Source organism: Canis lupus, chromosome 3 (genome assembly GCF_048164855.1).
Source record: "Canis lupus baileyi chromosome 3, mCanLup2.hap1, whole genome shotgun sequence".
Taxonomy (NCBI): domain Eukaryota; kingdom Metazoa; phylum Chordata; class Mammalia; order Carnivora; family Canidae; genus Canis; species Canis lupus.
This window is the reverse complement of record NC_132840.1, coordinates 27,100,598-27,242,724: the sequence shown is the minus strand read 5'-3', so window position 1 is coordinate 27,242,724 and position 142,127 is coordinate 27,100,598. Positions and strand designations below refer to the sequence as shown.

The following is a 142,127-nucleotide window of genomic DNA, read 5'->3' as shown; positions in this document are numbered from 1 at the left end:
GCACTCAAGATGTCTTTTGGTAGGAGAATAGACAAAACAGACTGTGGCACAGCCGTACCATGGAATAGTATTCAGTGATAAAAAGAAATGAGCTATCAAGTCACAAAAAGACACAGAGGACGCTCAGACACATACTGCTGAGTGAAAGGAGCCAATCTGGAAGAGGATACAAACATACTGTAGGATTCCAGCGACGTGCCATTCTCTGGAGGCAGCAGAAAGATCACCGTTGCCTGCAGTTATGGCGGAGGGAGGAATGGACAGTTGGAGTACAAGAGATTTTTAGGGCATGGAAACTATTCTGTATGATACTGCCATGGTGGATAGATGGTTTTACGTGTTTGTCAAAACCCTTGAAACACACCACACACAGTGAACCTAATGTAAACAGGTGGCTTTAGTTACTAATAATGTGTCAAGGCTGGCTCATAACCGTAAGAAGTGTACCAAGCTAGTGCAAGATGTTAATAACAGAAGACACTGTATACAAGGAGAAGAAGGGGATATATGGGAACTCTCTGTACTTCCTGTTCCATTTTTCTGTAAACCTGAAACTCCTTGAATGAAATAACTTATTAAAAGCCATCAGTACTGGTGCACCTGGGGGGCTCAGTGGTTGAGCATCTGCTTTCAGCTCAGATCGTGATCCCGGGGCCCTGGGATTGAGCCCTGCATCAGGTTCCCCGCAGGGAGCCTGCTTCTCCCTCTGCCTGTGTCTCCGCCTCATTCTGTGTGTCTCCCCATGAATAAATAAATAAAAATCTTTAAAAGCAATCAGTACTTCAGTACAACCCAAGACCATTAAAACAGTGTATACAGTGGAATTGTATTCCACTGGGGAGAAGCACTCAGCTAAACCCAGACCCTGACTCGGACGTTCTCCGGCAGGCAGGTGCAAGGAGGGATGGATTCCACAGGGCATATTGTCTGCAAAAGGAAGTAGATCTGTTTGTCAGGAGACGCAAGCCAGCCCAGAGATGAACTTGCCCCACAGTTTTCATTCCAAAGGGACCAACAACATAATGGGTGATGACCTTGTCTGGACTTCCACTAGATGCTCTCTCTATACATTGCCATTTCTTAGTAACCCTCTGATTTAAACAATCCGGGAGGGCCTGATGTGACCTTGTAGTTAATAAAGATTCATCTGTGGGGTAGAGCGGAGGTTAGAGACATCCCTTTTCTGGAGGAGTGCTTATTATGATCATATCTTATGAATATTGATTTGTCCCTCAGCTTCCAAGGTGAGCCAATGCTGGGCCAGACGTGTCTTAGTTGCTTATTTTTCCTTATGTGCTCAATTTTTTTTTAAATGACTGTTGTAAAAATCAATGCACAGTATTTTTATTGTGATGGATTTTAGGGTTTTAGGATATAATCGGCTTGCTCGATTTCCTTGTATTAGCAAAGGAAATCACGATATTATAGATGTTAGAACGGAAAGGATTTTGAAGACCAAGGAGTCCCCCTCATTTACAATTGAAGGGGCTCAGACAAATGTATCCAGTTGATTTGTGGGCACGTGGCTAATTAACACCAGAGCTGGTTCTAGGGCTCAGGTTCATATTAGTTAAATGATGCGCTTGACCCCTCCGCTGACATAAAAGCACTGCCTTGGGTCAGGCCAACTTCAGGGACGTTTGCCATCGGGTGAGGCAGGAGGGACACCCGGAAGGAGACTACGCAGCTGCCTTGGAGTGGGCTGCCCCGCTGCCACCTGCACGACCTCGCCATCCTCCTCAAGCGACCCGCCCGCCTCCGGGAGGACGTGTGCCATCAGGCTTGCAGGGTTTCGGGCGGCAGCTTAGGAAGCCCCATTCACACGATGCAAGCAGAGCTACGGGGGCACCGCCCGGGGTGGGGTTATAGGCTCCAGAGGAATAGGAAACTGCTCTCCTGATTATCTCACACTCCCCACCTCCCAGGCAAGCCAGCAACCGCAGCATTCCGTAAGTCAGCCTAAAAGCAGAATCTTGTCACTTTCTACTGGTGTCACTGCTGGCTGGGGGGTCATGAAAGTGCTTCGGGGACTGGCCATGGCTTTGTCAGCAGAATCCTGGCCGTTGTGTCCTGGGTATTTGCACACTGTGGCCTGTGCTGACACTCCAGCAGTTGTGTCTACTTTGCCTGGTTGAAGACAGCTGCCACTGGGGGCCCTTTTGCTGTAATACTGATCTGAAATGTTGTTTGTTACTATAGGGTGGTAAAGATGAAGCTACCTAAGCATCCCTGAGGCTAATAAATCAAGCCTCATCAGTAGTGTTAATTCGGGGTTACTGGGTGGCTCAGTTGCTTAAGTGTCTGCCTTCGGCTCAGGTCATGATCTCAGGGTCCTGGGATAAAGCCCTGCATCGGTGGGGTGGGGTGGTCCCTGTTCAGTGGGGAGTCTGCTTCTCCCTCTCCTTCTGCCCTTGCCCACTCTGCCCAGCTTGTGCTTACTCTCTCTCAAATAAATAAATAAAGTCCTAAAAATAAATAAAATAAAATAAAATAAAATAAAATAAAATAAAATAAAATAAAGAGTGCTAATTCTCCACTGGTGACTTCTTTTATTGTTTTATCCAAACACCGTGGATTCTGACGCTGATGGCAGCCCAAGGGTCAATGAATGTCTGGACTTTCTTCACCCCTCAAGGACAAAGAATGTGTTCATGAGCATCCTCCAGCGGCTGGTAGGCTGAGCTACCCCGGATGATGGGTGACTGGTGGCCCTGCAGCAGCTACGGTGCCACCTGTGTGGACTCAACGGTCAAGGGTAACTCCTGCAGGATTGCTCTCGCTCAGGACAGAGAGCCTGGGGCGAAGCACGCCTCACATAGATACAAATGTCATTCTGCGAAAACTAAATTCACTCTAGGAATGAAGTAAATTCCATTGTCAGAAGAGAGAAAAATTGTATTTTTATTAAAGAAAAAGATGTGCATGATTATACTTTGAGATCTCCCATTTCTTTAGATGAAGAAGGAAAACATTTCTTTGTCCTGGAAAAAGATATGTCTTCTTAAAAGTGAAGATGTAGGTGATCTGCAGGGTCTGAATTTTTTTTCAATTTTTAGATCTATGGGGAAAATAGGAATATTTTTGGGCAGCCCTGGTGGCGCAGCAGTTTAGTGCTGCCTGTAGCCTGGGGTGTGATCCTGGAGACCCGGGATCGAGTTCTGCTCCGGGCTTCCTGCATGGGGCCTGCTTCTCCCTCTGCCTGTGTCTCTGCCTCTCTCTCGCTCTCTCTGAATGAATAAATAAATAAATCTTTAAAAAAAAAGAAAGAAAATAGAAATATTTTTGAAATAATGGTAAGTAAAAAAGGAAAACAGGGTTAAAAGGGAAAAAGTAATAAAATGGCACAATCCTTGGTTATTAGGAAGAGGGAAACTGTCTCCTCTGACCCTTATCCTAGGACAACAAGCATAAGAGAAATTTGTCTCCTAGGCACTGACAAGGATCAAAGGGTCTTCAATACAATTTTATGTATTATGTATGGATTTACTTACTCTCATTCCAATTATTTTAAAGAGCCCACCCAGGCATCCCCCAGTAGAATTTACTACTGTTCAGGTGGTTTTAAAAAAATGTTAAAGCAATGTGTTTTTTTGCAATGAGATTTACAAGTAGTTAACTCATGAGTTGCTTCTTTTGTGCTCTGCTCTGCATCTGGTCTGTTCACCCAGCCAGGCTTTTGTGGTTCCTGGAAGCCCTTGAAGAACCAGAAGCTGAAGGAAGGCAAAGGCGCAGGTTTGCCCGGTCCCAACAGGAAAAATTGGTTTCAGTCTCCACCTCTCTGGGAATGTGGTTTGGTGGAGGAGGAGGGGGAGGCCTCTGAAGCACCACACAGCAATGCAGTCTGGTTCTCCAGGAGCTGGAGAGCCTCTCTACGCGCCTCATCCTGTGGCCCCAGAGAAGCTGCCTCCCCATCTTTCCCCCTGGCTGGCCTTCCTCTGGCCCTGACCCCTTAAACCCAGGTCTCTGACCACTAACATTGATGTGGATTTATTATTTTTTTTTAAAACACAATCTACTACATTGTAAAAAAGCTCTGAGAGTTTAAAAAGTGAGGAATCCTTTTTATTTATTTTCCTTTTTTTTTTTAAAGATTTTATTTATTTATTCATGAGAGATAGAGGAGAGAGGCAGAGACACAGGCAGAGGGAGAAGTAGGCTCCCTATGGGGAGGCTGATGTGGGACTCAATCCCAGGACCCTGGGATTATGCCCTGAGCCAAAGGCAGACGCTCAACCAGTGAGCCACCTGTGTGCCCCTAAAAAGTAAGGAATCTTATCAAGAAGTTGGGTTCGTCTCATCTCTAGTGAAAGGGGGTTTGCTCCCTTCTTCCATTCCAAAGATGCTCTTACATGAGAGTTATACTGTTCTCATATCAGGCCTGATGACTGGGTTAGGTTTCACCATTGGCCACGGAGGTCCTGACCAGTTGACACAGGTATCCAGTGTACTTGGTATGGTACAGTGGGAAATAGATACTGGTCTTGGTCTATTCCTGGCACACAGTTCCTACAACCCTTGGAATCTCTGGAATGGTGCTAATGAGTTGGCTGGGAGCTGGGGGTTGGGGGTCCCCAGGCAGCTTCAGAATTGAGGCTGGTCACCAAGAAGACCTAGGCATGGTTAAAGGGTTGAGACTTGGGGCAGCTGGGTGGCTCAGTCGGTTTAGCGTCTGCCTTCAGCTCAGGCATGACCCCAGGGTCCTGCTCAGCAGGGACTCTACTTCTCCCTCTGTCCCTCCCACTTGCTTGTGTTCTCTCTCTCTTTTTTTTTCTCTCTCTCTCTCTCCCTCTCTCTCTGAAATAAATAAATATCTTAAAAAACAAGAGTATTGGGACTTACAGGAAAGGGAGAGGTGCTGGAGATTGAGCTAATCATCATTGGCTGAAGACTTAGTCTCGCCTACATAGTGAAACCTCCATAAAAAAAACCCAAACCAAGGGGTTGGGAGAGCTTCTGGGTTGGTGAACCTATCCAGGTGCTGGGAAGGTGGCATGAGAGGATACAGAGGCTTCACGCTCCTTTCAACATACTTTGCCCTATGCGTCTCTTCCATTTTGCTGTTCCTGAGATGTATCCTGTATATAACTAACCAGTAATAACAGTGAGTAAAGCTCTTTCTTCAGTTCTGGGAGCTATTCTAGCAAATTATCAAACCTGAGGAGAGGGCTGTGAGAATCCCTGATTTACAGCCAGTTGATCAAGAAGGACTGGTGTCCAGGATCTGTGATTGGCATCTGAGGTGAGGACGGTCATGAGGACGGAACCCCTTCACCTGTGGGGTCTGCTCTAACTCTGGGTAGTGTCAGACTCAAACTAAATTCTTGGACACCCAGTTGGTGTTGGTGTGAGAAAAAAACCTCACACATCTGCTGTCAAAGGAGGTGTGAATAAAAACAGTTCACCTGGCAGTATCATTACATTTATTCTGGTTTATTAATTTGTAATTTGCATACACTGGTCACATCCTAGGATCTTTGAGTTCTCACCAGGCCACACGAGATGAGACCTGCCTGGAATAACCAGCAGCCCATCCCAGCCTTTTTGTTTTGTTGAGGTGGAAATCAAGACACAAGACAATTAAGGAATTTGCCCCAAATCATGTAGGGGATGGTACAACCCAGATCTCTGATGGTTAATTCTTGCTCTTTGCACACATTGTTTTTCAAAAGGAAACAGGACCAGAGGGAAGGTCTGGGCTTTTTTGGAATATGAAGCTTTTCTCACAATGCTTTGTATTATTACTTGTGCCACACACATGGAGTCTGGTATTTTTGACCCTAAAAATACTCTTCCCTAACTCTGCATCCTCCTGCACCTGGACACTGGAGGTTTTGCAGAGAAGCTCCTGAAGCAATGGACAGCAATGTCCAGCAATGGACAGCTTCCTGCATGGAAGTTATCTGTGCAGATGGGCTCCCAGACAGCCTTACGGAGACCTGCACACCCAGTGCAGCTGGGGAGAAGCAGACAAGAGATCCCAACACCCCAAGAGGAACACAGAAATGACTTTGAGGACAGGAGGTCTGACTGGAAGAAGCCTCAGACTTGGTCACCAAGAGAAAAAGAGTACTATATTTGACAACTGGAGACCTTGACAGACTCTTGGACATTGTCACAAGGGCCACGAATGAAGGGTGATGCCCCAAACCTGGTGAAACAGGTCATTGTCAGGAGAGGTCAGAAAAGACAGAGAGTCATGGACCCGATGCGCACATCTCTGTCTGTGACACTCAGACACACTCCCCTGAATTCAGGTCCTATCCAGGATAAGGACCGATGAATGGGGTGAGGGTGAGGAGCATCCCAAAGTGACCAGAGGAGCCAGTTATGCCAAATAAACAGAGTTTAAACTAAGAACCTAACTTACTTTGGATTGTAATGTTAGATTTTCAGTTACCAAATGGCTAAAGGGTGAGTTCATCTGTCAAGAGGCAGACAATGTGACTATGGGTCAGCGTTCTCCTGAGAAATGAACCAATAGAATAGGACAGTTACATTAAGATGCACATCGCAAGATACTGGCTCAGTGAGCGCCAGCAAGTCTGAAATCCATGGGGTGGGGTTAAGTAGGGTGGAAATAGGTAGGAGTTGATGTTGCAGGCTTTAAAAAAAAATTGTGATAAACATACCATAAAATTTCCCATTTTAGCCATTCTAATCATACATTTCAGGGGCGTTAAGTACATCTGCACTCTTGTGCAACCATCACCACCACCCACCTCCAGAGCTTTCTCATCACCCCATGCGGAAGCTCTATCCACGTTGAACACTGACTCCCACTCTCCACACCCCTGACCCCTGGCAATCACCAATGCTGCTGTCTTGAACCAGAATTTCTTCTCCGGGAAACCTCAGTTTTTGTTCTTAAGGCTTCCAACTGATTAGATGAGTCCCACCTCCATTATCGTGGGTAGTCTCCATGACTTAAAGCTAACCAATTTGTAGATGTTGGCCACAAAAATACTTCTACAAAATACTTTGATAGCAACATCTTGATTAGCATTGAGTTAAACACTAGGATGGGACAGCCTAGCAAAGTTATGTTACATCACAATGATTTTTTTTTTGTATATTCAAATTTGTGATTCTGTTAAAATTTATACTTGACACACATAAACGATATGTGTATGATCATACATTCTCTCTCTCTCTCTCTTTTAAGATTTTATTCATTTACTCATGAGAGACACAGAGAGAGGCAGAGACACAGGCAGAGGGAAAAGCAGGCTCCATGCAGGGAGCCCAATGCAGGACTCGATCCCGGGACTCCAGGACCACGTCCTGGGCCGAAGGAAGGTGCTAAACCTATGTGATGTGGACATAGGTTTTTGGGTCTCTTGGGTCTATACCTTGGGGTGGAATCACTGGGATCCCCTCTCCTTTTTTCTTAGAGAGAGAGAGAGCATGTGCTCAGGGCAGGGGGAAGGGGTAGGGGAAAGGGGCAGAGGTAGAGAGAATCCCAAGCAGGCTCCATGCCCAGGGCAGACTTGACACGTGGCTCGATCTCACAACCCTGAGATCATGACCTGAGATGAAAGCAAGAGTCAGACACCCAACCAACTGCTCCACCCAGACACCTCACATTCTTACTCTTCTAACTTGACTCCAAGATAGAAGCATCCAGACTCCCAGCTGAGGTGACCCTCACCCTCATGCAGGCAGGAGAAAGAGTGAGTGCTTCTGAATGGCCAGACCCCTTGCCTCCCCCACCAGACTCAGAAAGGTTCCACACCTTTCATCTTTGAGTCCTCTCCTCTTTGGAAGGATAGAGTTTGCTTCTATTGAGCACCTTTACCTGTGTTTCCTCCTCAGCTTCACGCAGGATGGAATGTCTTCTCCTACAATAAGACTCCTCCTTCCAGCACGCTCCACTTTGGGGTACACCTGCTTTCTCCTCCCCGGCTGCAGCTTCCTTCTGCACAGCTTGGGTTCCTTCTGCAGCCCACCGCTGGTGGCTTTCTTCTCACCACACCACAAATATGCCTCTTCTAAAATTTGGTGGTGCCGCTAGCCTCTATCCAACCATCCTATAATATCCGACACCCTCCTCTGTCACCTGTCACCCCCCTCTGCTGGCTCCATGACCACCCCCAGTTCTTCCCACCTGGATCCCTTCTTTCCCTCTCCTTATCCCTCAGATGTGGATGTTCCCAAGATTCCCATCCTTAGCCCCATTAGCAGAAACCCTGTTCCAGTCCCTAGGCATTCTCGTGATGCCCCTTACCTGCACACTGCCTGATGTCGAGTCTGTGTATTTACCCCACCCTCTCTCCCTCCATCTCTTGGCATCAACGTGCTCCACCTGGCCATCCTGCGGGAGCCTCAGAGTCATTCAGGAGCGGGCTCTCAGGACCTGTCTGCCCACTCCTCAGCCTCCTCACTCTCCTGCATCCTGGGACCCAGGCATCTGCATCCGACTCCTAATCTAGAAATGACAGGCACCTTTGTCTTCGCTCTCCTTCACTCTTGTGGACCAACTACTCCATCTTCAAGCCTGCTGACACTTCCTCTGGGACCTCCCCCATTCCTCCCCTAGAGGGAGGACAAAAGTCCTCTAGTCCTGGGCTAGAACAAAAGTCCAGTCACCCATCTTCCTTCTCACCATGTTAGGACAGCCACCCGGGTGGTGTTCCTGCCTCCACCCTTTCCTAAGCACCTCCATTCATATTCCTTCCACACTGAGCCCCTGGATGGCTCTTCCCCATCTCCTGGAGGACCAAGCCCAGCCCTTTAACATGACCCTCAAGACTAAAACTCTCATGTACTTTTCTTCCTTCTGCTTCCTTCTGCTTCCTTCCATTCACTGACCCAGGCTTTGGCAGACCAAGGTCCTTGGGCTGTTAAAAAAATTTTTTTTTAATCAAGGTGTAATTCACATATATAAAATTTATACTCAATATATAAAATTCAGTGTATTTTAATGTATTCACACAATGCTGTGAACCAACCCAACTATCTAATTGGAGAACATTTTCATCACCCCGGAAAGAAACTCTGTACCCACTAGCAGTCACTCCCATTTCATCCCCAACCCCTCTAACCCAAGGCAACCATTCATCTACTTTCCATCTCAGTGGATTTGCCTGTTCTGGACATTTCCTATCAACGGAATTCTGCAGTAAGTGGTTTCCTGTGTCGGACTTCCTTAATTTTGCATGTTTTCAAACTTCATCCACGTTGTAATGTGTGGCAGTCCTTTATTCATTTTTATTGCTAGATAAAATTCCATTATACAGATATAACACATCTTGCCCGTCCATTCACCAGTCGATGGACATTTGGGCTGTTTCCACTTTTTGGTGATTATAAATAATGCTGCTGTGAACATTCATGCACAAGCGTGGTGTGGACATAGGTTTTTGGTTCTCTTGGGTCTATACCTTTGGGTGGAATCACTGGGTCACGTGGTAACTCTGTGCTTAGCCTTTTAAGGACCCACCAGACCACTTTCTGCAGCAGCTGCCCCATTGTACACCCCCACTAGCGAAGTATGAGGGTCCAGGCTCTTTACATCCTCCCTGGTACTTGTTATTAACTGCCTTTTTCGATTCTAGCCATCTTATTGGGTGTGCCCTAGCCTGTTTGTGTTTTTGTATTACTTGCAAGCTAAGAATAGTTTTTATATTTTTAAAGGGTTATAAAACACACACACATATACACACATAAAGAAAATGTGTCAGAGAGAGTATGTGGCTCACAAAGCCTAGAACATCACTACCCACCCTTGGGGTTTGGCTGGCCATCCCTACGCCCTTGGAATGTGGAGATAAAGCACTTTCAGCTCTCTGTGCTTTTGCCTACTGGTCTCTCGAGAGAAGACAGAAGCCTTTCCTGGTCACCTCATCCTCCCCCGGGCTCTGCAGGTGCTCCGTGGAAATGTCTGCGGTGTGGGGTTACAGCATGCGGCCCGTCATTCCTGTGTTTTACAGGAGAGTTGGTCTGAGACCCTGGACGACAGAGATTGCGGTTGGTTTGTTTTTTTCCTTTTTCTTTTCTGAGTCTAGAGCTGAGCGCACACTATTGAATTAATGAAGGCTCAGGAGGGGAAGACAAGCTCTTGACCTCAGGAAGCCAATGGTATAATTGGAGCAGCACAACTTCTATCCTGATACCTTGGGGAGCACAGAGGCCCCAGTCGCCCTGCTGTGTCTGTGGAGCGGCCACAGGTACCAGTCCTGGGCAGGCAGCAGGGGCACGACCACATTGAGAAAGAAGCCTTTGTTCTCGCATGGAACCAAGCGCAATGCATTGCAGCCTGACCATGTGGATGGAATGGCCTGGGCTGACCAAGTGGGCCTCCCTTTCCAGCCTGGGGCTCCCCGGGCAATGGCGTTGGCATAGCTGCAGCACCACATGTGGTGATCTGGGCCCCGTGGAAGTCACTAGAGTTCTTTTCCAGATCCTTGTGGCTCTTCCTTTCTGAGCTCCTGGTACAATGGCGCTTCCTACTCCCTCTGTGGCTGGAGTGGCCATTTGACTCAATGAAACATGAGCAGAAGTGATACATAGCACTTTGGGTGGATACTCGAAAGGCCAGTGTTCTTTGTCCCCCATTTCCTTCCCCTTCAATGACCACAGGAATGTATGCCTCATGGGGCCCCTGTCTGCCCGTGTGACTCTAAAGACCAGAACCTTGCAGACTGTGTAAGATTTGAGGTTATCCAGGGCCATGGCCTGACCTAGATGGTCCTAAATGATACACCCTACGTCCCATGGGAGTTCACCCATGGGAGGACCTGGGGTGGTTGCTGTAGGAGGCAGGGTTGATCCAGGCCCTGAAGGATGGGTAGGGTAGGGATCCCTGGGTGCTGCAGCAGTTTAGCCCCTGTCTTTGGCCCAGGGCGCAATCCTGGAGACCCGGGATCGAATCCCACGTCGGGCTCTCGGTGCATGGAGCCTGCTTCTCCCTCTGCCTATGTCTCTGCCTCTCTCTCTCTCTGTGTGTGTGTGTGTGACTATCATAAATAAATAAAATTAAATAAAATAAAAGTTTTTTTTGTTTTTTTTTTTAAAAGGATGGGTATGGTAGGGGTGGGCAGGAAGCTGGGGAGTGAGGATTCTGGAAAAGACCAAGTCAGAGTTGCGCTGCCCCCTCACAAATTTCAACTGAGGTCGATACTTGCAAAGACCACATTTCTGCTCTAATTTTCTTCCAAGGCTGGAGCTGCTTCAAAAATAACCATTCCTCAATTTACCTCCTGAGGAGGAGATTCCATTATTGAGGATTTTCTTGTCTGTAGCTCCTCAGTGAACACACATTGGTCATTCATTGGACATCTTATTTTATTTTGTAGTGGAGCTGGCAGTAAGAAAAAAGTTCTGCTTTCTTTGGATTACAAGATTATGCAGTTGCACTGTGCAGAGGAGGAAAAGGAATACGGCACAAGCCCAGCATGGCCAGCGGTCAGTGGCCTCTCAAAGTGAATCATGCTCTTGCCCAAAGAGCCACCCCTGGGTGACAGCGGCATGTGACCTGTTTTATGCATAAAACCAAGCGCTCATTGGTGAAGCTGGGCTGGAATTCTTAAAGCAAGTTTGAAAAGTATGTCATGTTCCTTTCCTGGTGCAGGCCACAAACCACTGTTCTCTCTTTCATTAGCCTCATCATCTAGGAATAACAGCACAAATTATTTTAGTGCCAATAGGGGTCGATCTCCCAAAACTGAGTTAGTGTGGAGGTATTGAGTAGATCTCAGGAAACCCCCATGAATAGCATCAGTCACTGCCTCTCCAGGAAAACCTGCTGTGCTGTGGTCCTTCTGAGGGCCGACAGTGGTAGCTAAGAAACCCATGTCCGGCAGGGTCCCCAGTGTCCACTCTTGGAGCAGGGTTGCTCTTCTTCAGCGACAAGGGGACAGGAGGAACAATGCCTGCACTTGACTCACGAAGTGACTGAGTAATAACCTTCTGGGCCAAGTAGTGCAGGTGCACATGTTTCTCAGCAGGGAGTGTGCGAGCTGGGTTTTATGGGCTGCAGACTCCTATCAGAAGCTGATAAGAGAGGTTCTGGGTTATTGGTTCTCTGCTGATTGGAGAAGTATTTCCTAAGCCCAAAGTGTGAAACACCTAAGGATGAATCATCCACATGGGCCATGTCCTCCACAAAACGATCTGTCTGTTGGCGTCAACACACACACACACACACACACACACACACACACACACACGCAGAGAGATGAACACAACCACATGTGCGAACACCTTAAGCCTTGTCATCAGGGCCCCTGAGGAAGTGGGGAAATCAGACAGCCAATGCGTGGCACCCCGCCTCGCCAACTACAACCAGAAAGTGAATCTGATATAAGACAAGGAAGAGGGCAGTCCCAGGGGTCTTATCAGCCTAAGGAAGAAGCCAGGAGACCAAGGGGTTGTTGTTGGCAGGTGCATCCTTGGGATTCCACGCCTATGAGCATCCCAGGCTTTTAAATGCCAGTGGGCTGGGCCATCTGCCAGTATCCTACCCACAGCCTCCTGGTGCTCTGGGCACCTGGTCCCTTCAGAAGAGCACTCTTGGAGCTTGTCACCATATCACATAGTGTCACAGCGACTGAAGCATAGTTTCTCAGGCTACAGAGCTGTGTGTCTGAGGGCAGACATTCAAACTTTTTGGAATGTCTAAGTTCTGAATTGTTTCATAAATATATTTCATGGCCATGCAACCGTGACACGAATACCAGGTGCCTCGAGGTCAACACCCGGGTCTCATCCATGGCTGTGCTCCCCCTCCCCACCCCGCACCTGCACCTGGGCGTGGGGAGATATCACAGAGCAGCCTGGGCTCTCTCTCTCCACACCCCCCGCCCCCGCCCCGTCGGGGTCCAAGAACAATGGAACTTCCCACCGGAGCGTCAAAATCTGTGCTTTCGCTACTTTTTCTTTGTGAGGACCAGTCTTCATCGAAATGCATAAAATTTAAAGCTCTTAAAACTCCCCAGCTACAACACTCTTCGGGGAACTAATCTAATTATCATGTGAGATGAGCCAATTGTCCTGAATGTTATGGGTGAAGATGAGTCAATGATGCTCTGGGTGAGGTCAGAGGGGTTCTCCAGCCTCTCTCAGCCTCTGCTGCCCCAGGGGTGTAAGTGGATTTCTCTGCAACCTCTGAGCCTGGGTGGGCAGCACTGCCCTCCAGCGTCTGCTGTGGGCTCTCCCCCAGTTGTCTGAGCTGTCTGCACCTCCTCTGGTCTCCAGGGGCACCTGTCAGAAGTCAGACCAAAATACTGCAACAGAAACGGGGCTGTTGGGTGGCATGAACAGTAACATAAATTCAGTTAGAGGTCAATAGCCAATCTTAAAATGGGTGAGAGAGAGGAGAGGGAGGGAAATGGAGAGGGAGGGAGGAAGAAGGAGGGGAGGAAAGAGAGAAGGAGGGAGAGAAGGAAGGAAAAGACAGGAAGGAAGGAAGAAAGAAAGAAAGAAAAAAGAAAGAAAAAAGGAGAAGAGAAGACTTTCTGGCACCCATCCCAAGCATTTCACCCACAAACTGGTTTAGGCCAGTGAGACAGGATGTTCTGCAGAGCAAAGATCATGTGACCGCACAGTGTGAACAAACAGATGGTGTATCATTAACAAAATGCAAGGCTGCATTTCATAGTCTCTGCAGGTGTCAGTGACCCAGGCAATTTAATTAAAAACATAAAAAAATAAAAAGTGGCAAAGGCCAAAGTTTCATCCTGTTCAAATGCAACCTCATCAGCAATGCAGAGGGGCTGCCCTTAAATGCAGGTCACATATCTGCCCCTGGGTGAAGTGTGACCAATTGGTGGCCAACCGTGTCATCCGATCTCAGGTTCTGTGGCCCGGGGCGGACTGGGCAGCTCCAGGACAGAGCTTGTCCCTCCCCTTGTCCTCATGGGGAAGAAGTGCAGCTGCTGAGAGCTTAGAGGCTGTGAGGACCAGACCTGCACACTGTGAATCCTGAGTGCACACCAGTGTCACCTTGGTCTTAACAAGGCCCATACCAGAGCTTCAGGGGAGCCCCGGCAAGAGCAAGAGCTCCACTGACCTAGTGGTCACCCGGAGCCCTGCTCTGCTCTTGGCGGCACAAGGCGAGGGTCAGGGCTGTGCACTCGGGGCTCAGAAGGCTTTGTCCAAAGCCTTGCTCCACCATCCCCAGGTGGGGGATAGCTTACTGCAATCAGCCTCAGGGCTCCACCTGTAGGATTGTCACGGTGCTTGTTCTTTAGGGAGGAAGCCATGGAGAGGGGAGGTAAAGGCGGCTGACCACTGAGTGTGCCTGTGACGCAGCTGACCGCTGTTGCTGTCCTGGATGGGCTCCTCCGTCACTGCCAGGGCTGCTCTGAGCCGGGCCACCCTGGCCTTACAGCAGAGGGGATGCCCAGCTGCAGATCAGAGCAGGACAGAAAGGAAAGGTGCAGGCAAGGGGTAAAGGGGGACCCAGGGCAAGAGTAGGTATAGTGAAGACTCCCCTGGAGGTGAAGGGGTGGCAGCGCCATGGGGGTTGTTAAAGCTAGCTGGCAAGGCACCGTGTGACATCCAGGGACATTCAAAGCAGGGAATCGATTTCGGGAGATACATGTTTTCAAAGTCAGGTCCAGCAGTGGTGCAGAGGCAGCGCAGTGTGGCGGCCCACCACAGGTCAAGGGGGCAGAGGAGGGAGGATTTGCAGCAGGGCAAGAAAGCCCCTGGGGAGAGACGGTGGGGAGGTTGAAGGGAGTTGGGAATAGTGCAGGAATCTGTGAAGAAGGAGATAGGATTTTTAAAAAAAGAAAAAAGAAATTTATGGGCAGCCCGGGTGGCTCAGCGGTTTCGCGCAGCCTTTGGCCCAAGGTGTGATCCTGGAGACCCGGGATCAAGTCCCACGTCAGGCTCCCGGCATGGGGCCTGCTTCTCCCTCTGACTGTGTCTCTGCCTCTCTCTCTCTGGTCTCTCATGAATAAATAAATAAATAAATCTTTAAATAAAAAATAAAAAAGAAATTTATATAATCATGGGCTTCTCTAAGTATGGAGATGAGAGAAATTTTTTTTAAGATTTTATTTATTTGACACACACACACATTGAACGAGGATGGGGGAGAGGCAGGCAAAGGGAGAGGGAGAAGCAGGCTTCCTGATGAGCAGGGAGGCCGATGTGGGGCTCGATCCCAGGACCCCAGGATCATGACCTGAGACAAAGGTAGATGCTCAACCCCCGAGCTACCCAGGCGCTCCGAGAGAATTCTAATTAATCCTAAGTACAAAGCATAAGAATCTGGAGGACCTTTTTATACTTCAATGTCTATGGAGAGTGGTAGCTTACTAGACTACAGAAATTCTAAATAAAATGTAACTTGCATTGTGATGCATCCAACAGAAGCACAAGTCAGACCTGTGCCTCTCTGGAGACATGCGCATCCCCTATGTGGAGGGTTTTGTGAGCAGCTGGAAAAGAGGGCACGGAGGGCCACATGCACAGCGACGGGCGCTTTGCAACAGCTTTCCCCAACGCTCCTGTCGACACGTGTTCATCATTTGCTAATGGGTATTGAGCACGCATTGCATGCTCTGCTCTAGATGCGGGGGTGATAAAAAGGACCCTAATGGTCTCTGCCCTGTGGGGAAGCCGACAGGAAAACCCAATAGCTAGGCTGTGTCGGGTATAGTGACTTTAGATTAGGCAGATAGGCAGCAGGATCTGTGTTGTTTCGACTGTGATGTGAATGACAAGAAGAATCCTGCTTCACAGAGTTGAGGAGAACCTTCTAGGCAGGTGGGAACAGCAGGTGCAAAGACCCTGAGGTGGAAACAAGCCTTGGTATATTTCCCAAAGGAAGGTCAATGTAGCCCAGTATGGGGAGCAACATTTTCCCGGAACAGTGTGAGCAATGGTCAGGGAGGGCTTTTAAGCCTGGATAGAGGGTCTGACTTCTGCTCCAGGTTCATGGTTCATGGGGCAGCCATCCTAAGGGCTTTGAGCAGGGGAGCAGTGGAATCTGACTTGTGCTTAAGAGCGCATCCTGGGTCCTGGTGGAGAATGGACTGTGGCTGTCAGAGGTGGAGGGAGCGAGACCAGGGAGGAGTCTATTGCAGAATCCGGTCATGAGAGGCTGGTGGCTCTGACTGGGGTGTGGCAAGGAGATGGACAGCAGTGGGTGACCTGGGACACGCCTTGGGGACAGGACTTGATATCAAGGAGGGAAAGGAATTGAGGATGATTCCCAGGTGCGTTGTGCATCTGAACTGGGTGCACCTTCTCAGGGCAGGAGCAAAGAGTGATTCTGACGGTGACAAGCTTGTTTACTTCTGAATTTTTTGTTTTCTTTTTTTTCAGTGCAGCCTGAGGAACTGAAAGGGACAGAGAGTTCGGGACGAAGCACAGTGGTTCTCAAACATTAGCATGCGTCAGCAACATGAGGAGATTGTGTTAAAATACGTATCAGGGCCCCACCCCCAGAGTTTCTGATTCAGCAGGTCTGGGGCAGGGCCTGAAGATTTGTGTTCCTAACACGGTCCCAGGTGATCTGAGCTGCTGCCCCAGAGGCCCCACTGGGGGAGGAAAGCAAACATGCGACAGCCTGGTGGAGTTTCCAGGCATGCTGAGTGCCGCTGGAGATGTATGGCCACCGTGGACCCCTGCAGATGACCAGCGTTAGGGACCTGTGCAAAACCCAGCTCAGGTCCTGTCAGCAGACTGGTGTGCAAAGAGACCGCTCGGTTTAAGTCCTAATAAAATGTTTAGGGGTTGTATATTTCACTTTTCAGGATGGAAAATGTGACCCAAATTCTCAATCATCCAACCAACTGCAGGTCCTACTCACATTAGATTTTAGGACTTCTACTGTTCTTAAATATTTTGTAACGACTCACAACAACATTCAGTAATTCTTCCTGCTTATCAAAAATGACAGTATTCGGGACACCTGGGTGGCTCAGCTGTTGAAATGTCTGCCTTCGGCTCAGGGCATGATCCTAGAGTCTGGGGATCGAGTCCCACATCGGGCTCCCTGCATGGAGCCTGCTTCTCCCTCTGCCTGTGTCTCTGCCTCTCTCTGTGTGTCTCTCATGAATAAATAAATAAAATCTTTTAAAAAAATGACAGTATTCTCTGAGCCAATACTGTGTAAACGTCATCACATACACACATGCACGCACACGTGCACACAAACATCAGTGAAAAAGTTAGCATATAAGTTTAATAACCAGAGAAGAAAATTTATCTAATTTTTAGTGTTCTGGGGATCCCTGGGTGGCTCAGTGGTTTGGCACCTGTCTTTGGCCCAGGGCGCGATCCTGGAGTCCCGGGATCGAGTCCCGCGTCAGGCTCCCGGCATGGAGCCTGCTTCTCCCTCCTCCTTTGTCTCTGCCCCCACCCCCCCCATGTCTATCATGACTAGATAAATAAAATCTTTAAAAAAATAATAATTTTTAGTGTTCTGTTTAACCAATTGTAGACCAAGGTTAGATGCCCAACACATTTATTGACCAAATATTATATAAATGTTTGGCTCTTTGAGAGATGCTAAAAAATAGTATATTACCTGGTCCATATGCTCAACGAAGTTCACCTTGTTGGTGACACATGACCTCCATTCTAGAAGCAAGAACAAGGTAAAATAGGCTATAATCAAGTGCTTCAGTCATTCGAAAAGAACTTGCTCTGCTTTACGTCTGGGAGTTTGCCAATTCTAGGACATGTGCTGTTGAAGGGAGTATAGCGTTTGCCAGTTTTAAAATCAGTATCCTATCTAGAATTTCTGTTGCCAACCTTGCCTATAAAAATTTTCTCTCTCCTTCAGGTGTACTTCCTTCATGGATCTTTTTTATTCTTCTCATCTCAAAGTGGTCATTTGCTTTCAGTATCTTTAAAGATAGATTATTTGATACTTTGAAAACATTGAATGTGACATATATGTTAAATAAGATATAATGAATCCTTGGACCCAGGACCCAAATCAGCAGCTAGAATATCACCAATGAGTTGTGATCCTTCCTTTTCCCAATTTACCTACTCTCCCCCCCAAAACCCAAGTAACTACAATCTTAAATTTTGTGTTTCTCAAGACTTTGCTTTTTTTTTTGTTGTATTTTGGTTACATAATTTCTTTCCATATATTATTTTTAAAAATTTTTTAAAAGATTTTATTTATCTATTTATTTATTCAAGAAAGAGAATAAGGGAAGAGCAGAGGGAGAAGGACAAACAGACTCCACGCTGATAGCAGAGCCCAACTTGGGCTCGATCTCACAACCATGAGATGATGATCTGAGCTAAAACCAAGATGCTTAACCAACTGAGCTACCCAGGTGCCTCTATATGTTCTTTTTTTTTTTTTAATATGTTCTTTTTTTAAAAAATGGAGATGTAATTTATATACAAAACAACGTGCAGGCTTTCAGTGTATAGATTGAGGAATTCTGAGAAATGTTTGCACCCACAGAGCCAGTATCCTATTCAAAACATGTATTTCCTACCCCAGAAAGTCCTTTATATACTTTGCCATCCAATTGCCTCTCCCCTGCCAGAGGTGGCCACTGCTCTTTCCTCTCCCCCGTAAATTAGTTTTGCTTGTTTTAGAATTCCATGTACACTGAATTGAGCAATGTCTACTCTTTGTGTCTAGTTTTTAAAAAGTGTTGTTCACCATAATGTTTTTGAAGTTCATCCATGTTATTGAGTGTATGTGGAGTTCTTTCTTTTTATTATAGAATAATATTTTATTGTATGAACATGCTACACTCTGTTTCCCATTATTGCCTTATTTATTTGTTGATGGGTATGTAGGATGTTTCCTATTTACGGCTACCAAACAACTGTGGTTGGTATTCTTTCTTGTGTGCATCATTGTTTTTAAATATATATATATATATATATATATATATATATATATATATATAGAGAGAGAGAGAGAGAGAGAGAGAGAGAGAGAGGGTCTTATTTCAAATGTATGTATGCTTGTTTATTATTTAGTTTTGCTAGGTTTTGAGCTCTATAGAAATGGCAACGTGTTGATTATAACCTTATGGGACCTTTTTCCCTGCTTAGCATTTTGTGTCCAGACTAAATCTGTTACGATATGCAACTGATTTCTCAATATAGCTTTTATAGGCAGCTACTTTGCTAAACTTACTATTTTAGAAAATATATCTATATATTCTTTTGGGTTTTATAGAAAGAAAATTATATCACCAGAAAATAGTAACTGTCTTTTTATTCCTTTTTAATCCTTGAATTTATTTTTCTGGTTATTGCGTTGTATAGTTTCCCAGCAATTTGGGGGGAAAAATAGTGATAGTGGCACCCTTGTCTTGCTCCGGATCTTAAAGGAAATACTGCAAACAGTTTTGTATTTATACTGTTTGTTTGTTTAGTCTCTGTCAGGTTAAGGAAGTTCCATTGTAATCCTGGTTTACTAAAAGTTTCTTTTTTTAAACAAAATGAGGAAGCACGTTGCGTGCATTGAGATTTTCAAATTTTTTTCTCATTCAGTCTGTTACTGTGATGGATGTCAGGCCAGAGTTGTCCAAACTCAAGCCGAAGGGCATAATCCTCCAGACTGTCAAGTTCAGGAGTCCTCAGGGCTATCCTCTCCTAGACCAGCTGTCTACACAGTTAGGGATGTGGACTGCTGGGTTTACTAGGATGACTCACACACCCGGGAAGATGCTATACTTATTCTTACAGTTTTCTTTTAGCAAAAGGACACAAAATAGAACCCCCAAGGGAATAGACATGAGGCAGAATCTGGAACTCAGTTTCAAACACAAAGCCTTTGTGTCCTCAGGGAGGCATTACCCTCCCAGCATCAAAGTGTGGTAATAAGCAGAGTGTTGCCAACCCAGGAAGCTCATCCAAGCTTTGGTGTCCAGAATTTGATCAAGGCTTCCTTATATAGGTATGATTGATTGAATTATTGCCCACGTGGTTTTGATTTCAGTTTCCAGCAGCACCACTGCTTGCCCAAGTCAGGCTGATTTCAAGCGGCCCAAAGCCCCAGCTCTCTAATCACATAGTTGGTCTTTCTGGCATGAACAGTCCCCACCCTGAGTCATCTCATTAAGGTAGACTCTCAAGTGTGGCCCAGGGATAACAAAGACACTCTTCTCCCTCAGGAAATTTCAAGAGTTTGGGGGATACTTCCCAGGAGCTAGAACAAAGGCCAGATCTCTCTTTGGGAAAAGTGAATTCTTCACTAGGCAGTGATGCTCGTAGGTCTCCTGAAGTCAACCCAACCTTGCTCTTGGAATAATTTAACATGATATTTTTAAAAACACACGTGGATCTTTTTTGCAAATTTTTAAAAGGATTCTGCACCAATATTTATGAATGAGATTGAGTTATAATTTCCATTTCTCTTACTGATCTTGCCTGATTTTGTAAATTAAGATTACACTGAGTTGGACAGTGATGTCTTTTTTCCTGAACACAAGAAGAATTTTTGTTAGATTGGAATGATTGGTTCTGTGAAGATTTGGGGCAACTTACCTGTGAAACTATCTGAGCCTGATGTTTTGCTTTGGCGGGACTTTTCATGCTGTTTTAACTTTTAAAGTAATTTTAGGACTATTCAAACTTTCTATTTCTTCTTGAGTCAGCATTGATAAAGTTGCATTTTTCCAGAAATGCGTCTATTTTATCTAATTGTCAAGTATATCTGTATAAAACTGTTTATTGATTCCACTTTTTAGTTTCTGCTGTATCTGTAGTTAAATACCTTCTGCTGGATTTATGTTTAAATATTTGCACCTTTTTATTTTTCTTGAGCAGTATCATCAGAAATTAGTCTATTTTATCAATCTTTTTAAAGGACCAGTATTTGACTTTGTCAATTCTTTCCAGTGTATGGCACCCCTCCCCCACACTTCATTGATGCCTACTCTTTTCTTCATTATCCTTTCCCTTCTATTTAGGACTACACATTCCTCTGAATGCCCCTTTCACTGTAACACACAAGTATGTGTTTTTCATTATAATTCTAAATACTTCTAAATTTTTATGATAATTTCTTTTTGGAGTTATGAATTATTTAGAATTCTATTTTTAAAATTCCAATATATGATAACTTCTTATCTTTTTGTTATTGACTTCAACTTAATTATACTGTGTTTAAAGAATGTGATGGATGTGATATTTACTTTTTTGACATTTATTGAGATGTGCCTTATGACTAGTACATGGCTAATTTTTGTAACCATTTCATGTGTGTTTAAGAAAAATGGATATTCTCTGATGGTTACATTCAGGATTTTATGTATGACCATTACAGTTGTCCAAATATATTTACTGAGGTTTTTTTTTTTTTTTTTTTTTGCTGCTCACTTAGCAATAACTGAGAGAGAACTGTTGGTAGATTTGTCCCTTTCTCCCTATATGTTAAGTTTTTACTTATATGGTGCAAAACTTTTTTATTAGGTGCATTTACACTTGGAATTCTTGTCTTCCTGGTGAATTAAAAATTATATCGTTATATAGTAACATTTTCTGTCCTAGAGCCTATTTTTTGTGATATTGACATAGTCATGTCAGTTCTCTTTTGGTTAATATTTTCCTGGCATATCTTCTCCCATCCTTTATTCTCATAATTTTCCTTGTCTTTTTGCTTTAGGTGTATCCCAAACAGGATTTCTCCCAGTATAATAATGTCTGCCCTTTAACAGATAGATTTAATCCATTTATATCTGGAAGGATTATGACCATCGTGATACAGGTTTCCACACTCTTCACCAAGCAGCATTGGAGAATTCTAGTCCCAAGATGACACAACTTTGCCAGTAATCAAAGCCAGTGATCTGACACCTCAGGCATGTTGATTATCTTTGACTCTTCCTCAATAGTGGTACTATTAAGTTTTGCATCTTGAGAAAATGTTATTTTCTGATTAGGTGTAGGGTTAAAATCAAATCTTTGGGAAATTAGTGAGTCCACATAATTTCTCAAAGCTTTTTTCAGGATATTTTAAGAGGCAGCAGAATGCTTATAGGAACACATGAGCTTTAGTGCTGGGCCGAACTGGCTCCTCCTAATCTTTGCTCTGCCACTTTCTAGTTGTGTGATTTGGGATATATTCCTTAATCTCTCTGAGTCTGTTTCTTCATCTGGAAATCAAGAATGATCACACCTGCCTCTCTAAGATTTTTATCATGAAAATGGAATTGCCTGGCACATAGTAGGTGCTGAGGGAATGTTCCTGCTCTTTTTTCTCCTCCTCCCTCTTCCAGGCCCATGGCCTTGATGATGTCAAGAATGTTTTGTAATTACAAATAAGATGTGTCATTGTGATTATTATTAAAATCACTTTGTTTCCTGAGCTAGGTGATTCATCTCAATGAAAAGAAAGATTTGTGCTGTTCTGGATGATAAAAACTTTGCAAAACAATTATTGCTTCATTTCAGCAGCCCCTTCTGTGCTGGTCACGGTGTCAGTCTACACTGGCATTAATTTCAGGTAATCACTGAGCTTTCTGAAGCTTTTTGTTTGCATATTTGTTTTAGGGCAGATAGAATGACTTAGGTAATACGATTGCATTCTCAGGAATTCACAGAGATGAAAACACAGATCTGAAATGATGCCAGAACAAAGCATAAGAGCAGAAAATCAGAAGAACACTCAAGTGTTCAGTTTGCATCTTGTATACAGGAGGAACTTAGAAGTGTTCTCTTTTCTGGGCTTTTGACCCATCCAGTACTGATAAAATAGGTTACCAATCATCTCTCACAGATCTTGTCTTGCTACTTTTGGCTCATTTTTATCGTTATCAAATATTTTGAATGTCTATAGGTGTTAAGGGTTAAATAGTTTTCATGTGATTGAGTTATTTGGCCAGAAGGTATTTGAGTATCATTCTGTGTTCAGGCTCTTCAGTGGTTTGGAACCTAGTATAGAGAATCTGAAAGGACAGATGAGATGGATGACATGTGAGGACACATCAAAAACAAGGCCATAAATTTGGGTTTTCATGCATGTCATGGTGTGGCCTAGTTGGAAACATGGGGTAATCAGGAAAGATTTACTAGTGAGGCCGATAGTGCACAGAATCTGGTACCAGCAATTCCTGCCTCTTCCTGGCTGTGTGATTTCGGGTAAGCAACTTCACCCCTCTGTGTTTCAGTTTGTTGTAACTGAACAGAGGATGATAGGGCCTTCTTAGTAGGGTAGCTGTAAGGATTAAATAAGTCAGTATATATATAGCACTTACTGCAGCCCAGAACTTCCCAACCGTCATGCAAAGCACAAAGGCTTCACGTGAGTGGCAGACCTATTAATCCCAGGCCCCTGGCTACAAGCATTCTCCACCTGTTTACCGCAGTGTGCCTAAGACACTGCATTTTCTTTGTAGGCCATGATATGACAAAGTCTGCAGGGCGCTACTAGGTACAGCTCTCTAGGCCTTAGGGGTGTGGGTGTCTCGGTAGATAAATGCACTGATGCAGCAAGATGAGGCCACTATTAAAAATCTGTATTTGGTCCATTGACATCAGAAGTTTTGAGCTTTTATTTGATCCACTGGCAGCAAAAGTGTTTGACACTTGTGAGCCCAGCTCAAATCAAAAGCAACTGAAGTGATTTGTGCCTCTTCTATTATCAAGAATTGGAATATTAAAAAGAAAAGAATTGGAATATAATTTGAATTAAAAATGTAAAAAGGATTCTTTAGTATAAACATTTGCCCTAGGGGCTAAATTCCTCCTACCTCCTTCCAGCTCTCTGGTAAATTAAAAGTTGTCACACCTTGGAGAGTATGATTTTGTGGAACAGCTGACTCCATGCCACCCTTGTCTGTCACACAACCAGTGACACTAGGGATTTGGGGATTCGGCTTGAATGCTCCCAGTTAAACAGGTGGAGTGTTGCTCATCGTGGAACATGGGGGTGGGCACAGATGGTCCTTTAAGCTGATCTATCTTTGTGTTTGTTTTATAATTTCCACAATTAAAGTCATTAAACATTTGTTCAAATAATTAAAGTCCCTTATATAGGATAAAGAATGATAGTGAATTCTGATTAACTCTGTTTTTTATGTTCTTTTTGAAAAAATATTTTATTTATTTATTTGACAGAGAGAGAGAGAGAGAGAGCACAAACAGAGGGACCAGCAGGCAGAGGCAAAGGGAGAAGCAGACTCCTAGCTGAGCAGGGAGCCCGATGCAGGGCTCCGTCCCAGGACCCTGAGATCATGAACTGAGCCAAAGGCAGATGCTTAACTGACTGAGCCACCCAGGCACTCTTGTTCTTTATATTCTTACAAAAATTTTCTAAACAACACAGGAGATCTCAGTGTTCCAGACACTTGTTTCTTATTGTCTGATTTCTCTCTTTTCTTCCACTTTGAGAATAGAGTTCATTAAAAGCAATATACCATGAGTTAAGCTCCATTGATGCCAGTTAATAATAAGAGCAACAGCAGCAGACACTTACACACTTATACTTCCTATATGACAGGCACATTTTTAAGCACCACAGGCCAATGAGGTAGGTACTCTATTATCCCCATTTTACAAATGAGGAGATACAGGCACAGAGAGTAACTCCTTTAAGTTCACACAGCCAGCTAGTAGCAGAACCAGGATTCAAATCCAGGCCATCTGGCTCCAAAGTCCATGCTCTTTGATGATGTAAGATTGCACCAGACTTAAGCATTGGCTCTAGTATTTGCCCCAAATCTGCCTTTTGGCTTCAGCAGGGGAGCCAAATGCCTGCCTCCATCCATACCGTTTCTAGCATCCGTGACCTGGTGTGTGTGATTGCAAAGGCTGCCACCATGGTTCATCAGCTTATGTCAGGAAATATAAACAGGAATATAATTAGAATGTTGTGTTAATATTGATGCATTCCCTTTCAAAATATGGGTATTTTAGATGTTCTTTTTTTTTAAGATTTTATTTATTTATTCATGAGAGACACACAGAGAGAGGCAGAGACACAGGCAGAGGGAGAAGCAGGCTCCATTCAGGGAGCCCGATGTGGGACTCGATCCCAGGACCCCGGGATCACGCTCTGGGCTGAAGACAGACACTAAACCGCTGAACCACCCAGGTGTCCCATTTTAGATGTTTAGAGAAAATATCTTCTACGTGCTCTTTATCTGAAAATTCTGTCAGCTGAAGAATCAATGCATAATTATTTTTTTAATTTTTTTTAATTTTTATTTATTTATGATAGTCACACAGAGAGAGAGAGAGAGAGAGAGAGAGAGAGAGAGAGAGGCAGAGACACAGGCCGAGGGAGAAGCAGGCTCCATGCACCGGGAGCCTGACGTGGGACTCGATCCCGGGTCTCCAGGATCGCGCCCTGGGCCAAAGGCAGGCACCAAACCGCTGCGCCACCCAGGGATCCCAATGCATAATTATTATTGCAAGAAAAAGATGCTTTAGTAATTGATGTAAGAGATGTTCATTTTATGTGCAAAAATAATGATCAAGTACACCAAAAAAATAAATAGAGAAATAGGTTGACACTTAATGTGAATAGGAAAAGTGTGTTAGCTAGATAACTTTAAGAAAAGCATTGTGGCAATAATTATATAAGGCAGAATGAGAGAGGATTAGATTGTTTTGTAATTTTCATTATGAACTTGCTCAGTGACTTGCATTCATAATATTAAGCCAAATGTTTCAGGGCTATATTTAATTTATAGTAAAATCTGTCTAGGTGATGAGCCTTTCAAGAGAAGCCCCATTTGGGAAGTCTCCACGTCTCCAAGTCTCCATTTGGGTGACTTGCAAGTAGAATATCAGAGTTTCACATGGAGAAAAAGTCTCTGAACTCATGTATAATATATTAAAGATAAATCATCTTCTCTCCAGACATAGCCAAGAACATAAACAGTGTGAATAAATGAAGAAGGCGTTAGAGAAAAGAGAAACATTGTTTGCTATTGTACCAACAACTGAAGGTGGGCACATTCTAAATGTGCCTACGAGAGAGATATAGTTGGCAGCACTGAGAAACTTTTTCCACATGTAATGCTAAGCCTTTAAAATATGACTATCAAATTTTAAATGTTCTAACTCTTGAATATTTAAAATAAAATTTCAGATGTTCTGTGTTATATCCTGGAAGTTTATTTTATGAGAATTACCCATGTTAGGTCAATTACAGGTTTTAATAACTGGACTTCTAAAACTTGGCCCAACTGTATTCACTGAGCCTCTAGGAGCAAAAATTTCTGTAAAACCAGAATGAAATTTAACCTTATCTTTAAAATTATAAAATTTAGTAGAGAATTACAAGACAGAAGTTATAGAAGAAAATGCAATTATCCAAATAAGGAATAAGGAACAACTAGGTCCAAGGTAGAAAGATAAAGAACATGGAACCAGGGGTGACCACAAGCTGAGTAACAGTTGGCATTATGAACAAGTATGATTTAGAGGGTAATCATATTATCTATGTATTACATCTGTCAAACATTTATGAAATATTATCCCAATAAGTGTTGACAAGGACATACAGACACTGGACAGGGTGTAGACTGATCATAATTTTTTTTTAGTGAATAAATAAGCCAGAATTGTCTCATTAATAAAACAGTTGACTAAGAGGCATCTTGATTACTTTATCAAGAATATGAAGGGTTTTTAATGAAAGAATGCAAACATATAACCTCCATTATCTATGGAGGTCTGAAAAGGAAGGAAACCTTTTTTTAAAAATTTTATTTATTTATTCATAAGAGATGCAGAGAGAGAGGCAGAGACACAGGCAGAGGGAGAAGCAGGCTCTCTGCAGGGAGCCCGATGCAGGACTTGGTCCCAGGACTCCAGGATCACACCCTAAGCCAAAGGCAGACACTCAACCACTAAGCCAGCCACAGTGTCCCAGGAGGAAAGACTTTTAAGTAAAATTATACAGTATTTTATATAGTATTATACTATATAATTATATAGTATAAATTATATCTTCTTAAAGAAGGTTTGGAAGATCTGATGCCTCCATAAATCAATCAATCCAAAGATATTTAGTGAGTTCAGACTATTTGTCAGGCACTGTGTTGGGTACTGGGAGCAAATAGGCAAGTGGGCATAATCCTTGATGAGAAAATGAGGAGGACTCCCGCCCTAGATGTTAGTCCCACAGGCCTTGGGCTCAGGTCTCTGAGCCCATCTGACACATAGAAATATAGGGGACATGAAAAATTGTATTGGCTACTAAATACAAGTGGAGGAAAAACAGAAAAAAAAAAAAAAGAATGTTGAAATATCTATGAAATGCAACATTAGTTTATAATGTATAGTTTGTCAGACACTCATCACTCCTCCTATTGGAGGAGCCCCTGGCTGGCTAGGTAGAGCAGGCAACTCTTGATCTCAGGGTTGTGAATTTGAACGCCACGTTGGGTGTAGAGATTACTTAAAAATAAAATCTTAAAAAATAAAAAATTTATCACATTGGAATGCTACCTGTAGGCTATATATTTCCCCCCCCATTCAAACTCCCAAATTTGCATGGTGATTGCTGTGAGTCATAGCCAATCATAAATGGGTTATTTGTAGCCTAATAAATCCAAAAACAAAATTATAGAAGTTGTTTCAGATACTTTCATGGAAAGAAGTACAGCTCACGTGGGGCTCTGGTGCATGTTGCACACTTAGAGGCAACTGCTACCAACATTTTGATTAAAAATACTTTCCAAAATTTTTTCTATGCCTCAGTAAACAGATTTGCAATAGCTTTTTTGAGATATTATTCAAATGTCATTTAATTCACCCATTTAAAACATAAAACTCAATCGTTTTTAGTATATTCACAGAGTTGTGCAAAATCACCATGATCAATTTTAGAAACTTTTTATCACCTCTCCCAAAACCCCTTTAGCTGTCATTCCACTTTTCCCTCCAAACCATTCCCACCCAAACCCTAGGCAACTACTAATCAAACTTCTGTCTCTGGATTTGCCTGTTTTGGACGTTCCATATCAGTGGAATTAGACAATATGTACTCTTTTGTCTGGCTTATTTCACTCAGTATGTTTTCAAAATTCATGCATGTTGTAGCACGTATCAGTATGTCATTCCTTTCTATGGTAAATAATTTCCTGTTGTTGGGATGGACCACATTTTACTTATCCATTCATCAATTGTGTATGGACCCTTTGTCTTGTTCCCCTTTTGTCTCTTATGAATAATATATATATGAAATTTGGGTACACCTTTTTGTAGGGACATACATTTTTATTTCTCTTGGCTATGTACCAGGGAGTGGAATTGTTGGGTCATATGGTTACTCTGTGTTTAATAGCTGACTCTTTTCTGGAGCAGGTGCACCAATTTATATTCCCACCAGCAAGGTATGAGAATTCTGGTTCCTGCACATCTTCACCAACACTTTTTATTCTTGATTATAGCCATCCTAGTGAGTGCAAAGTGATAAATAAGTTGATTTTTTTGAGAAGGAGGAAGGGGAGGAAGAAAAGAGCTGAGATCATTTAATAGGCATGGTTCTGCCTATTACTTTTTCATGTAACATTTAATGTTAGATCCCTCCATGTCAACCAATATAATAACTGTAAATGCTTGCATGACATTCCATTGGCAAATAGTCCAATAATTATGTTGCCAGCAGCTACTGTTGGACACTGTGCCTGCTCTCAGGTTTTGCCACCATACACAGCCTGCAGTGGCCAACCTCATCCTTGTGTGTATCTTTTTTTTTTTTTAAGGTTTTATTTATTTATGAGAGAAAAAGAGAGACGCCAAGAGATAGGCAGAGGGAGAAGCAGGCTCCCTAAGGCGAGCCCGATGCAGGACTCAATCACAGGACCCGGGGATCATGCCCTGAGCCAAAGCAGACCCTCAACCACTGAGCCACCCAGGTGTCCCACCCTTGTGTGTATCTCTGTACACTTGTCCCTTGATTTCTCCTGCAACTTAAAAAGTGGACCTTTCTAAGATCTTTGATAAATATGGCCAAATATCTTTCCACAAAGATCTTTCCAGTGTGTTTTCCACCTCCCCCTATATTCTTATCCATAATGGCTCCCATATTTAAATTTTTAAAATGTAATTGTTTAAAAGCATCCCATTTTAATTTGAATATCTTTGATTACTAATGTGATGAAACACCCCTTTGTAATCTATCAGTCATTTTTAGAATACTGGCTAGTTACAGTCTTTGTGACAAAGACAGATTTTTTCTATTAGAGAATTTGTCTTTTTTTTAAATTGATTTGGAAGACCTCTTTATAATTAAACCTGTGATTTTTTTAAAAAAATCTTTGCAGAAAACACGCTTGTCATCAGTCTTTTAACTTTGATTATGGCATTTTTGCATTCAGAAGTATAAATACTTAGATACTTAAATCTCGGGATTTTTAAAATTATGGTTTCTTGCTCTGGTATAGAAAACTCTTCTTCATCCTGGCATTATGACGATATTTATTTATGCTTTCATCAAATATTACAATATTTTTTAAACATTAACTCTTTAATCATTTACCATTTATTTTTATATAAGATATGGGGTAGGGGTCTAGCTTTTTTCTTTTCCTCTTTTTCCAAATCATGAATCAGTTGTCTCAAAATTATTAATTAAATAACCTTTCTAAGATAATTTAACATGTTATACTTCATCATACACTCAATTCCCACATTTACGTGGGTCTGTTTCTGAGCCTTTTCTTATCTGTTACTTGTTATTTTAGTTACTGTAGCTTAAAACTAGCTACTCAGAAAGAAGACCAGTCATACTTTTGGGGCAAATTTCCTTCTTAATACTACTTTTCCATAAAATAAAAATAAAAAACTATTGGCTATTCTTCATACAGTTGTTCCAAACAAATATTATAATATAGTCAATTTTTAAAAAACAAAATAAAAATTTTAAAACACAAAAGAAAATGTTTTCATTTAAAAAACAAAATAAAATGAGAAACTCTAATGGGACTTTCAATTCCTTGTGTTGTATTTATAGGTTAACTTGGGCAAGCAATGAGAGCTATTTTTGTCCAGTTCTGTGAAGGAAATTGATAGCTCGATTAAACTGGGAAATAACGGAATGTATTTAACAAAGCATGGGACATACACCAGGGCTGGGCACTAAGGCAGGGTGGGATGGGAGTGGGGGTGGGGTGCTGGCTGAGGCCACCTTTGGCTCTGAAAGGACCAAGGGCCCCTGAGAGACACAATAGACACAGTAGCTATATGAAGAGGCCATCCAGGAGGAGCTGTAGCCTTCTGCTAACCTTGGTCTCCTACAGGTGCCTCCCACTGGCCAAACCCAACAGAAGCCAGAGGGCAAAGGATTAGCAGGATGAGGAAGGATGGAGAGTGGGCCTAGGGGCAAAGGGAACCTGACCAGCCTTGCAATGTCAGTTCATTTGCACATAATATATTCAGAGTTGTGGGACGCCTGGGTGGCTCAGTGGTTGAGCGTCTGCCTTGGGCTCAGGGCGTGATCCTGGGGTTCTAGGATCAAGTTCCGCATCAGGCTCCTTGCATGGAGCCTGCTTCTCCCTCTGCCCCTCACCTAGCTCATGCTCACGTGCTTGCTCTCAAATAAATAAATAAAATATTTAAAGAAGGGATGCCTGAGTGGCTCTGTGGTTGAGCGTCTGCCTTCGGCTCAGGGCATGATCCTGGGGTCCCAGGATTGAGTCCTATATCCGGCTCCTTGCAGGGAGCCTGCTTCTCCTCCCTCTGCCTATGTCTCTGCTCTCTTTCTCTCTGTGTCTCTCTTGAATAAATAAAATATTTAATATATATGTATATATGGGTTGTGAGGAGAAAGTTAAAAAAAATTTACAAAAAAAAAATTACCCATTGTAAGGGAGATTGCATTCCCTTTATGAAATCCCAATTAGCCTTGGGCTGGGGGCCCTCCCTATGAGCCCTGAAAGCCCCTTTCTCCCCGTAATCATGTCTACCTTTCCCAATCAGGGCTGCCAAATTTAATAAACGGAAATCAGGACACCCCAGTAAATGTGAGTCTCAGATAAACTATATACATGGTTGCTTAGTAGAAGAACAGTCCTTGCAATATTTGATCAGCCCCATCCCTCCTAGACTGGACTCATAAGAGGAGGTACATTGTCCTTAGCCCTAGAATAGAATCCAGTACATATTAGGTCCTCCTTTGAACAGAATCTTGAAAGCCGCTTTATTGGATCATTGGTCATTTATTTAGAGCCAGTCAAAATGGGGGAAGGGGGGCATATATTTTAAAGCTGCATTTTAATTTTTCTTTGGGAGTCCAGTGGGATGATGAGAGAGGGTGTGTGAGGATGAAAGCAATCTCTCCGTGAAACCTAACGCCCTTCATGAAGCAGGGACCTGACCCTGCTTCCCATAGCCACAGTGGATGCGCCCTCTGCTGAGCCACTGTCTGACTCCCTGCAGTGGACTTTCTCTGCTAGCCACCAGCATTCGGCTCAGCCTCAATGCCAGGGATCCCTGGGGCTGCATGGGGCAAAGAGGAGTGGATTTAGAGGGTTCTAGAACCATCCCAGATATGTTTGTTGGGTTATTTCAGCAGAAAAGCAGGAGGAGGGAAGAGTCAGTATGTGGGTAATTCTGGACATGCTTCTCACCTGTGTCCTTTCTTTTTTTTTTTTCCACCTGTGTCCTTAAAGACGGTAACTGTGGATGACTGGGCCTTCCATGGAAGCCCACATGGGGGAAGGCTGGACCTGAGCATCTCTGAGATGTCTTCTTGTGATTATTGTATTTGAAGGGAGCCAGCACAGGGCTCACCAAGGCAGCTGTTTGGAGCATAGAATCTGATGAGCCAAACTCATAGTTTGAACTCCCTTCTATGGCCAAGACATTGTTCTTTCCTCTGGATCCATGAATAGCAAGTATATGTTCTAACTTCAAAAGTAAACAGAGAATTGAGAAATTAGGGAGAAAAATACATCACACCTGCACAAACAACTCGAAGCAGATGGTCCACAGAAAGAAGACCGGTCATGCTATGTTCATATAGAAAGGCTAAAGCATTGTTCACAGGCTCATGACCAACTGATGACTGTCTCCCCTGAGAACTGGACAAGAGGCAACTGGTTAAAATCGTAACAGGAAGTTTACATTATAGTGAGAAAAAAAAAAACCACCACTCACAGGAAGTGGTCCTTGATATTATTGGCTCTGGGAGGATATACATGTTTTGGTACCTGTCCCCCCCAGTGACATAGAGATTCTCTCGAATACATCCTGTGTGGGCTCAAACCACAGTGCTTTGAAGTTTAGATAGATCAAAACCTCTACCAACCCTGTTTATGAACCAGCCTCTCAGATGAAAACCTACATGACAACAGATACCTGAACCCTTGCCCGAGCAAACTTGGCTTAGGCATCCTGCCCATGTTTGGTGTCACTTCTCGAAAAGGCTACTTTGGCATTTATTAGGCATTACATCATGGTCTCTTTTATGAGCTGAAATTATGAAATATCAAGAAACAAGGAATTAAATATATGGGTCTGGGGTTGGTGAGACGTTTAGCTGGATGACTTGGTTTCCGATGATGACAGACGTGGGCTTACCCACCCAGCCCTTTCCTTGTTTGGGCAGTGACTGGCCCATTAGAGTTGTTTTGGAAGCAACTGGAAATAGAATTGATTGCTGTTTGTGGTGATACAAAAAAATATATGTCTTGGGCTGGGAAATGAGAAATCTAAGAGGTAGCACCTGATGCTGGAGTGTGCTTTAAACTGAGTTAAGCTTTGGAACATTTACAGAAATAAATATATATTTTAAAAACCATATTATGAGTTTTATTGGGAACTTGAAAATACAGAGCTGCCCCAGAATTGGCCTTTAGTTCTCCCAGGGCAGTTTTTTGGCAGAGCCTTGTAAGAGATCCCAAGGGCTATTGTCCCTGACATGGGGACACCCCAGGAGGGACCCCAAACTGCTCTAGGGTCCTGATCCTGTCCTTTATTCTCTTTCATTGTCATCCCAAATACATAAGATGAGCATTGGTATAACTGAATTACTCAGAAATAAGGAAAAACCCGTTTATGGATCAAGTGTCTATTATATTCCCACTGCCAGGCATCCAGCTACATGCCAGGCACTGCAGAAGGGACAATTGGTGTCCCAGGTTGGAGCAGTACCTGCTTCCAAGGACTTTTGATAAAGTTGGAAGTTGAAACAAATATTTGTGAAAGAATCAGAGACAGGAGAGGAATGGATTGCTTTGGAGTGTATTCTTGAGCTCCAGGAGAGCACAGCAGTGTGCCAGGGAAGTTGGGCTGGTCGCAAATGTCCCTGAACTGCAGATGCACAGAGTGGGGGACGTGCACCCAGGTGCGAGGCCATAGCAGCAAGCCTGGGCGAGGTTCCGGGCGCTGGGACAGAAAGGAAGATGGAGAGGAGCAGATCAGAGGAAGAAAGAATAAGATGTGGCTGCAACCTGGATGAAGGGAAGAAGGAGAGGGAACTGGAGCCATGGGGGTGGCGCTGGCCCTGGGGCAAAGCAAGGTCAAAGGGACAAAGAGGGAAAGGCAATTTGGGTTGTGAATCATAGTTAACAGTAGGGTGCCCAGGAGGTGTCCTGTACCAAGCAACTCTGCTTGCAGGATTGGCACACTTGACCAGCTGGGATGAGGATTTAGGAGCCATCCTCCAGATATGGAAAGGTGGTGTCAGGAGGATGAGTGCACTCAAGGAATGAGCTACAAAGACCCAGACTTTCTCCTTCCTTCCTTCCTTCCTTCCTTCCTTCCTTCCTTCCTTCCTTCCTTCCTTCCTTCCATCCTCCTTCCTTCCTACCTACTTGCCTTCCTTCCTTTCTTTCACCTTCCTTCCTTCCTTCCCTCAATCCCTCCCTCCATCCTATTCCTCTTTCTTCCTTTCCTCTGTCCTTCCCTCTCTTTCTCTCTCTCTCTGCCCTTCTTTTTATTCCTTTCTTCCATTTAGTGCCTTCATTTTTATCCTTTTTCCACCTGTACCCCCTCCTCCCAGTAGGCAATCCCTTTAACGTATCTGATAGGGATTATTTGGTTTTTATAATTTCCTGTACTACTGTTTAAGTCATATATTCTTGGTAACTTTGTGTTCTAGAATAATTCAAGTTTGCTGAAAAGTTGCAAGACTAGTGCAAGGAACTCCCTTATACCCTTTACCCAGATTCATTCATTCACACTTTGCTTGTTAGCTGTATCGTTCTCTCTCTCTCTCTTTCCAGCTCTCTAGATACACACACACACACACACACACACGTGCACACCCAAACACACACCCCGTACCCAAACACACACGCACACATAGACACACAACATCCAAATGCACACACACATATAGCCACACGCACACTCAAATGCACACCTACAGGCACACATATAGACATATACACACATATAAGTACATATTTTCTCTGAACCATTTGAGACTAAGAAGCAGGCATTGTGTCCCGCACACCACAGTGTGTATTCCCTAACAAAAACATTCTTGTGCACAACCACAACACAATGATCAAAACCAGGAAACTTTGCCTTGACAAAGCTATCATCCAATCCACAGTCCATATTCAAATTGTACCAACTGTCCCAATACCGTCCCTTGTGGCCTCTGGCATCCAGGACCTGATCCAGAACAGTAGAGAGCGCTTAGCCCCTAGGTTCTCTGGCTCACGGCTCTTCCACGTACACCTCCATCCCCCGGGCCTCCTTGTGTCCTGGTCCCCTCCGACCGCCCTCCTGCCCTGGGCTGGGGGCCACCTCTTTGTCCACCCTCTCCCTTACTGCCTCTCCCTCTGTGGGAGGTACTCTCCAGGGACACGGGCAGAGGACTCCTGTGATCCCTGCAGACCTCTCCACCCACTGGCTGCATGACCTCGGGCAGCTCTGTCATCCATCCATCTGTGACACCGGATGATGAGAGCACCCATTTCGTGGGCGTTTTCTGAGGACTAGATGGGCCCGTTGTGAGGATTAATGGAGTCCGAATATGTGATGTGCGCAGGACAGTGCCTGGCACACAGTGAGCACCCAGTGACGGCCGTCCCCTCCCACTCATCATCACCCTTTGGAGCTGCCTACCCCAGCGCCTGGCGCATAGCAGGTGCTCAGTAAGACACTTGCTGGAGACTGAGTCTCAGCTGGGGAAACAACACTGGGTAGTATCCAAAGTTGTGGAAGTGCCCAGGAGAAAGGGAAGGCTCCCAAGAGACTGTGCAGAGTTGACTGAGCACGTTGCCAAGCCCCTTGTTCCTGCAGCCCCCCAGTTAGGGGTGTGCGGCCCCCTCAGGGGAGACCCCCCTACGGGTTCAATTTCCCTTTGCCAGTCGGTGTTTTCCAACAGCAGATGGACAGAGGTGGTGGAGGCTGAACAAAAGGCTCTGATTTTAGGAGCTGGAGCTGGGCATTTGCAAGGAAGAAAGTGGCAGGTGGGTAAAAGGGTGACCTGGTAGGGCGGCCGGCCCTGTGTCCCCTGGGAGCTCCTGTGACTGGACCCCTGAGGGGCTGGGTGAGTGAGGAGGGGACCCCCAGGTTGCGCCGAGGTGGCGGAGCCAGGGATGCGGGCAGAGGGAGGGTCCGGTGCCCAGACGGCCGCTTGCACGCTGAGTCAGTGCCCCTTTGTTGATTCAGGAGAGAGTTCATGCCCTCGGTAAACCAGTGGTTGTGACCCAGGAGGGTGGGAGGACAGAGGTCCAAGGCCAGGACCTTGGCCCCCCACTGTGTGCCGTGAGGAAAGAGGAAGAAGGCAGGAAGGAGGAGGTGAGCCAGACGCTTCTGTGCCCCAGAGGCCGTGGGAGCTTAGCCCTACAGGGAGTGAGCCCCGGAGCCCCGGAGCCACAGCAGGAGGCCAGGAGGCCAGGAGGACTCCACTAGTTTCATTTGCCCGATTCCAAGGGACGAAGGATCCAGCTGGGGGGAGGAGATGGCAGTGGTCCCAGTTAATATTTAAAACACGGGAAACGCAAACCGTTGTCTGAGTCAAACACAGGGTTTTCTTTCTGAGCCTTAAGAAATCCAGGCTGATGGGTCCCTACCTGCCAGACACCAGGCCCGGTCCCTGCTGTAGCCTGACTCCCGGGGACGCCACCAGAATCCCTGGAACCGTCCTGCCCAGAAGGCAAGCTCTCGGTTGTCACTGGAGACCCAGAGATGGAGTCATGTGGCCTTCTAAGCACTGAGGGTCTTAATGTGACCTGGTGAGGACTAAGGATAGACCCACATCCTGGGTGTCTGTTAGCCTGTGTTGATTCTACCCTGGTGAAAGCACCAGGGAGGTGCAGACCACTTACCCCCCAAAAACCCTTTAAGAGGCCTGAGCTTCTTACAGTATCCCCTGGAGAGGGATGGGGTATTAGGCTAAGAAGCTTTTTTGTTTGGGGCTCCAGGAGAGAGATAAAATGGATTGTCTCATGGGTGGTGACAGGGCAATGTGACAGAGAGCTTGTGTGCAGGGGGACCTGTGGGGTTTTGGGACGGGCACACTGGGAGCGGAGAGTGGGCCCTTCGACCTTGAGAAGAGCATGGAGGGTCTCTGGGGTCAAGTCCTTGGAAAGCTCTCACAAGCTGGGGTCCATAAAACCTGAGAGGCTATAGCACTGCTCAGCCATAGATGATGGGGAGAGGCGGCGCCAGAGGTCAGGGACGAAAGATGGGGCCCCTCTGCTTTGTTCTGGATCCTTGGATGAGCCCTTGGAGGCACAAAATGCCCAACTAGTGACTGATCCTGCCACCTGCCTGGCCCTGTAAGGGTTCAGAGCCAGATCACATTTGGTTTAGAAACACAATATAACAGTCCCACCACCAAGAGCTGTGGACCAAAGTCACTCCTGCCCTGCCCTAGTGCAGCCGAGAGGAGTCCCAACATGTATCCTGAGTTTTCACTGATTTATTCTTGAAATGCTCGAGTCATTTTTTTTCTAACACGTTTAATGATTTATACATTTCTATCATGGTAGGAAGCACATAGCATTGGACTCACCATCCGAGTCATTTTTAAGTATGTGTCTCAGTAGCCTTCAATCTACTTCACAGTGTTGTGCAACAGGTCTCCAGAACCTTCTCCTCTTGCAGCACTGAAAGACTCTATTTCGAATCATTTTTAACAAGAGTCAGTGGGGAGCTAAGCTGTCAAATCTACATAGAAAAAGATGTGTGCATTTATCCTTCCTTGTAGTACACGCCGCGGAAGGTGGGAAATGGACACACCGGCCGTGATTTTACACCTGACGCCAGAAGCGCTCCGCAAACAGGAGGCCTGCCACGCGTCACCGCCTCCTGGGCCACACCCCTGGATGGACAGTGATTACGGGGCGGACGGCACGTATTAAGTGAGGTCGGGTCACAGCTCTCTAGCCCTTGTGACTGTCACCTTTGCACACTTGGAGTGACTCTTCACTTGGTCTCATGGCAATCTGACAGCACACTCAGGTCTGGAAAACAGGGAGAAAGAAGTTGTTTCATGCGTTTCTAAAGGAAGCACTGAAGAACTTAGAGCTTCTGTGGATTTTCAAATGTCACTCAAAGGTCTGATGCCCCCCAGGCTGTGCTTGGCTGTGGGAATGGCTGGGGGAGAGACTGTAATCCCTCAACCCAATTCTTTCATTATTATTTACCTTCTATGTCCTCTCTTTCAAGAATATTTTTTTGACATTTGCCTTCTGGCAGAGCTGGGACCAGTGAGTGGGAGTTGCAGGGAGGTGGACTTGGCTGAACATAAGGAAGAATGTTCTTAGTCAGAGCGGTCCAAAAATGGAATGGCCTGACTCAGAAGACAGTGTGTCCTCAGCCTGGACGAGGTCCTGGTGAGGTCCCTTCAGGGGAGCTCTGCCCGGTGCCCTGATCCGTGTGCGCAGAAACCAACGAGCGGCATCCGCTCTGAGCACCTACTATGCGCCAGCTCCATTTCTAGCACTTCCAGGTGGACTTGACTCATTTCCTGTTCAAACGGCACCATGAGATGGGTCCAGTTATCTATCACCTGTTATGTTCTCCATTTCACAGATGAAGAAACTGAGACACACAGAGGCTTAGTGACCTGCCCAAGCCGATGCGGCTGGGAAGTGAGAGAGGCAGGCTGCAGGAGTCAGCTGCCTGACTCCCCTGCTTATACCTCAGGGGGTGTCCAGGAAGGGGCTCCATGCTCCAGCTTGGTGACCAGCTGCTGTGTGCTGAAAGGAGTTTGCAAGGCAGTTGACTCAGCATAAAACACCCCGGTGGAGGTCAGGAGGGCTGCTACGTTGCAGAGGCAAGGCCCCATCAGTCAACAGGTAACCCGGGGCTGGGTTTGCTCAGGGCAGAGGGCAAGGGAAACATGCCACGTCAGGGTCCACACCCCCAGCCTTAGCATCCACGTAGCTCTGCCCCCTTGGGGACAGGGTCTGTAAACTGGCTCCTTGCCTGTTCCTTCCAGCCTACCCTCCAGTTTCAGGAGTCCAGCCCAGACTTCTCCCTAAGGCCGAGTGCTTGCCTTGGTCACCTGTCCAGGACAGCTTCTCTGATAATGCTTTAGGGGAAGTGGCAAGAGGGCAAGTCTTTGGAATCTGGGCTTCAAGCCTGACCTCCCACCATTGGGAGAAGTTGCTTCTACTTCTGACCTGCATTTTTCTGTGGATGCCTGTTTCATAAGACTGTGGGGAAGATCACAATGTGCTAACTCGCAAAATCACAGACCGTGGCTGACCGACCTTTTCCATCCACAGACCGAGGGTCCCCTCCTGAGAGTGGCCTTCTGGCATCCCGCCGGCAAGGGTGTTTCTATAAAAAAACACAGTGCAGCAAAGTCCAAGGAAGAATGTGCTTATGTTCGCCCTGCGGTGGGAATCGTGAGCACGGCTGATGCCCTTAGGCTGCAATTGCGTTGAGCTAGGTGATTCCTCTGAACAATGCTCTGAGTCAGAAAACTTTGGTACTGCTCAATTCCAGGACCTGTGGTTGGTAAAATGAGAAACGGCTAGAATATCCCTAAAACTCCTTCTAGCTGTAAAAGGTTCTGATTCATGATCAAAGGAAGGAGGAGACTGTACGTAATAAAATAAAAAGAATTTCTCAGATGGGCCAAGGGAGTAGTGGTTTCCCATTCTGCGCCATGCTATTGAAGGTTCAGTCTCTGGCGTGATGCACATTCTGGGTTCCATACGCTTTATGTTACTAAGGCCCCCGAATGGGACATTGACTATCGTCTGGCAAGAGATTCCACGCAGGTGAACTGGCCTGGAGGCTGCAACTTTACACCAGGCAGGCTTCGCCCGGGGCCTGGCAATCGTAGCATTTATGCAACAACTAGCTACGAGTAAAGTCCTTCTCAAATATTACTACTGACGGCGTGCTTTCCCTGCAATCATTCTACAAAATGGGTTAAGATATTTTTTTCTGGGCAGCCCCAGTGGCCAGCGGTTTAGCGCCGCCTTCGGCCGGGGGCGTGATCCTGGAGACCCAGGATCGGGTCCCGCGTCGGGCTCCCTGCGTGGAGCTTGTTCTCCCTCTGCCTGTGTCTCTGCCTCTCTCTCTCTGTCTCTCTGTCTCTGTGTGTGTGTGTGTGTGTCTCATGAAAAAATAAATTAAATCTTTAAAAAAAAAAAAGTTTTTTTTTCTGATTTTGCATTTGGGAAAACTCCTGTACAAGAAGGTCTGGTCATCTTTCCAGAATGTGTGAATGGGGGAAAAGTTTGGGTCCTGGAACTGGAACCTGCTATGAGATTGCAGGTTCCTGAGGGCTGAAAGGGAAGCTTCTCTTCTCGCTTTCTTTCAAGACATCTTGAACTTGCTGCCCAGCTTCAATCGGAGGAGAGGAGGAGAGTCCTTTGTTACTAATTCCACTGTCTTAGGGGAGCGTTTGAACCAGAAGGAATAACAGCATGTGTGATTTTAACCATTTTCAGCAACTGTTATTATGACACAATCTGAAGCCTTTTGTTAATTTTCCTGATGATTATCTTTCCCCCCTTAGATTCTTTCCCCACAGCTGTCTGGCCCTTTTCCTGGGCCAGCCTGACACTCTGAAGTCACAGGATTTCTGAAATCCCAACTATGCTCTATCCCAAAAGACAATCTTGCCTGCCAGGGCCCCATGAGGTGTTTTAGAACACTGGTCTCTGGCAAAAAACAAAGAACTACAACACTCTCACAACAAAGGGTAATTCATCACATCAGAAGATGCAGATAGGAATGGTGAGATCCTCCATGTCATCCAAACCCCTTTCTCACCGTACAAACAAAAACAGTCTCCAGTGTAGGGAGTGTTTGTCATAATATGGAACTCTCATGGGCAAACATTGTGGGCTCCCGTGCGTGTACTAACTTTCAATCCCGGATTTTAGAACTTATGGGTATGTGTTTAATAAGGTGATAACAGTGTTTCTTAGAATCTATGACCCACTTTATGGAGAAGAAAACGTAACCAGGAATTTCAAATGGGAGTCTCCTTCTTATGGGTGGAAAATTGTCTGCCGCAGATTTGGGTAGAGGAAGAGGTCCCAGACATCAGATGTGGCTCACATTTCCCACATCACTTTGGACGGGCTGACTTGTTCATTTGCAGCCCAGAAAAGGTTTTCCCCGGAGGCAGTAGAAGTGCAGCGTGCCAAAGGTGTCACGGTGGTGGACATGGAGAAGGGCAAGTACTTTCTTTCCTGGATGACTGAGGATTTACCTGCTGATCTGGATAGGGGACACTTCAGCTACCAATCTTGCACTTCCTTATATCCTTTCTAGACGTATTTCTGTGGTCTTCTGGAGAACAATAACTATGTAGGCTCCAGTGTGCACACACCTTGAGCAGCTGTCAATCAGCAGCCTATGGTGGGCTCTGGCATCGACATGATGCAGTAGCTAATGTAGGATACAACGATAAATTAAGGTTCCTATTTTCAATCCACTTCCCAATAATAAGACTTTACTTATTGATCTATTTATTTCTTTTAAAAATATTTTATTTTATACAATAAATCTGGATCATGGAATGGCATTTCAAATATAGGTCCCCTTCTGTTGTTTATCCACCACCAATAATCATAAAAAAAGAAAAAAAACAAACCTTTGTTGCCAGGATACTGGAGGATCCTGTATTATCTACTGCACTGGATTTTCACAGAAAATGAGCCATTTCACAGGAAATGGGTCTTACCATGTACCCAGAATCATAAGGTATTTTTAGAGACAGAAAAGATTTTGAAAATCATATTGCCTAATATCTTCACAGGCAAGGAAGTCAGGCCTGGGCAGGTGACAAGCCCCCAGCACTACAAAGCCCCCAGAATTACAAAGACCCCACAGAGTGGGTCAAGTGGCCCCACTCACCACTCCACATGGCCTCTGGAATGACAGGAGAGCTTGCCCTCTGCTTTGTAACACACAAAACTCTGAAATGCAGGAACCTGACCTTGTCCACCTGGCTAGCATCTCCAGCTGACATGAGATGTCCACATGGGAGGGAATTATGGCCAGAGGCAGGGCTGCTAATATCATAGCGGGGGGAGGCAGTGCAAAACAAAGATGCAGAATTCCGTATTCAAAACGGAGAGAAAAAGCTTTGCTTTTTTATCTGTGGTCTCTCTCCCAACATTTTTTAAAATTTGCTATTTAATGAGTATACTCCCCTCAGATGGAAAATGGGGAGATCCATGCAGACCTCACTGGGAACACAGCACCCATGCTTGGGAGCCCTGTCCTCAGACTCTGTGTGTGTATGTGTTGATGGGGATGCTCCAAGTCACCTGGGCCAGACCCACTGGGGGCAAAGGGTGTCAGTGGTTTCTCAATAGGGGCTGAGAAGGAGATCTGGGTCCCCCAGGAGACCAGGGGACAGGGAAGGGGCAGTTGTGACCTCCTGTGAGGCTCCAAGCCCCTAGCACATACTCCATCATCCCATGGAACTTCACTTACAAACCACAAGGTCAGCGATAAAATTTTAAGTTCAAGACCGTGATTGCAGATCATTAAACCCCGTGCACGGGTCCCCTCTGAGCACAGGATCCTGTATATCTTACTGCCGCACCACCAGGAAGCAGGACCAGGTGTGATGGCCCCAGGGGTGACAGGCTGAGTTCAGGTAGGGTTCACCTTTCTTCCTATAGCCTTTGGCTACAGCATTTCCTACAGGATCTCCAGCTCTTGCCCATCATGGCCCAGGCAATGACAGATTTGGGGTGGACTCTGTCTCAGCAGGTGTCTGGAAGAGGTGACTAATACAGTCTCTAAAAGCTGATTTCCCCTTAGAAGGTGCACTCTTCTGAGAAGTGGGGAAGGGGCAGTTTGCAGGCTGCCCCTTCCCCACCATTCCAATCTTTCATTCGGTCCATACAAGCTTTGCCCCTCAGGACAGCATCTTTGACGGCAGACTTTCCTTTCTGTGCCTTAGGAGTCTCACCTGGACTCTGACTTCCCTGCCCTTTGCTGGGCTCCATCGGTGTTTTACACTTAGTTCTGGTAGAGCTGTGGGATTTCGCCCTGAGACTCTACGAGGCAAGACTCAGGCCACGAAGCCCTAAGATGGAGAACCCCACATCTAAAAACACCACCTCCCCTCCCCAAGGAGGGAATCTTGGCATCTATTTATTTGCCAAGCATCGTGATGTGTGTGCCAGGCACTGTTTCAGGCACTTTGCAAAATTAGGAAGTTATTGTGTCCTGTTCACAACCAAATGAGACAGGTGTTATTTATTTCTAAGTCTTCAGATACAGTGAATAAAACCAGAGAGGCTAAGAAATGGACTCTTGACTCTCACAGCCAGAAAACAAAGCTGGAAGTCATTCCCGGTCTGTCTAGCTCCAAGCCTTTGGCCTGTGGCCTTCAGGCCACTGCCCCACATTCACATCCAGGCCCACCACCAAGGTGGGTGATACAGAAGGGCTGGCCCTTTATCAGTTTAGTTGCCATGCGGACAAAAAGTATTGAGTCTTGGAGCAGGAAGTTTCCATGATAGTGAGTTTAGGAGACGTATCCCCTGGCTGTACAATGTAAAGGGCTATAACCGTCACCTGACTCTTTCCTGACTTCTCATCACCAGTTGTTGTTTGATGGAATCTCAAGGATTCTTCAGAGCTGGTGTTGCACTTCCTTGCCTTTGGTCGATGTGCCGTTCTTATTGGAAACCTTGGTAATCTGAGTTTTCTCTCTTCCAGGTGGGCAAATATGTGTTTGGAAATTTAAGTTTGTAAACCGAGCCTGGGAGGCATCCACAGCTCAGCATTGCTTTTGGCTATTGGCCTTGGAACGGTGACTACCAACAAATGGGCTGGCAGGATGCAGATGGGGTGCATGTGGACTGCGGGTCAGAGGAGGCCCCTGAGAAACCCAGAGCTTCTGCAGTGCAAGCTGGCCACTGGTCCTGTCTCACGGTTCACTGGCCCTATGGCCAGGCTCCCGGAGGTGGGTGGGAAGGAACAGGTGGCTGCTCTCTGGAACATTATAAAACCCCTGCAAAGCATGTGCTTTGTTTTCAGGGATAGTTGCCAAATTCTTGCCCTTGAAATAATTTTCCAGGTCTTTCTACAAGAAAAAGGTTTAATTTGGAGGATGGGGGAGGGAGGAGATATGGAGACCAGGAAGGAATAGCCAAGTTAGAATAAAGCACAAAATTCTCTGAAAAGGAGAGGAATCATATTACAGGAACCTGTTCTAAGGGTAGACTCCCCCCCCCCCCCCACACACACACCCAATTCTGCAAAGCAAATAATCAGCACCATGACTGAATTCAGGGCGCCTGGTCAGGCACGTTGAGATAGCTTAGAGTCACATGAAGGCAACATGGACCGAGGGCCCCTTACCCCAGCTTGGAGAAAAACTGTCCTGTGTTTACTTGGTTGGGCCCCACATGCCCTGGGCCACAGCAGCCCCCAGATGCGGGGACCTGCGGTGGTCCTGGCAACTCACACCCACTGCACTTTCTGCGGGCCTGGCCTCATTAGCACCGCTGGGGCTCCGCAGTTAATCTGTCGAAAGCGGGGCCAACATTGAGTCATCCACCTCCTTTTCAACTAAGACATATTTCTGGGAATGTGAAGAACACCAGAGCGACGTGACATTCCTTAGCTTGTAGTAGTAAGGCAACTCCCCACTTCCTTTCTAGCCGGGTTGCATCATCTTCCTCAACAGGACGAAACAGATTTCCTTGAAACTTACATGCCTCTGGGACAGAGAGGGGGAGTGCGGAGCCCCACCCCTCCCTCCGTAGGGCGCTCTGGCCCTGCCCCAGCGGGAGAGCGGGCAAGCCTTGCACGACCCGCTCTCTTGTCCTCGCGTGGCTGAGAAGGGCACACAGGACGTACCTCTCAGGCTCACCCCACGTGCATGCACAACCCGCACTGGGACAGTCGCTGCACACGTGCGTCCCAGCACATGAGCTGGGACACATAGACATGTGGTCTACGGACACATGAGCTCTGCTGAGGGGTGCTGCCGTCTTGGCCTTTCTTTGTCCTTTTCATCTAAGTCACAGGGCAGGTAGATGATCTCTGTAAAACCTTTGGCCGGTGGGTAAACTTTTGTTCGTCTAAATCCCAGAAGAATGTTATTTATTAACAGTGCTGTTAACAAACAAATATTGAGGGTTTGGGGAGGGAGCCAGGGGGCAGGGGTGGTGCATGCAGAGGTGAATCAAGAGGGCCTCTGTTGTCAAGAAGGGCCCAGTGTCATCCTCCACGTCACGCAGGGAAGGGCACGTCACGTGTGCGGTGAGGAGGAGGGGGGTAGAATGTTCTAGGAGCTGGTCAGAGAAGACCAACTCCAGGAGGCATGGTTGAGGCAGGCTGGGGATGGTGGGGAACAGTGTTGTCCCAGCGGTGGGGCCATCACAGAATGTGAGAAGACAGACACAAGGTTGATGCAGAGATGGGGAGCTGGGAGCCAGGCATGGCGGGGTGCAGGCAGAGGAGTGCCCAGGCTAGAAACAGACCCTGGACAGTGGAAACCATGCTAGGACAATTCAGGCTTTAGTTTGCTGGTGATTGTGAACCATGGAGAGTAGAGCCAGATGCTCCAGTCAAGCCACGGAGAGGTCATCCTGGCGGCACGCTGGAATTCAGCCTAAGAAAGGCTGAAGGTGGGGGTGGGTCTGGAGGCCCCATCAGTGCTGTGAGTGGGCTGGGGTTGGGCCTGCCCCATAATGAAGGCCAGGGAGCACTAGAGGATGATGATAAGGATAATAATGCTAACCACAACTCCCCCTTTTGAGACGCTAAGCACCTACCTCTTACTTCACCTAAGTGGCAGGTCTGCTATCAGCCCATCTTACAGATGAAGAAGCTTAGGTCCCACAGAAGGAAAGCAGCTGCTTGTGGTCACACAGAATGTGGGCAGCAGTGCCAGGGTTCAACCAAGATCTGTCTGACTCCAGTCCTACGCAGCATAGTGGAATGACAGAGTTGAAACCCAGCAAACTGTGGGAGGGGAAGGCGATGTTCTGGTGGTTTCTGCCTGGGTGCTTCGGAGGACAGATGGCAGTGGGTAAGTCAGGGGCAGGCAGGGGGAAGGAGGAACTCCTAACTAGTTTGGCTGGGACCAAATGAAAATGACGCCAGCAAAATGCCACAGCTGGTGTTGATTGTATTTGGAGTTAGGGTACTTATGTCAAAGATTGGAGCTAGAAGTATCCACTTGGTACAAAGGGAAGATGCTTGTCTGTATAACCAGGGTAGAAAAGCAAGGTGCAAACAGAATTATAGGAAACTAGCTTTAGAATTTATAACATGCCAAGTGCATGCTTATCATGCATCCTTATGACAACCTGTCCATGCTGCCATGTTACAGGTGAGTAACAGAAGCCTGCGGACATAAGTAACTCACCTAAGGTCACACAGCCAGTAACGGTGTACCTCCAGCCAGAGTCTACCTCCCGAGGGCATCTATTAGACAAATACAGGACGAATTCACCTAAAAGGGGTTATAAAGCAGCATCCTGGGATTTGCTTATCTGTATTCTGTCTACAGTTAATATGTACTATTTTTGTGATAGGAAAAAGTTTTAATAAAGCAAAAAAGTAAAAGTGTAAATTGGTAGGCTTTTTGGAAGACAATTTGTAGACCTCCATCAAAAGCTGAAAATGTGGCGTATTTTTGGACCCAGCAATTCTATTTTTAGGAGATAATCAAAGAAGCAGGGGGAGATTTATCTATTAAGATGTCGAAAGCAGTAGATTAGAGAAAAATTGGAAATACCTCAAATGTCCAGTAACGGACTGAGATAAATTTGGGCTCAGCCATCCAGTTAAATTCAATACTAGGTAGCATCAAAACGGCTCCTGCAAATTGACATGAGTACGTGAAGAGTGCTCAGGATGCATTAATGCACGAGGAAAACACACCATAAAATATTACCTACTAATCGGTCTCATTTTGATAAAAAAATGTGTTTATACGAATACTTTCATCAAACTCAGTTTTTAAGAGAAGTAATGATGCAAATAATTATTCAGTTTTAATTGTGATAAATGACCATTGGAAGAATGTGTCCTGTGATAGGGGAGGAAACCCAACCAATTAGCAGGAGGCACTTGAAGGCTGAGTTGGAAGGATATACACCAAATTGGTTGGTGACTTTTTCTTTTTAAAGATCTGTATTTTTTATGATTTAAATTTTTTTTTTTAATTTATGCGATACAGAGAGAGAGAGAGAGAGAGAGAGAGAGGTAGAGACATAGGCAGAGGGAGAAGCAGCCTCCCTGTAGGGAGCCCAATGCAGGACTTGATCCTAGCACCTTGGGATCATAAACCGATCCAAGGCAGACAGTCAACCACTGGCCTACTTAGGTGCCCCTAATGATCTGTATTTCCCAGGTTTCTTCTACAGGAAAAATAGATTACTTGGGGAGAAATATTTACTCTAAATAACTTTTAAAATGAAAGGGAAAAAAACAAGCCCGGAAGTAAGGAAAGGTGAAGAATGTGTTCAGGGACTCGTGGAGGAGAGACCGTCCAGAAGAGTCAACAGCATCACTACTCTGAAAGACCGAACAAGATGAAGACCAAGATAAAAAAAAAAAAAAAGAAAAGAGGAAGCCACTGATGATCTTACATTTCTTATGGGAAACGTTTATTTATTGTTCTTTATCTCTAGCCCCCTTCCTCTCTCAGCCCCACATTTTCCATCGCCTCCTCTTGGGCATCTTTACCGGGCTATCCAGTGGATAGCTCAAACTTAGCATACCCCAGAAATGCCTACTCTCTCCACCCCTTCACTCCAGCCCTCAGTCAGACAGACATACACCAGACTCATTCACCTGTTTTCCCCATCCTCCTCGGTTACACTACCATCCACTCAAACTAAGTATCATTACAGAATCTTTCCCCCATTTCCCTATGCACATTTAGACAATTCTTTAAATATCTCTTTGACTAATCTCTCCTCTCTAACCTCAAGGCTACAGCCTTAGTCAGGCCTCTTGATCTCTTATCTAGACCAACTCACCACCACCCTGCCTACCTTCCTTCTACTCCTAACCCATCCTCCACATCTGCATGGACTCTGAATGCCTTTGGATCATTTGACTCACACATAACACCCTGACCCCATTCTCCCCAGAATAAACTCTAACTTCTTTTTAAAAATTGTAAATAATGAAACAATGAGCATCCATGTACATATAACTCACTTTATTCATTCAAAGTATTTCCTTGGGAGAAATTCCCAGGTTTGAAGGCTATGGGATACTGTTTGGTATCAACACTGCCACACATCCAAAATTGAGCATAAATGCACCTCCCACCTGCCTGCCCCCACTCTTCTCCATCAGAAGTGTTTTTAGAAAAAAATAATCTTCATATTTGTGCCCTGACTTGGCTTGTATTTTTTCTTCTCTTCTAAATCAGGTCCCAGTTATCCTTTTTTGGGGAAAAATTATTTTAATTTTAAAGCAATTTGTATTTAAGCACTTCCCTCCCTCCAGCTTTTTTGTTTGTGTTTTGATTTTGTTTTTACACACATATTGCTTCAGGTTATAGAAACTTTTTTTCTAACTGGCAGACATTCTCAAGTTTTGCAATGTGGATATTTCTCCCCAGGGAACTCTTTTTAAAAGCAGGGCAGGGGTGGATGGAAGGTTGGATTTACCGCTTTCAGGTGCTCCAAGTTAATAGGAAAAGAAAAAAAAAATAATGCAGAGAGTGCCATCTGTATTGTAGTGGGTAATTCATCCTCCCTAGCCTAATGGGCCACTTTCTTTTTTTCAATAAAGAAAAATTTAGTAGGCAAGGTGTCTGGATCTAGAGATACCGAAGCTCTCCTTTGAACTGACTTTGAATAGTTTGGGGCTGACTTTGGATTGCCCTGAAATTTTCACAAGGATAAAATCATAGTTGAATAAGTGTCTGGGACATTCCTCCTCTCCTTTTATGAGATTATTCAGGAATCTTACCAAGGATATCTGTGCCATGGTGCTTATAAATGCTAGACTGGTTTTATATGTTCTCTTAGTTTGGGGCTAGTAGGGGAATTTCAAAAGAACTTGAGTCATTCACATAAACAATTGGCTTCAAATAAAACTTACCATATCTAGATTAAATATGCATTTTTAGCAATAGAGCTTTCCCTCAAATCAGGAAGAATCTGGGAATGTTGCTTCATGAATGTCTTTATCAAATCCTCTCTGCTTTCCAAGGCTCGAACCTGCTTTCTCATCCTCAAGGATGACCCAGAAATGGTAAAGGAATGCCTCCATCTTCCGCTACAAACCCACTCACTCTTGTCCCAGTCTTTTACCTATCTTGTTATCTGCTCAGTAAAGGTTCTTGGAAGGAACTCTGACCTTCATGCCCCAGAGCCTTTGCACATGCTATTGACTCTTTCCACTTGCTCTCCACCCCTACCCCACTCTTTCCTTCCAGTATCAGTTCCTGTAGTCCTTCCTCAGAGCCTTCCTTGACTGCTCTTGATGGGTAAAAATTCCACTTATATGTCCTCCTGGCATTGTGCACCTCTCCTCACAGGTGTCATTTTAGATTTTTTTGTGTATTTATTTGTTCATTGTCTGTCTCTCCAATGGGATTGAGCTTGATGGAAGCAGGACCCATGTCCATGATTATCTCCTGTGATTACTACCCAAAGAGTGATTATGGCCAGTGTGATGAGCCCAACCATGAGTATTATCTGCAAAGTCAAAGATGAAATGCAGCCTTAGAGCACCTGGGAGGTAGGAGATCCCACTGATCACCACAGAGGTCCTGTGTTGTGATTCCTTTATTCCAGGGACTATAATAACTAAGTATTAATACATAAGAGATGAGGGAACAGTAGCTACCTAGAGAAAAGCACTCTTAGCAAGGCCTGTGGGCAGCCTACAGAAGACACCCCACCTCTTGTCTCCACTGCTGTCACCCCACTAGAAGCCTCCATGAGCTCTCTAGAGGACAGTCCAAAAATCTCTCCATTGCGTGTTCCACTTACAGCTGGAAAGTTGTCCAACAATCTCTGTAGAATCACATCACTGCCCTGCTCATAGTGGAGTGAGACCTGTAGGCCCATTAGAACAAGTTCCAACCTCTGGCTGTGCAGCCCCATGCCGCCTGCCCTTACTTGTCTTCCTGTCTCTCCCCAGTGGCTCTGCCTCCTTGGCTGCCTTGAGGGAACCTCAGACACTCTAGCCCTGTGCTTGGTCTCTCTTTGAGGAAAGCTCTTCCTAGCTGTCCCTTCCCTTATAAAGGTCTCCGCTGGATTGTCACCTGCTCAGAGAGGCCTTCCCTAGTTCTCAGGCACGTGATTCTCATCTTACTCTAGGTCATGTTCTTCCTAGCTCTTATCTCTGTCTGCATCGTTGTTATTTTCTCGGTAACGTGTTTACTACCCATCTTTTCCTCCCAGGATGTGTGTTGCAGGGGCCTCCTTAGTACATGGCTAAGTGCTCACTACCTAGATGGGGAAGCATTTAACACAGGTTTGCCGAGTGGAAGATCAAATACACTTTCAGTTATTGTGTTTGAGAGGCAGAAAAATACAACATGTTAGGATTGCAAGGGTCCCAGGATTCATCTAATCCCACATAATATCCCTGAGGTAGGTGTCCAGACCCTGCCTGACCTCTTATAGGGCCTAAGAGCTAATTCTCACCCAGTAGACGCAGGGAGATAGCCAAAAATAGCCAACGAGGTGACATTATGTCATTTTCCCGAGCTAATTTAAAAATCTCACCCTGGTTGACCACTTAGCATAACATTTATTAAACATATATTCAGGGTGGTAGGGGAAAGGGGCAGACATGCAAAGAAAATAAGTTGGGGCCCCTGGGTGGCTCAGTCGGTTAAGCATCTGACTCTTGGTTTCCGCTCAGGTCATGATCTTAGGGTCATGAGATTGAGCCCCACATTGGGTTCCTTACAGTCTGCTTCTCTCCCTTTCTCTCTCTGCCCCTCCCCCCAGCATACTCTATTTCTCTCATAAATAAGTAAATCTTTTTGTTAAAAAAAGAATCTAAGTCAGCACCCCAAGTGGGAGGACTTCAGTAGAACATGCCTCAGGGAGTCTAGATTCCACCTAAGCCCTTTCCTAGGCATCCTAATGTTGGTTAAGTACTTGCGAAAATTAAAAAAGGTGATGTAGGAGACCCCTAGGTGGCTCAGCGGTTGAGCGTCTGCCTTCAGCTCAGGGCATGATCCTGGGATCTGAGATCGAGTCCCACATCAGGCTCCCTTTGAGAAGCCTGCTTCTCCCTCTGCCTATGTCTCTGCCTCTCTCTCTGTGTCTCTCATGAATAAATAAATAAATCTTAAAAAAAAAAAAAAGGTGATGTAGGACAATGGCCATCCAAGTTTCTGGCACACAGTAAGTGCCTAATAAATGTGTGGCTCAGGTCTCTCACAGAGCAAACAACCAGCAACAAGCCCCCTCTAATAAAAACTACATTTCCCAGCCTCCCTGCAGGTGGTGGGGCTATTTGACCAAACTCTGGCCAATGTGAGCTCCAGTCAGATGTGCCACTTACTGGCAGGGCTTTCAAACGCTGGGCATGGTCCCTCACCCTTCCGGTCCCTTTCTCTAGGCTGACAGGCTTGATAGGGACCTCACTGCAACCAGGGATGAGTCAAATACCCTGGAACATGACAGAAACACGATGAGTGAGACAGGTGAGCACAGCCTCCCTGCCGGCCTCTCCACCTGACTGCCATGGAAAAGGCTGAGAGAAAGGGTTCTCCATTAAACTGGTTTATTGGGGCCTTTTTGTCACAGCAGCTTTGTCTTTACCTCACCAGCTCAAGAATGATCAGGGAATTCGGCCGAGGTGCTGACATTTGTGTCGTATTTTGAAGGATAAATAGGAATTTCTCAGTGCAGGGGTGGAGTGGGTACAGATTTCACAGAAAATCACACTGTATCCAAAAGTACGGACACAGGAAGGCCCTTGGTGGACTGTGGCCCAGTGTTTCCCCAGTAGAAGGTCCTCCTTGCTAAACACAGATTCCTGGGGCTCCCTCCACCCCCACCCAACACCACCAGGCTTTCTGGATCAGAATCCATAGGGGACGGGCCAAGGAATGGATGTGAATTATTACCCAGTGCCTCAGGTCATTCTTCCCAGCAAGTCTGGGAAGCACTGGGAACTGAGTTGGGAAAGCTGGATTGAGCCCAGAGTAAATGGTCTTAGATCCCATAAGGAATTTGAACTTCTGCAAGCAGTTTTATTTGGGGGTTGGGGGGAGACACAAAGTCTTTTAAAAATTTAATGAGCTATAAGCCTTTTGTCAGAAAATTCTCACCATTCCCCTGACATTTGAATACCTTTTCAGGGACCCCAAGAATTCCCCCGTGGAACCCGGTGGAAGAGGGGTGGGGGTGGTGATTTCAGTCAAGGCAGGGACCTGATTAAAGACAGCTTCCAAGACCAGGCAAAGACTATGGGTGGGCAAGCGGCTCCGGGAAGCGGAGTTCGTTCGCAGGAAGGGAGGAGGGGGACAAAGAAAGGCAGGAGGAGGAGGCCAGGTGACCAACAACTGATCACAGTGAAGCAGCTTTGTCTTTACCTCACCAGGTAAGGTTCTGCCTGGAGAGCCCTGGGGAGGGAGCGTGGGGGGGGGGGCTGCGGAGCAGGACCAGTGACTCCAGTTCTCTGAGGAGTCCAGTGTACAAGTGAGGGGGAGGACGGTTAGGGATTCAGACATCAGTTCCAGGAAAGCTGTGGATGTTCAAGCAGAAGATGGGGGGGGGGGGCTGCAGATTCAGTGCTTTTGAGTATGGGTGACAGCTGCCCTCCTGGGAGTCCATGGCCCCCTCCAGGACAGTCTGCAAAATGAGACAGAGAGACCCACCTCTGAGGGAAACCAGGGGAGGAGCCCATGGAAGGGGAGGAAGAGGAGTGAGAGACAGAGACAGAGACCAAGGAGCAGAAGAGTCAAGCCCGACGCCTGGGTGGCTCAGCGACTGTCTGCCTTCAGCCCAGGGCCTGACCCTCAAACCTGGGATCGAGTCCCACGTCGGGCTGCCTGCATGGAGCCTGCTTCTCCCTCTGCCTGTGTCTCTGCCTCTCTCTCTCTCTCTCTCTCTAATGAATGAATAAATAATATCTTTTAAAAAAAAGTCAAGCCCAACAAATGCTGCCAGGGCATTGGACTGGGCAGCTCAGATATGGAGGTCACTGAGCATCCCCAAAAGAGTCTTTCTTTTGCTAACTTTGCATTAACGTCCTTGTCCTTGGTAAAAACACAGCCAAGTATTTAGGGATAAGGAGACACGATGTCTGCAATTTACTTGCAAATGGTTTAGAAAAAATATATGGAGAGAGAGAGAAAGAATGATGAAGAAAATGTTCACAGTGGAGAATCTGGTCGAAGGGTTGGGGGGGTTCTCTGTAATATGCGTTAAACTTCTTTAAGTTTAAAATGATAAAGATCTCCCTGTTTTAAAGAGAGCACTTCGGGGGGAGTGCACGGGGGGAGTGCAGGCGCCGGCCGGAGCCGTCGGTGGGTCAGCGCGGGCGGACCGAGCTTTGGAGGCGGTTAAGGACGAGGGAAGGAGCTCGCTGAGCATCTGAGGGCTGGGAGCTCTTTAAAGATGGGGATGGGGAGGAGTAGGTGCTCGAGCGTATTTTCCGGCCAAAACAACCGTCTAGGGCTGGGAGGGAATGGAGGGGGACAGACAAGGGGAGGGGGAGGAGGGGAAGGGGGCAGGTGGCGGGGGGAGGAGAGGGCGGCAAGGGGGAGGAGCCCAACCAGGGTGAAATTTGGATCAGGCAGGGGTCCGCCTTGGGGTGCAAGGGGGGCCACGCTTCCGACAGACGGCAGAGAAGGCGGAGGTTGGGGCCACTTTGCCCCCTGGCCATGCCCTTCCCCCTCCCGCCCCCGGAAGCGCTGGCCCTTTTAAGGCGCAGCCCTGCGCTGAGTCAGTCAGGCGGCCCCGCCCCCGCCCCGCCCCGCCCCGCCCCGCCGGCCCCGCCCCCGCCGCCGCCGCGACCCCCTCCGGCCCCCCCTTCTTCCCTTCCCCCCCGCCTCCTGGCCCCGCCCCGCGTTCCCCCCAGCCGGCCCAGCCCCCTCCCTCCCCGCCCCCCGTCCCGCGCCCCCGCCAGCCGGCCCCAGCCCCCTCCCTTTCCGCCCCCCCCTCCGCCCCCCCCCCCCGCAACCCCCAGCCGGCCCCAGCCCCCTCCTCCGCGCCCCCCGCCCTGCACCCCCCTCAGCCGGACCCAGCCCCCTCCCTCTCCGCGCCCCCCACCCCGCACCCTCCCAGCCGGACCCAGCCCCTTCCCTCTCCGCCCCCCCCCCGTCCGCCCCCTCCCTCCCCCCCCCCCCCGCAACCCTCAGCCGGCCCCAGCCCCCTCCCTCTCCGCGCCCCCCGCCCTGCACCCTCCCAGCCGGCCTCAGCCCCCTCCCTCTCCGCGCCCCCCCGCCCCTCGCCCCCCCCAGCCGGCCCCAGCACCCTCCCTTTCCGCCCCCCCGCGCCCCCCCCAGCCGGCCCCAGCCCCCTCCCTCTCCGCCCTCACCCCCGCCCCGCGCCCTCCCAGCCGGCCCCAGCACCCTCCCTTTCCGCCCCCCCCCCCCCCCCCGCAACCCCCAGCCGGCCCCGGCCCCCTCCCTCTCCGCGCCCCCCGCCCTGAACCCCCCCAGCCGGCCCCAGCACCCTCCCTTTCCGCCCCCCCAACCCCCAGTCGGCCCCAGCCCCCTCCCTCTCCGCGCCCCCCGCCCCGCGGCGCCCCCCCAGCCGGCTCCAGCCCCTCCCTCTCATTCCTCCCCTCCCCCTCCCCCTCCGCCCCTCCCCCCTGCCCGCTCGCCGCCTCGGGGCCCACCGGCCTGGGTCCGGGAAGCGGTCGGGGGCGCCGGGCCCATTCCTTCCCCCTGAGCCAGGCGTCTTCGCGCGGTTATCAAAGTTATTTTTACACGTCGAGAATTTTTCAAGTGAGCACTTGTGCGGTGCCACCTTCTCCTTGTCGCGCTTGTGCCTTGAAGAAATTTACCGGCTTATTTATAGCCGGTGTTTATTTTTACTCAACTCCTGAACTTGAGCCTTCCCTAAGTGCCAGTCTGGGCGGCGGCAGAGCGGCCGTGAGCCCCGGCTCTCCTGCCCCCTGGCCCAGCGGGCCTTCCAGGACTGTTCGTGGCCTGGGGGAGTTCTGGGGGCCAGAAGAGGACCGGCCAGTGCGGGCCTGGGGGGTGCCGGAGGCCCCGAGCAGGGGTGTCGGGTTGCGCCCTGGCCTCTCCAGGCCCCCCGCCTGGGCCGCCGCTCCAGGTGCAGGAGCAGCCCAGCCTCGCCCCGTGGGCGATGTGCCTCTGAGCTTGGAGCCGGATCAGATTGAGGAAAGACTGAGCTGATTCATCCTAAAGCTCATACTCATCCTCTTAACCTTGTCCTGTTTCTTGGGGGCTCAGGGCGGCAGCATGGATCCCCACTTGACAGAGATCGAATAGAGAAGCTTACTAAGTGGCTCCCAGTTACCCCAGTAGCGGGGAATGGTGGGAGGGCGGGAGGGCGCCCCGCAAGGAACTGCTCCTTCTCCACCCTGACATTGGACGGGCCTTGCTGTCTGCCCAGGAAAAAGCCACTTTAGAGACAGGAAAAAGACGAGATGTGACATAAGAATGGGTTTCAGAGCCGCCACTTGTTGGCCCCATCCACGTATTAATCACCGTGACTTACAGAAATTTCCCAGGGGTTGCCCGGGGAGGGCGTGAGCTTGGAGTCCTGAAAGACAGTTCAGGCAAAAACTCTAGATTTGGACTTGAGCGCTCAGACGCCTCCACCATATAACTGGCCTGCTCAGGCCTGACGGAGACTTTCAAGGTAATTTGGGAGGCTCTGGATTTTGAGGCACAACTCAGAGCTGAATAAACCCCATCTTGATTCTTTTACATTCTCCCAGAGCAGCTAGACAGTCCATTATCTCTCGTGAGTCAGGGCCATTTGAATTTATTTTACATTTATTCTGAAACAAGCCTGATTTGGCTGAAGTCACCCTTATTCAGCTCTATACTATAAAACCCCAGCAGTTGAGTTCAAAAAGAAAAGATCAGAGTATAATGCTCTTTTGTTTGATTTTGCTTTTGCTCTCCAGAAAATGGGTCTGTGGGTGGGAATGGAGGTTTTGCAGACCTGTGGTCCCAGGCAGAGATTCTGCAGCTCCTGGTGATGGGAGGGACCCCCATTTCCGGATGAGCAGCCTTGGGGCACCCTCTGTGCGTTTTGTTTTTCATTAGATGGATGGGTGTGCAAAGGGCAAGAGCCCTTCAAAGAGAGCACTGAGGCAGAAAACACTTACTGCCTAAACTGGCCTCCTGTAGAAGCCAAGAGAGCTCCCACCAGGACCACCTTCAGGCTGGGCACCTCTCTTGCCCCCTGCCTGGGAGACCACAGGGACTCGCAGATTGCTTGCTTTGGGTGATACTCTTCTTAATTTCTACCCTACAGGAGAATAGCTACTTCATTCAACTAAGGACTTACTAAATCTTCCTCCTTATGGGCAGTTGGTCAAGATGTAAGACATTGACCCATCCTCAACAAGGTAGGCAACACATGTTCTAAAACCTGAGTTGAACTTTGGGCTACTTAAAACAATGCTTTCTTCTCTTGATTTCATTCCTTGATGCTTTGTTCATTTAAAGAGCTAGTTAGCAAATAGTTCTGAAAATTATAAAGCTCCGCTGAGCAAAAAACTGCTTTTAATGTTACAGTAAATATAGCTCTCATATTTAACCGTATGGTCTCCCGTGATTTTGTTCATATATATAATGAAATTAATTCCATTTTCTTACCTTTATACTTTGGGACATGGGAAGAGTATGTTTATTTTATTTTTAAAGATTTTATTTATTCATTCATGATAGACACACAGAGAGAGAAGCAGAGACACAGGCAGAGGGAGAAGCAGGCTCCCCACAAGGAGCTTGATGTGGAACTTGATCCTGGATCCCGGGATCACGCCCTGAGCTGAAGGCAGACACTCAATGGCTGAGCTACCCAGGAGTCCCAAAGAGTATGTTTAAAATGTAATTTTGTAGAACATTGGGCCTTCTGGAGGAAAGATTCTAAGTAGCAACAGTCATCCCAGTCATGGACATGAATGAGTGTCAGTCTTCGCCTCCACCGAAATGAATGAATGTCTTCAGAAGGTGCCTAGCTCTGGAGTTCGTCTCTGCCCAAAGCAATAACTCCCTTAGCTTCAGCGTTATGCATAATTCAAGAGGGGAAGGCAGGCCTGGACATTAGTGCTCAAGTTGGCAGAAGCTCGGGCATCCTCCCCTGGTGGCTGAGCCCACTTGTGATGTGGTGCAGGCTCCTGGAAGGTCAGGGAACCCCGTCCCCTTCCCTTCACAGGTATACTAAGACTAAGCTTTTTAGGAAACCTACAAACAAGATACTCTTCCTCTTGCATGATTTCCCCTCTTCTAAATAATGAGTCACATCCACCATAATCTATTTCAATGTCACTAGTTTGAAGTATATAATCATTTACATACACATTATTAAAAAAAAAATCTTGCTGCACAAGAAAGATCAAAAGGAAAACATTTGGGGATCCCTGGGTGGCGCAGCGGTTTAGCACCTGCCTTTGGCCCAGGGCGCTATCCTGGAGACCCGGGATCGAGTCCCACGTCGGGCTCCCGGTGCATGGAGCCTGCTTCTCCCTCTGCCTATGTCTCTGCCTCTCTCTCTCTCTCTCTCTCTCTCTCTGTGTGTGACTATCATAAATAAATAAAAATTTTTAAAAAAGGAAAACATTTAATTTGTGAGAGGAAAACATACTTGCCCTGATTTTAGTAGCCCTTCTTTGTATGTTAGTAACTTGGTGTTGATTTAAATGATCCTTCTCTGTTTCCTGAATAAATCTCATGTTTTCCAGGGGGCAAGATTCTATTTTCCTCTCCTTTGGCTTTCTATATAGTTTTGAGGGTAATATAATTAAATTTCTTTTTTAAGATTTTATTTATTTATTTATGAGAGACACAGAGAGAGAGAAACATAGAGGGAGAAGCAGGCTCCATGCAGGACGCCTGATGTAGGACTCGATCCCGGGACCCGGGGATCACGCCCTGAGCTGAAGGCAGACATTCAACCACTGAGCCACCCAGGTGCCCCTAAATTTCTTTTAAAATATTAAAGGAGAATAAAATATTAAAATATGCCACCCCCAAATACGTTACTTGCCCCGAGAATTATTTTGAGCTGAAGGCAAAGGAGAAAAAGCAGACACAGGAAATGCATTCTGCTGCCCTCCTGCTATCTGCCTGAAAGTACAGTCTGTATTTCCCTTTGAAGATGTTCCCCACTCCCCCATACCAGGAAGGGAAGAACAACGTACATCACCAGAGATGGGGACGGTGCTGGCATGAGTCTCCGCAAAGAAAATCTTACTAAATAACCCTTGTTTTCATTAGTTTCCCCTGTATGTTTATTTCCCACATTCACCTCCCTAGAAGCCCACATACCTGCTCCTTTGTCTTGTTGCCTCTCCACATTTTATCCCCCTTTGTTAAATGGTCTGTAAGCTCCCCAAATTTAACTGCTTCTTCAGGTCTTCATTTCTTTTCTATGAAGGCATCTGCCCCCATGAAAATTAAAGTATTATGTTGAATAAAATTTGTATGCCTATTTCCTGCTAATCTGGCTTCTGTCACCCTAGTTCACAGACCCGAGGCATAGAACCTAAGAGGGAAGAGGACGGTTATTTCCTCCCCTACAATATTTTCTAATTAGATTCATTAAGATGGGTAGTTCTATAATTTAATCTCATCCATAAGATTTTATTATATGATAAATAATTTGGGGAAAGAAACATCCAATTTATTATTGTTGCGTGGAACCATTTGTAAATTCTTTCTAGATGTATCTGTATCCTTCCCCAGAACCCTAAGAATATCCATTTCTGGGATGTGGAGACAAAGACGTAAGAGCTCCTGACTACAGAGCTTTACAATCTAATACAAAAGAAATGTGAATGCTTTTCTTCCTTGGAAGGTTTTCTTCCCATGTGTCAGGTGATTCACTGCCTGGCCACTCTCACTGGCTATGCGGATTGGTCATCGTTTGCTGATAGGAGCCAAGCCTTTATTCCGGATCCTAGGTAGGAGAAGATACGAAAGTATGAGAAGGAAGTGGCTTCACACTTCCTCAGGATGAGGTGGGGATGAACCAGAGCCTGGGAAATAGACAGTTAGCTCAGCAGTAAGCCAGGGAGGGTCTGCACCTTGGTCATCACCCTCACCTTTGTCATCCTCCTCCTCTTCCTCTTCCTCCTGACTGTTGTAGTCATGGTACCTGCCTGTATTCGCCATGCCAAGCAGCAAGCACATACTTCGGATGCATCACCTCACAGCCATGGATGATCAGAACCCCTCTGGGGATTCTGTTCCCATCCCAGACGCCAAGATAACAGTCCCAGGGAAGGGAAACAAGCCGTGTGCATCCTTCTGGATAAGAGCAGCAGCAAATGCAAACTGATTATCAAGCCCAGAGAGAAGACGAAGCCGTTCAGGACAAGTTGTTGGCTTCCCCAGTAGGACAAAGAGTTCCCTAAGGTAGTGTCTTCATTCACTTGATAAAAATCGGAGCACCTACACTGTGCAGGAACCATGCCTGGTGCTGGGGTTTGGGGGCTGAATGGGGCAGAGGTGGTCCTGACCTCAGGCTTCCGTTTCTAAATGCATCCAGCCTTACAATCCAGTAGGAAGGAGGAAGCAAGCAGTCGATCCCTCTAAATCCAGGACAAGAGCAAAGAAAGCAGGAGTCTGGGACATGGAACAGAGAAGAAAGCCTAGCTGCTGGCTGGGCCTCGGGGAAGGTATGAGCAGGTGCGATGTGGCACCTGGGCCTTTCTCGCAGAGAGCAGGGCCGGGTCACATGGGCTCATAGAACAATAGGATAGTTCAAGGAGTCAAAACCCGAGGCAAATCGGGCTGGGGTGGGAAAGCCCCATAGAGGCCCAGGGAGAAACCATATCTTCCGGAGAAGCCAGGAAATTGTCTGGGAGAGAGGGATGAGTCACCGGGGTGGGGTACTCCCAGCGAAGGGGAGTGGCAGGGCCCACTGGACCTGACATGGCCATGGGAGATATGTGGTCTTCCCTGGAAGACCCCAGCCCCCTACCCAGCTGCTGCATTGGCCACCTAGCAGCACCCTCAGGAGACTGGGGTCCCTGGCCCAGCCCCGAAGGAGATAGTGGAAAGGCTTCCCAGCCTCTTCCTGCTGATGTGAAATAGTTGAAAGAGAAAATAAGAGAGATGAATGATCGGCTATTTGAATTTTGACTCCCTGGATCTTGCATGTCTTAAGACACCAGGATACAGAGGCTCTTAGCTGGAAGCGGAATGCATGGGCCGGAGACAGAATGTGTTTGCCCAAGGACTGGCTGCATACTGAACACACTGTAAGCTGGATGTTGCAGAGGAGGGAGGAAAAGCCCCCAAGACTCAGTGATCTGGGTTGCTGTGGAGGACAGTGGGGTGATGGAAAAAGAATAGGAGGCCAGGAAGTACCCAGTGATTCACCGAGGGAACAGTTAGGACGGGCAGAAGTGTACTTGTGGCCTGGAAGCAGGATCTCAGAGAATGAAGTAGGCAGTGCTCCCTCCAAAACGGAGACATCTGGTTGCAAGTCTGAGGGACGTGAGATGATGTCCCTGCTTCCTCCTTCCTACTGGATTGTAAGGCTGGATGCATTTAGAAACGGAAAGGTAAAGATGAGAGGACAAAAAAAAAAAAAAGATGAGAGGACAGAAGTTGGTGTCATCACAGCATACAGTAGGCCACCTGGACCCAGGAGAAATTCCATCCCCTCTCTGAGGGAACTCCACAAATGGGCAGAGAGCAATGTAAAAGTGAGACGTCCACTGGAAGCCTCTTAACAAAAATCAGATTCTTTCACCTACACCCCTCCCCTTCACCCAAGTTTACGGAGCGTCAGTTCTTGGCCAGGCACTGGGATAGATGCTGAGGACACAGTGGTAAAGGAGACAGATGTCATAGTCCCTGCCCTTCCAAACCTGGCCTTCCAATGGCAGTAAGCAAGCAAAAGCCAGAACCAAAACCAAACAAGTTCACAGCCTAAGAAATACTATAACTGTAAGTTGATCTAACTGAGAGGGGCCTAAGGGGGGAAGGGTAATCAGAGGAAACCTCCTGCAGGGTGAAATCCACCCTGAGACCTAAAGGAAGAGAAGAAGCTAGCTAAGCAAAGGAGAGAGGACACAGCAGGTGCAAAGGTCCTGGGGCAGAGGACAATTAGAGCTACTCAAAGAGTGGAAAGAACACAGTAGGAGTGGTATGGGATGAACTTGGTGATAAGGGCAGAGGCTTTGAGGGTGTTCAACAGGGGGATGGTGTGATCCACTTCATGTTTTAAGAAGGCCATTTTTGCTACTATGTGTAAACTAGATGGTGAAGCTTCTGACAAATTCTTGATTTATTAACAATTTCCTGCCTTAGAAGATCTACTCCCAGGAACGACCGCCATATAGGGGAACTGTTAGCCAAATCAACATAATAGAAATCTGGAAGTAGCCAACTATGTGATTTTAGGGTTCGCACTATCCTAGAAAGATAACACAGAGTTAGCGTATATTTTGATTATCAGCATGGAAGATCTCAAATCTCTGGTTGAAAAGTCTTGTGATTCTAAGAATTGCATCTCAAAAGGGAAGGTCAGTTCAGAGTACTTCCAACTGTGTCATTACAAACGACTTTCTTTCCAAAGAGGGGGAAATGGACATAATGGTGGACATGGTTCTGAGGGAAGCTGAGATGTTTAAAGAACAGGTAGCTAAAAAGAAAACGAAGGTTAACTACCCACAGGCAAATACAAGATAGGGACCTCTGAGAATAATCTCAGGAATGCACAGCACATGGAAAGGGAAATGGAAAATGATTAGGGCAGGACACCTGGGGCGCACAGCAGACAAAGGCACAGCGCTGCCTGGAGCCAGGGGAAGCCGGGAGATTCCTCCTTCCCACATCCTTTAGGGAGGAAACCTGCGGGACAAGAGGCCAGGACTCTGAGCACAGGACTCCTGCTTGCTTTGCAATCTGCAGCACCCCCTGCATGGCTGGCCCAGGTAGGTGCTTGTTAATATTTGCTGAGTGAATGGTGACCCAGGTGGTGCTGCTGTGATAAAGATAGGCAAACTCTCCAGGCTAGGGGACCCGTAGACTGTCTGTCCCTGAGGAGGACTGTGCCCTCTTCTTTGGCTTTCCATCAGTGATTTCAGCTGCCTTACTGGGAGCCTTAGTGGGAACAGACTTCACTTGCCTGGACAGAAGTGTCAGGGGACGAGACTCTCTCCTCCCTTGGAGCTGGGCCATGGATCTGAGACCTGATCGGATGCTCTCGAATGGCACATGTGGAAGCCGGAGCTGTGGAGAGATTGAATCTGCAGGGATCCTACAGGCAACAACATCGTTCCCCTATAGTAAGAGGCTTGCAGGGCATGGGCCTGTCCCCTGTAGCCAGCATCCCTGCCCTATGCCTGCCTGGTTTGTCTTTCTTCCATTCAAACTTTTAATGTCGACGTGAGTGCAGATCCACAATTATAGTGATCATAGAGAGGTTCTGCATACTCTTCCCCAGCTCTGGTTACACCTCATGTGACCATGGGACCCAGAAAATGAGCCTGCACAATGTGTGCAGCATCCTGGCTCTTTTATCTGGTTCCGAGCCTTCCAACTGGTTACTGCCCTATGCAATACCATTTCAAAACTGTCTTTCTGTCTAAATTAGCCAGTCAGTTCTACTATTTCAAACTGAGAATCTATCCTGGTGAAAGGTAAATAGGACAGTATAAGTCGAGACGTCGCAGCCTGTGGGGGAAGGGAAAGAAGGCTCCCGTGTGTGCCCCCGGGGGTGCTTGATGGGGCTAAGAAGACCAGGAGCTGAAAAAAGAAGCTGATGAGGGACATGTCTGGACTTTATTCTGTGAGCAGTGGGAGCTGTCAAGGGGTTTCCAAGTTGGGGATGACAAGAGCAAGGAGGCCTCTGGCTGCAGAGTGGGGGTGGGATGGTTGGGAGCCATGCAGCTGGGAATTAGGAATAAATCGTCCAGAGAAGTAAATGAGCAGGAGCAGCGGGAGGAGGTGACAATTTAGGAATCATTCAGAGGTAGACCTGGCAGGTCTGGGATCTTGTTGGGAGGTGGGGGAGAAAGAGGACAAGGAGGAGAAGGTAGAGGAAGAGAAGGAGGGGGAGGCAGGGGAAGAGGAGGAAGGAGGAGAAGGGGAAAGAGGAGGGGGAGAAAGAGGAAGCTCATCAGAAGATGACAAGGCTTTGAGTCACTGCCCCAGCCTGCATTGGCCCTCAGTGCAGAATAAATGGGTTGCAGGCGGCAGGAAATGAAAGCAGCCCCCGCAGAGACTGGGCACCCGGTTCTCGGCAGCACCACTCTGGTTTGAGGGACTGTGGTGTGGTCTGGGGCTGGCTCACGAAGTGCTGTTCTTTCCCTCCCACACGAGTGCACAGCTTTACTTTGGATGAACACCTCCCCTGGCTTGATGTGTGAGTCCCTGGAGCCAGGGCTTGGTGGGTCTGTTGAGGTTTACTGGGGCTGGTAATAAGGCCCTTCCCCATCAAGTTTATCTTTTCTAATATTTCTTTTTTTTTCTAATATTTCTAAGAACTTCTGTGCCAGATGCTTTTCTAAGTGCCATACTTTTTATCCTCCATTTAATGTTCACTGTTCCAGGGGTTAGCCACCAGCATGGTACACTTGGGACAAGGAGTAAGCAGGTGGAGACTAAAGCATCATTTTTGTCCCTGAACAAAGAGAATATCCCAGAACATGACCTGGCCTTGCTGGTTTCCTAACCAAGTGGACCTGACAATTCTTCCCTAAGTTAGGAAGCTGTAGGCACCAAGGAGCAGGGCATGGCTGGCATGGAAAGGGGCTCAGTCCAGTCTCCCAAACACACTAGTCAGGGAAACTGACTCTCTTGGTGAGAGGGTGAGTGGGGCAGAGAGATGTCTCCCCAACCAGGAACAAAGAATGGAGTGATGTTTTTATGGGGAAGTTAGGAATGGTGCTTGGCTGGCAGGGTGCGGAAGGAGGGCGTCCCAACCTCAGAAGCTACAAAGGCAACTGGGTGTGAGGTCTGAGGGTTGAACAAAACCTTCAGAGTGGTAAGGGCAGAAAATCTGGTACAAAAATACAAGTTATTAGGGAGGCAACAAGGCTTGGCTTGACTCTGGATATGGTGGTGATGGTGTCCCCCGGGATCATGGGACTGTTCACTGAAACCTAGCTTACACAGGGAGAAACAGATTGAGGAGAGACATAATGAGGTGGGTTTTGAGTAGTTAGAACTGCTTAGGCCCATGGGCCAGCAGGGGAAAGACAGGCAGGAAATGTATGCTTGAATCATCAGCATGTTCACTCTGCAAATATTTATCAAGCACCTAATATATGCCAAGAGCTTTCCTGGGTATTGGGAATGACATGGGAGAAAGATAACTGACCAGATTCCTGCCTACATGGAATTTAGAATCTAATTGTGGGGACAGGCATACAACAAAAATATATGAGTAAATACTCACAACAAATTTCTTGTTATATGACAAATTATTCTAGGTGTTATGAGAAAGCACCAGAGAGCTCAGGGAAGCAGGAAACAACATTGCTGAGAAGAGGGAACCCAGATAGCTTATGCAAAGGCCCTGTGGTAGAAAGATGTTGGTTTTCCCAGGGAGCCAAAATAGGGCCAGAGCGTAGACAGTTGTGATTACAGAGTAGACTTAGAGAATGAAGGTGAAGAGTCAGGGATGGTGGCTCATATTTTTATCTTATTTTAGGTCCCATGGGAAGTCATCAAAGAGTTTTTCAAGTTTTTTGCCCAGAGTGAGAGGAGGTTCCTATAACCACTCAAATGAGAAATTCTTTCACTAGAGTGATGGCAGGGGAGGTAGAGAGTGGGAGGGATCTGAGAAGCTGTGGAGATACAAGCAGTAAGCCTTGGTGATTAATTGGAATTGAAGAGAGGAGGGAAAAGGAAGAAAGCAGCAGATGTCCCAGGTTTGCATTGAGCAGCTGGCAAAGGGGCTGCTGCTCACTGAGAGAGGGTCTGGGTGGGAGCACGTGGAGTGTAAGGTGGTGGGACATCCAAGGGAGGGGCCAAAGAGCTGACTGAAGATGTGGGTCTGGCGTGGGGACCAGGTGTCAGGGCCACAGGTATGAATCTGGAAAACATTAGCTGACTGAAGATGTTTAAAGTCATGGGCATGAGTGAGACAGAAGAACCTTTAAAATGATCTGGGAAGAATGGGCAGGACTCAGCCCTGGAGACCCCAGTTTTGAAGACCGAGGGGTCTTCAGTAAAGGAGCTGGAGTGGTAGTTGAAACAATGAGTCAGTTAGGGTTAAGATTTTTTTAGGCGAAGGATTTGGGGGTCCCAGAGAAAAGAAAAGAATGCTTCCAAATATTTGAGGAGTGACCACATGTTAGAGTGTAGACTCATTTTGTCTTCACTTGCAATATGGTCATTGGCTTAACATAAGGAAAAATGGCCCAAATCCAGAGCTGTAAATAGCTAAAAGGATCTAGAGGGAATTCATCTTCAGATGGACACTTGGAGGAGATAATCTTCCAACTCTGAATTCCGTCATTCTGGTTTATGTCTGAAACAAGGGAAAAAGAAGAATTTGCTTTGTTGCAACCTTAGCCTTCTAACAAAAACACCAGAAACTAGATCCAGTCACCAGGTACATATTTATGGAGCTCCTACTGCATGCTGGGCCCTGGGACTCGGTGGCCCTCCCGGAGTCTGAGGATGGACACCTTAGGTTCCCTGGGATGTGCCTATATCCCTCCTGCCTGGCAAGTGCAAGTCAGGGCTCACCCTCCACATCTCCCTGCTGGTCACTGGAGTGCAGCAAAACATCATTGTTGGAAAGAGAAAAGACTCAGTTTAATAACACATGAGGTCAAGAGGTGAAACAGATGGTCTCCAGCATTTAGAAAATTATTAGAAAGTTGAGTTCCACTTCCTCATCAAGTAAAAATTCCCTTTCATCAGAAGACAAATAATCCCATATTTTCACCACTGATATCACCCACGGAGGTGAGGGTGGTTCGATGTGGTGTTTCAGTGCAGAGGAATTTAGGGTACAGAGCTTCATTCAGCCCTCCCAGACAGTTCCTAGAAGCCACGTGTCTATGCCCAAGGAGGCAGCAGAAACGAAGCCAAAAGTTTATGATGCAATTAATAGTTATGCTGTTTGTGCTTTTCTTGAAAGGTCTCACTCCCATTCTTTCAGTAAGCCTTTCCCCCCTTGAAAAATGCCACATGTTCATTATTAGCCTTTGTTAATTCCTTTATCAAATATTTATAGAAGGTGCTGGATAAATGAGGAGGAGCAGGGGCGATCCAGAGGAGAGGAGGGAGGTGGTGGAGAGTGTCGGCAGGTTCTCTGAGTGCAAAGAACAGAAATTCATCCAGCAAGATTGATGAGCGAGGGAGGCTGGGGGAAAGAAGGGAAAACTCCTAGAAGGGAAGGAGAAGGAGAGGGTGTAAAGAAGGGACGGGGGTGGGGGTGGGGGGGGTGGGGGGGTGGGGGGGGAGGATCCCTGGGTGGCTCAGCAATTTGGTGCTGCCTTCGGCCCAGGGTGTGATCCTGGGGACCCGGGATCAAGTCCCACATCGGGCTCCCTGCAGGGAGCCTGCTTCTCCCTCTGCCTGTGTCTCTGCCTCTCTCTCTCTGTGTCTCTCATTAATAAATAAATAAAATATTTAAAAAAAAAAAGAAGGGAAGGGGATGGGCAGGAGTGAGAGGAGAGGGGGTGGGGCGGGCAGCAAAGGGGACAGGTTGTCCAAAGAACAACTGCTAAGGGGCATTCCCTTCAGGGCACCACCTATGAAATAAATCTGCTCCAACTGTTTTGTTGTTGTTGAAAATTCAAATGCCAGACTGTCAGAGGTCAAATTCCAGAGGGGAGAGTCTGATTGGCTGGATTTTTGCCACAACCTTTGGGAAGGTGGGGCATGTTGTTTGACACCATATTGGGGGGAGGGGACAGGTAATTCCTCCAAGGAAAATCAGTTGCAGTCTGGTGAGGGAAACATGAAGAACTGGCAGAGGAAGTGCTATCTACCTTTAACAGGGAGGAAGCTGAGCCTTGCAGAGATGGTGGAGACTGTGTCCAGCAGACAGAGCAGTACATCCAAAGCCATGAATTGAGAAAGGACCAGAACTGAGGAAGGGGCAGCTTGTAGCCCCCCTATAGTTGCAAGAATTGCCATGGGGAGGGAGAGGCAGGTGGAGTGGTGGTTGGGTTTTCTCTAAGTTGAGATGCCATAAAAATATCCTAAAAGAGAAAGTAAGGTGATCTGGCATTCATTTTAAAAGATCACCTGGCTAGAAGGTAGAGAGTACGTGAGAGTGTGCTCAATCAAGTAAGCCCTCTCTGTGCCGTTGGTTTAGCACAGGGTTGTGGTTGAGAATGGAGCATGGACCGTGTAGGGGAAGAAAAGCTTCCTCAACCTTCTTCGGTTCATGAGTGGAGTGTGCAAATTAAACTGACAAAGGACAGCTTAATAGGAGAAAAAGCATACAGATTTTGTTTTTAATTTTATGTACACAAGGGTTTCACAGAAAAGTGAAAACCCAAAGAAGTGGTTAGACTTGGGGGCTTATGTACCATTTTAACAAAAGGCATTATATTGTGGGAAAGAGCCAAGAGAAAGATGAGGGGGCTTCTTCTAGGAAGCAGTAAATTGTGGGAGGTAAATATATGGGGGAACCAATGGCAGAGATTTATTTAGTAAGGTTTGCTTATGCAGAGTTGCCTTAGTACCATCTCCACCTCTGCCGTTAGGGTTGCTCCCCCAATCCTGGTACAAGAGAAGCCTAGGACATCTTCACAAGGGGAATTTATGCCCTGTGTTCAGGCAGATAGCTGGAGAGCAGAGAGCCCTTCCTGTGGTAGCTTTTTCTCAGTTACCTTCACTCCAAAATAATCGTTCTGCCAAAGTAGCATAGTTTAGGGTGGCATATTCTGATCCCCTTCAAAGGCACAGGACCAAGATCAGTCAAGGGGTGGGGCTGGGAAGTCAATTTTTACAAGAAGGACAAAATGAATGTCACGGAGGCAGGACACGCGGAGCAGGAGTCAGCGTCAAGAAGAGTAAGCAGAGACCATGGAGCCAAGTCTAAGACCCAGGGTGTCCTTGAAAATGGGGAGGAGCCCACAGGTACCAGGCACCCAAGTAGGCAGGACAAGGATGAGGAAGGAGCAGGAGACACTGTGAGTCTAGATAAACAACAAGGTCCAAAGTCTGCAGTGGCTGAGACAGGCCAAGAGGAACGGAGGAGTTCTTGCACCAGGAGGCACCAGGAGGCAAGCTGTCTGCCCTCTGGGTCCCTGGCCTGACTTCTTGTCAGGGAGAGGAGATGTAAAGATCCACGTGTTGGGGAGGGTCTTGACTGAGGCAAGTACTGTCTTCCTGAGTTCCCTTTAGTGAAGAGCAGGGTGATTCAGGGAAAGGGACTTGGGGGCTAGACAATGAGATTCACAACTAGGAACTTTTCCTGCTGATCCTGTTGATGTACCTGCACAGATGCACAGAGGTTTGTTCATTAAGGCATTATGTGCAACAGCCAGCAAACAGACTAATAAACAAACAAGGAAATAGCCTAAAGGTACATGAGTAGAAAATTGATTAAACAACCATGGGCATCCATACAGTTGAATAATGGTGCACCATTAAAAAGAATGAAGTAGGTCCATATGTGTTGACATAAAGTAATGTCTAAAATGCTTTATTTGAAAAAAATCCAATTACAGAACAGGAGTACAGTGTGATATCTGTGTGTAAGAACAGGGGTATACAAATATGTGCTAATATGCATATTGAAAATCTGTAGAAGGAAAGACAGAATGTTAACGGTGGGCTTTTTTGTTATTTTAATATTGTAATATTTTGGAAAAAAGACTATAATTTTATGTGAAAATTAAAGTAATTCTAATTTAGTTTACAATAGATGGTGACATGTGACAAGCATGTTTAGTGTCCGTATAGAAAATTAATGTAAACTTAAGATAGTTATAAAAGTTTCATGATGGAAAGCAATTTTTCAGTAAGAATTAATCAATAGGGACACCTGGGTGGCTCAGATAAGTGTCCATCTTTGGCTCAGGTCATGATCCCAGAGTCCTAGGATTGAGCCTCACATCAGGCTCCCTGCTCAGTGGGGAGCCTGCTTCTCCCTCTCCCCTTACTCCTCCCCCATGATCATACTCTTTCTGTCAAATAAATAAAATCTTTTTTTTTTTTTAAAAGCATCAGTAATGTTAAGGAAGTTTTTGCCTATTATTTCATTTTTTATTCATGAATATAAATATGTTTTCTGATCAAAATGTTAGTATCCAAATAGCACTTGGATTATTTTTTTATATTTTTTTTACTTAAATTCAATTTGTCAACATAGAGTATAACACCCAGTGCTCATCCCATCAAGTGCCCTTCTCAGTGCCCATCACCCAGTTACCCCATCCCCCCACCTATCTCCCCTTCCATTACCCTTTGTTTGTTTGTTTCCCAGAGTTAGAAGTCTCTCATGGATTGTCTCCCTCTCTAATTTTTCTCACTCTGCTTCCCCTCCTTTCCCTTATAATCCCTTTCACTATTTCTCATATTCCACGTATGAGTGAAACCATACATGTTCATCATATGATGAACAGTGGTTTTGTCTGAAAAGAAAGCCTGGGGCTAGGAAGGTGCATTTTTACTTTCCTCCTATTTGATTTCTCTTTCTGTGAGCATATCTTATTTCTATAAATATTAATAAATACTGTTTTTAAAACCAGAGTAAAGAAAGATCCATAACTCATTAGAAATAGAAGGGATCTTCCGTAACTCATTGGAGGACATTTGCCAAAAACCTACAGCAAATATCACACTTAGAGATTAAATGAGAAACCTTCCTTTAATGTCAGGCATGAGACAGCAATGCCCACTGTGTGTGCTTCCATCCAACCACACAAAGGATTTAGGTTCTAACCTGTGCATTAAGAACAGAAAAATTAATAAAAGGTGTAAGGTAGAAAGGAGAAAACAAAACTATCATAAGTCACAAATAATGTGATCATCTGCATAAAAATTCATGAAAATATTTGAACTAATACATTTTTTTTAAACTAAGAGTTTATCTTGGCTGCTGAATTTTAGGCTGATATTTAAAACTCAAGTGTATTCTTATATACTGGCAACAGTACAATTTTAAACTACAATTTATAAGAGCAAGAAAAATTTTATAACCAAGGAATAAGTATAACAAAATATGTGTATGATTTCTATAAAGAAAATTGTAAAACTACAATTATAAAATTTACAACATAAATTACACAATTTACAAAATTGTTTAAAATGTATGTATTGAAACACATTAGGGATGCCTGAGTGACTCAGTAGTTGAGTGTCTGCCTTTGGCTCAGGCTCAGGGTGTGATCTTGGAGTCCTGGGATTGAGTCCTGCATCGGGACCCCTGCATGGAGCCTGCTTCTCCCTCTCCCTGTGTCTCTACCTCTCTGTGTGTCTCTCATGAATAAATAAATAAAATCTTAAAAAAAAAAAAAAAAAAAGAAACACATTAAAAAGGAGGAGAGCTATATACCATCTTCATGGATAGAGATACTCAATATCTCATAAAGATGTAAGTAAAATCCATATAAATATATCAATTCAATGCAATACCAGTCAAAGCCCCAAAAGGAATTTTGAGGAAATTGACAAGCTTATCTTGGAGTTTAGATGCAAAAGCAAACAAGACAAAGATTTAAGACTATTTTGAAGGAAGAGGGCAAGGTGAGAGGATGTGGGCCTTGCCCTTCTAAATATTAGGACTTATTATAAACTTACAGGAATTGACTGCCTATCATAAAAAAAAAGGGGGGGAATCCCTGGGTGGCGCAGCGGTTTAGCGCCTGCCTTTGGCCCAGGGCGTGATCCTGGAGACCCAGGATCAAATCCCATGTTGGGCTCCCGGTGCATGGAGCCTGCTTCTCCCTCTGCCTGTGTCTCTGCCTCTCTCTCTCTCTCACTGTGTGCCTATCATAAAAAAAAAAAAAGGAATTGAGACGTGGTATTGGGACAACAATAGACCAACAGACTAAAGGAACAGAGCCCAAAACTAAACCTATAGATATACAGATATTCTTTATGTGATAGATGTGGCACTGTTGTGATAGGATTTAACACATGCTCCCTCCAAATATGGCACCTTAGTATACTGAATAATCTAAATGGAAGGAATGTGAGAAATGATCTCCTTCCCTTGAAGTAGATCATAGACCCTCAGAGGACAGATGCCCTCTCTACACCCAGAGAAAAGGAGCATCCTTATCTCCAAAGAGAATGCCAAGAGAAATCTGAATGAATACATCTTGCTAAATTTCCCGCGGTATACTCCTCTTGACTCCTACACCATTGTTCTATCACATTTTCCCATGACTTTTCACTCTTCATTAAACCCAGTATAAAAACACTCACATTTAACTATTCTTCAGGTCTCCATTTCCTTGTGAAAGCTCCTGGGTCATGCAGAATTTTTTTTTTTAAGATTTTATTTATTCAGAGAGTGGAGGGAGAGGGAGAAGCAGACTCCCCACTGAGCTGGGAGCCCAATGCAGGGTTCCATCCCAGGCCCCTGGGACTGTGACCCAAGCCAAAGGCCACTCAGGTGCCCAGAAGAACTTATGTTAAGTAAATTTGTATGCTTTTTGTTAACCTATCTTTGGCACAGAGCCCCCACCAAGAACCTAGAAAGGTAGAAGGAAAAATATGTTTTTGCTCCCCACAACAGATAAGTGGTAAAAGACTGGAGTGGTAATTGGTGCTGAAGATCAGGTTGCGTTTCTAGAAAAAAATTAATTTACTTCACACCAGACACAAAAGTACATTCCAGGGGAATTAAGCATGAAAAGCAAAAATTGAAAAAAATTAAAGGAAAGTTAGGAGAATACTAACAAAAGATTTCTTAACCAAGACTCAGAAAGTACAAATCATAGATAATAAGGCAGACAATTCATTAAAATTAGAAACTTCTGTCCACCAAACATCAAGAACACCAGAAACAAAAGGACAATACAAGACACAGACTGGGAAAAGATATAGGTAGAGTTTTTAAACAACAAATGATTCACATTTAGGATTTATTAAGAACCCCTACAAGGAATTAAATAAAAGGGGACACAAAAGGGAAATAGGTGAAAGCTATGAACCGAAAATTCACTGCATGTTTTTCCTATGCTTTTCAGTATGCATGAAATATTTCATGATTTACAAAACCAAAGCTCTAGTGTCAAGTTTCCCAGTCTGGCTATATCATTTTGGACAAGTCACGTCCCCATCTCTGTGCCTCCTCTCTCCTTTGTAAAATTGAGGGTTGCATTGGAGGACCTGTCATGTCCCTTCTAGCCCTAAAATTCCATAACTTGTCAGTCCATAAATGGATAAAGTGGTGTGTCCATACAACGGACTATTATTTGGCAATAAAAGGAATGAAACACTGCCGCCTGCCACAGTGGGGATGCACCTGAAAACAGTATGCAAAATGAAATTAGCTAGACACAAAGGGCCACATATTGTAGGATTCCATTCATACAAAATGTGCAGAATAAGCAAATCCATGGAGACAGACAAAAGGCAGATTCTTGGTTGCAAGAGGCTGGCAGGAAGGGGAGACCTGGAGGGGATGGTGGCTAATTGGTGCAGGTTTCTCATTGGGGTGACAAAAATGTTCTAAAATTGATTGTGAAGATAATTGCACAAGTCTGTGAATACACTCAAAGCCGTAGAGTTGTGAACTTCAAGGGCATAAACTGTATGGCTTGTGAGTTGTATCTCACTAAAACTCTGAAAAAATGAAAGTTTCCATTTCCCAAAAAGAAAAAATTTTTAGTGACCCTGTGTTCATCCTGTGACTATTCACTCTGCAGTGGCAGTGAGCCCCTTCCTGGCGTTCTAGTTAATACAGATTCCCTGGCTCAGTTAGCTCTTTAAGAGAGTTGGGGACAGCCTATTAGTAAAAGTGGGTGTTGGTGACTAACTTCTGCCTCTCCTGAGACACATCACATGGATTTGGATGTCGTGGACAGGAAAAGGATTGTGGTGTGGCAGGCAATCTGATAAAGGGAGCTGGGAAGGGGAAGGTCCTATTAGTCAAAGTGCATGAAAGCATTCCTCTACAACTGAAGGTAGAGAAAATAAAATCCTGACTCTGGTGGCTGTCACTGCCACCAAAAAAAAAAAAAAAAAAAAAAAAGAGAGAGAGAGAGAGAGAGAAAACAAATGAAAATATGAGTAGCAAGTGGGATGCTGAGATGTTTCATGATCAAGCTATAGTCCTAGAATGAAAATACAGTAGCTTCAGTTGTTTCCAGCTGTAAAAGTGATTTGATGCCGGATATCAATTTTATGGCCTTTCCCAGGGTGTAATAACTGGAAAGTGCTCGAGGAAAATCTCTGTCCGAAATCTAGCAGCACTCCACATGGGTCCTCCTGCCTGTACGAGTGAGAGCTGATGGGGAGCTTAGCAAATAATTACATTATTTCTGCAGTAAAGCCCGATACGTCCCTAATAAAAGTTAATGATTATGTGCAGATTTTCAGACATTCAGAGTCTAGACTGAAGACACTAAAAGGAATATTTGTACGTTCACTCTTCAGCATTCCAGGTGAGTAGGACTTTAAGGTGACTTCAGCGCCAGCCTCAAGCCGGCAGTCTGTTTGTTCCCTTCGGTCATCTGCATGGTCCCACTTAGGAAAGCCCCGTTAGGACCCTCGGAGTAGATCAAGGATGTATTTTATGTTCTGAAACATTAGAAAGCCACAGCATTAAAACATAAATACAAAGGCAGAACACTTTAAAATGAGAAAAAAACATCCTTTCTTGATAGGGTTGGAAGCTTCATCTCTTTCCCTAGACACGGTAAATAGATCCTTCTCTCTTCCTTCCCCAGTGGGAAGAGCAGGAAATGGGCAGAGAGGGGTGGGCAGGGAGTAGTGATACTCTGACGTAGCTGTAGGATTTCAGAATTGGGAAAGAGCCTCAGGAGCCCTCATGGCCAACTTTTTATCTCACGGAAGAGGAAACCAAAGCTCAGGAAAGTCAGATGACTTGCCTAAGGTCATTGGCCTCAGGCCCCTGGGGAGTTAATGTATCAGGGTGGATTGATGACTTTATGCATTTAAAAGAATGAACTCCCCTAGTTAGAAGATCACTCTGATACCTCATTTATTCATCCAACGAGCATTTACTGAGCACCTGCTCTGTGCCAGGCTTGGGCCTGTAATGACAGCTTGTCTCCTGCAGCTGCCCTCTTGTGGCAAAGTAGGGAGGTGGGTGAGCAGGTGAGTCCGCAGGATACCTACTAGGACTGCTGGGACTGGGACTAAGGGATTTGGGAAGGCTCCTCTGAGAAGAGGACGTCTGATCTGAGACCTGGAAGACACGGGAGCAGCCATGAAAAATGAAGAGGCTGTGCTTGCACTGGGAAGAGAAGCCAGGGCAAGGGGCGGAGGCTAGCGAGCGAGGCTTGTTTGGAACAGAGCCAGGTGGCAGCAGGACTAGATATTGGACAGGAGGCCACAGGGGGTTATAAGAGAAGGAGGGACAGATGAGCAGAATGGGTGGTGGAGGGGAGAGGGCCAGAGGGGAGGTGACCAGGAGATGGGGAGGAGGCTTCTCAGGTCTCCAGGTGAGTCACTCATGGTCATGGTGGAGGTGGAGAGCAGGGCATGAATTCAGGTCTCATTGTGGGAACTAGTTAGAGCCACTTTGTCCAGGTGGTCTCTGGGCTCTGCTGACAGTGCATCGACTGCGTCTCTCTCCACCTATCACCTGTCTGTGTGCCCTCCCTGCTCTGTCAAGCCCTCCTGGCCAAGACCCATAGGAGGGCATGTGCTTGACATCAAGACCAGACCACATCAAAAAAACAAATATTTTACTGAAATTCTCTTATGTGAGTGCTGCATTCCAGTATTTTCCATTTTGCTCTATTTTGTTTTTGAAAATGCAGGTTGCAATGCACTGAATTGGTATAATGGCCTGCTACTGGAGGAAAGTACTGCCCTGGAGATGAGGCCATCTGAAGTCCTCCTCTTCACCCCACCCCACCCTGGCCTTCCCCAACCATCAGGTTGCAGAGGACTTGTAGGGCTTATGTTCCTCATGTCTAAATATTAAAACATTATACATCAATTAACTATGATAAATAAAATAAAGCATGTAGACCCACCCTAGACTTCTGTGGGGCCAGGAAATGTACGTGGAGCCCCTGGCCCCTGGCCCTTGGCCCACACGTCTGTGCACCCCGCCTTCGGCTCTGCTCACAACACCCAACCCGCACATCCAAGCTCTACTCCAGCCTCCCCTCTCACATCCTGTTGTCCCTACCTCAGACCTCTCACCTCCAGGGGCCTGGTCCACCATCAAAAGGGCAGGCCCTACAAGTTTGCTTGGGGCCATTGGGGCAGGGGATTCTCGGGTCCCAGAAAACCAAAGTATGACCTAGAAGTGAAGACTGAGCTCCTTGCTCTATGGGGAAGGGTTCAGTCGCTGGAGGACCAAAGTGGGGTTCTTGCAAGTAGGAGACCCCAGACAGGGCCCCGCCTGGGCTGGAGGTACAGCAGAGGTCATTGCTGAGGTACCACCATCATGCCTGCCTGCCTTCTCTGCAGGTGGGTGCTTTCTTTTATGATTTGGTTGGTGCAGACCCTTTCTTAAAGTTTAAATAACTTGGTTCATATCATTCAGAAGTAAAAGGCCAGTTCTGGTATCAAAGAGGAAGGCCAGGCACCTGGGAATGTCTCATGCATCCTTAGGGCGGTGATCAGTTCTTTACCAGAGGCCTGAAGAGTGTCCTTGGCTGGTGCCCATGTGGTCCACACACCACTCAAGAAGACCCACTGTTGAAGGGACACCTGTGGATTCTGAGGTTGTTGTTCCTGTCCCTTCTAGAAGACCATCCAGGCAATTAAAAATACAATTACAGAAGGCTTCTAAATTTATTTGCTCCACTGTTAAAAATAATGCATACTTTTATAAAAATGGGTGAAACATAAAAATATCAAGAAAAGCATAAAAATAAACCACAGTGCCACCTCTCACAGAAAACCACTATACACATTTTGATGCATCATTCTGGTCTTTTTTTCCATGTTTGTCTGTGTATCCATCTAAATACATGTTTTGGGGGGGGGGGATTTATGACCATATTGCATATGCTATTTTGCTTGAGGGCTTCCTTCTTCACTTAACTATACCATGAACGTTTGCACATATTAGATATTCTTCTAAGACTGGGTCATGAGCATGTTTACAGCTTTTGATAATCTTTTTCAAATTATACTCCAGAAAGACTGTAGCACTTTGTGCTCAAACTCAGTCTCCCTGAGGGCACGGGGGCTCTCGCGTGAGCCCCCAGCAGAAGCAGAGAGGTCAGGAGCACAGGCCCCTGCTTAGCTCTAAAGCCTGGTTCTGTACTTCACCCTGTGTGACCCTGGGATGGGTTACCAGATTTTCCAGCACAGGGGTTGGTCAGCTTTTTCTGTAAAGGGGCTGATGAGGACTGCCTTCATGGGCATTCATCCTGGGCAGTCACTGAGGGCCGTAGGCTTAGAAGGGCGCACGTTTGGCTTAATGCTCTGCTGCCTCTGCTTTGAAAAGTCATAACAGTTTATAAACAAGCCAAATTTTCCCCAAATTTTCCCTTTGTGTTGGGCCCTGAACACAGTGAAGCTGTCCTGAACTGGAGGCAAATATTCTGAGCTTCGGGGGCTGCATGGTCTCTGCTGCTACCACTCTAGATTGCAGGTGTAGCGTGAAAGCAGCCAAGATGATACGTCATGAATGGGCATGGCTGTGCTCCAGTAAAACTCTACCTACGAATGCAGTCTGCAGGCTGGATCTGGCCACAGAGTTGCCAGTTGCCAACCCTGGGCTGCTGCCTCAGTTTCCCAATGGGGCAAATGGGAAGAATATTATTCATCTTATATGACTGTTCTGAGAACCAGTCACTGAGACAAATAAAGCACCTGAACAGTCAGCATTATAGTAAGTATTAGGCAGTGTGAGTTACTTTTACCTTTAAAAAGAATATTATTTTTTTTAATTGTGGGAAAAAATAATTTAAAAATTTTTTTTAAAATAGTGGCAAGTTAGACACAATAAAATTTATCATCTGTAAGTGAGCAGCTGAGTGGGATCAAGCACATTCACACTGTGGTGTACCCATCACCGCCGTCCCTCCCCACTGCTGTGGTTACCTTGCAAAACCAAAACTCTGTCCCCACCAAACACTGACTCCCTGTCCTCCCTCCCTGCCTCCTTCTGCCAGCCCCCACCCACCACCTTTCTACTTCACCTGTCTCCAGGAGTTTGACTCCTCAAGGTATCTCATGTAGGCAGAATCATCCAGTCAGTATATGTCCTTCTGTGACTGGCTCGTTTCACTGAGGAGAATGCCCTCAAGGTTCATCTTTGTTGTGCGTGTCAGAATTTCTTTCCATTGTAAGACAGAATAATATTCCATCGTCTTAGCTCAGGCTACCTTAACAAGGTACCAGAGACTGGGTGATAAAACAACAGGAATGCATTTGCCCTCAGTTCTGGAAGTTAAAAGTCCAACAATCAAGATGTCCGCATGGTCGATTTCTAGTGAGAATGCTTTTCTGGCTGGTAGGGGCCATCTTCCGCTTGTGCCCTCAGTGATGGGGACAGAGAGAGGGAGAGCAAGTGGTCTGGAGTCTCCTCTTACAGGGCACTGATCCCAACTCAGGGCCCCACCCTCATGGGCCCCACCCTCATGACCTCATCTAAACAGAATCACCTCCCAAAGGCCCCACCCCCAAATGCGCTTCCTGGCGGCTGGTATATCTTCTTGGCAGAAATGCCTGTTCAAGTCCTTTACCTGTTTCTGAGTTGGGTAGTTTGCTTTTTTGTTCTTGAGTCTTAGGAGTTCTGTATATATCCTGGATATTAATCCCTTATCAGATGTACAATTAACAAATCTCTTCTCCCATTCTGTGGGTTGCCTTTTTACTCTATTGATAGTGCAACTTTGATGCACCAAAGTTATCCATTTTAGTGAAGCCCATTTTTTCTATTTTTCTTCTAATACTTGTGCTTTTAACTTCATATCCAAAAATTGTTGCAAAACCCAGTGTAGTGAAGCTTTATTTCCTATTTTTCTTCCAAGAGGTTTATAGTTTTAGATCTTATGTTTAGATCTCTGATCCATTTTTTTTAATTTTTATTTATTCATGATAGTCACAGAGAGAGAGAGAGAGAGGCAGAGACACAGGCAGAGGGAGAAGCAGGCTCCATGCACCGGGAGCCTGATGTGGGATTCGATCCCGGGTCTCCAGGATCGCGCCCTGGGCCAAAGGCAGGCGCCAAACCGCTGCGCCACCCAGGGATCCCCTCTGATCCATTTTGAGTTAGCTTTTCATATCATGTTAGGTAAGAGTCCAACTTTGTTCTTTTGCATGTTAATGTCCAGTTTTTCCAGCACAGTTTTTTGTTTTATTTTTTGAGAGAGAGAGAGAGAACACAAGTAGGAGAGGGGCAGAGGGAAGAGGGAGAGAAAGAATCGTAAGGAGGCTCCACTCAGTGTGGAGCCTGACATAGGGCTCAATCTCATTACCTGAGATCGTGACCTGAGCCAAAATCAAGAGTTGGACACAACCAACTGAGCCACCCAGCCGCCCCTCCATTTGTTGAAAAGACTGTCCTTTCCCCCATGGAATGGTCTTGGCACCCTTGTTGAACATCATTTGGCCAGTTATATGAGGATTTACTTCTGGGACATCTATTTTATTCTGGTCTAGATTATTCCACTGGTCTAGAAGTCTTGTCTTTGTGGCAGTACCAACCTGTTTTGATTATTGTAGCTTTGCAGGAAGTTTTAAGATCAGGAAGTGTGAGACCTCTTACTTTATTCTTTTCCAACACCGTTCTGGCTATTTGGAGTCCCTTGCAATTCCACATGAATTTTAGGATGGATCTTCTATTTCTGCAAAAAGAATTGTTAGAATTTTGATAGTGATTGCACTGAGCCTGTAGACATGACAATTACTTTTTAAGGAGTTTGTAAATTATGGTATTGAAGTGATATTTTGTTGTTTTAACTTGTGTTTCTTTTATTGCTAATAAGGCTGATTAACTGTATCTCTCTCTCCCTCTCCCTCTCTCTCTCTCTTTTTTAGAGGAGGGAGAAGAGCTGAGGGAATGGGAGAGAAAGAATTTTAAGCAGGCTCCATGCCCAGTGTGGAGCCTGGTGAAGGGTTTGATCTCATGACCCTGAGATCATGACCTGAGCCAAAATCAAGAGTCAGACGCTGAACTGAACCATCCAGGCACCCCATATCTCTCCTTTTTGAGTTGCCTGCTTAACTTTTTGCCCACTTGTTCACTTAGAGTTTAGGGATCACATATATGAAGGATATAAGACTATCAACACTTCTTTTGCTACATAAAAAAATCACCAGTCATTGGGCACCTCTTTAGACAAGCAGCTGTGCTGGATGTTGGCTTACATGGTGTGGTGAGGAAAACCCCACAATCCCTGCCTTCAAGGGGCAGGAAGGGAGGCAGTCGTGACAGAATTATCTGAATATGTAATTATGAAATGGGATAGCCACGTAAAGGGGAGGGGATCTGATCTAGTCCAGGGCTCAGGAAGGTTCTTCTCAGGAAGTGATGCTGGAGCTGTGCTTTGAAGGTGGAGTGAGCAGGAAATAGGCACCTGCGGTGGGCGGGGCAGGGGCTGGAGAGACCTTAGCCCTGGCAAGCCCTGAGGCCCTGAGGAGCTGGGTGTGTCCAGAGACAGGAGGGGAGGTGTTTCCAGCTGGAATGTGAAGGATGACATTGAAGGGAAGTGGGGATGGACACAGAGACTAGAGTTCCAGATTAAGGCGAGGCAGTCAGACAGGCAGCAAGCAATTACTTATGTTGTGTTTCTAGACTCTTTGTCCACAGCTATGAATAAGACGGCTACCCAAGGCCTAGGTGCATAGCTCACGGTTCTTTAAGCTTTGCCATTTTCTTGGATGAATTCACCACTCATCATGGGGAAGTTTCCTTGATTGGCTCTTTCACCTGTCCATTTATTCCACAGATAGTCACCGAGCACCTATGATGTGCAGGCTAGTAAATAAGCTAATCTCAGATGCTGATGACTTTTTGGAAGTGAACAAAGAGGGGAAAGGGTGGAGAGATGACCGGGCTCTGTGTTGGGAGCTAGCGTGGCAAGAACTCTGAGTAGCCACCTTGAGGGTGGCAGCAGGGGAGCGGTGTACGCCCCTGAAAGTGGAATAGACTCTTCATCGTCATCCTCAGGGCAGAGGGAAGTTGAAAATGGTTTTCAGTCAGGAAGTGGCTCCATCAGGTTTGTGGTTGGGAAAGGTCCCTCTGGCTTCTCTGGGGATGATGAAGCCAGGGCTGCTGAGAAGACCTCAGAGGTCACAGGAGGTCATTTCTGTGGTCCAGGTGGGATGAGGGCATCCTAAGGACTGGAGGCAGTGAACACTCAGCGAGGTAGGTGGATGGCTCCAAGGAATTCTAGAAGGATAATCCACAAGACCTGGCAAAGGATGGGTCAGGTCCGGGCAGGGGGGACCCAAGAGGTAGTCCCAGGTCCCATGAGTAGAACTGGAGAGTGCGCTATTTAATGAGAAACAGCCCAGAAGAGCCGTGCCCTGGGAAAAGACCTTGAGTTCAGTCACAGAGCACTGGGTGAGAGAGAGGAAAGTCATGAGGAGGGACCCTGGTTTCCAGCTTACACTACCTAGAAAGATGGTGCTGTTTTGTGGCAAACATCCTTCCTCACTTGTCATTGGCCTTTTACCTTTTGGGGGTATGGGGTTAATTCAGCTCACCGTGAAAGAGTGGCTCGCTTGTACATTTATTAATGTTGACGTGAGATATATCCAGATCATAGATTTTGGGGCCACGCTACACCCTTATGTTAAAAAAATAAAGTCCTCGGTGTGCTCTAAGCAATAATACAAGGCCATGCCTGGACACAGGGTCGAGCTCACCACTTCTTCTAGCAGCCAGAGAAACTGAGTTTGTTTCACGATCAACTCCCACGCCACCGTCTTCCTCAAATCCTTGAATCCCAGATGTGACTGAAAAGAACCTCGGACCGTGAGTTGCCGCTGCTCCCTGAAGGCCGAGCACCTGCTGAATCCTTAAACAATTACAAAAACAACAATTTCGCTGGTTCCCGGCTGTGAGCCACAAAAATTAATTACATCACCTGTAAAATTAGCCGGTGTTTTGCCTCCAAAGGTCAATGTTCAGGTCGAGAAATGGTTTAGTGCTTTCAAACACAGGGCTCAGCACATAAATATTTATCACAGGGACTCATTGTACACGGCGTGTTTACCTTATCAGGCAGTTACCTGGGGCAAAGAGTCCACTGTCTGCTTCCTGTCCCAATTTCTCTTGCCCAAGACCTTGGGCAATTGTTTATTTGACAGAGTGTTCTGTCCCATTCCCTTTCTTCTGGGAATAAAGGCGCAGCCTGCTAATCAAGCACATCACCTGGTCCACAAATACCTGGGGAGAGTTCTAGGTGTTTGCTTGAGAGATCCAACAACGGTTATGAAAGAGAAAACTTCTGTGACACCCACAGGAAGAGCAGCGAACATGCCTTTCTCCATCCCCGACTCCTGTTTTGTTTTGGTTAGTGTTTCGAAAGCTCTCCGAGGATTCTGGAATGCCCAAGATCTTGAGAGTGAAGGCCATGTAACAGACACGGGCGCACAGCGATCACAAACATGATTTGTGGCAAAAACACAGCCTTCTTTTTATTACTGTTTTCTATGTTTATGAAGCAGGAATGTTAGAGAAACATTGGCCAAGTTGGCTTGAATCTGGCCACATATTTGTTTTGGCCACTCTTAGCTTTTATTTCAAAAGTTCTCATACTCCCCAGCTCGGGCGATTGTTACATAAGAAAGCCCTGCTGGGCCCTGCGCCAAAAATTCAACTCAGCATTTTTCTGCCTCCCCATGGTGGTCTGGGGAATGGGTTTGTGAGCCTGTGGAACAGAAGTCTCAGGGTAAATTAAATGAGCTGATGTGCAAGGAGCCTCTCACAACATAGTGTTTTTCAGGTGTTGGTTTTCTTAGACCCCAATGTCTGGTTCTCACTAATCAATCATTACATCCCCTGCGTGGATTTATCAGAATCTCTTAGCCTTGTCTATCCGAGTAGCTACTAACTGTTAAAATTTCCTAGCAACTCTGCACTGTTAGATTTTTGCTGGGTTTTTTTTTTTTTTGTAAGATTTTAGTTATTTTTTTAAAATAATGCTTGACTTCAAATGGTTTTTTTTAAAGACTTTATTTATTTGTTCATAGAGACAGAGACAGAGAGAGAGAGAGAGGCAGAGACACAGGCAGAGGGAGAAGCAGGCACCATGCAAAGAGCCTGACATGGGACTTGATCCAGGGTCTCTAGGATCACGCCCGGGCTGCAGGCGGCGCTAAACCGCTGTGCCACCAGGGCTGCCCTAGATTTTAGTTATTTATTCATGAGAGAGAGAGGCAGAGACATAGGCAAAGGGAGAAGCAGGCTCCCTGCGGAGAGCCTGATTGCGGGACTCGATCCCAGGACCCAAGGATCATGACCTGAGCCAGAGGCAGATGCTCAACCGCTGAGCCACCCGGGTGCCCATTTCCAGTGTTTTGTGGAAATTCGTGGCTACATGCACTGTTAGGTTTTAATTTGCAGATATTCTAATTTGCATTTAATTTGGTCATTTCTATTTCTTCTTTCTGAATGGCCTGCTGTCCTTTGCCTACTTTTTTCTGGAGTTTTTTTTTGGAGTTTTAATGTCATATAGAATATCAGACCTTCTTTCAGTAGGTAAAATCACCAGTTATCCATCAGGCACTGCTCTAGTCCTGGGCCTTGTGCACGGTTCTTCTGTTTGTTTTAAATATATCCCTTCCAGGTGTCATAAGATAGTATTTCTACCTTTGGAAAAAACAAATTCATATTGATATCCAGTGATTCCACAAGGACAGGGCTTGTGTGTCGGTGAATTCCAGCACCCAGACAAGCCTGGACCACGTAGACATTTAAAAAATTTGTCTAATAAACAGAAAATCCATCAAGAAATTATTCTCTATTTTTCCCTAGAGGCATCCTTTTTCTAAGAGAAAGAAAAAAGGTCCTAACCTCTTTATTCTAACCTCAGTATCAACCTCTCATTCTCCTGATTATTTTAGTGCTTTTTCAAGATATTTTCTTAACATACAATAACTAAGAATGCATATGCTATCCTAGATTGTATACAAACATGGGAACATATGTGTTTTATGAGTTTTTGGCCACAGCAACCTATTAGCCAGTGTCTTCATTGGAATGATCCACTTGACCTCCCTGAAAACTGATATAATGGAACTTATTACCCTATCCTTATAATTTTGCCAGATTTCCCCAATTCATTAGCTTGTACCTGTCAACCCCAAAACAAGTTTTCAGGGCTACAAAATCTTTACGCATATGGTGAATGGGTCATGCCCACATCTGTAGAATGAACTGAGGAATTTTGAGACGATCCCTCCTGCTCCAGAATCTTTCCCACATTCAAGATGAATCTCGCCTGAGTTCCATTATTTATTGAGTGCTGACTTTGTATCTGGTATTATGTGAGGCACCAGCAGCAGAGATTTGTGCCTGGGGGCTAAAGATTTCCAGGCATTCTCTTTTAAAAAGTAAGTTCAACCAGGAATGGACATCACATTAATCATGGATGCCTGAATCAATTTATGAGGTCCCTCAGGTTTACCAGACCCCAAAGGGGTGGAGTCAGGATTCCCACCCAGGTAGCCTGGTGCCATAGAACCCAAACAAGTGTGGCCTTGTACATCATGGGGAGGTCACCCACGTATTTACTGCAGTGGTCCTGCCATTCTCCAACATGTTTGGAATTACTCTCTTGGAATTTGATCAGAAACCGAAGGACTCGGAATCTAATTATGGCTCTCCCTAGTAAGTCGCTAAGAGGCCATAAGTCAATCACTTCACTTCTCCAGCCCCCTTTCCTCATTTGTAAAATGAGATCAAACCTCATGTCTGATGAGATTCCCTCCAGCTCTAATGACCTGCAGTCCTGTCTTAACCATGGCATTTCCTTTCATTAGAAGCTTGGTTTTTGTGCTCTCTTCTGTAAAATAGGGATATTTAAACTTGCCTAGCCTGTCTTGCTGGGTTGCTGGATGTGAATTACATGACATAATAGCTTTAAAATCATTGAAGGGAACAGGAGATGGATATAGGTTCCGGTCTTGGGATTTATGTCATCCAATGTCAGGCCACTGCTACTTCTAGGCTCAATTCAGTTTGAAGTTCAGTTAATAACAGTTTTTGGAACATCTACTCTGTGTCCATACTTCCCCAGGCTCTGGAGGAACAGTGAATACATGGATTCAGCACCCGAGTGAGACATAGACACCGAAATGAGTCAACAGACTCTACAAGTTCATCTAAGATGAGGGAAGCACTGTCAAGGACACCAGCCAAGGGCTGAGCTGAAGACTAACAGTCCACCCCGGTTGGCTCAGTCATCTTAGAGGAGGGTCTATTTGAGACCTAAAGCCTCCCCACCCCAAAGATATGTCAAAGTCCTAACCCCCAGTACCTATGAGTGTGACCTTTGGAAGTGAGGTCATTGCAGATGGAGTTGGTTAAGATGAGGTGATACTGGACTAGGGTGGGCCCTTAATCCACTGTGACTGGCGTCCTCAGAAGAAAAGACAACAAATGCAGAGGAGAACCCCTTTGAAGACAGAGGCAGAGACTGGAGCAAGGCATCTGCAAGCCCAGGAATGCCAAGGATTGCTGGCAACACAGAAAGCTAGAACAGGCAAGCAAGGATCCAGCCCTGCTGGTTTCAGAGGGAACACAGCTCTGACAACACCTTGGTTTTGGACTTCTGGTTGCTGGAATTGTGAGACATTTGTGTTGTTTTGAGCCACTCAGTTTGTGGTCATTCCTTAAGGCAGCCCCAGGACACTAGCATTAATGTGTAGGAGCCAGGCACAGAAAAAATGGGAGAAGAGGGTCCCAGGGCTGATGGAACAGCATTGGCAGTGGCTGTAAGGAGGCATAACCCTGGCGAGTTCAAGGAAATGTAAGAAAGCTTGCAAGGCCCAGCCCCGTCTGCTACTAGGGCCGCCAGGGAACATGTCTGGTTGTTAATGATGGCACTAGGAGATGGTAGAGGGTGCCAAGCAGAATAGCAGGACGAGCCTGGTAAGAAGGCTGTGTGTAGGAAGAGGATGGGGTGGTGGGAGGGGAGCCCAGAATCTGGAAGCTGGTGCCCCTGCTCTAGGATGGTGCAGTGAGAGAGTGGCGATGGAAAGTTCTGGAAAGTATGATAGAAAAACTGAGTGGACTGGGGGCAAATCTGGTGCAAATATGTTCAAATTATAAATAAAGGCTTTAAATAAGTTGGTGTTCAGGCTGGTGATATTCTTCGTGAGTGGGCGAGAATTGGGGAGGAGCAGGTTCGAGGGGGGAGGGGATACCTAGAGTTTGCTGATCTGTTATTATTTGGCTCAGTCTTTTGTCTTATTCATCAAACTTGGCTCCAAAGGACTTGGCAGATTCTATAATTCAGGCCCCCTCATCCTCCTCCAAAGAGATGCAGGAGCCCCCGAGGCAGATATTCAGGAGAGAGTCTTGTCCTGCAAAGGAATTTCAATCATGTCCTTTCAAAGGGTGTAATCATTTGACTAAATCTCCTACTTTGAAGAGGAAAACACCTTTTGAATATGTAAGTTCTGGTGTGTTTATAAAAACAGTCCATCGAATTGCTTTATAGCCATTCCCTCTGAGTCCAGGTTTGAAAACATCATGTCCATGCATGTCCTCAAGGTGCTTAGCTTCATTATCAAAGGCTGTTTGCTTCTAAATAAATAATAAATGTATTTTCCCATTCCCACTTAATTAGGAACTTTATAAGCTACCCATGAGCTAAGAGTCTCATGATTAAAACAGCATGTAGCCGGAAATTCAAAACAGCAGTGCATGTGGCTCTCATAGCTCGAGACTCCGTTTTTCTAAGAGTTGTAGTAATGTTCATGATAACAGAAAGAGGCACTAGCTACTGTAGTAGCCATTTATATATGAAATGCTCTGTAAGATAAGGCTGGGGAAAAGACTCTAAATACAGTGTTGGGGATGGCAATAAAAAGGTAGAGGCAAAAAAAAAAAAAAAAAAAAAGGTAGAGGCAGCCAGTGCAAAATGGAACTTGATTATATCTCAAAACTATGTAAACACCCAGACCCCCTTCCTTCTCACTCTCCCTGGTTGATGTCATCACCTCCCAGAGCTTTACTTATTATCACACAGGCTGGTGGCCCTTAACTTAAATTGTCATTGCCCGGTCCTGCTCCTGAGCTTCAGACCGGGGCCCCTTGTGTCCTGTTAGGTAAGTCCTTGCAGTCCAAGGCTCCTGAATGGAATGTGCCCCAACAGAACTCTCATCTTCCCACCCACCCACCCACCCACACCTGCTCTTCCCTGGGCTCTTGCCTGGTTTCCCCGCCCCAAGCAGCATCAGGCCTCAGGGGGCTGTTCCTGATCATCTGCCATTGTCCCCGCCACCATCTTTTGTCACCTGCATCATTGTCAGCTCTCCCTGGCTCACTCCAGTCCTCTACCTTCTTTTTTTTTTTTTAATTTTTATTTATTTATGATAGTCACAGAGAGAGAGAGAGAGGCAGAGACATAGGCAGAGGGAGAAGCAGGCTCCATGCACTGGGAGCCCGACGTGGGATTCGATCCCGGGTCTCCAGGATCGTGCCCTGGGCCAAAGGCAGGCGCCAAACCGCTGCGCCACCCAGGGATCCCTCTACCTTCTGATCTATTGTCTGCATTGCAGGCAGGATAATCTTTCATGAATGCAAATTTACTCATGTCATATTCTTTTCTTTCTTTTTTTTTTTTCATGTCATGTTCTTTAAAAGAAAGAAAACAACTCTTTGATATCCTTTCCTTTATTACTCTAAAGAGAAGCCCAATTTCCTTAACTTGGCACTCTGGTCTAATTCCGCCTCCCCGTTCAGGGACACTCTCCCCTCCAATCTCCCCTGACCTTGGGACTGAGTCCAGTGCCCCCATGGTGCCCGCGTACCCTGTTGCTCTGTAGAGACACACATTTTACAATGCATGGAGACCGCCTGTTTACCAGGTGACTTATTTTCACATGTGGGTGCATGGAAACATCAATTTCCCTCTTCCTCTTCAATCAAATTTGACTCCTAACCCCCATCCTGCTAGGGAAGCAGGAAAGTTAATATCACTCATTCTTGGGGTTCCCGATGCTCCCTCATCCTGGCCCAGTGCTCCAGTCAGAGTGAAACATTGGAGGCAGTCATCTGAGGGTACCATAACTCCAGATACCCTTGCCCCCACCCACTCTGCTCCCGGCCATTCCTGGACACTGGCCTCTCAACCCAGACTGGAGCCCTGGTGCCCAACTGCCTCCAGGAGGAATGGAGTTGCTCTCTATCCTCTGACCAATCTCAGGGGCTCTTTCCAACCAGGGACAGCCAGCTCTATCTCCCCAGTGGGTTCAGGTTTTTCTAGAACACAGAAGGTGGCTTCTTGATAATTTCTGCCACAAAAACCTCCTCTGGGGAGGACTCAGTACTGGAGATGGGAAAGTACAATGAGCCCAACGTGGGTTGCCATCCCTGTAAGTTATCCTGGACTTGCCTCCCTTCACTCAGCAGTGACCTCGAGGACAAGGCCATGTCCCTTTCTAACTGCCTGACACAGTGCCTGGTAATCAGAGGAAGATCAGTGATGAAGTATCACTCCAGACCTACCAGATGTGCAAAGATGAAGAAGTCTGATGGGGCCAAGTGTCTCCAAGGATGTGGAGAATCAAGAGCCCTGAGACACTGTGGAGGGATTATAAATCCCTTTTGGGAGCAGACAAAAATACCAAGTAAAGTCAAGAATTTCATCCTGACATCCCACTTACAGTGTAAATCTGGAGAAACTTCTGCCCAGGGGCATGTGAGTGATCACACAGATGTTTGTTGCAGCATTGTTGATGACAGCAAAGTACTTCAAAGAATATGGACATCCATCAACAGGTCAAGTAAATTATAAAATATCTTTACGTAGAGTGGTATTCAGCTGTGGGCTTCCACGTGTTTGTTCATGTTCTCCTTAACGAGATTTTGTGAAACTATGTCCCCCTCCTCATATTTTTAATTTGACATCTGAAATAGCTCATTTTAAGTTTAACAACCAGGAGAAGTCATTTTTAGGGCACTATAAGTACACACATTTTAAAAACACCTCTTCCATTATTACTCTTTTGACGATATCCAGTGGCATCTGAATGGGTTGATTGGATGTATTTTACAATGTATTTTTTAAAACATATGAAGAAACTCTTGTTTAATAGACATTTTAAAAAATTATTTGGGGGTCGTTATAATGAAAGATTCACAGCAAGTACATCACTTTAAATATTTTCTACCATGTATTGCGTGACTATCAAAGAAAATCAAATAATGAGTCTAAAAAGGTAGAAACAGAAAGCATGAAAGCAGGAGGAATATCTGGATCTACTGGAGCTGCAAGAGCCAGCTGGAGAATGTAGCAAGCCTTGAATGTTAATCTTAGTAAATTGTGAAATGGAAGTTAACAGTCTGGAAAATAAAAAGTCATTTAGATATGTTATTTTAATAAATGATGAAATGGAAGTAAACAGTCTTAAAAATGAAAAATTGTTTAGATATGTGACTTTAATAAATAATGTCTTAAACAGAGCTCAATGTTTTTCTTTCCTCCTAAGAAAGAAATGTTTCAGCTATTAAAGTCAACATGGGGGTGCCTGGGTGGCTCAGTCAGTTAGGCATCTGCCTTTGGCTCAGGTCATGATCCCAGGGTCCTGCACACAGTAAGCTCCCTGAGCAGATGCTTTTCCCTCTGCTTCTGTGCCACCACCACCTGTGCTCTCTCTCTCTCAAATAAGTAAATAAAATCTTAAAAAAAAAAAAAAAAGCCAACATGAATGCAGTGAATGATGAAGTGCTTGAACTTACTTGTAGATAAATCTACGAAAAAAAAGAAAAAGACACAAGGACAAGAAAATGATGAATAACAAATAGGGAAAATTATCAATTTCAAGATTAAAAGTATTAGCCTGTTTTCAAAATTGTATGTGAATGTATGTAATTTAAGAAAAAAGTATGAAAAAATTTGAAAACTTCTGAGTTATTCCAACTTACTAAATCCTGAAACTTGGCCAGTGAGGTTTACAGAGTTTGTGGATGAAGGATGAAGAAAAAATTAATAAATTAAGCCAGTTTATTAAAATGACATTTGAAGAAAATATTTACCACTTATTTGATAATAAAGATGTTGAATTTTTAAGCAATCTCAGGCAGTATAAAAGCAGCTAGAAACAATTGTAATGTGATTGCTGTTAGTCCAGTAGAAGTTGAGAGAGGATTCAGCATCTTGACCAATATGGTTGATGTTGAGAAAATTTCCAGTTCTGGAGACTATAGATAACCTAACAACTATTCCATTAATAGAAATCTTTTGAAAAATTTGGTGCTGCCAACAATTATTTTTTAAATGGTAAAATCAGCCTAACTCATACAAATATTAGATGAACATATGTCAAGATTTTATTTAACTGATTAGCTGATGCAGAAACCAATAAGATGTTACAATCCACTCAAAGGAGAATTCAGAGAGCACACTATGTAGAAAATGAAAAGTGCCAAAATGAATAAATGTGCAAATTGATGCAAAGCAGGTCAATATCCTATCTTATCTCCACAGGACAACATTAATTTGCATTTCTGTGCACAAAGATCAATTATATTACTATCAGTTTCCACAACATACTGAACTGTGAACAAAACAAAGGTGCATATAAGCCCTAAGGACTGGAGACACCGATATTCTCTTCTTGACCATTTCCAATTTCTTAGTTTCTTAGTTTTTCCTGACACTGTCATTCCTCATGTCCAGTGACAGCTTGGACCTGCTGGCAGTGTCATATGGCTGGTGATAGCCATGCCTAACAAACAAAAATTGTCCCTACAATTTCCAAACATCAACAAATAATTTTAACATGATGATTGATTTGATGAGTGATCTATGTTATAACTTATCACTTTGTAACCAATATAAAAATATATTTTGAGACTGGGTGGCTCAGCAGTTTAGCACTTGCCTTCGGCCCAGGGCGTGATCCTGGAGTCCCAGGCTCGAGTCCCATGTTGGCTCCCTGAATGGGGCCTGCTTATCCCTCTGCCTGTGTCTCTGCCTCTCTCTCTCTCTCTCTCTGTTTCTCATGAATAAATAAATAAAATCTTTTAAAAATATATATATTATAAATATATATTTATATCAAGATATAAAAGGCATATTTAAATTTTGACACATTTCATAAAATGTTATATATAATACATGCTATACTATATATGTTTTATATGGTGATTTACATATTTCTATTATTTGTATATTTATTTTTAATATATTATCATTATATATTTCTGTTACTATGACATTATCAAATTTTTGGATCTGCCTCCAGCATCCACACAGACAGATACACACATTCTTGTGTGTAAGAACTGGATACAATGCAGAGAAATGCCAGGGATAAAGAAAGCCTCCACATTCAGGCAGATTATAGTGAAATATAGCTCTCACTTATAAGTAGAGAGACATTCAGTTTATATGAAATCTATAAACCACAAACAACATGGTAGGTCTCAATGTACTACCATTGACCCAGTGGGTCACATCTAAAATCCAAGTATTGTCTTGGATTCTTCTCTCTCACATTCCACAACCAGTCCGTCCAAAAGCCCTGCCATCCAGGGCTGCCAAAATATATTCATTTCAAAATATATTCACTGTTCTTCAGATAATGGTGAATGGGAATTCTCCCCATCTCCATCTCCATCTGGTCTCTTCTGGGCAGGTGCAGTGGTCTCCTGACAGCCTTCACTTCCTTGCTTCCCCCACTATGACCCATTCCTTGCTTTGCAGGCAAGGTGATTTTTAAACAGCAAATCAGATGTCATCATTCCCCTTATGCCCGTCAGTGGCCCTCTTAGACCTGTTGTCTAAATTCCCACCTTTAGCCAATAAAACTAAAAAACCTGGACTAGATCTGTTTCGTATCCATTTAAAATGATAAAACCTCCTTCCTTACCCTCGCACCGCACAGACCCTCCCTGATCTGTCTTTCCATTAACTTATCACATTATACATTATATTATGCTACATAATATTAGACCTGGTATCTCTCTCCGTATGTTATTCTTTAGGTAGTTTATTGTTTGTCTTCCTTTGCCACAAGGTATAAGCATGAGGTCAGGGATATTTGAGCATTTTATTCTATGCAAGTACTTAAAATAGTGCCTGGTATGTGGTAGGAGCACAATAACTATATGTGAACGAATGAGTGGGTCCCCTCACTTACTAGACCAGAAGAGAGCCTCAGATTTTTCCCTCACTTGTTAGCCTGCCACATCTCATGGATGTGGGTCTTCTGGATCAGAGGCCAGGATGTTAGTGCTCACAGCACAGCAGGCAGCCCAGGCTTCATAATTTTAAGGGAGAAAAACAAACTGAATAAGATACTTTCAGACTGGGAGGGTGAGAGCAATTATAGACTGGTATCGAAGGGGCCAGGGCACTGATGGAGAGAATGGCCCCAGAGGAGCTGGGGGCAGCATGGAGAAAGCACCTGTTGCAGGAAGGACTGGACCCAGGGGCAAGGCTGGGAGGCTGCTGTAATGGACAAAGTCAAGAGAAGGAGGAGAATGAAGGGAAGCGAGATTTTGGAGTGTTGACAATGAGAACAGCCAGAGGCTGAGACGGACACAGGGGAGGACAATCAGGTTTAGAGGAAAGGCAATGAGCTTAGTAAGTGTCCAGAAAGTAAGCAGGTGCACTTCCAGCAGCAGGCAGGGGTAGGAGGCCAGGCCACACCTGGGCAAGTGGCGAGCCTGTCACAGCACCTAGCACTTCTGTCCACTTGGTACCAGGCCCCTCACATGTGCTAACTTGTGTAGTCCTCCCCGATCCCTTGAGGGATGAGGACACCAAGCTGCAGGAGGTTAAGTGACTTCTCCAGGGTCACAGGAGGCAGGATGGTAATCCAGGGAATCTCCCTCTGGCCTGTTACCTCCACTCCTCACCCACACACAGTGCCACAAGCTTTGACCAAGTACTCTGGACCTGGAATTATGAGTCCAAACCATAATGCAATAGAACTTTAAAAAAATATATTCAGGGGCTCCTGGGTGGCTCAGTCAGTTAGGCGTCCAGCTCTTGGTTTTGGCTCAGGTCCTGGAATGGAGCCCTGAGTCAGGCTCTACACTCAGCATGGAGTCTGCTTGTTCTTCTCTCTCCCTCTCTGCTCTTCTCCCACCCCTCAAATAAATAAATAAAATCTTTGTTTAAAAATGTACTCAGCTACTTTTCTGAGAAAATACCAAGCGTGAGGTGAAGCTGGTGCTGCAGCAGGAGCAGAAGTCCCAAGCGTGGGTGGAGTTGGAGGCCACGCCACCAGGCCTGGCCACCTGGCCAAAAGCATGGAAACCACGGGCATGAAGGAGATTGTCTCTTCTCTTGCCCAACTCAGGATTCTAAGATCACTGAGTGCTTCTGGGGCCATCACTCCAGGATGAGGTTCTAAATCTTATGCCTGTCAAGGACACCTGGGCTGGTCAGCTAGGCAGGGACAAGGCATTTGTGGCCTTTGAGACTACAGTGGTCATGCTGCTCCGCTGCCATGCATGATGCCCTTGCTCCAGCCAGGCAGTTCGTCATCCCTGGGAAACAGTGCCACCAGGGAACAAGATAGGCAGGTGCCATGCTTGCTACTCCCTGAAAGGTGACAAGGCACAGGGACACTTGGCTCATGCTGGTGTATCTGATCCCCATTCCTGGAAGGAAGGGCATCATCTCTGTCCTTGCCCGAAAAGTGGCCACCACTAGCCAATATTTACAACTATTCCATTTTGAGTAGGAGAGAGCTGGGAGCCTAAGCAACTCAGTTAAAGCCACTTTCCCTGAGCCTTGGAGCCCAAGAGCCATGCCCCCTCTGACCCATTCACCCAAGATTCCATGCAGAGAACCAACCCCCACAATAGTGTGCAATGGTGCCCACATACAGTGTTTTATACAAGCGACCCCAATCTACTCCCCAAAAAGCTTGTCCATTTTTAAGAGACTAATCACAGTGCATGGATCTTATTTGAAACTCCTGCTTCAAATGAACCAATGGTAAAATGTGAGCACTGATCATATAGGGATTAATTCCTTGGTGTGATAATGCAGGAATTTTTTTAAAGGTCTTTATCCTTTAGAGATACACTGAAAAATTTACTGATGACATTGTACCTGGGATTGGCATGAGGTAAGGGCAGGACATGTGTCGAGGATTGTTGAAGCTGCACGATGGGCACGTGGGGATCAAGACACTCTTATTTTTCTATGCATTTGAGATTTTTCGTAATAAAACATTTTCCAACTGTTCCAACAGATTTGAAAACAAATGTACACTGTGCTTTTCCTACGTTCACACTTGATTTCCATCAGTTGATCTCACTGAGTCTTGGCCAGATCATTTCTGTTCCGTGCCCTCCTCCGAGGATGCTTTTTGGGGGTCCCGTTGCTACGAGCTGGCTTCATCCACTTCTTTAATCTGCCAGTAACTTTTCTTCTTTAGTGAGGATATTCTTCTCAAACTGCCCCCAACTAATCAGAGGAAACACATCAATTTTCCTTTCTATCCTAACTCTTTTTTCCCACATGAGAAAGAAGACAAAAATGGGAAGAATTATAGTCACCACACAAAATGGGGAAGGTCTCCGTGCTGGTTTTTCTAGTCAGAAGGGAAGGATTTTTCCACTTTATTCTTTCTTAAAGTTCCCAGCCTCCCTTCTAACAAATATTATCTGCTGCGAGTACTGCTGAAGATTTCCATCCATTGGGTACTCTGATGCGTTCCCCAGAAGCTTTATCTATTGTCTCAAATGTCAACTATTTTAGAAACCAGAGCTCTTCGGACTTCTAAAGAAGCTTGGATCCTTCTAGCACAACCCTCTTTAAAAAGATGTAAGCAGAAAATTTAACAGATTTTAGGTAGTTTTTACTTCGATCCTTAAAAAATTAACATTTTAAAACTCTTCCCGGGAATCAAACAAGACAGTTGCTACTTGTCCTGGGGCAGATGTGGATTGAAAGTGCTCCTGATGTAAAAAAAAAAAAAAAAAGAAAGAAAGAAGGAAAAAAAAAAGAAAGAAAAGAAAGTGCTCCCGATGGTATCCGTGTTTCTCTGGGGATGGGGGCGGGGGGTGGGGGGACCGGTAGTCCTATGGTGTTGATACAGTAGTATCTATCCAGAGCCTGCATTTGAAATTTTGTTTCCCATAGTCCCTTGAAAATATTTCTCTCCCCACAGGATCTGAAGAGTGGAGATTGGAAAATGTTTAACATATGATCATTCATAACAGCTCGGCTTATTTGAAGGAGGAGGAAATAGTTGTAGATGAAGCACTAGAAGTGTTAAAAATGCAGGTGTCCCAATTGCTAGAATTGCATCACAGGAACTAATGTCCCCAAACCGCTGACCCCAAAACCCAGACAAAATATTCAGTGCAATAGAAACTTCTCTTCTGGGACTATTATTACCCTGTGCATTCTGGAGGACAAGTGGGACGGGAATAAATCTGTCCCATTTCCCCTTTCAGCGACTGAATGCTGCTTCTGTTGGAGTCAGCTGCTTTCACCGTGTGCCCGGGCTCCTCGCAGAGAGGGGACGTACAGAGCTTCGAGGGCGAGCATCGAGGCACCACGGAGACGTGCTGCCATAAAAGTGTCTTCTCGCATTTTCAACGTAAACAAATGTTATTGCCACCAGGAAATAGACCGCATGAAAAGAAATGTCGGGAACCTGGAAGAGCTGCCCAGGCAGTAATTCTTTTCGGCTTCCAAGTTCATTACCCTCATTAACTCAAGTCAATGAGACAGAACAAAAGGCTTCTCAAAAGCCCCATAAACACGAGGCATACATATTTTCAATCTGGGGCTATAATCTAACAAAGCTGATTTTTCTTCTTGCTCACTGGGCACTTCTAGTTTTTCTCTTATGGTAAGTGTGCCTTGTATTATAGTCCTCGTATCCTGTGTTACAAAGTACCATTTATCTTGAACTCACTGATGGTTTTTTTTTGAGGGGGGGAGGTGGAAGGCAAACAGCCATAACCCTAACTTTCTCAGCTTAGACTGTAAGAGGTAGCAGGTGTCACAGGTAAGTTGTTAAGAACTATGGATGTCCGCAGGTGGCAGGTTAAGCCCTGCAAAGAGGCAGGGGTCCCTACTCTGTGAAATTTCTGGGGGGTCTGATGGTCTGGGGCATGCCAGGACTTCCCCTCCAAAGTGAAGGGGCAGCTGCTGCACTTTGGGTCCCCTGCCATCAGGATACATATGTAAAGAGGCCCATGCTTGGGTTTGGGAGGCCACCTATGGCACGTGTGGATGACCTGTTCTTGCCGATTTACTGGATGACTCAAAAAGCCATCAGCTTGGAGAGTAAAAGAAGGAGTTTCAGCAGGGCCAGGCTGCAGTGTGGTGGCTATGGCCCTCAGAGTTCATGGCCCACCCTCCCACCGTCAGGAGTCGCTGGTCTTATCATGTGCACCAGCCCCTGCAAGCACTGGCTTTCGAGGATGTTGCAATGATGGTTAATTTTACATGAATGTAAAATTACTTGAATGGGCCACGGTGTGTCCAGGTATTTGGTCAAATATCATTCTGGGTGTGTCTGTGGGGGTGTTTCTGGATGAGATTAACATTGGAATAATGTACCCAAAGGGCCTAATGGAAAAAAATAACTTGGTCCATCTAGAAAGATGACATGACCACAGGATCAGATCTGCCACAGAGAAGGTTTGAGTCACCCCAACCAGCTCGGAATGGGGAACCAGCAAAAGGTGTCAGCTGAAGGAAGAACAGGAGCGTCTGTGTGCACGTGTGTGTGTGTGTGTGTGCGCGCGCGTGCGTTCTGGTTTCTAACTGACCTCTTTTTCTCTTTACTTCAGGGTTACATGTATATGTTTTAGGGGCTAAATATATTCTTTAATCCACAGTTTGCATTATATCCTCATGAGATCGTGATAGAACCAGAGAAAGAGCAGGCTTTTTCCTCCAGATCCTGAGTTTGAAGCTGGATACATTTGTGTATGAGTTACTGGGAGTTGGCTGATTTTCATTTGCATAGATAGTAGCTGTATTCTATTTCAGACACTTCTGGAATTATTTGTGTATAAAGCAGGATGTGTGGGCCTTGGGCAGTCAGGGAGTGGACTGGAATGACTATCATTGCTGCTGGGCTGGCATTCTTTTTTTTTTTTTTTTTTTTTTTGAGAGAGAGTTCGAATGAAGGGTGAGGGGGAGAGGGGAGAGGGAGATAGAAAATCTAAAGCAGGCTCCCTGCCCAGCGCACAGCCTGATGCGGGGCTTGATCTCAAGACCCTGAGGTCACTGGATGCCTGAGTGGCTCAGTGGTTGAGCATCTGCGTTCAGCTCAGGTTGTGATCCTAGGGTCCTGGGGTCAAGTCCTGCGTCAGGCTCCCTGCAGGGGACCTGCTTCTCCCTCTGCCTATGTCTCTGCCTCCCTCTCTGTGTCTCTCATGAATAAATAAATAAAATTTTAAAAAAAGACACTGAGATCATGACCTGAGCTGAAATCAAGAGTCGGACATTTAACAGACTGAGCCACCCCGGTGCTCCCCTTCTGACGCAGCATGCCAATATTGGTTAGGACACTAGTCCTCCCTTATAAGATATGGTCTTGAAAAAACTCAGTTAAAATATTCCTCCTTCCTCTGCAAAGGGGAGGGTGCATGACATAAGTTAGATCGGCCAAAGGCTTTCTCCCTGAAATTGGAATCCTTAGCAGAATCACACCCAAGTTTCAAATGGCCAGAGCTGTGTTATCCCAGAGGAAACAGTGTGATGAAATTATCACTTTGTTCCTGTTCCTAGACCTATGTTCTGGTTCTGAGTCTGATTCTTCACCTCTCACTTTGACTCCATAGCCTTTTAATAAATTCCATTGTCGTGTAAATTGGCCAGAGCCTTGTCTCTGCAGTTGAAGGCATGGCAGCAGATAGAACTTCCCTGGGAGGGTGTGTGGCGAGAAAAGGAGAGAAGAGAAGGGGGAGAGAGGAACACGCAGCAGCAAGTGGCAGCCCGAGGCTGGGGGAAGTCATGGACGGTCCAAGGTGGAGCCACAGGGAGAGGTGACGGCCAGCAGGAGACTCTGGGCGGTGGGGTCAGGACCGGCTGGAAGGCCAGAAACTGATATGTGCCCACTACATTTATGGATGGCTTCAGTGTGGACTGTGGTGACAGGTGGGCACAGCTTGACTGCCGTGGGCTGAGGGGTCCGTGGAAGTGAGGGCAGACAACACCTTGATGTTGATACAAGTTGAGCTGCTGTCACATGGATCACAGTGACCCCAACAAGACAGGAGGTCTAATTCTCTCTCACACGAAGCCCAGCACACCTTAGCTGGGTGATTCTGTTCCCTGACATCATCCTTTGACTGAGCTGCTCCTATAAGTCACTCTGCTGTCCCCAGGGTGTTTTTTATGTCCATCTAACAAAGTCAGGTCATACCCTCACATTCACCCTCCAGTCTTCAAGGAGAGAAAAGAGGAGGCCAAGGCCAAACAGCTTCTTTGTGAGACATGTCCTAGAAGCAGCTATACCCTCCATTCAGACCCACAGGCTGGAAGTCAGTGGAGTGACCATACCTGCTGGTGAGAGAGACTGGCCACAGTGTCATCAGGCTGTGGCCTATCAACCCTGGGGGGGGGGGGGCGGTGGTTATTTTCAAAAGAAAAAGGGGAAATGAACAATGAGGAGCCAATAGCAAGCATTGCCACAGACAACTGTGCCAAGCAGTCAGGCTATGAAGGAAAGATATAGGGACCTAGCTGGGGGGGCAATGGGGTCCGGGGTCCACAGGGGCCATAGAGAGAGATGTTGAGGGTTAAAAAACATTGATGATAAGAGAGGGAGAGCTCAAAAAAAGAACAGCCATAGGTCAGTGCGCAGACAGAGAATTTGACCTTGGATAGAATGATGGAACAGAGGAAAAGATAGAAGAAAATACAAAGCGGTTTGCAGGCTTCATGGCTGGCAGCAGAGAGCATCTGTTGGCTGCCATTTTCTGTGTAAAATAGGAAACCAAGTCTCCTGCTACAAATTGAGTGGGAAGGAGGGCTACTGGGTGTCTGAGAGAGGGGACACAGAAATAGTCCTTGCTGGGAAGGCTGGCCAGGCAAGCGTGGTGGGATCATTTGGCAGGATCAAGAGTGCAGGTGAAGTTGGTGAGTGACACCCCAATCTTGGTGGCAGGGAGATTTCTCCAGTCAAGGGTGCTAAGTAAATCAGATACAGGTTTTCAGGAAGCAGATAATTGGGTTTCTCCAGTCCAAGTTCATATGGGGAAAGAAGTGAGGACACCTTTATTGGAATGATCACGTAATCATTTCAACGCGTCTCCCAGAACACAGCACAGAAAAACTCGCTCTGTTTTTGCAATACTGGGTCTGGGGAACAGAATTGGCGAGAATCAACACTTCCATAAAGTCAAACTCGTATCTGTTGTTATTCAGACCTTTTAAACAAATGCACCCAACTTCTGAACAACAGGCATCATTCGCTGGTGTGACGAAAAGAGATGGTCTTCGTTAGGATCAGAAAGTTGTTGAGAGCTGAGCAACGTCCAGCTTGCAGGCTCCATGCGGCCGAGGAGGAAGCCTGGCCGCCCCCATGGGGCACACAGGAAGCATGCAACTGCCAGTCCTGGGTCACCAGTAATGGGTGCGCGTCACGGGTAGAGAGTTTTATGGGTCGTAATAGTTTTCTGTAAATGAAAATTGCTCCTCCTCGCTGGGCAATTGAGTTATATCTGAGTTAATCCAGGAAAGTCTTATTCATATGAACTATGACACACATGAGTCAATGAGTGAGTGTCACCCAGAGACTTAACGAGGCACTGTTACCCTTCCAGTTCTAGGATGGTTACTTCCAGGGGTGTTTTGAGGTTGGTTGTGCTGTTTTGGCCATCTCCAGATGAAGCTAAGGAGGTAACTAGATGGGGATTGGACAAGTTTTCCATAGGCTTTTCCCTGATTTAACCAATCCCAGCAGCTACTTGTCCAATGCAGCCCTGAGGTTTTTGTTTTCCCCTGTGAGCATCTCATTTACTCATTGGTTTCCATGAGAAACCGAGTTCTTGAGAAGCGATTATTACAGTAATATTAATAATAACAGTGATGACATTTTTCCTGTAAGTGATGTTCCCAGGTGGGGCTTCTGTGACTTTCCATATGGACACTAGTCAGGGTGAAGGAAAAACTTCCACCTGCTTTTAAATGTATGCTGGAGTCCACGTGTGATTGTGAATTCAAGCCCGTGTTGGGGAGCATGGGAGCTCTTCCAAAAGTTCAGAATGGCAGAAAGGTTATCTTGTGAAACTTGGAAGGACACAGACAAGATTTAAACCGAGAGGGAGAATGATTCCTTCTGAGTTCTAGCACAGCAGGTGCTCTGGGTGCCTGTAGGTGGACACCCCACCAGTTCCAGCTCCCCTTCTTCTCAGTGGACCATGTGCCGATGAGTACAGCACCCTGCATTTATATGGTAGCAGCATCTCAACACAGGGCCACAGGGCCTGCGGGGATCTGTGTCAGGGGAAAGGTGACTTTCTCCATCTTACTATGGATGAAATGACCCGCAGGCATTTATTTCATGGGGAGAATCAGGCTGATTGCATCAAGTCTCTGAGTGGAGAACGGAAATTGTGTGTCAGTGGAGTGTGGATTAAGCTATTTGCTGGACATTATTTATTTCCCTGCCTGCATTAACAGTACAAGTGAGTCATAAATACCACAGAGATATGTGTAGATTTTTAAACATTAACTTCGGATTTGAAAGAATAATTAGCCTTAGGTTAAATGTATAGACCAAGAGATTCTATATTAAATGTGTGTAAACGCTACCAAGTCCTCTGTTTGTGTGGGTCTCTACATGTGGTTAACAGGAGAAGCTGGTTTAGGGGGAAAAGGAGCATGTTTATAGAAACAATGATAACTTAGCTCCTATGTTTCAAGATTAGTTCACTGTCAAGACAGATTCTAATCCTTTCATTTTATCCTTCTCTCATTTATAACAAGTCTTTACTGGTGGTCTGAACTTCTTACCTCTGACACACACACAGAGACAAAAACAAAGCAAATTTAGTTAAATATGGCATGTTCCATGGTCATGATGAAATTGTAAGCTTCCCATATCCATTTTGATAATAATGGTCATTCCCTTCAAAATAGGGACTCATACTTTCCACTAGACCAACAATTTTGAAGATTTGCATCAAAAAAAAATTTTTTTTAAGCATCTACTTCTGGCTTCCATTTCAAATCCTCTCCACCTTCCTTCCTACTCTACCCGATTGGTTCTGAGCTGATTTCTATCAGCTTTGTTAGCTGGGGAGTTGTCCTATCTCAAGCCCACATGGGTATCCTTTTTTTTTTTTTTTAATTTTTATTTATTTATGATAGTCACACACAGAGACAGAGAGAGAGGCAGAGACACAGGCAGAGGGAAAAGCAGGCTCCATGCACCGGGAACCCGATGTGGGATTCGATCCCGGGTCTCCGGGATCGCGCCCTGGGCCAAAGGCAGGCGCCAAACCGCTGTGCCACCCAGGGATCCCCCACATGGGTATCCTTGGTAGCAGGTGATATGGGGGGGGGCTATCAGCTCTGACCCCCATCCAGCCCAGAGGTGTAGGGAGACAGAGCTGTGGTCTACCCCTGATCAGTGGTGGACAGGAGCTGGTGGGTACATTCCTCCCCCTTCTTTCCCCATGAGAAAAGTTCTAAGACTGATTTCATGAGGCTCCTCAGAGTCCCACCAAATGGAGACCCCCCTGGCCAACTCGGTGACACATCCTCGAATTGGCTTTCCTCTCTTTTATGTCTGCTTCTCCTACCCTTACTTCTGCTTCCAGGGTTTATACTCCCAAGTAAACATTTCTCAGGCTCTGCTTTTGAGGAAACCCAGATCAAGAGTAACTTGAGTGTGTATCAAGAAAAATCCCCCCAACTTAATTTTTACTACTGACAACATCATAATTTCCTACCAACAGAAATTAAATTTTAATATTCCATTACAGGTTTGTTAACTAAACTTCACTGTCTCATAATGACACCTGCTGGAATTGTGCTGGTAATGATTAAATAGCATATCTACCTGTGAGCCATAGAGGCAGGGAAGGGCAGTGGTAGGGAAATGGACTTTGAGTTTTCATTCCAGCCCCACCTTTTACTAACTGTGTGACCTTGGGCAAGTCACTTGACTTCTCTGGGCCTCGTTTGTGAAATGACCTTAATGCCATAAAAGTAGAAATTAATGACAAATAAATGAAAGGACCTTTCCCCTGGAAACATAAACACTTCTGATAACTCAAGTCAATGAAGAAGCATAAAATGAAATTGCAGGACAACTTAAAAAGAACAATGAGGAAAACACAGCATATCAAAATGTATGTGACAGAAACCTAAAACCTGGAGCAAAGTTATAGCATTGAACACTTATAACAGTAAACATAAAAATAGGTGAAAAGGAATGAGTGAAACGCACACTGAAAAATAAGAGACAAACACACAGAACAAGCATTTACCTTTTGAAAATTCAAAGAAAATTGACAACCCACCCACTGGAAAAAATTGCTCAAAAAAAAAAAAAGATAAGGAAAAAAGTAAACAACACAAAGGATGAAAAAAGGGCAAAACTGCAAATCAACAGAAATGTAAAATATAGAAAGACAATATTATAAAAACTTTATGCCAATGAAGATAAATACCGATTAATTGGCAAATTTCTGGAAAAAAATATAACTTGCCAAAACTGACTGGAGAGGAAATAGAAAGCCCAATGCTCCCTAAGCTGATTTATGGCACAACCCCAATAAGAATATCATGTTGGTTTCTGGAGTTGTTGATTATAATGTCATGAAGAGGAATAAACAAACAAAGAAAAGCCAGGAAAAGAAATGCAGTGTTTGGGGCACCTGGGTGGCTCAGTCACTTAAGTGACCAACTTGTGATTTCAGCTCAGGTAGTGATCTCATGGTCATGGGATCGAGCCCCACATTGGGCTCCCACCTCAGTAGGGAGTCTGCTTGAGATTCTCTCCCTCCCTTTATCCACCTCTCTGTGTGAGCACTCCCTCTCTCTCAAATAAATAAATCTTTAAAAGAAAAAAAAAAAGGAATGCACTGTTGGGAGTTTGACTAGCATATCCAGGTATTAAAGCACATTTATAAAGCCCCTACAATAAAAACAAGGTGGTATGAGTATGAACATATATAGAGACAAATAAAACAGGCTAGAAAAACCAGAAATAGACCCAAATGAATAGACCCCAGAAATTTGGAATAGATCGAGGTGGCATCTCAAATCAGTGGAAAAATGTGATATATGTTATTGACATACTGGAAGGTATTTGAAAAAATCTATCTCTCAATACTACACACCAGAACATATTCCAAATGGATCATAGATTTAGATGTAAAATGAAGAAAATATAGGGAAGTTTCTTTATAAACTAAGAGTTATAACCAAGAAACTTTCTAACTCTGCCTCAAATCCCAGAAGCAATAAGGAAAAGGACTGATTAATTAATGTATTCACATAAAAGTGATAAAATTTGCATGGCCAAAAGCATCATAAGCCAAGCAAAATCACAAACAACAAAGTGCAGGAAAATTTACAGTTTTTATTGCAGACAAATGGATTAATACATCAGGTGAAGCCTGAAATTACTGATATTTAACCATTTGATCTAACAAAATAGCAATTTCATATAGTTCATTTTAATACCTAAAATTAAAAAAACTTCTAGAAATAAAATGGGCAATACCCATATAGAAGAATGACTAGAGTTAGGAACACAGTGTGTAAACTAAAAATGCAAGTGGCTTTTAGTCATAGGAGAAGACACCAAAGCACACCGTATCCCTTCAGAGATACACTGCCAAGACCCCCAAATGATGCATGCAAAACCAATTTTGTACAGTACTCTGTGTAAGAGCAAAAGACTGGAGAAACTCAAGTACCTTGATATCTGATAGAGTGAGTCCTTCAACATTTTTGTCCTGGGATTATTTTGGATATTCTTAATCTTTGCATTTTTGTATACTTTTTAAAAAAAAGATTGTATTTATTTATTCATGAGAGACACACAGAGAGAGGCAGAGACACAGGCAGAGGGAGAAGCAGGCTCCCTGCAGAAAGCCTGATGTGGGACTCGATCCACAACTCCAGGATCATACCCTGAACCGAAGGCAGACGCTCAAACCACTGAGCCACCCGTCCCTTTATATACATTTTTGAATCTGTTTTTCAGTTTGCACACACACACTCACACACACACACAAAGTCCTGCTGAGATTTGCACTGGGATGACATTGAATCTGCAGATCAATCTGGGCAGAATGGACATCTTTACAAAATTGTGTATTTCACCCATGAACATTTACTTAGGTGTTTTTTCTTTTCTTTTCTTCATTTATTTTCAAAGTTTTAATTTAAATTTTAGTTAACATATAATGTAATATTAACTTCAGGAGTAGAATTTAGTGGTTCATCGCTTATTTATAACATCATAACAAGTGCTCATCATTACAAGTGCCCGCCTTAATGCCCATCGCCCATCTAGCCCCTTCCCCTCCCACCTCCCCTCATCAACCCTCCATTTGTTCTCTATTGTTTAGAGTCTCTTATGATTTTCTCCCCTCTCTCTTTTTTCCCTTCCCTTTGTTCACCTATTTTGTTTCTTAAATTCCACATATGAGTAAGAGTATATGGTATTTGTCTTTCTCGGATTGACTTATTTCACTTAGCATAATACACTCTAGCTTTATCCAAGTCATTGCAAATGGCAAGATTCCATTCTTTATGATGGCTGAATAATATTCCATTGTGTGTGTGTGTGTGTGTGTGTGTGTGTGTGTGTACCCATCTTCTTTATCCATTCACCTGTCGATGGACATCTGGGCTCCCTCCATAGTTTGGCTATTGCTGATAATGCTTCTAGTTAAGTCTTCTTTCTTTAATCTCAATAATGTTTTGTAGTTTTCTATATACAGATCATTAACTTCTTTTATTAGATTTTCTCCTGTGTCTTTGATGTTCTTTGAAACTTGTAAATGCTACCTTATTTTTAAATTCACTTACTAGGATATTAGGAACACCTGGGTGGCTCAGATGGTTAGACATCTGCCTTCGGCTCAGGTCGTGATCTCAGGGTCCTGGAATTGAGCCCTAAATCAGGCTCCCTGCTCAGTAGGGAATCTGCTTCTCCCTCTCCCTTTGCCTCTCTCCCCTGCTCATGCTCTCTCTCTCTGTGTGTCTCAAAAGAATAAATTTTAAAAATCTGAAGGGCCATTAAATTTTATCAAATGATTTTTCACCATATATTGAGATGATCCTATGACTTCTCCTATTCTTAGAAGGTGGTGAATTTGAATAGCAAACTAACCCTGCATTTCTGAAACAAACCCAATTTGGTCATGATATATTAACTTTTATATCTAACCTTTATATCTAAATTGGTTCTAGTTTAGGATTGCTGTTTAGGCTTTATAAACAATAATGACAAGAGAGATGTTTCTTTCTTTTAACACCAGGCTTTAGCACTGAGTTGATACTGACAAAATGAATTGGGATTTTTTTTTCTGTCAGTGTTTTATCTTCCTTAAATGTTCAAAAGAATTTACTGATGAGGTCATCTGGGCCTGAAGTTTTTCTGTGGGAAGATTTAAAATGATGAATTCACTTTCTTTGATAGCTGTGGGCTACCTACGTTTAGGGTATGGTTTTTTTCCTGGGAATTTTTTTCTTAATTTTCAGGTTCATTGGCATAACGTTATATATTTTTATCTTTTTAACATCTGTAGGAACTATAGCCATGGATTTTATTTCTTCCAGATACTGGTTACTTGGATATTCTTTTCTCTTGATAATTCCTCCCAGATGAATCTTTTCAAGAAATCAGCTTGAGGTTTGCTGATTCTTGTTTTCTCCTACGTTTTCTATTTTTACTAACGTTTGGCCTTACATTTATTGTTTATGCCTTTTGTTTAGGAGGTGTTAATTTTCCATTCTTTCTCTAACTTTTTTAGTTGAATATTTAGGTCTTGATTGTCAGTCTTTTCTTCTCTGTGGCACACACTCACTGAAGACTCTAAGTCCTTCCCTTCAACATGGTTTTAGGGTATGGTATAATCATTTTCATTCAGTTCAAAATATGTTCCAAGTTGTTTGTAGTAAGCTTTCTTCTCTGATTCTAGTTATTTAGAAATAAATCATTTAATTTCCAGATTCAGGGGAATTTTCTATTGACTTTTTGCTGTTGATTTCTAGTTTAATTCTACTATTTTCAGAGAATATTATGCCTACAGTTGAATCCTTTTAAATGTGTAACTACTCTCACGCAGGTGCAGCATTTGGTCAATATTTGTCAGTGCCCCAGATGTGCTTGAAAGGGATGCATGTTCTGCGGTTGGAGACAGTTCTGTAAATATCAGGCCAGATTTGTTAATTAGGTTAATAAAGTCTTCTGTCTCCTTAATGATTATATTATCTTCTTTGTCTATTCATTATGAAGAGAGGTGTGTTAAAATCTTCCACTGTAAAGGTGGATTTGTTTATTTCCCATAAATTTGTCCATTTTTGTTCAATATATTTTGGGATTGCTGTATTACATGCGTTAGAATTTAGCATTTTTAAGTCTTCCTGATGGAATGACTCTTTTATTATTATGAAATGTTCCTCAGTAACTGTAACAATTCTCCTTGATGTAAAGCCTACCCTGCCTACTATAGTTGACTCTTAACAACTTGAGGGGTAGGGGTACTGATTCTGTCACCCTGCCCTGTGCAGTAGAAAATCCATATATTACTCCTGACTCCTCCCAAAAACTTAACTACTAATAGCCTACTACTGACCTGAAGCCTTACCAATAACTTGGTCAACACATATTTTATTTATGTATTATATACTGTATTCTCACAATAAAGTCATCTAGAGAAAAGAAATGTTAAGAGAATCATAAGAAAGAGAAAATACATTTATTCTACTAGACTGTATTTATTGAAAAAACTCCACACATGAATGGACCCAAGCAGTTCAAAACCATATAGTTCAAAGGGCACTTTTGTTAAAATAGCTACATCAGCTTTCCACAGTTAGACTTTCTACAGTTAGGCTTTTTGTGCTGTGTCTTTTCCTATCCATTTTACTTTCAATTTATCTATATCATTATATTTAAGGTGTATCTCTTGTTAGCAGTATATTTTTGAAGGTTTCTTTTAATCCAGTCTGATAATTTTTTAATTAATGATAATCTCTTAATTGGTGCATTTTGTGTTTTTACATTTGATGTATGACTGGTATAGGTGGGCTTAAATCTACCATTTTACTATTTGTCTCATCTGTGTTCTTTTTTTCTCCTTTTGTTTTCTTTTTTTGGTTCATCTATTTTTTATTTCCTCCCTCCCCCACCCCAAGTAACTTGCTATACATTTTTGTACTGTTCTTTTGTTGGTTACCTTAGAGATTACATCTTGCGGTCTTTGTTTGTTAAAGTCTAATGTAAGTCATAATTTCACCACTTCTCAGATAGTGCAACACTTTGTATTTACCCTATTTCTCAACTTTTGTGCTCTTGTTGCCACATATTTTAATTCTATTTATACTTCCATATGTTTTGACCTCCAATGACAAACCATTATTTACATATCAGTATATAAAATAACATTATTTTATATACCATATATATAAAATATATATAAACTTTATTTTATATACCAATATTCATTTAGATTTACCCACATTTTTAGTCTTCTGAAGCTCTTCCTTCCTTCCTTTCTATTTCTCCATGCTTCCTTCTCAGATAATTTTCCTTCTGCTAAAATAATCCTCTTTAATATTTCCCTTAATATGAATCTGCTGATGGGAAATCATCTCAGTTTTTATTTGTCTTAAATGTCTTTATCTTGCCTTCATTTTTGAAGCACATTTTCTCTGGGTTCAGCACAATCCCTATCAAAGTCCCAAATGCCTTTATTATTATTTTTTTTAACAAGAGACAGACCTAGGATAAGGATAGCCAAAATAATCTTGAAACAAAAGAACAAAGATAGAGAATTTATACTTCTCTACTCCAAAACCTATTACAAAGCTGAAGTAATCAAGACGGTGTGATACTGGGATAGAATAGACATGTAGACCAATGGAATAGCACAGAGAGGCTAGAAATAAAACCATACATCTGTGGTCAATTAATTTTTGACAAAGGTGTCAAGACTATTCAATGGGGAAAGTCTAATTTCTTCAACAAATTGTATAAGTGCTGAAACAACTGGATATTTATGTGCAAAAAAAAATAAATTTGAACCCCTATCTCACACCATATACAAAATTAGCTCAAAATGAATCAAAGATCTAACTGTTAGGGCTAAAACTATGAAATTCTTAGAGGGGAACGTAGGTATAGATCTTCATCACCTTGGATTAAGCAACAGTTTCTTAGGATAACCAAAAGGACAAACAACCAAGGAAAATAGATAATTTGGACATGGTAAAAATTAAAAACTTCTATGCATCAAAAAACTATAAAGAAAGTGAAAAGACAACCTACAAAAAATGGGGGAGAATTTACAAAATGTATATGTGATAAGAAAGTCTCTAACCCCTGGAATATATTACAACTCAACAATAAAAAAGACAACCCAATTTAAAAATGAGCAAAGGACTTGAACAGACACCTCTCCAAACAAGAATGGTCAATAAGGATGTGAAAAGATGCTTAATCATTAGGGAAATTAGTCATTATGCATATCAATACAAAGAAAAACAATGAGATACTAACTTCACATCTATTAGGATGAGTATAATTTTTAAAACAGAAAAAAAAAACACCCAAGTATTGAGAATGTGGAGACACTGGAACCCTCACACGTTATTAGTGGGGATGTAAAATAAATGATGCAGCCTCTTTGGAAAGCAGTCTGGCAACTCCTCAAAAGTTAAGTATAGAATTACCATAGGCCCATCAATTCCACTCTTGGGTTTATATCCAAAAGAATTGAAAACATACGTTCCCACAAAAACTATTAGACAAATGTTCATAGCAGCATTATTCATACTAGCCACAGAGTAGAAACAACTTAAATGTCCATAAACTAATGAATGGATAAATATGATTTGGAATATCATTCAGCCATAAGAAGGGATGAAGTGCTGATACCAGCTACAAAGTGGGTGGTTTCTGGAAACATTACAATAAGTGAAAGAAGCCAGCCAAGTCTTGTACAATTACCTTGATACAAAATGTTCAGACTAGACAAATCCATAGAGACAAAGAATACATTGTAGTTTCTAGGGGAAGAGGGGAAGGAAGAATGGAGAGGGACTGATGATGGGTATAGGATTTCTTTTGGAGCAATGAAAATATTTTAGATCTAGTCAGTGGTAATAGTTGCACAACCTAGCAAATATACTAAAACCACTGAATTGCACATGTTATATAGGTGAGTTTTATGGTCTGTGAATTGCATCTCAATTGAAAATTTTGAAAAAAAATCCTTACATTCCTTGGATATTTCCAATACATTATTGTATCCATTGATTTTATTTAGGATTTTCGTATATTCATGTATATGTGAGACCAGCCTCTAACTTTCTTTTATAAAATTGGTTATCTTTTAAGTGTGTGTGTGTATGTGTAAAAATCCCACATGGATGTCATATGGGGGAGGAAGGACACTCCCTCTACCTTCCTAGTATCCATATCTGGGTCTATGAGATAAACAAACAACAGGTAGATCAACAGGAGGAAAGGTATACAAATGTATTAATTTTTAGTATTATGCACACAAGGCATCCCAGGGGTGAAAAAGGGACTACCCAAATAGAAGGTAAGATTTGAAAGTGTATGTAACATCTTAGTAGGGGAAGGAGAAGGGAAGGTGGGCCTCTCAGGAGGCCCTGAGAGGATTTTCCTCTCAGGAAAATAAATGATTTTCAGGAAGGATGAAGGGGCCCTTGGGAGAACAGATGGGAGGTGTGATCGTTTGTGACAAAGTCTGTCTGTGTGTGGCGTGGACTTCTGGTCTCCTCTCCTGGGACACAAGTCCCTCCTCCTCAGTTGATGGACTCCTGAGGGGACATGACAGCCGAGGAGGACCTGTCTTCAGGCTGGAGATGGGGCTCCAGAAGAAGCCTCTCCCAGCGTGTGCTGTTTTGCAAGTGCCTTCAGCTCAAAATATCACTGTATGAAAGCACATTTTGGGGTAGCGTGTCCTGACCTCCTTCACTAACAATATACAAGATGGAATCTAAATAGAAATTATTATTGTTACTTTAAAGATCTATTTATTTATTCATGAGAGACACAGAGAGGCAGGCAGAGACATAGGCAGGGAGAGAAGCAGGCTTCATGCAGGGAGCCCAGTGTGGGACTCGATCCCAGGACCCTGGGATCATGACCTGCCGAATGCAGATGCTCAACTGCTGAGCCACTCAGGTGTCCCTAAATAGAAATTATTACTTTGCATCTTCTTTCTTGTCATTGTTCTTGAGTTTCTGGACAGCAGGAGAGTGGGACAGACGGTGTGCTGAGCTCTCTTACTGTAATCGTTTGTTTGGTGGATCTGCCATTTCATGCCCAAGAGTGTCCTCTCCTGAGTCGTGTGTCTCCAAGTTTGTCCTGCCGTCATCCCAGCTGAGCCTTTCCCTGTGACATCAACCCACGCAGGGCTGGCAACTTTGCCATGTTAAGTCTAATTGCAGCTGAGGTGCTGCTTTATTTGGAATTTTTATAAACTTATTTTGTTCATAGCTTCCGACTCACCATGTGTTCCATCCTCCTCCACAGGGCAAATGGAAAGGAAGCCTTTTATGGAGCTTCCCTCTTTTCAAACTGGAAAATTGGCAGCAATGGGGCTTAGAAGTGAGCCGGAAAGTCTGTGTCAGGCTGGCAACATGACCCTTTTGAAGATGAGGGGTGTTTACGGGTTTATTTATAAAAAGCGACAGAGCTGGAGCTCTGTTCACTTGGCACCGCAATGGAATTCTGACCACATTTTCAGGTAAAATCTCGTCGCAGAGGCTTCTCACCTGTCCTTCCTCCAAGGAGTCACAGCACTCTCAGATGGCCAGGCATGAACTTCAGCGAGAGAACTTCTGGGGGCGGGGGGCAGGTGGACTTGAATACTATCATCATTTGGTTGCCTTACCTTCTTCATATCACTGTACTTCCAAAGCAAATGTTCTCCAACATTGTCCTTTTCCAGAAAAATTCAGTGTTCAAACGTCACAAAATTTATAGGAAGTGTGAGGACAGCTAATGAAGTAGGTAGGGTGGATTTTGACCAATCTAGGTGACAAAACTATGAAAGTGGAGAGAGGATGCCATAAAAGATGGCCAGAGTAGAGCAAGGATGGAGGGGAAGCCCTGCCCTCACTTAGAACTGGTTCCTTGGGGTGAGGACATCTGGACAAAAAATGAAGGAACTACATCACTTCAGGCCGGCTCATTCATTCACAGCGTGTCAAGCACCTGTTCTGAGTCTCGGGGACACAGGTGCACAAGATCTGCTCCTGAAGTTCAAGGAGCTCGCCCAGGTAGCCAGATAGGGATACGGGGACACACTCTGCAGGGATTCAGGACCCACTGAAGCCCTCATGTAGGTAAGCTGAGCTGCATGGGGAAGATGGGCTCCCACCTGTGTCCTACTCCATGGCCGGGAAAAGAGGGTCCTACCAAGGCCTAAGAAAGTATATTGGCAGTGGGGGAGAAGAAACTCTCACACTGCCACCCTTTCTTTTTCTTTTTTTTTTTTAGATTATTTATTTATTTACTTATTTATTCATGAGAGACACAGAGGCAGAGACATAGGCAAGGGAGAGAAGCTGTAGGAAGCTGGATGCGGAACTCAATCCCATGACCCTGGGATCATACCCTGAGCCGAAGGCAGATGCTCAACCACTGAGCCATCCAGGCGTCCCAAACCCCAAAGCCCTTGATCATGATTGGAACAGAGTCAAGAATTGACCTGGAAGCAATTAAAAATGTTAACTAATGTTAAACCTCTTGAGAAATATGGTTGATGACTTTACACTCTCAGTTTTTCACCAAACACCTTGAAGTCTATCTACCTTCCAAGAGTGAAAGAGTTTTCACAAGAAGTGAGCAGAGCATCTAAAGATGATTTACACCTCTAGAATTATCCGGAAATGACATGTCCAGTGGTTTGCATGATGAAGAATCCTCTCTGAGCTCCTGCTCAGAGTCCTCAATGGGGTTGACAAAAGTTCTCACCACCTTCAGAGGCCTCCCCAGCCCCTGGCCTCTCCCAGTCTGTGAAGGAGCCAGCAACATGGCACCCATCATATCTAGTGGTACTTCTCCCAGGAAGCAATGGGGGCAGCGTCCTTGGGGCGACTTGCATGAAGCATATACAGCCTTGGCCAGGGTGGGCAACCCACTCAAGCTGAGCAGGATTCGTCAACCCCTATGGCTGGCCGGCGGCAACCTCAAAGTTATTAAGTTGGCTGCTTCTATAATGTAGGCCCTTGAGTAAAGAATCTAATTTTATTTGAAAGAGACAACGGCTGTTGAGCAGGTTCCTCCTGAATGGGTAAGTCTGATCCATTGAGCTGAGTTGAAAAACAAGTTAAATGGAGTAAAAAAAATCTCTTTAAGAAAGAGAACAACGTAGGCTGTGTTGGGGCCGTAAGTGGAATTTCGCTCAGCAGGAGCGACTGTTTTCATCAGAGAAAAGATTATGGAGCTCTTGAGGGAGGTTTCCAAGAAACAGAAAAATAGTCCCGATTCAAACACGGTAAATAATGAGGTGTCTGTCTGTTGGCAAGTCAACTGTCGGCCTCAGTGAAGCCCAGGGAGGGAGGCAATGAATGTGCAGGGAGGCGGGTTCTCTGAGGGGAAGACAAAGCGGGTGAATTAATACCAAATGCCTCCCGACAGAAGGAACATCACGGTGGGAGGAGAGAGTGGAGATTTGGGGGTAGGGGGGCCCCGTGACCTTGCTAGTCAAGTGGAAATGAAGACAAAGCCCTCGGTGTTCAAATGGTGGAGATAACGCTCCGGGATCGAGCCAGCGAGAGCTCGACCTTCTGTTCCATCCAAGTTCAAAAGCACCTAAGTGAGGTTTTTGGGAAAATTAGAAGTCAGGAAACGATGCGCTTCATATTGTGCAAAAATAGCAATAGGAGTCCAGGGTCACCCAGAAATCTTTCATTTCTACTACTCTATAAATTATGGCAGGAGTCCCTTCCTGGACAACAGGAACAAGCTTGTAATGACTTCCAAGATCCTTCCTCTGTCATGAGGAGATTCATGGTTTGGTTCTAAGTCATAGCCCCTTTGGAAACATCCCAGTCGTAGGTGAATGCAGTAACTCAAGAGAGAGCAGTTGACACTGCGCTTCACTACTTTCATTACACAGAACACCAAGGACTTCTATTGGATGTGTATTTAAAGAGACTGTGCTGGGTTTTCTGCTTTTTAACTTATTTTATTATAAAGTAGCAGGTGTTCATTGTAGAACAACAACCACCCCATGAAGAGTGCCAAGGTGGCTGAATTAGTATAGAAGGCCAATGTCACCTGTCCCGTCCAGATGCCACTGCCAAAGGTAGACACTAGGGTAGTTCAGACGGCATCGTTCCAGACCTTTTCTTTGCATATACAAACTATATAAACATGCACCTCTTTCTTCCCTTAAGCTTCTAGAAATAAAATTAGGATCAACATTTAAGCATTCCTTTCTCTTGTGCTACATTTGATAACTGCATGCTCCGTTCGAACCATGATCTAAACCAGATGCTTCCTCTCGGGGAGAACCATGCCAATTGCTAACTACTGGAATCGGAGTCATGTATTAACTCCTTTTCAGCCCCATAGCTGTTGAAGTCATTACGTCTAGACAGCCAAGACCCCAACCTGGTTGGCACCCAGTAGCTGCATCAGTCACTGAAAGGATGCATAAATGGTGTTCAGGAGCCCAGGTAGACCTGGGTCAGAGGTCCGAACTTGCCTCTGTAGGGGGTGCCCAGGAGCCCAGAGGCAGTTGTTCCAAACCAGTTCAAGTTTTTGATGATCACTGAGGGACACCTACAAGGAAATATAGCACAGCAAGTACATTCAAAGCTAGGACAGAAGAGGCTGTGTGTGAAAAGAAGTTCCAAGAACCAGAGCCGTTAAGCCCTTCCAAAACTCGCAGGAGCCTGGTGTCTCATGTGTGGCCATGGTGCCATCTGTCCAGAAGCAGTGGGACGTTTGTCAAACTCACCATCCCAGGCCTGCCGAGTCAGACTCTCTGCAGGAATCCTAACAAGCATTTCTAAAAGCACGCCAGGTAGGTCATAGTCACACCAAAGTGTGAGAACCACCGCCCAAGAGCACAGAAGAAAAGGAGACAGAAGTCTGTCTCTGTTCCCTGGGGCTTATTGCAGGCTACCCTGTGGCCAAGAAGACATTTAGGCCAAAGATGGGAAGGTCTCCTGGCCTTGGGCAGCCACTGACTGTGTAAAGAAATCAAGTGCAGGGACAATGTCCCCCCTGCAGAGGGGAGGAGAGGAGGTTCTGTGAAGCTAAAATAACTCGTTCTTTGATGTCAGAAATCAGTCCCTGTCATTTAACAAGCTGGCAGAATTGACCAAGAATGAGGGTGTGCTAAGCTCACGGGGCCAACTGATTTGCTCAGGGACAAAAGATAACCAGAGCCGAAACAGCGTTGAGCAGTGGGAGCCATTGTGTTATGAGGCGGGAGATCAGGTGGGGTAGGCAAGCAACCCCAAGGAGGCAGATGAGGGGAAACGAGGGGAATGAGGGAACACGGCAAGATTAATTAATTAATTAATCCTCCACTAATTGGGAGGATTTGGACGCTCACTTGCCAGGAATGGGCCCGGAGCTGGGAAAGAGCAGAGGATATTCGCACCCAAGTGGGGGCCAGGTGAAGGGAGTGCAGGTCCAGGAGAGAGATGAGGGAAGCAGATGATGGAGGGCCTGGAAAATTAGGCAGAGTTCAGGCTTCATGATGTGGGAAATGGCCAGAGGGATATAGAAGGGGCAGCCCATCTCTGCTGTGGAGAATGGATCACCTCCTGCCTTAGGGCGCTCCTGCCGAAGCAAGTGATACTTCCACCCCAAATCTCAGTGGGCCCCTAAATGCCGTCTAAGTTTTCTGTGGTAGTTCATAAGCAAGAAGCAGATCTGGGGGAGGAAGTCAAGGGCTTGGGTTTCGGACTTGGCGAGTTTGAGGAGCCGATTTGGATGTGTATCTGAGTGGAGGGATGAAGTAGGCAGTAGAACAGAGTTTAGAGAACAGGGGGATACAGCAGAAGGCTCCCTGGCAGCCAGACAGTAGTTAGCTGGCACTTAGTGCATCAGGGGACCCATCAGCCTGCCCTCCTCCAGCCCCACCGGCAGCACCAGACTGGAACCAGAAGTAGATCTGTTCCCTCGCTCAAAATCCATCCCCAAGCATGGAGGAGTCCCCAGCCCTTGTGTCTGACTCTGAGCCATATTTTGTCACTTGGATGTCTTGCCAAAATGTCTAACATAAATAATGAAAAAAAACCCAGCGTGTCACAATGTGTGGAATGTATCTAAAGTTGTGCTCATAGGGAAACGTATAACTTCTGAAGCTCACGTTGGGAAAGAGGAATGGTCAAAACATGGACAATCTGAGTGAATTTCAATAAGAAAGACAGCTGACCTCATAGAAATCCGAGGAAAAAATCTTGACCAGGTACCTTAGGAGATCCTGAGATGACCAATGGACACACAGAGAGATGCCCAACCTCATTAGTCATAGAGAAGTGTAAATTATAACCACCACTACACACCCGTGTATGTCTACCAGATGGCAAAAGTAAAAGACAAATAGTACCAGACTTGTGAGCAATACACGCTGCTGTTCGGAGGGTAAGTCTGTACAACCTTTTGCAAAGCTGTTTAAAATTATCTACTAAAGGCAATCATATATTTCCCCCCAAATGCCACTTCTGGATACATACTCAACAGAAATGTGTATATTCGTCCACCAAGGACACGTATCACGCCGTCCGTAAGCGCATGATCATAATAACCCTCAGCTAGCACCAGCCCAAGTGTCAACAGAAGGATGGATAAATGCCTGAGGGTTCCTACAACACATGCAGCTCTGAAAATGAGCTAAGGGCCGCAGCAACACAGACAACCCTTCAGAATCAGAATGAACAGAAAAAGCCAGACACAAAAGAGCGCACGCTTCTGATTCCAACACCCAAAGCTAAGCGAAACTGTAGCTTCCAGGGATGCACACCGTGGCCCGGAGCTACTGGGGGGGGGGGCGGGGGGCCTGCAGGCTGCCTCCCGTCCGCCTGGACCAAGGAGCTCGCGTCAGCCTCACGAAATGCCCTGCTTAGTTTCGTTGCCTTTTTTTTTCTCTTGGTAGTAAGACTTCCAGATGAGGAAGCAGTGCGTTGATGTAAGTCTGGGGCCATCTCCGCATCTGGCAGCATCTGGACACGCCAAGCAGCTCTGCTGTGCATCTCCTTGGCTCACCTGGGTTCACCGGCAGCTCGGCAGGCAGCTCCCAGCTCCAGCTGCTGGGATTTCCCTAGCACCCTGAGGACTTGCTCTTCCTCCGAACCCTGCGGCCACAACGCAGAGCGGTTAATGCCTCCAACCAGAGATCCCTCAGACAGAGGGGACAGGGAGCTGCTAGATAAATGTCCCAGCTGCCATCCTCCTGTAGGACATCATCGGGCTTCTCAGAGGCCCGACAGGACTGAGCCCCCGTGGCCCGCGTGGGTGACCTACCTGGGTCATTTACATCTGCATTATTAGCTCTTCTCCTCCCCCCATGTCATGCCTGCTTCCTGGGACCACCTTCCCAGTAAACTAGCAGCTTTTGCAGGCAACAAAACTGACTCACGTGTGGATGTTACAGCGACAGAAAAAACCAGAAAGCAATGGACATAAAGGTCAAAATGGTGATTACGTCTTGGCAGGGGTTGAGAGAAGGGGTAGTGACAGAAGGCACGAGGGGGATTTCTAGGGAGCTGGAGAGTCTGCTCCAGACCTGCCTGTGGTAACTCGTGTGTGATAAATCCCTGAGCTGTTAACTTTGTCACATGCGCTTTTCTGTTAGATTTCATGATAAAGTTTACTTTATAAAAATTTACTAATTCGGGACACCTGGGTGGCTCAGTGGTTGAGCGCCTGCCTTCAGCCCAGGGTGTGATCCCGGAGTCCCAAGATCGAGGCCTGCATCAGGCTCCCTGCATGGAGCCTGCTTCCCCCTCTGCCTGTGTCTCTGCCTCTCTCTCTGCGTCTCTCATGAATAAATAAATACACTCTTTAAAAAAAAAAAAGTTTACTAATCAATGGACATTCTTAAAATAAAAGATTAAAATAATTTGAAATTTTTATGTTTTAAATGAATTAATTGTATATACAGTGGTTACGTGTTAGAAATTTCCATTCAGGGCAGCCCGGCTGGCTCAGCGGTTTAGCGCCACCTTCGGCCCAGGGTGTGATCCTGGAGTCCCAGGATCGAGTCCTACATTGGGCTCCCTGCATGGAGCCTGCTTCTCCCTCTGCCTGTGTCTCTGCCTCTCTCTCTCTTTCTGTATGTCTCTCATGAATAAATAAATAAAATGTTAAAAAAATAAATTTCTATTCAGTAGATTCAAATTTTTAATAAATTGAACAAGTAAATAAAGAGATAAAGCACAAAAGCCACTGGAACTTTAAAGATCCCAGAGATGTACTCTCCAGAAGTTTCTTTTCTCAACACCCACCCAGCGGCCGGCTGAGGCTCCTCTGTGAATGCTAGGCTCACTCTTCTCTCAGGGGAACAACGGCAAATGGAGTTGAGCTTGGCAGAGGAAGGCGTCCAGGCACCAGAAAGCAGCCAGAGCCTTGGGGTCCTGACCGCCTGGCAGCTTCATCGGCCCGGACCCGGGGCTCCCAGAGGTGGCTTCCTCTACCAGGTGCCGGGAGCTGTCCCACCAGGGCTGTGGATGGAGCACATTGAAGTTCAGGGTGCCAAATATTGCCTGGAACACATTTCTGTGAAAAATTACTATTTACCTGAAATTCAAATTTACCTGGGCATCTTGCATTTTCTCTGGCAACCCTGTGTCCAGATGAGACTCACAGCCACCCTGGGTGCCACTGCCTGGGTCTTGGTTCTGGAGCCTGAGTCCAACACCCTTTGACTCTAGCATGGCCTGGTATCCAGACCCTGGGGTCCTGCTCTGGCTCAGCTCAGACTCTAATTGCAACCCTATAGTTCTAACACCCCTTTGTCCCGCAGTTCGGACGGTCCGAACTGGGTTGGGTTCTGCAGGCTCTATAAGGAGGGCGTATCATTTTCCTGCAGAAACAGTAATGATCAAGTTCCCAAGGCAGCCCATAACTGTTTTAACCCATAACATACCTGTGCGGACACAGGTTCAACAACACAACTTCCAACTGCCTCCATTGTATGTAGATCAAGTAAATGCATTCGCAGGTCTGCGTGTGGCCCTTTACCAGATGCTTCTGGACTGGACAAAAAGGAATCGGGTTATTCCTAGCATTTGCTTTGCATTGTAATTAGAGGATGGTCATTTTGTGACTTTTTCTTGATGGAAACAGACCGGAGTTCAAATGCAGTCTCAGGGTGGCTGTTGCCCTCCCGGCAGGAGGAGCTATGGCAACAGGAACTGTGTGTGCACACGCACGTGTGTTCGCGCCTACACGCGTCTTATCAGCATACTTATCAGCGTGCATACATAGGAGTGTTCATGCACGCAGGCGGTTTAGGTGTTCGTGTGCTTGTGTGCGGGCAAGTATGAATCCCTGAGCTGTTAACTTTGTCACATGCACTTTTCTGTTAGATTTCATAATAAAGTTTACTTTATAAAAGTTTACTAATTTGGGACACCTGGGTGGCTCAGTGTACGCATGTGTACGTGTGTGTGTGTGTGTGTGTGTGTGTGAGTGTAGGGCGCGTCAGATTAGTAGAAGCTTCCCTGCAAAGTGAAAAGCAATATTGATCAGAGGACACCAGTAACTCTTTACATCCACGTAAATTTAGAGAAGGTACTTTTCTCTACAACGTTTGTGCAAAAGCACACTTTCACCCGCCCACATCCTCACGCACATGCACACGTGCACACCGGTGCAAACAGAAACACTCGTGGTGCTGTCACTACCTAGATCTTTTGAACCAGGAGCCAGGAAGCCCCTCTCCCGACAAGCCACTTGTGGAGGGCAGGGTAGTGGGAGGAGAGGGAAGCCGCAGCCCCGGGCAGGAGAGAGGACGGAGGCCAGGCTGTGGGGTGTCGGGCTGGCTCTATGGAGGGGCCACGTGCTCCGGGCCTGCGCAGGTGGAAGGCAGGTGCTCTCCAAGCCAGCCCGTCGGCATGAGGGACCCCAAGCCAGCCTGCAGACAACCCCTCCGCGGCCCTCCTGCCTCTGCTGTGGGGGCTGCACCCCGGTCCCTCTGTTCTGGGGTTCTGTCCCGCTCCCACCCTGAGTGGTGAGGCCTCGCCTTCCCACGGATCAGAAACACACGGTGGCAATAATACCCATTTCATAAAATTAGGGTGGGGATCCCTGAGTGGCTCAGTGGTTTAGCACCGCCTTCCGCCCAGGGTGTGATCCTGGAGCCCCGGGATCGAGTCCCACGTCGGGCTCCCTGCATGGAGCCTGCTTCTCCCTCTGCCTGTGTCTCTGCCTCTCTCCGTGTCTCTCATAAATAAGTAAAATATTTTTAAAAATTAGGATAAGCAGATGAGGTTCAAAATGCACAAAATCCTTAGCGCAGGGCCCGGCACAAGATTGTTATTAAAAACAATGATATTCATTTAAAAAAAAAAAAAAACACGTGGCTGTGTGCTCTGCAAGAAAAATGCATCACAAAGTAAAAAGAACAGTTCAGTCTCGGAACCATGAATCCTTGCAAGGTCAGAAAATGCTGGAAAAGACCGTCCACCGGTCCACCCGGTGCAGAGGAGCGCAGGAGGCACAGGAGCGCAGGACGGCCGCGGCGGGCTCGCGCCCAGGCCCGCAAAGGTGAGGCTCTTCCACCACCTGGTGGACGCCCGGGGATGGCAGGTGCGCCGCGGGCCGTCGCTGCCCCGAGGCCGGCTCGGGAGCCTCCTCTACCGGCCGCCGCAGGCTCGCTCCGCGGGCCCAACCGTCTCGGGGCTGCAGAGGGGCTGGGGTCCCCTCGGTTCTCTCTTCCTGACCCGAGCCCTCTCAAAAGCCGTCAACCGACTGTGCGCCGTGAGCGGGGGGGTCAGGGAGGCACCAAGCCGGTGGGACCCGGGGTAACATCGAGTCCAGTGGGCTCCTGTGAACAGTCCCTTTGGGCCTGACCCGGTCACTTGATATGACAGCCCTTGGCGTTGTCCTCACCCGGTCCAGGATGCTGTTTGGGAAGGGGCGGGGCTCGTGACCTCCTGGGATGGTCCCCACCCCAGACAGTCCCCGGATTTCCCCGTTCAGCTGTGAGGTCCGCGGGTGCCCTGCCTGGGCCAGGGGATCCCCTGGGTCTCTCCACCGGCCCCACCCGCTGCTGGGCGGGCCAACCTTCCGCACCGAGGTGAAGGGTCGCCCCCTCCGTGGGGACGTTGCCACTTTCAGCTCTGAGCAGAGTGCACCGCAGCCAGGCTGCTGCCACTGCCATGCATGGGCCAGCTTGGCCCAGAACAAAATCCTCCAGGACCGGGTGGGGCCCAGCCTTGACCGGCAGGGGGGCCCCTGGACCCAAGCCTCCTGGCTCTGTGCAGGGCCCAGGCGGGTAGGCTTCTCTTGTGCCCCCTCCAAAGATCCCTCCCTCTCCTTCCCTGCAGGCCTCCAGTCTCCACCTCTGACAAGGCGGGACATCTCATCCACAGGCAAGAAGACATGCCACCCTGCCATCAGGCCCTGGAGGGTTCTAATCTTGGAAGGTTCTAACTTTGGAAGGTTAAAAATGGTCAAAGGAATCTTTTTAAAGTCCTTTCTTTCTCCACAATGCCTAGATTTCAAGCCTTTTCTCTTGCTGTAAAATCCAATTTTGAACGCCAGAAATGAGCCATTAGCTTTTGTTCTCTTAGGGTCCCTCCCTCCCCTCCCCCACTCCCAGACTGATGGGAGCTAGAGAAGCAGCTGCCCAGCTGCTCTCCACACCACTCCCTCCTCCTCCCTGCAGGGACCACCTATCCTGGCCTCCCTTGCTTGCCGGGTGTGTGGAGTCCCGAGTCCCCAGACAGTGGCCTGTGAGCAAGCAGACTGTGGGCCTCTGCAAGCCTGTCTCAGGCAGAGCTGACGTAGAAGGAGCCTGGGTCCCTGAGTGACTGCGTGGAGGCCCCCACTCCACCCAGCAGGAGCACCCCTTTGGACCTCCCAGGAGTCCCAGCTAAGCATCTATGGTGCGAAGCCCCTGAGATGTTGAGGGTTTTCAGTGAGGGCTGTGAGCTTTCTGCTAAGGAGCACGTCATTTGGGTATAAAAGCAAAATAGAAAAACACATTGGTATTTTCCCAAACTGTGTCTCCTATTTAGAGGAAAAAATAAGATAGAACCAGATATCTGATGGCTCATTCTCCTCTGCCTTGGCTGGAGACTGCTGAGACTCCTCCAGGCCTCAGGGGGACTCTCTCCCCTCCATCTCTCCTGCCCATGGCACCATCCACAGCTTGGCTGCAATTTGACCCCGTGGGCAGCTGATGCTCCATGGATCATCTCTGAGCTCCAGACCCCTACCTCTAGTGGCCTGGATGCCTCCTTCTGTCCCAAAACCAACCTGCAACTCTCACCCATAGGCCAGCCTGCTGTTTTCCCAGTGAGTCAACATTCCTTCCTCTGGGTGTTGAGCTGAAAACTTCTTGGCACCTCCCTCCCCCCTTCCCACACCTCCTACCCTCCATCTATCAAGTCCTCTTGCTTTTACCTCCTAGATGCCTAACCAATCTGCATCTCGGTCCCTCCACCATCACTCCCATCTTCTCCCACCTAGACCATTCTATAAGCTCCTACCTGGGGCACCCACTGGTCTCCTGGTCCCCTCCAACCCATTTTCCACTCTGAGCTCCATGATCTTTGCAAAATATGAATACGGTTTATGCCATCCAGTTCCCTGCACCAAACACTTCCAAGCTTCTCCTTGTTCTTAAAATATGACAGCAGCCCACGAGGCCTGCAGGCTGGGCCCAGTCTGCCTCTCCAGCCTCCCTGGCCCCCACTCACCCTGGCCTCTGCATCTCAACCCCACTGGTTCCTCAGTCCTGCACCCACCATGCCCTCTCCTGTCACAAGAGCTCAGCCCAAGTTGACGCCTCTGCCTGGAACACACTGCCCTCCTTACTCAGCTTTAGTGTGCTTCCCAAATGTCCTTTGTCCTCAACGGGCACCTGACCAAGGTGGCCAAATTCTCCCTACTATAAACTTTCATAGGGCCACATGCTTCCCCTAGAAATATTTTCCATAGTTATAATTTCACTACAGGCTATTTGCTCCATCATTATTTGATTCGGCCCACCTCATTTCTACCCCAGGCCCTTTGTTTTGTTTTTTATTTTTATTTTTTTATTTTTTTAAAATTTTTATTTATTTATGATAGTCACAGAGGGAGAGAGAGAAGCAGAGACATAGGCAGAGGGAGAAGCAGGCTCCATGCACCGGGAGCCTGATGTGGGATTCGATCCCGGGTCTCCAGGATCATGCCCTGGGCCAAAGGCAGGCGCCAAACCACTGCGCCACCCAGGGATCTCTGTTTTGTTTTTTAAAGACTTTATTTATTCATGAGAGACACAGAGAGAGAGGCAGAGGGAGACGCAGCCTCCATGCAGGGAACCTAATGCTGGACTCGATCCTGGGACTCTAGGATCACGCCCTGAGCCTGAGGCAGATCCTCAACTGCTGAGCCACTCAGGCATCCCTACCCCAGGCCCTTTGCACTTGCTCCTTCCTCTGCCTGGTATGACTTTCCCCCAGATATCAGCACGACTAGCCGCCTGGCCTCCTAGTCTTTCTTCAAATGTCGCCTTCTCAGTAAGGACCCTTGAACAACCCTATTTAAAACTGCAACCCTAGCTCCTTCTCTGGGGAGAAGGCACACCACTAATCCATGTTATTTGTCTTGTTCAGCGCGTCTCTCCGTCTCTGCAATGCTGTGCCTCCGCGGCAGGAACTTCTGTCTGGTTTGCCCACGGCTATACACGCGGTCCCCAACACAGCGACTGGCACAGAGTAGGCCCCGGTACGTGCTGGGGATACGCGGAGGCAGTGGAAGCGGTCTAGGCAGGGCCAACTTATCCGACGGTGGGCTCAGGGCCTGGGGCCCCCGGTGCTTGCAGCGATCGCCAGAACAAGCGCATCTCCTAGGAGCAGGGGGAAGTGAGAGCCTTAGGCCAAGGAAGAGATCCCAATACGTGGTGCTCTCGCCGTCATCCCTCCCCAGCACGTTCGGAAAGCGAGACGGTAATTTTTTGGCGGCGGCGGAGGGGGGTGCGCCTGGGGCCGGTCCGCAGAGGGGCCCTGGCGGCCGCGGGCGGCGGGGCGGGGCCTCTTGAAGGCTGCGCTGCGGGGACCTGCCGCGGGCGGCGCGGGATGCAGCGTGACGTCACGGCCCCGCCCCGCGGGGTGATGCTGCAGCCGCAGCGGCGGGCCGGGGGCTGCCGGGCGGGGACCCGGGCTGCGCGCGGGCCAGGCGGGAGCCCGGCCTCGGAAGGGGATGCCTCCTGTCTCGAACCGCAGGTACCCCCGCTCCCCGCGCCCTCCGCGCTGCCGCCGGCCTCGCGCTGGGCGCCGCGGCTAGGCCCCCGGGGAAGCCGAGTCCGGGATCGGGACCGAGGCTGGCCCGGAGACCTTTGTTCTTCCTCGATGTCTAATTCGTTGACCCGTAAATGGGGCCCCGGCGGCGCCTCCGGAGCGCGGGACCCTGGGCCCAGGGCCCGGGGGAGGGGAGCGGCGGGGCGGCAGATGGAGCTCGCGCCCGAATGTGCCGCGCCGGTGCTCATCGGTGCCCGAGGCCTGGTCCCGGTCACCTGGGCAGGTGTCATCAGCTTCCGGTTCGCCTCCCGCCCGAGGCCGACCCTCCTGGCGGCGGGGGCTCCTGGTAGGCCCCCGTGGGCACCCCGGGATGAAGTTTAGGGTGACTTCATGGCCAGGGTTCCAGCAGGGCTCTTGGGCGGTTGCAGCAGGAGGCTGATCCCTTCGGTGCCTTCTGATCTCATCAGCCAACACGTAACTTCTCAGGTGGTTTCTGAGGTCACCTACTATACCATTTGTGTTTTTCAGCTTCTTTGGGAAGCAGAGTCGGGTGCTCACGAAACCCAAGTACAGTGTGTGCCTGATTAGGGCTTTCGGGGTCACTCGGTTGTCAGAGAGGGACAGGATTCCGGACAGCAGAAGTGAGGACCCGGCCACAATCGGTGACCAGCGCATCGAGCTCGCCCCTCGGGCCCTCACGGGCCTCCGCCGGCTTGGGACGGTTTCCTCGAAGTAGTCACTCTGAGCATTGGTGGCAGGAAGAGTAGGGAAGCCGTGTGGCCTCCCAGGCCGCCAGGTGTAAAGCCCGTGCCATGTAAAGAAGAGGAGAGACAAATGAGGAAATGATTCTGCTCATAATAGGGCCATTTTCAGCATTCAAATTGCATGGGCATTGTTTATTTTTTTTATTGATAATTTGCAGTTTAATCTTCCCATACTAGAGTTGGAGGGATTCGTTACTTGGAACATCCTCTGTATTCAAGAAACACAGTGGGCACAGCACAGAACCTTTGTGGGGCCAAGGATATATAATATAATATAATATAATATAATATAATATAATATAATATAATTTGTATTATATATATTTTTTGGACTGAATGCTCATAGAGTGTGATCAGGATGGCCAGATGGTCTGGTAAATATCTGTATTTGTGTATTAAAATTCTGTTTCATTATTTTAAATTTCACTTTCATTTTCACTTTAAATTTCACTTTCATTTTTTAATAACATTCAAAAATGACTTTTAAGCATTCTTCTTAGAATAACCTTTCATGGATAGCTTTTAATAAATGTATTCTTGAAATGAAAATAGTAACACTGATCCCCCGATTTGAAAATGAACCCTCAGGAAAGACTTTTTCAAGTCCAGGTTTCATTTCTGGTTTTGCTGCTAGAGGTAAGGCAGCGGTCTGGTCTCATTTTTGCTAGGACAGGCCGCAGGCTGTGTTCTAAAGCCGGGGGGTGGTGGGCAGGTGACAAAGTGAAGCGATCACATAGTAGGCAGAGATATGAGCTATCCACATAATTCATTTTAAGTAAGGTCGAAAAGATTCCCCTTTTCAAAAATATGCTTCCACCATGCGCTGTTTAAATCTGAAATTCATCCAAAGTGGGCCTGGTTCTTCATTACAAAATGAAAGGCAAGGTTTCTAGTGCCTGTGCACTTAGGTTCACTTTATGGGGGTGGAATGGGATAGGAAAGGGTGGCGCCCTGTGCTGGAAGGGGGCGAGGAGCAGGGAGTGGGGGTGGGGCTGTGACCGGACAGGTGAGGTCAGGTCAAGCTCTCTCACACACCTGTGCTAAGGGGCTGCCTTCTGACTTTTAAGGAGATGGTCTTATTATGCAATGTTCCAACGGGCACTTTATTTCTGTAGTTTTAATGAGTGAATGAGTGAAGATCCAGGGAATGCTAACAGCCACTTGGGTTTTGGGGTTTTGTTCTTGTTTTTTTAAGATTTTATTTGTTTGAGAAAGAGAGAGCACAAGCAGGGGGAGTGGCAGAGGGACCAGGAGAAGCAGACTCCCCTCTGAGCAGGGAGCCCGATGTGGGGCTCAATCCCAGGATCCTGGGAGCATGATCCGAGCTAAAGGCAGATGCTTAACCAACTGAGCCACCCAGGTGCCCTCACCTGGGTTTTTAAAGACAAGACTGGCCAAAGGACAGATTTTTCTGGAGTATTTACTATGGGCTGAGCTAACACAGGAGGGAGAGAATCAAGAAGTTTAGCTTTATAAAAAAAGTAAGTTTCACTTAATCTTCATAAATGAATTCTTAAAAATTTATTTACTTTAGAGAGAGAGCATGGTGGGGTGCAGAGGGAGAGGGAGAGAGAGAATCTTAAGCAGATTCCCTACTGAACATAGACCTCCCCCAACGAGGGCTCTTTTCTTCAAGATTTATTTATTTGTTTATTTATTTTAAAGAGAAAGGGAGCAGGGGAGGGGCAGAAGGAGAGGGAGAGAGAAACTCAAGCAGACTCCTGAGCATGGAGCCCAAGGTGGGGCCCAATCTCATGACCCTGAGATCATGATCTGGGCTGAAATCAAGATTCAGAAGCTTAACCAACTAAGTCAACCCAGTGGTTATGTTTTTAATGAAGTGTTATTTGCCTACACAATTCTTGGGTATCTCTGTTCCTGTTTTAGAGATAGCATGGTAGTTTTCTAAAGTCACAAGATAAGTTACAGAAATAAGAGCAGACTGGGTCTCTGGGTATGTCCTTCCCTGGCATCTCCGTATGAATCCATCTCTCAGCAGGGCCACAGGCCCTTCTTGGTCAGCTAATTCCTTCCTGATGGTTTCCTCTCTCACCTCGCTGACATGGTGCCCAACTGTTGCACATACAGCTCCTTTACACAGGTAGTTCCCCCTGTGTAGGACACCTTCCCTCTACTTTCCACCCAACTTGGGGGCAGGAACTTTGTCTTTCCTTTATCTTTATGGCCTCAGAGACTTGGTACTTAGTGCTCAGCCAAATGGGAGGATAGGTGGACAGGTGGACGGCTGGATGCATGGATGTTTGGAAAGGTGAATGGGTAGACAAGTAGATTAGAAGATGAGTGGGTGGATATGTGTTATGGGTGTGGTTGGATGGGTGGATAAGTAGGTGGAAGGGAGAATGGATGGATAGATGGATGGGTTGGTGGGTTAACACAGTGCTCTGAATCCTGCTAGAGTGTCTCTAAAGAAAATCACTTCCACCACTGGTGTCTTGCAAGCAGAAGGAAGACAATCCTTGCGTAGGGTGGTGGGGGAATTTAGGATACAAATCTGGAGTGATGAAGCATTTCCTGAGTGCTTCATAAAGAAGTTATGGACTTGTGATAGCGTGATGGAAGGTAGTAAGTTAATGTCAGGGATAAGGGCCTCATTTTTAAAGCTTAAAAGTAATTTTGAAAAAAAAATCCTGTATATTGATCTTGGTAAATAACAAATGTCCTTATCAGGAAGCCCATCAATGTTGGGCATGTTGTCTTGGGTTTGGGGCCTACTTCTCAGGCAGGACTTCAAAGGAAATGTAGGCAATTACTGTTTTGTGAGGCAAATGAGGTGAGCTGTCAGAGGCCAGACGGAATCCTAGAAGGCTCCCCTCTGATGATTTTATCTGCCTCTTTACCTCTGATCTTGGTGGCCTTCCTCTCTCTATGCTTAATAAAATTGACATTGGTTAAAATGCACAGGTCAACATACTAGAATCTGTTCTTTTAATAGTTACAATCTCGATTAATTCCAAAGCAGTGAGAACCAATTGCACCGGGGGCACGACTCTGTGTGGCCAATTGCAAACCCCAGGGGGTCTGGGGGCCTGAGGGAGACTAATTCCCCACCCAGGGTCCGGGCATTATGAAATTTGCTCTAAAAAATGATTTGAGGATGGAATATATCTATTTCTCACCCTCCGTGGTTCTTTTTGTCCCTCACTTGTGTGTGTGTGTGTGTGTGTGTGAGTGTGTGTAAGTGTGTGTGTGTACAGTATCCCTATTCAGGGAGTCATCTATGGCATGTGGGATTCAAGGTGTTTGGTTTATCTCTTTAAAGAGAGCATTTTCAAACACAGTAAGTCTCAGTTCTCCTGATGACTAAAAAATGTCATTCATCCGTTGGTGCTGTAAGGAAAGGCTGGGAACTAAATGCACGCATCTGCTTTTAGACCAGGGCCCCAGCCTCCCAGGAAGAGGAGACACAAGTGTTAGGCAAGGTGACCGCTGTGACTTTCCATCCCATGACAGAAGGGCTGTCCCACGGCCGTGCGCAGGCGCTCAGGGTACCTGTAGGTGGGTCCTGCCCCAAGGCTGGGCTCCCCACCACTCTGCTCCCCTGGGACCTGCAGGCCAGGGCAGAGTTTGTCCTGAAATGAGCTGTGGGCCCTAAAATAGGCTGGCACCCCCTCAGAACCATGGGGTTCCTGGCCGCCCTCAGTTCCTAGGAGGCTCCTTGCTTGGCCCTCCTCATGGAGCCTCTTTAGGGGAAGGTCCCCTTGAGTTTTAGTGCAGGGACCTGCAGGACCAGGCTCCTCCCTCTGAGCAGGGACAGGGCCCCAGCTGTGGTCTCCTGAGCCACGTCGGACCCGGGCCCTGGCGACATCTTCCGCCAGCAGTAGGCCTCCTCTCTGGGGGCACAGCAGTCACCTCTAAGAACTCACCCCTCCTCATATGAAAAGGAGGAGCAGGTGCCAGTGGGGAGGGGGCGGAGGGAGCCACCTGGAAAAGCTGATTCTCACGGTGGAGGCTCCAGTGAGTAACTGCCGCCCCCGGACGGGCTTTCCCCACAGGAACACCCACCGGCCCCCCCTACGATGATCCCCCCGGCGAGCAGCACCCCTCCAGGAGAGGCCCTGTTCCCCAGTTTGGCTCCTCAGGACTTCTGGAGGTCTCAGGTCTCAGGCTACTCGGGGTCCGTTACCCGGCACATCAGCCATCGAGCCAACAACTTCAAACGGCACCCCAAGAGGAGGAAGTGCATTCGTCCTTCCCCGCCCCCGCCCCCCAACACCCCGTGTCCCATCGAGCTGGTGGACTTTGGGGACCTGCACCCCCAGAGGTCCTTCCGGGAGCTGCTCTTCAACGGCTGCATTCTCTTTGGCATCGAGTTCAGCTATGCCATGGAGACAGCGTACGTGACCCCTGTGCTCCTGCAGATGGGCTTGCCTGACCAGCTCTACAGTCTGGTGTGGTTCATCAGCCCCATCCTTGGTGAGCCCCAGCTCAGCCCCGCTGGTGGATGGCCTCCGGAAACCTATGGAAGCTTCCAGAAGCCCGAGTTGAAGCAGCTAGAGGGTCAAGGGAGGAGCAAGAGTTAAGTTCCACTCATTAGTTTGGGGTTGTGGGAAAACACAGGAAGGGTCACCACACCCCGTGTTTTAAGTGACTCCCTCCAAACAGGCCGTAGACCAGGAATTTCACAGACCCCAAGGATCACCGCCAACCTCACAGAGCTGTCACTGGAGGATCCAAGCAATGAATTTAGCCTAATGTGGTTTGGGTCTGGGCGGCCCTGGAATTTCTTGGATTGCCAAGGGAGCTCACGGCTGCTTAGTGCCTTGTAGGGGCCTAGGTAGAAAATCTGAACTGTTCCAAGAGTCTGTCTTTTGTTTTTCTAGCTTAGGGTTGTGTGCTCCAAGTTTCATCATCTATTCGTTTGACGCCCTGGGACCTTCCGGTGCAGGTGTTTGAGGGCTGGGACCAGGCTGTCTCTGTCCAGCCAGGTGTGCCCAGGGGACCCCAGCGATGACCTCTGAACTGCTCTCTTTCAGGATTCCTACTGCAGCCACTGTTGGGTGCTTGGAGTGACCGGTGTACCTCAAGGTTTGGAAGGAGACGCCCTTTCATTCTTGTCCTGGCTATAGGTCTGTTGTTTTGGAATTGAAATAAAGTGGAAAAAATAAAAAAAGAAAGAAAGAAAGAAAGAAAGAAAGAAAGAAAGAAAGAAAGAAAGAAAGAAAGAAAGGCCCCAACTGCTTCCTCTTAGCAAAATCTGACAGTGTTGACCCAGGCAGTGATGCAGATAATTTCACAGGCGAGGTGGCAGGGAGTGTCCAAACCCTGGCCTGAGTTAACTGCAACAAGTTATCACTGATTTTTTTAAAGAACAAGTTAATAAAGTTTATGTCATTGCCGCCCTGCTTGACAAAATAAAAACCCTGATCCGAGTGGGGAAAAAAACTCATGGTGAGTCTGCAGGTGACTTTTCCAATGGGCTCTGCTCGGTGTTTGGTGAAAAAGGCATCCTTGGGCCCTAGAGACTCCCCACTGAAGCGGCGGGTGCCGGGGCAGAGCTGCTCTGCGTTTCCTGGCGGCGTGACTCTGCTTCTCTGTCCGCAGGGGCATTGCTGGGCCTCTCGCTCCTGCTCAACGGCCGGGACCTGGGCACGGCGCTGGCCGACTCGGCCGACGACCACAAGTGGGGCCTCCTCCTGACCGTGTGCGGGGTGGTGCTGATGGACTTCAGCGCTGACTCCGCGGACAACCCCAGCCACGCCTACATGATGGACGTGTGCAGCCCCGCCGACCAGGACCGCGGCCTCAACATCCACGCCCTGCTGGCAGGTAGGTCTCCGGGCCGCGTGTGCACTCCCGCACGCCCTGGTGCAAAAAACAAGTCGATACAACTCCAATATATGGAAGAACGTGGCGTGCTTGAACATATGTATTTCAAACAATATTGTTCAGCAACACTATGGAGTGCTGATCTAGGCATGTACGTGTACGAACTATACGTGTAGCCACATATGTGCATGTGTAAGTATCCGTGCATGTGGTTATATGCGCGCTTTATTCTCATTGTTCGAGGAGTTAGGTTCTGTGGTCACCATGAGTCCTGAATTAGCCGGTCCTGAGTCACTGCCGCTAGGGAAACTACAGGGTCGGCTTCCTGTGAACCTCTGGTCACATATTCCGTCCCAAGCAACCGGTCCGTACCTAAACTTGTCTTAAGTGTTTCAGTTTAAAGACACCTTTTGAACGTACATCATAGATTCACTAACAAGGAGCGCATGGCAACAGCACCATAACGCATGCCTGAGCAAGGCTTGCCAGACACACGTATTTGCTTCGTAAGACACATCACAGCCTTCTTGGACTTACGAACAAGAGACAGCTGTGCAGGGGCACCTGAGGGGGCTCAGTTGGCTAAGCGTCTGCCTCTGGCTCAGGTGATGATCTCAGTCAGGGTCTTGAGATCAAGCCCCATGTCAGGCTCCCTGCTCAGTGGAGAGTCTGCTTCTCCCTCTCCCTCTGCCCTTCCCCCTGCTTGTGCTCTCTCTCTCTCTCTCTCTCTCTCTCTCTCTGTCTCAAATAAATAAATAAAATCTAAAGAGAGAGAGAGAGAGCAGTACATCAGTGCTACATGTGGGGGCTGTTTTAAACAGTGATGTCACCAAAAAGGGGGGGGGCAAAAAATCTGCAGAAACGTGGCACCATATAGACTACAAAAAAGGTTGCTTGTTCCCAGTCTTGATGGTTGAAATAGGAAAGCAGAGCATCACCTTGTTTGGCCTCCTCTGGGACCTTGTGTGTCGGGCAACTCGGTTTTCGCTGCTCTGCACGTATCTGAGAGTGATTGTGTATGGAGTGTGGATTGACTGGGGTCACAGGTACATTTTAGTGAGCAGGTAAATTGGCAAATACAGATTCTGCACGTGATGAGGAGTCGCAAACACATGCGTGCCGCGTGCAACGGTGTGTGCTTGAGGCAAACGGGAGAAGGGTGCCCGCGGAGGTCAGATGGAGGCGGAATGACCAGGGAGCCCCAGGGCCTGTGCAATTAGAAGGGCGAGGATTAACCTCAGTGACTGCGCAGCACAGAAACCCTTCAGGAGAACTGACTGCAGGACACTCCGAGAGTTCAGTGTGATGTCTGCCCGTCAAAGTTTCCTATAAAATTCAGTACTTCCAGCGTTCTTACATAAAACACGTACCTTGTTCAAAATAAAATGCAATAAAGCAGTCCCTTTTAAAATAGCATTGGAGAGTATTTCTAAAGGTCAAGGGAAAGATGTAACAAGACCGGGTCTTTGAGGACCTGGGTGCGGAGGCAGGAGGCCCGCATGCGGCTGGAGGCCGGTTCCAGAACCTGGAAGCCTGAATCCGTTCTGGGCTTTGCCTCCTGTTCATTGTGTGACATTGGGCAAACTGCTCGGTCTGTCCAATCCCAGTTGGTTCTTCTAGCAAATGCCACTACTTGCCTCTACTTACACACATGCCGTACATCAGGGTCCAGGGAACTTCTGCAGGGGTCTCAGCCGGGCCAGTGCTGGGGTGTGGAGGGTAGCAAGAAGGGTTCTGCTTTTAACCTTATAGCCTTCTGTATTGTGTCTTTTCTTTAAAGATTTCTTTATTTTGGAGAGAGAGAGAGAAAGAGAGAGAGAGAGAGAAAGAGAGAGAGAGAGAGAAAGAGAGAGAGAGAGAGAGAGAGAACGCACAGGTGCCCGGGGGTGGGGGAAGAAGGGCAGAGGGAGGGAGACTCTCAAGCAGACTCCATGCCCAGCACAGAGCCTGACATGGGGCTTGATCTCAGGACCCTGAGATCATAACGTGAGCCGAAATCAAGAGTTCCTGCTTAACCAACAGAGCCACCCAGGAGCCCCTCTTTTCTTTTTTTATTGTGCTAAAATACACTTAATATAAAATGTACCATCTTAACCAATTTTAAGTGTACAGTTCGGTGGCGTCCAGCACATTCACACTGCGGTGCAGCCATCACCACCATCCACTCCCACACCTTTCTCATCCTGTAAAACTGAAACTCTGTCCGCTCTGAACTGAACCCTGACTCCCCATTCCCCACCTCCAGCCCCCAGGATCCCATCATATACTCTCTCTGTCTCTATAACTTTGGCAACTTTGAGTACCTCACATGGATGGCATCACACAGTACTTCTCTTTTTGTGACTGGCTGATTTCACTTGGGGTGATCTTCATCCCCGCCGCAGCAGGTGTCAGCATGTCCTTCATATATAAGGCTGAATAACACTCTACTGTGTGTCCTGATCCTATCTTGTTATCCTTTCACCTGCTGGTGGACGCCAGTGGCTCCCACGTTTCGGCTGTTGTGACTCGTGCTGCTACGAATAGGGTGTGCAGATGTCTCTTCAAGACCCTGCTTTCAGTTCTTTTGGCTATAAACCCAGAAGTGAAATTACTGGATCATATGGTAATTCTATTCTATGTTTTCTGAGGAGCCTCCCTACTGCGTTCCGTGGCAGCTGCCCCGTCTTACACCCCACCAGCAGTGCCCCGGGCTCCTATTTCTCTACGTCTTTGCCAACACTTGTTACCGTTTTTGCTACGACCCATCCTCATGAGTTGAGGTGGGATCTCCTCGTGGTTTGGATTTGCATTTCCCCACAGGCTAGGGATGCTCTCTGTGTGCTTTTGGGCCCTCGGTATGTCTTCTTTGGAAAAATAGACACTAAATAGATATGTAAGTTCTTTGCCTTGTTTGAATCAGGCCGTTTGTTTTATCGCGGCTGAGTTGTTCACACGATTTCTTTCCTGTGAGAATACATTTGCTTCAGTCATTGTTTTTTATTATTTTTTTTAAACAAGTAATCCTTGTTTTTTCTTTTTCTAAGACCCCATTGATTTATTCATGAGAGACACAGAGCGAGAAAGACAGAGGGAGAAGCAGGCTCCATGCAGGGAGCCCGACATGGGACTCGATCCTGGGTCTCCAGGATCACAACCCCGGCCAAAAGTGGAGCTAAACTGCTGAGCCACCAGTCATTGTTTTTTAAAAAGTGATTAATAAAGGTCATCTCACAGCTGATGTTATTTAAGGGCCACAAAATAGCAATTATGTGTTCAAAAGAGGTGGGAGGAAGCTAACTGGGACCACAAACACGGAAGGTAAGAATAAGAAGAGTCAGGAGCAGCATGAAATTCAAAGGCCCATAAGGACAGCTGGGGACAGATGAAGGGACCATAGGAGGAAACCATTAAGAAGTAGATTCAGGGCCACATGCCATCTTTAGGGACCTGGAGAAGGATGAGTTTTTCCGTAGAAGTCACAGCTTAAAAGTGGCTGGTTCTCCCCAGAGCAGAGGGTGACCAGATCGCAGCAGCCGGTTGAAGACAGGTTCCTCTCCAGGAGCAGAGTTAAATGGAGAGAACTCGGCTCCCAACCAGGAGACGGGCTCAGAACGTTGCTGAACTCAAAATAAAACAACACACCAGATCCCTGGTGTAGCAGGGAAGGGGGCTGGAGGTGCTGGGGACGTGGGAACTTGGGAGCCGGCGGCGGCGGGGAGACCACACTTCCTGAGCTCAGTAGATGGGGTGCCGTTGGTGGGGTGCGAGGAGGCACCACCCGCGTCTTTACGCGGTGCCGCATGCATCAGTGTGCCGTGCACCTGCTCCCCGAGGCCGAGGCCGTGGGAGGCTGCAAGCAGGAGCAGAGGAAGGGCCCAGATCCCTGCAGCCCTGTTGCTCCCTGATGGCTTGCCGACCTGGAGGGCTAGTCACCGGGGTGGCCATTCTTGGTCACCAGTAGGATGCCGGCATCAGGCGAGTAAGACCGGGGTGGCCACGTGAATCCCCTCCGCCCAACTGTGTTAGAGACCAGATCTTCCATATTTGCCTCCCCCAAGGGGAATGTGACCCAGTGTAGAGACCTTCAGTGTTCCAGCAAGGCCACGTGTAAGTGGGACAGAGGTGGACAGGCGGTCACTGTGCCCCTTGCTCTGGAGCCAGGCAGGCCCGGTAGGTGGCCCTCGAGCGGGAGAGGGGGCACCCCGAGGGGGTCCTCCTGGGAATCCCATTCTCACTCTCACTTGTGCTGGGGTTTAGGAGGGACCGATGCTGTATCTGGATCCTCGCAGGGATTTGGCCACTTGAGTGAGACACAGAACCACGACTCTCGAGGGCCCCCCACCGAGGGTCTCCTGCCCCCACACCACCTGCGGGGGGTCAGCCGGGGACACTTAACCCTGCTTCTGTCCCCAGGCCTCGGAGGAGGATTCGGCTACGTGGTTGGGGGCATCCACTGGGACAAAACTAGCTTCGGGAGAGCCCTGGGCGGGCAGCTGAGGGTGATCTACATCTTCACCGCGGTCACCCTGAGCGTCACCACCGTCCTGACCCTGCTCAGCATCCCTGAGAGACCCCTGCGGCCCCCTGGCGAGAAGAAGGCCACCATGAAGAGCCCCAGCCTCCCGCTGCCACCGTCCCCGCCCGCGCTGTGCGAGGAAGGCGCGGGCGAGCCCCTGCCCTGTCCCCCGGCCCCCGGCCTCTACGCCGGCCTGTCCAGCCCCATCTCCCCGCTCAGCCCCCTCACGCCCAAGTACGGCAGCTTCACCAGCCGCGACGGCTCCCTGACGGGGATCAACGAGTTCGCCTCATCCTTTGCCACGTCCAACATAGACAGCGTGCTCATTGACTGCTTCACGGGCGCCCCCGACGGCGCCCCGCGGCAGGCCCTGAGCGTCAGCTTCCCCCGGGCCCCCGACGGCTTCTACCGCCAGGACCTCGGGGACAGGCGGGAGGCAGCCCTGGTCGGGGGGCCCGACGGGGACGTGCTGAGGGTGGGCTCCCTGGACACCCCCAAGCCACGCTCGGCCGGGATCCTGAAGAGACCCCAGACCTTGGCCCTCCCGGACGCAGCCGCAGGAGGGGGCCCCGACACCAGCCGCCGGAGGAACGTGACCTTCAGTCAGCAGGTAAAAGCGAGGGTGGGGGTAGGGGCATGGGACGGAGGGCACTGCGTGTTGTCCCCCCTCAGCAGTTAGAGGGAGGGGGACTGTGGCTCCGGAAAGACCCCCCACCCCGAGCTCCTCCCCTGCTGGAGGCGTTGGAAGGTCGGTGGAACTAAGCCAACAAGGCCCGGGCGTGAGGGGTGGTGAGACTGGGCCCACCCCATCAGAGGGACGCTCGCTTGAAACGTGGTCATGTCTGCCCAAAGGCAGGTCAGGCCAGGGGGTTCCCGGGGTGACTCTGTCAGGAGCATCCTTAGTGTCGCCCCCAGTGTCCATGCGCTTGGGCTGTGGTGTCTGGTGGCAGCAGGTCTAAGTCTCCCCCACGGGTGGGCTCCGAACAGAACGCCTGGCAGACGATCCTGGGGCCTCCTGGGCTCCTGGAGGCTGTCAAAACTCTGGATTCTACAAGGTAGTGCGTGGCACAGTCAGTGCAGGTGAAGAACCTTCCAGAAGGCTGTTGGTGTCGTTTTTAGTGTAGGTCAGATGGGCTGAAAGGCCACCAACTGACAGGTGGGCTTTGAAGCAGCATCAGGGGCAGGAGGCCACCTCAAACAAAAGAAAGGTTACCCTGACGCTTGAAGTGGACGTAATGGTCCTGGGGCCCACCTGCCCTCAGGGGAGTCACAGGGTGAGAGAGGATTCCAGTAAGAATTTGGAGTTTCTTGAAAGGGAGTTCGACCTGCGGGGGCCCCAGGGAGGCGGGCAGCCCGGAGGCCGGGGAGCTCGGAAGCGCGGCCCCTGACCCGACCCGACCCGACTGGCGCCGGCGGCACCTGCGTGGGGCCGTGTCTCCCGTGGAGCGGAGCCACACGGCTGGGAGGGCGCTGGGAGGGCGCTGGGAGGGCCTGTGCTCCGGGCAGGGCTGCCTCCCGGGGGGCAGATGCATTTTCTGTCCCCGGGGAAATCCTCAAGCACCTGTGTCTGGTTTGCTCTTGTGTGGGGCGCGTGGCGGCTGGCTGGTCGTCATGCCACCTCCACAGTCCCCAGTGGCATCCTTGTGGGGAAAGCTCGAGAACACCTCTGGAGCTCAGGACTGGAAAAGGCCTGAAGAAGCGAAAATCGCTGGAAGGCTAGGGGGTCCGCGTATGGCCAGAACAGAGGTTCCTCTCAGGCCCCGAACCTCACCCTCCCTCCCTGATGACAGGAGGGCTCTCGACCGGGCCTCTTGGCAGCCCCGCGTCATCCAGTGCCGCTTCACAACGTCCCACCTGGCTTCGGGACCGGTCCTGTAGTTGTGGTCGAGGCTGTCGTCGGAGTCCTCTCTTCCAGTTCCATCCCCAGCGGGGTACCACTTAGGAGGCAGCTCCTTGAGGAGAGTCAGTCACGGGCCACAGGCACGCGGCCGGCCTCGGGCGGGCACAGTGGTGGCCTTTTAGCCTCCTCCTCCTCCGCCGGCAGCCACGGTGACGAGCTCCTGGGCCGTGGCTGCCTGGGGACCCCGTGCCGTGGGCTCTTAGCTGCCCCGCGTGCCCCCGCTGGCGACAGCAGCCCCAGTGCCCCTGTGGAGCCAGGGCAGCGCCGCTTGCAGAACCGGAGGTCACCTGGCTGGGGTCTGCACCAGCGACCCAGGCGAGCGACCCCGGAGCGGCGCCCCCTCGTCCTGGGGCAGTGAGCAAAGCAAATCAGTGAGCGGGTGCGTGTGGGGGGCTCCCGGGCCCCCCGGAGCAAGCAGCCCCGCGCCCAGGGCCGAGGTGAGTGCGTCTGCTGCCTGCACCTGCTCAGGGCCCCGCGGCCTCTGTGGGGGTCGGGCCCGCCCGGGGCACTTCTGAGCAGGTCGCCAGCCGCCCCAGCCGCCCCCCGCGCCTTACTCGGCTGAGCGCACGGGGCTCTTGGGACATCAGGTTCGGACTGGCCCTTATTTCTTGTATTTCCAATGTCTTTCATGTTCGAGCGGGTAGTCACCCGCGCTCGGTGGCACCCATCTCTCATGCCGCGGCCAAAGGGTGGGCGCGTCCTCGGGTGCCCCGTGGCTCAGGGCGCCGCTCGGTGCCGGGCGTTCAGCTGGCACCACCAGGAGGGCGCCGTGCGCGGCCCGTCCGCTTCCCCTCGCAGCCGAAGCCGCGCTCGGTGGCGGCCCGAGCGGGAGCCCTGGCGGGAGCTCTGCGGCCTTCCTTTGCAGGTGGCCAATATTTTACTGAACGGCGTGAAGTACGAGAGTGAGCTGGCGGGCTCCGGCGAGCCGGCGGGGCAGCCTCTGTCCATGAGGCACCTCTGCTTCACCATCTGCCACATGCCCAAGGCACTCCGCAACCTCTGCGTCAACCACTTCCTGGGTGAGCTCTCGGCAAACCTCGCCGTGCTCTGCGTGTCACCCCCCGCCCCCCCCCCCGGCTCACGCTTTGCGATGGGGACATGCCGGGGACACGGCTCCCCGACCCCGGGCTCCCCCCCCAACCGGCCTCCCGGGAAGCCCCGGAGCCCCACGTCCCGTCCTGGGGTGGGGGCGACATCGCCCATGCGTGTAGACTCCCTAGGTCCCATCAAGGGGAGGACGTGGTGTCGGGTGCCCCGGGGGGCTTCTCTGCAGGGGGCCAGACCGGTAGGTGCTCGGGGCCGCCCCGAGTGACGCCAGGTGCTCGGGCCGGAGGCACACCCCTTCCCCCGGCCGACACCTGGTCTCCGCAGAGCCCGAATTCTCCCTACCAAGAGCTCTTCGGACAGCTCGCACCTCAGGGACGGACGCCACCGGTGGGGCTTGTACCTTGAGCCCGTCTGGGCCTCACTAGTGTGTTAGAGCCGAGGCGGCCGCACATACAGACACTCGCACGTGCCTGCCCGTGCCTGGCTCTGGCCTTGAGCCCCAGGCCTGACATTCCGATTGCCATTTCATTCCCTTCGGGATCTCCCTGCCGTCAGGTTGTTGAACCTCTGAGGATGATTAGGAATTTGAGATACTCTCGGGCTCTCCAATACTGTGGGATATAAATCAGGATGTCTTTCTGGAAGGCCATCTGGCAACAGGCAAGAATCTTAAAAATGTCCATAACCTTTATCCCAGTGACCCTACTCGATAGTCTGTGCAAGGCCATAAACAGAAATGTTATCGAGAATCTATGTACCAGGTATTAGTCACAGCAGGACGGATAACAGCCAGACGCCGGGAAGCAGGGGTGCGGGGTGGGGGGTGCAGGCCCAGCAGCGGGAGAAGGGGTCCAATATATTAATGTTGTGCCCACTTTGTGCAGCCCCGTGCTGCCGGTAACACGGGCTGTTTGAGAATACTCGCTGGCTCAGGAAGTCGTGCATGGTAACGTTTGGGGTTCAAGAGGTCCCACAAGTGCCGTCCTCCCTTCCTCTACCGACAATGGAACTGACGCAGGAGCCCCGCGGTTCCTTCGTCTGAGAAGCCTGTGGGCCTCTGGCACCATTTGCACTTCCTAGCCTGCCGCTCTCGGCTAAGTGCCAGCCTGTCATGCCAGGGGCTGTGGCTCCACTGGCATTTTCTTGTCCCCTTGCAGAGAGGCGAGTGGGAGCAGGATGAGGCGGTTAGAAGGAGTGAGGGCTTCGCTCCCTCCGGGCCATAGTGTTCAGAGAAAGAGCAGAACACGATCTCTCAGGCAACAGAGCTTGTGTATATGAGGATACACATTTGCTTTAAAAAAGACTAGTAGGGGACCTGCAACGTTTTAACAGAGGTAAAGTGATCTCTGGGTGTGAGGCTGTAGGTAATTTCTTCGTTAGGTTTTGAAGCCATAAAAACCATGTATTACTCTGTATTTGGTAAAACCACCTATTGGCGAAAGAAGAGGTGGTGGCAGCATCTTCGCCGGCGGTCACCAGCCCTTTCCCCTCCCAGGGTGGCTCTCATTTGAGGGGATGCTGCTCTTCTACACGGACTTCATGGGTGAGGTGGTATTTCAGGGAGACCCCAAAGCCCCGCACACGTCAGAAGAATATAGGAAATACAACAGCGGCGTCACCATGGGCTGCTGGGGGATGTGCATCTATGCCTTCAGCGCTGCCTTCTACTCAGGTACCCGCGCCCCAGGGAACAGGTGGGGGTGGGGGCCCCTTGTGGGTATGACAGCTTTAGTCCTTGGAATACGTTGAGTGGAGGGAGGTCTGTGACTTCATGATCGCAGGCAGAGCATCCCAATTTGGGGGACACTGTCATGGGACCAGTTGGGGCCAGCGGGGTGGCACTCCCTGTGCTGGGCGATGGGGACCGGTGTCTATCCAGACCTGAGTAAGCTGGCAGGCAGAAAGGCCAGGCCCATAACTGAGGGCAAAGGGGAGCCCTAGGGACAAACACCGAGGTCACCCCCAGGCCGGTGGGCTGTCTGCCCACCCCCTCCACCCTTCCCACATTGGTTCGTGTGGCAAGTGGTCCAGAAGGAGGGGAGGAGCAGGTGAGAACAGGGTAAGGGGGGCAGACGGGAGGGCATGTGGGGAGAGTCCAGGCCAGAGGCTGAGCTGACCCCGAGGTCTGCAGGGGGGACCACAGGGGACACAGGAGGCCGAGCTGGATCCCTGCAGGGTGCCAGCGACCATCCCAGTGGGGACCTGGGTGATGGTGCCACCAGCAACTGTCATCTTGGGGTCAGCCCGCATGTTCCGTCAAGGGCCAGAGAGGGGGTGCTTTCGGCCTCGCAGGCCACATGGCCTCTGGGGAACCCCTGGACCCTGCCCTAGTGGCTCGGAGGCCACCACGGACAAGATGTTTCTGTCTAACAAGTGTGTGCGGTCAAGTCCCAGTAAAACTTCCTTTACGTTCAATAGGAATTGGAATTTCATATAATCTTCATGTGACACGAAATATTTGTCTTCTTTTGATTTTTCAAAACCATCTAAGAATATAAAAACCATCCTTAGCCCCGGGCGCTGTCCAGGCGGTGCTCCGGCCTGCTGGATTTTGCCTCCTGTCCTGTGTCCTGCCCCCCAAGCCTGTTTGGTGTTTTGGACTTTTGGCCCAAGATCCCTTCACCTGCACCCCCTGCGGCCTGCCGTCCCCTGGACCATGCTGGCCTGGGCACCCCTGGAACTGATGCCCCCCGCTCCCTCTCTGCAGGCTTTCTAGTGTGGGGCGAGCCACGTGCCAGACGTAGGCCCAGTCCCGGGGAGGTGGCCCAGGGAAACAGAGTGCCTGGGGCCACCGGGCAGAGCGTGATGCTCACCTTCTTTTCCGGCCCGCAGCTATTCTTGAGAAGCTAGAAGAATACCTCAGCATCCGCACACTGTACTTTATCGCCTACCTGGCCTTTGGCCTGGGGACTGGGCTCGCCACCCTGTCCCGGAACCTCTACGTGGTCCTGTCACTCTGCATCACCTACGGGATTTTATTTTCCACCTTGTGCACCCTGCCCTACTCACTTCTGTGCGATTACTACCAGAACAAAAAGGTAAGTGCTTCCATTTCTCTGCCTCGGGTCCTGAAAAGGCCGGCCAGGACCTGGCCTCCCCCTCCCAGCTGCCTGGAGGAACCCTACCTGAGTAATGGCCCTGGGAGCAGCTCCACGACGGGAATGAGGGGCCCGATCACACGCTAAGAATGTCCAAGCTGGGGCCCACAGAGCAGAAACCCGAGTGGGTTACTGCCTCCGTTGGTGCCGCATTTGTTGGGGAAGTTGGGCGGCGAGGAGGGAGCAAGGGGAGGCTCACCCCTTCGTGTCCCCTGCTGTCACGCTTCGGGGCCACCTGTTAGCCTCGGGCGAGGCGAGCGAGCCACTCACCTGGGACACAAAAGAACTCAGTGATCAAGGTCAAGAATAGGTTAGCACAGTATTTCTAAAAAAGAGAATTAGTGCCAAAACTCCATGCTGAACAAAATATCAGAACTTCAAGACAAGGTTAAATCACATCTCCGTGCCACACCACAGTGCAGATGGAGGCAAAAGGAAAAATCAGGAAAATCCATCCTGTCTTTATACAAAATTTTGACATTTTGCTCGGCATGGATCCTCCTCTGACAGCTTTGCTGAGATAGGAGTCACGGTACAACCTCGTACGGTTCACCCATTTCAGGCGTGCAGTGTACTCTGAGTTGTGCGATCACCGCCACAATCGATACAGGACACTTTCGTCACTCCCAAAAGAAACCCCGTACCCATGAGCCATCGCCCTCCCTGTCCTTCGAGCCCAGGCCCCACCACCCCCGCTCCTCTGCACTTGTCTGTCATGGAGACAAAATCATGCCACATGTGGCCTCCGTGTCTGGCTTCTGTCATGGGCGACCTGTTTCCAAGGAGCATCCACATCGTAGCGTGTCAGGCCTTTGTTCCTTCTTGTGGCCAGTAGTGCTCCTGTCGAAGGTTTTTTGCAGTAACTTGGAGATTTAAAGTACTGTATTAAAAGATCACCTTGACACCTGGGTTTCTTGCACCCCCTTTTAATTTGGGGCTCCTGTCGCCTCCCCCAGGCCTGGCCCCAGAGGCATCCTGAGTTGTTTTAGGGGCTTTGGAGTGTCTGATGACTTCAGCAGGGGCCAGCTCGGAGCACAGCATTTTTTTGTGAGATGTCAAATTGGCCTGGAGCCCCTGGGTCCCTGGGTGGTAGCTGTAGCAGTCCCTCCAGACCCTTCTCTGCCAGCAGCTGGACTCCTGGCCCCACGTCAGGCAGGGGTCACGAGGACCGCACTTCCCCCTGGAGGGGACGGGGGACATAACTGTGACTGCTGCACCCCAGGGACTAAGAAGGGGAGGGGACGTGAGCGGTGCTACCCCTGCTGGCTGGTGCTGTCCCCCTGTCAGTCCCCTGCAGCCCCAGAAACCCCTCGACTGGGAAGAACAGATGGGCCAATTCTTGGTAGGAAGGGCCACCCTAACTGAATGTGGTCAGGCCCCTGGAAGCCTTGGGCCTCTTGCTCATAGAGTCTTCTAGACACTCACACTCCTGTGAGTCTCTGTTCAGCTGCAGGCTCAGGGCTGACCTGTGACCACCCCGTCACAGCGGCCTTGCTGACTGTGTGCAGACACAAGGGATGGAAGGGGAGGCCAGTCTCCCTGGGACACATGAGGTGTGCATCCACAGAGCCGTCCCCGGGGTGGGGGCCGCACCGGTGTCTGCTGGCCCCCAGGTGGAGAACACACTGTATTTTGTGGGGGTGGCGCCAGCCGTAGCTTCGGTGGGTGAGGGGGGCCTGTGCTGGGGAACAGAGTGAGGGGACCCACCCTGCCTCCTGCCACCATTGCTCCTGCATCCCCGATGGGGTGCGTGCGTGGCAGGGAGGGAGGGTGATGTGTCCACCCCAGAGGCCATGAGGACCTCGGGAAAATGGGCCAACAGACCAGACCCAGAGACTGTGAGGGTATTTCAGAGTGTGTGGGCATCGTAGCTGACAGAGGTCAGGAAAGGGGACGAGCCGGGACGCAGAGTGCCAGCCAGCCTGGCAGGTTGCCGGTCTTTCAGGGGAGAAGGCAGAGAAGTCCAGGCTCCCTAAGCCAGAGAGAGCCTTTGTGCCGCCGAGGCCTGTGGGAACACAGCCCTTCCGCTCCTGTTAGTCATGGATTCTTTTCAGGGCCATCATCTCTCTGAACACAAATATTATTAAACTCTTGGCTGAACTCCCTGCACATGTCAGTGCCGGAGAATGTGAGCCCGCTGCACGCGGGCCTCGTGGGTCCCCAGGCCTGCAGGAAATGTGGGGCTTGGTGGGCACCTTGCTGCCCAGGTGTCCCGCTGATGTGTTTCTCCTTCTGGATCAGTTTGCAGGGTCCAATGCGGACGGCACCAGGCGGGGCATGGGCGTGGACATCTCCCTGCTGAGCTGCCAGTACTTCCTGGCCCAGATTCTGGTCTCCCTGGTGCTGGGGCCTCTGACCTCGGCCGTGGGCAGCGCCAATGGGGTCATGTATTTCTCCAGCCTGGTGTCCTTCCTGGGCTGCTTGTACTCCTCCTTATTTGTCGTTTATGAAATCCCTCCCAGCGATGCCACCGAGGAGGAGCACCGGCCCCTCCTGCTGAACGTCTGACACCCCGGAGCCTCAGCTTTGGCCTCGAGCCTGTGCCTGGGGGTCTGGAGCCGTCCAGCCAGTGGGAAACCCAGGGCCTTGGTGGACGCAGGACAGGTCTCCTGTGGAATGTACATATGTGATAAAACAATAAACAGCAGCAGCGAAGCCTATGGTTTCTAGTTGGGGCTCTCCCGAGGGTGGAAGGTTACCTAGGGAGCCGGCTGCTCTCTATGGGGCCTTGGGGAGGGGGCTGTGAGAATCACTCACTGACAGTAGACGTGTGACTCAATCGTTCTCAACTGGCGGCGATTTTGCAACCCCCTCCCCCCACCGACCCGGAGAAGACACTTGGCAATGTCTGGGATCGTCACAACCTGGGTGGGTGCCTGCTGTCCACAGATGCC

At 47.2% G+C, this 142,127-nt stretch overlaps 1 protein-coding gene and 5 long non-coding RNA genes across 44 annotated transcripts; 3 read left to right on the top strand and 3 right to left on the bottom strand.

The window, feature by feature from the left end:
* The first annotated feature begins 34,719 nt into the window (after positions 1–34,719).
* Positions 34,720–38,883, top strand: LOC140630142 (uncharacterized). Of its 2 annotated transcripts, XR_012027935.1 has the most exons (3): positions 34,810–35,264; positions 37,010–38,102; positions 38,535–38,883. It is a non-coding gene; the product is annotated as an uncharacterized lncRNA (long non-coding RNA). The 2 variants fall into 2 exon arrangements; XR_012027934.1 differs by having other exon boundaries at positions 34,720–35,264; positions 37,010–38,883.
* On the bottom strand, positions 36,707–45,206 carry LOC140630141 (uncharacterized). Of its 6 annotated transcripts, none has more exons than XR_012027930.1 (4): positions 45,021–45,206; positions 39,521–39,654; positions 38,520–38,589; positions 36,707–37,265 (listed from the first exon to the last, which is right to left on the bottom strand). It is a non-coding gene; the product is annotated as an uncharacterized lncRNA (long non-coding RNA). The 6 variants fall into 6 exon arrangements; XR_012027933.1 differs by having other exon boundaries at positions 39,521–39,606; XR_012027929.1 differs by lacking the exon at positions 45,021–45,206 and adding an exon at positions 41,131–41,349 and having other exon boundaries at positions 39,521–40,662.
* Positions 45,207–54,065: 8,859 nt separating this feature from the next.
* LOC140630143 (uncharacterized) lies at positions 54,066–116,043 on the top strand. Of its 14 annotated transcripts, none has more exons than XR_012027938.1 (6): positions 54,434–55,022; positions 55,647–55,740; positions 58,485–61,284; positions 93,984–94,384; positions 109,253–109,466; positions 114,843–116,043. It is a non-coding gene; the product is annotated as an uncharacterized lncRNA (long non-coding RNA). The 14 variants fall into 14 exon arrangements; XR_012027941.1 differs by lacking the exons at positions 93,984–94,384; positions 109,253–109,466; positions 114,843–116,043 and adding exons at positions 72,813–73,561; positions 74,230–76,416 and having other exon boundaries at positions 58,485–58,753; positions 61,193–61,284; XR_012027945.1 differs by lacking the exons at positions 93,984–94,384; positions 109,253–109,466; positions 114,843–116,043 and adding exons at positions 72,813–73,561; positions 74,230–76,416 and having other exon boundaries at positions 58,485–59,016; positions 61,193–61,284.
* On the bottom strand, positions 57,959–77,749 carry LOC140630140 (uncharacterized). Of its 5 annotated transcripts, none has more exons than XR_012027925.1 (4): positions 76,576–77,749; positions 75,010–75,229; positions 61,479–61,582; positions 57,959–58,295 (listed from the first exon to the last, which is right to left on the bottom strand). It is a non-coding gene; the product is annotated as an uncharacterized lncRNA (long non-coding RNA). The 5 variants fall into 5 exon arrangements; XR_012027923.1 differs by having other exon boundaries at positions 75,055–75,229; positions 76,576–77,748; XR_012027926.1 differs by having other exon boundaries at positions 75,010–75,166; positions 76,576–77,748.
* Positions 116,044–116,140: 97 nt separating the features above from the next.
* Positions 116,141–118,987, bottom strand: LOC140630144 (uncharacterized). 2 transcript variants are annotated; one of them, XR_012027951.1, is made up of 3 exons: positions 118,802–118,987; positions 116,835–116,943; positions 116,141–116,464 (listed from the first exon to the last, which is right to left on the bottom strand). It is a non-coding gene; the product is annotated as an uncharacterized lncRNA (long non-coding RNA). The 2 variants fall into 2 exon arrangements; XR_012027950.1 differs by having other exon boundaries at positions 116,141–116,409.
* On the top strand, positions 118,534–141,888 carry SLC45A1 (solute carrier family 45 member 1). 15 transcript variants are annotated; one of them, XM_072819796.1, is made up of 12 exons: positions 118,534–118,669; positions 119,239–119,283; positions 121,516–121,627; positions 121,753–121,848; positions 126,917–127,439; positions 127,898–127,990; positions 128,466–128,690; positions 133,086–133,798; positions 135,954–136,107; positions 137,631–137,807; positions 138,968–139,173; positions 141,475–141,888. In XM_072819796.1, exons 5-12 carry the CDS (start codon positions 126,941–126,943, stop codon positions 141,739–141,741), a joined length of 2,334 nt encoding a protein of 777 aa, XP_072675897.1. In that variant the 5' UTR covers positions 118,534–118,669; positions 119,239–119,283; positions 121,516–121,627; positions 121,753–121,848; positions 126,917–126,940; the 3' UTR covers positions 141,742–141,888. The 15 variants fall into 15 exon arrangements, with proteins under 15 accessions (XP_072675897.1, XP_072675896.1, XP_072675894.1 ...); XM_072819795.1 differs by having other exon boundaries at positions 121,725–121,848; XM_072819793.1 differs by having other exon boundaries at positions 119,239–119,353.
* Positions 141,889–142,127: the final 239 nt, after the last annotated feature.

Bases quoted from the DNA above. Each gene is read 5' to 3' on its own strand.
- SLC45A1 (XM_072819785.1), top strand. From the start codon at position 121,978: ATGCAGCGTGACGTCACGGCCCCGCCCCGCGGGGTGATGCTGCAGCCG. The intron at 127,991-128,465 runs GTCTGTTGTTTT...CTCTGTCCGCAG, and splicing joins CATTCTTGTCCTGGCTATAG to GGGCATTGCTGGGCCTCTCG. The intron at 136,108-137,630 runs GTGAGCTCTCGG...TTCCCCTCCCAG, and splicing joins CTGCGTCAACCACTTCCTGG to GGTGGCTCTCATTTGAGGGG.